The sequence below is a fragment of the Budorcas taxicolor genome, chromosome 17 (genome assembly GCF_023091745.1).
Source record: "Budorcas taxicolor isolate Tak-1 chromosome 17, Takin1.1, whole genome shotgun sequence".
Lineage (NCBI taxonomy): Eukaryota > Metazoa > Chordata > Mammalia > Artiodactyla > Bovidae > Budorcas > Budorcas taxicolor.
The window spans coordinates 71,316,701-71,452,765 of record NC_068926.1 but is presented as its reverse complement, the minus strand read 5'-3'; the positions used below and the strand labels follow the sequence as shown (position 1 = coordinate 71,452,765).

General features: G+C 62.8%; 4 protein-coding genes across 4 annotated transcripts in view; 2 read left to right on the top strand and 2 right to left on the bottom strand.

Annotated features, from left to right (window-relative positions):
- LOC128062391 (glutathione hydrolase 1 proenzyme) overlaps nucleotides 1-21,544 on the top strand; it is a 27,159-nt gene extending 5,615 nt beyond the window's left edge. The window contains exons 2-15 of the mRNA XM_052654849.1: nucleotides 6,004-6,117; nucleotides 11,385-11,552; nucleotides 12,005-12,168; nucleotides 12,679-12,809; nucleotides 12,891-12,977; nucleotides 16,037-16,229; nucleotides 16,402-16,559; nucleotides 17,430-17,579; nucleotides 17,872-18,008; nucleotides 20,099-20,286; nucleotides 20,434-20,561; nucleotides 20,652-20,764; nucleotides 20,846-20,959; nucleotides 21,398-21,544. Of these exons, the coding sequence (XP_052510809.1) occupies nucleotides 12,008-12,168; nucleotides 12,679-12,809; nucleotides 12,891-12,977; nucleotides 16,037-16,229; nucleotides 16,402-16,559; nucleotides 17,430-17,579; nucleotides 17,872-18,008; nucleotides 20,099-20,286; nucleotides 20,434-20,561; nucleotides 20,652-20,764; nucleotides 20,846-20,959; nucleotides 21,398-21,544 (1,707 nt within the window). The 5' untranslated portion in view covers nucleotides 6,004-6,117; nucleotides 11,385-11,552; nucleotides 12,005-12,007. The remainder of the gene's footprint in view (nucleotides 1-6,003; nucleotides 6,118-11,384; nucleotides 11,553-12,004; nucleotides 12,169-12,678; nucleotides 12,810-12,890; nucleotides 12,978-16,036; nucleotides 16,230-16,401; nucleotides 16,560-17,429; nucleotides 17,580-17,871; nucleotides 18,009-20,098; nucleotides 20,287-20,433; nucleotides 20,562-20,651; nucleotides 20,765-20,845; nucleotides 20,960-21,397) is intronic.
- Nucleotides 21,545-21,675: 131 nt separating this feature from the next.
- Nucleotides 21,676-33,621, top strand: GGT5 (gamma-glutamyltransferase 5). Its single transcript, XM_052654529.1, has 13 exons — nucleotides 21,676-21,709; nucleotides 24,483-25,057; nucleotides 27,464-27,594; nucleotides 27,856-27,951; nucleotides 28,498-28,693; nucleotides 29,285-29,442; nucleotides 29,909-30,055; nucleotides 30,729-30,865; nucleotides 31,105-31,295; nucleotides 31,709-31,815; nucleotides 32,005-32,123; nucleotides 32,220-32,330; nucleotides 33,192-33,621. Exons 2-13 carry the CDS (start codon nucleotides 24,885-24,887, stop codon nucleotides 33,336-33,338), a joined length of 1,713 nt encoding a protein of 570 aa, XP_052510489.1. The 5' UTR covers nucleotides 21,676-21,709; nucleotides 24,483-24,884; the 3' UTR covers nucleotides 33,339-33,621.
- A 10,013-nt stretch (nucleotides 33,622-43,634) lies between these two features.
- SUSD2 (sushi domain containing 2) lies at nucleotides 43,635-50,297 on the bottom strand. The gene is made up of 15 exons (XM_052655030.1): nucleotides 50,222-50,297; nucleotides 48,324-48,531; nucleotides 47,997-48,148; nucleotides 47,398-47,565; nucleotides 46,768-46,942; nucleotides 46,444-46,645; nucleotides 46,148-46,233; nucleotides 45,799-46,067; nucleotides 45,582-45,725; nucleotides 45,326-45,484; nucleotides 44,771-45,019; nucleotides 44,387-44,659; nucleotides 44,085-44,261; nucleotides 43,790-43,892; nucleotides 43,635-43,659 (listed from the first exon to the last, which is right to left on the bottom strand). Exons 1-15 carry the CDS (start codon nucleotides 50,295-50,297, stop codon nucleotides 43,635-43,637), a joined length of 2,466 nt encoding a protein of 821 aa, XP_052510990.1.
- Nucleotides 50,298-61,123: 10,826 nt separating this feature from the next.
- CABIN1 (calcineurin binding protein 1) lies at nucleotides 61,124-134,689 on the bottom strand. Its single transcript, XM_052654434.1, has 37 exons — nucleotides 134,622-134,689; nucleotides 127,841-127,898; nucleotides 127,286-127,378; nucleotides 126,805-126,918; nucleotides 126,180-126,314; nucleotides 125,847-126,027; nucleotides 123,851-123,980; nucleotides 122,675-122,824; nucleotides 121,317-121,603; nucleotides 119,254-119,422; nucleotides 117,477-117,613; nucleotides 116,080-116,297; nucleotides 115,333-115,411; nucleotides 114,724-114,911; nucleotides 113,942-114,082; nucleotides 112,915-113,109; nucleotides 107,169-107,405; nucleotides 106,916-107,072; nucleotides 103,943-104,058; nucleotides 102,209-102,370; nucleotides 101,363-101,569; nucleotides 101,129-101,274; nucleotides 99,347-99,608; nucleotides 98,261-98,521; nucleotides 97,088-97,239; nucleotides 95,735-95,910; nucleotides 90,011-90,193; nucleotides 88,335-88,666; nucleotides 82,974-83,087; nucleotides 68,067-68,230; nucleotides 67,750-67,846; nucleotides 66,644-67,318; nucleotides 65,302-65,376; nucleotides 63,817-64,063; nucleotides 62,474-62,617; nucleotides 61,524-61,750; nucleotides 61,124-61,434 (listed from the first exon to the last, which is right to left on the bottom strand). Exons 2-37 carry the CDS (start codon nucleotides 127,841-127,843, stop codon nucleotides 61,291-61,293), a joined length of 6,498 nt encoding a protein of 2,165 aa, XP_052510394.1. The 5' UTR covers nucleotides 127,844-127,898; nucleotides 134,622-134,689; the 3' UTR covers nucleotides 61,124-61,290.
- Nucleotides 134,690-136,065: the final 1,376 nt, after the last annotated feature.

Below are 136,065 nucleotides of genomic sequence, written 5' to 3'. Positions count from 1 at the left end.
CCCAGTGTGTATGTCCAAGCCCAGGAGGAGGAAGCCCAGCCCGGGCACCTCAGCAAGCAGCCAGGAGCCACGGAGCCTCCCGGCAGCCACCGCAGAGAGACAAGGGAGCACTCACTAGGATGGGGAAGCAGGAAGCAGATGGACACTCTGCGGAGACCATTTCCCCTGGAGCTGCTCCAAGGGGCGGGTTGGGAGCTTCCTGCAGGGTCGGGGTGGCCTCAGGCCCCGGCTCCAAACCCCTGGACCTGCCCTTCTGGGGGTCCAGAAACATGCAGCGCTGAGTTTTCTGTGGGTTTCATAACACGTGAACCACAAACTTGGTGATAGTTTAAAACGACAGGAGCGTATCCTCTCCCAGTTCTGGAGGCCAGAAGTCAGAAACCAACCGAGGCGCTGGCAGGGCTGTGCCCTCTAAGATGCTTCAGAAGCCTCTCTCTCTGCCTGCCGCCAGCTTCGGGCAGTGGCCAGCGTCCTCACCGGCCTGGCCTTGCAGTGGCTTCCCTCCAGTCTCCGCCTCCCTGGTCCCAAGGGCGCCTTCCGCGTGTCTGTGTGTCCCCCGCTCTTTAGTGCCAGGGCCCGGCTCTTTAGTTAGGCGGCGTGGGCCGCACGTGCGCTTTCTCTAGGTGCAGAGAGCGGGGCTCCTCTCGAGCTATGGCGCACAGGCTTCTCGTGGCGGTGGCGTCTCTGGCTGCAGAGCTCAGCTGCTTCCTGGTGTGTGGGGCCCTCCCGGATCGGGCCTGGGACCCCCGTCTCCTGCGTTGGCGTGTGCGCCCTTAGTCACTCAGTCACGTCTGACTCTGCAACCCGTGGACTGTAATGTCCCAGGCTCCTCAGTCCATGGGATGCTTCTGGGAAGAATACTGAAGTGGGTGGCCGTGCCGTCCTCCAGGGGATCTTCCCGACCCAGGGATCGAACCCGCATCTTCTGTGCATCGCAGGCAGATTCTCTACCCGCTGAGCCGCCAGGGAAGCCGCATGACTCCCTTCTTACGGGGACACTGCTTACTGACTTAGGAGCCCGCCCCCACCCAGGATAACCTCCCCATTATTGATGACTTCTGCAAAGACCTCCTTTCCAGACAGGGTCCCATTCAGAGCCCCCAGGTAGATGAGGATCTGGGGGAGATTGTTCAACCCACTGTAGCAGCTTCTGCAAAACCATTTCCTCTTCTGGAAAATGGGGAAAATACGATGCCCGCCTGGCAAAGGCGGAGGCTTAGACGCAGCAGGGAAGGCGTCCAGCGCGCATTCATGGGTCAGTGCTGAGCGCCTGGGGCTCTAACCACGCTTCTGTGGCCCTGTGCCCAAGCCTCCCGGCCACGTGACAGCCATCACGTCCATTTAGCCACGATCACTGGGCCCCGTGGGCGCCCCCGAGACAGAGATGCAGGAGGCCGGTGGGAGAGCAGAGGTGGGGAGCTGTGATGAGGGTCCCGGGGCCCTGTGGGAGCTGGGGCAGCCCCCAACCAGGAGGCAAGGGAGTGCTTCCAAGAGGAGGAGGCAGTGTTGAGGTCGGGCCTGAGGGAAGACGAGTCCAGGCAGCGGGTGAACCGCTCGGAGGAGGGTCCGGCCCGGCCATGGGCACTGACCTGGAGGGCAGTGTGCACCTCTGAAGGGTGTCTTAGTCGGGGAGGGAAGTGATCTGAGTGCTGGGGCTGCAGGGGGGTGGAGAGGGGAGCCTGGGGATCTCGTGGGGCTCCCGCCACATGAATGAGAAGGGGAGGCTCCAGGGGGTGGGGCGGGCTGGGGTCAGGTGTGGCCGGGGGCAGCGGAGCGGGGGAGGGCTTGGCACTGCTGGACAGGGCAGTGAAGACGCCCAGGCCCCTCCCCAGGGTGGGTCTCTGCCTACCACGGCCAGTGAAGGTCTGGGGAGGGTCGCCGCTTAGCTCAGGTTCAGGCTTGTTGGTTGAAGCATCAGCCGACAGGGTGTTTCAGCAGGACGCAGCTAGAGAGAGGAACTGTGTCCAGGGCTGAGACGTGAAGGGGGCCAAAGAGAGGCTGAGGAAGGGGGCGGGGAGAGAGCTTCCAGAAGCCCAGGCATGCCGAGCCGGCCGTGCACAGAGGTGAGCACAGAGGTGAGCGCATCGGTGAAACCCCATGTCCACGTAGCCCCGTGCAGGGTCGTAGCCGTGGACAGGAGGCTTGGGCATCGCACCCGCCCCCCACCTGGAGACGCACCCAGGTCAGGGTTGGGGGCTGGGGTGCGGACGGGACACCGCCTTCCTCCCCCGCCCCCTGGAGCTCCCAGACTCTCGGATAATTACGAGGTGGTGCGATAAATGCTACCTGTGCAGGGAGCCGTGGGCAGGCAGGGGGCGGCGGCTACAGGCCCCGGGGGCGGCCGGCCTCAGCACATCTGCCCAGCAACTATTTGAAGGATCCATGCTCTCCAGACAGAAAACAGAGGGCAAGGAAGGAGAGGAGACTCTGGGCCGTCAAGCCTGGGGTTGAACGTGAACCTGGGCCCTGCACATGGAGCCCGTGCCCTTGGTCGTCCTGCCAAACCGCCTCTGAGGTTGGGAATTGGACCTGGTCTGCCAGGTGCCACGCGGGCTCTGCAGCCCGAAGCTCCCGGTTGTTAACGAGCCGATTGCCCCGGAGGCCCATGCACCTGGCCTAGCGCCAGTCTCTGTCCTCACACCGAAGGCGGGTGCTGAGGTGGGAAGCCCCTGCAAGGCTGCTGGCAGGTGTCTGGGGGCAGCAGGGCCCCGCCCCTGTCTGCAGTTGGCCAGAGCTCCCCTCCCGCCACCAGCGGGCCACACCAGCCCCTGTGCCAAGCCCGGGATCTCCTCCCATCCCTTCGGTGTGGCCTTTGTGGCTCTGAGAGGCAGTGGCCGAGCAGCCATAGGGTGGGGGGCATCGGACAGTGGGCAGGGTGTTAGGCCAGGCCCACCTGACGCGGGTGCAGAAGGTGCACCAGGAAGCAGACAACTGGGGCTTGATGTTGGGAAGAGCATGCAGCGACCCACCATCTCTCTGTCCTGAGAGGTAGTGAGTTCCCTGTCAGGGCAGGTATGCAAGCCAAACTTTCTGGGGTGATGGAGATGGAAGCGCAGAGGCCAAACATTTGGGTCTGTGTGACCCTCAAGCTGGTGAAGATGGACTTGTGTTCAGCCAGCTGACCAAGGGCCTCCTTGGTGCAGACCCCAGGGTACACAAAATGTCCCCGATGACATCATGCTTCCTGGCTCCCGCAAGTTCCAGAGGCTGGGTGCGGTGCGCCTTGCGTCTGGGCCCCCACCCGGCTCTCTCGCTGCGATGGCGTTACAGGATGCTGCTTCTCCTTTTTCGTTTTCTTTCTGGCCACTTCACCCTCCTTGCGGGATCTCAGCTCCCTGGCCGGGGGTTGAACCCCAACCATGAAAGCCCGGGGTCCTGACCACTGGGCCGCCAGGAACTCCCAGGAAGCTGTCTCTGCCGGGTGGGGCCCATCTAGGGCACAGGCTCACCGGCACTTCCAGGGGTTCAGGCCCAGCCACTCCCCAGGGCCTGACAGCCAGGGGTGGGTGGGGCGCCCCAGGGGGAAGGAAGTGTGTTCAGGGCCTTCTCTGTTTCCTAGGTTGCTGTCCTGCCAGGTAGCTTTGGGCAAGTCCTTTTTCCTCTTAGGCTGCGGTTTCCTGGGCCAGGAGCATCCTGCTCGCCCGCCCTCCCAGGGTGGTGTTGGGATGGGCCGGGTGCCGCCCCCGCCCCTGCTCCCCAGGGCCTTAGTCTTCTGTCTGGCCAGGCCCTGCAGGCTCTCCCGGATCTTTAGCAGATGAAAGGCTCCAGGAGGGTGGGGCGGGGCCCGAGGCTGCCTGGGCAGCTGCCCCTGGCTGGAGGCTGGCTACACCCAGGCAGCTCCTCTGGGAGCGAGGACGCAGAGCCCAGCTCTCAGCCCCACCCTCCGCCCAGCTCCCGGGGTGGCGACGGGATTCGTGGTTGCCCACCAGGGTCTTCATGAGTGAAGCTGAAAGTCACTGAGTCGTGGGCTACACAGTCCACGGAGTTCTCCAGGCCAGACGGGGAGCCTTTCCCTTCTCCAGGGCATCTTCCCAACCCCGGGATCGAACCCAGGTCTCCCCCATTGCAGGCAGATTCTTTCTTTACCAGCTGAGCTATCGGAGAAGCCCTTTAATGAGTGAGCCAGGGTTAATGGGTTACCAGCCCAGTGACACATTCACCAGCTTCCCCGGGCTCTCAAAGTCCAGACGCGCTGGCCTGGCCTTCAGGGTCTGAGCTCAGCACCTTCCTGTTCCAGCTCTGATGCCTCAGGGCTCTGGAAGGGTCAGGAAGGTCAAAGGTCTCTCTTGTGGCCTCCCTGCTCCAGAGATGCCCCCCCAGGGCCTGGCCTCTGGGCTCCAGTGGCCCCTCTGCCAGGCTGGCCTCCCCAGTCCAATCCCAGGTGCCAGACACCTCCCCCCGCGACAGCGTGGGGCCCCCCTCAGGGTCCTGGGCTCCCCCTCCACGGCTGACCGCACCACCCCATCTTGGGTCCAGCTGGGGGCTCCTGGAGAGAAGAAACGGCAGGGGCCAGAGGGGAGAGCGAGGGAGCGAATGAACGATGGGTGCGTAGCTGCAGGCTGCATGCAGCGCGTGGGCCTCAGAGGCTCGGGCAGGCCCGCACCTGCCAGCCTTGTGGGGGCAAGCACCCCACCCCATCCCGTTGGGCAGGGGCATGAGCAGAGCGCCCCGTCGTCCATCAACCCGCCTGCTTGCGACGCCAGAAAGTTGGGGGGCTGAGGAAAGACTCCCCGGGTCATGTAACTCCCTTCTGTCCCCGTGACGAGGGTCCTTTGAGTGACAGCCTGTGGATGCCTGCGGCCCTGGGGCTGGGGGAGAGGGCATCCCGCGGCCACAAGTGGGGGCTGCCCCCCGGATATCCTAAGGGGCCAGGAGAGACCCATTGCCTGACCTGCCCCTGCCCGGAGCCCGGTCTCATTCAGCTCCACAGAGGCCCTCAGAACTCAGGTCCTTTTACCCTGGACTGGAGACCCACTGGGCTGGAAGAGGCTGGCCACTGTCCGGGTCACACGGCCCCCTGGGGCAGGACCCAGGGCCGCTCCTCGCCCTACCTGGAAGAGTGCCTGTGCCTTTAAAGCCTCCCCCACTCCGGCCCGCGGCGGTGAGGCGGGCGCAGGGGGAGGAGGGGAGGAGCCGGCAGGGACTGAGCTCTGTGCCTAGTGCTGGAGCGGACGGAGGACCAGCCTTGCAGCCAGGTGAGCTGGGGCAGGGCGGGGGTCTGGCTGTGCCCTGGCGCTGTGTGACCCCGAAGCCGCTGCTCACCCTCTCTGAGCTGCCGGGGGGCATGGGAGAGGGCAGCCCAGACCTGGGGCCTTTTCCGGGGCATCTGGAGCGCTGGGTCCCAGCCCCAGCTCTGTTCTGTCCCGGCTGTGCTCTCAACAGGTCGCTCCTCCTCTCTGAGCCTCAGTTTATGCGCCTGTGTAATGGGAGTGGGCAGCCCTTCAGGGTGATGGGGGCGGGGCTGGTGCGGCCGGGTCACGCAGAGGGGTCGCGCAGGGAGGTCGAGCGAGGGGCAGAGCCTGAGGCCCTTGGCCTGACTGGGTCTGGCCTGGGAGCCTCCTGTTTGTTGTCTGGTAAGTGGTCTGAGGCCCGCTGACCAGGCTTCCCGGCTGACCTGGCCACGGGTGTGGGGTGGGTGGAGGAGGCCGGGGGAGTGGGCTTCTCGGACTGAGAGGGAGGGGGGGCCCAGTGTGGAGAAACTGAGGCCTGGAAGGGTGGGGGAGTCTGGGCTCGTGGGGAGGTCGCTGGGGGGTCTGGAGTGGAGGCGGGCGGTGCTGGGGGCTGGGTGCCGTGCCCTCAGACCACATCTGCCCCGCTTGGGCTCTGGGGGGCGGAGGGGCAGGCTGGTGGTGCAGGGGGGTGACTGCGCAGCCCCAGGGGGCGCCCACCCCCTTGTGGTCCTCACAGGCTCCGACAGCCACTTGGACAGGCTTCCGGCCGAAAGTGGGGTCATCGGGTCTCAGGAGAAGGAGCCGTTTCTAATTCTTGACCCTGTCCCACCAGGGTGGGCAGCAGGGGGCACGGACCCCAGCTCCGGTCCGGGTGTGGTGCTGAGCTTCCTGCCCAGGGCTGTGCTCTTGGACCCGGGGGACGCGGCTCTTCACTGCCCACCAGGTGGTAAGTGGGGTGCCGGGGTGCCTACCTGCCCGTCCACGTACCTGCGGGCCCGAGTCACCCCTGCCTGAGCCTCGGCTTCCGGCCGGCCTCTGAATGGCTCTGGGGCTCAGCCCAGTTTCACCCCTCTGATCCTGGCGGGAGGATTAGCAGAGAAACCCCGGGCCGTCGGCACGCCACATCTCTTCACACCCTCACTGTGTGTCATGGAACCTGCTCGCTCAGCCCAGGTTCCTCATGGGCGTAAGTGTGTGCGTGCGCACGCGTGTGTGCGCACACGTGCATTCATTGGGAGCAGGCGGTGCGTGGCAGACTCAGCATCTCTGGATGGGTGAGACTTGCATACTCCTGGGGGCAGGGAGCTCACCACCTTCTGTGCCTAGCACAGGAGCCCTAGGGTATGGCGGGGACCTCCAGCCCAGACCCCCTGCCCCCAGACCCCCCTGGAGTGGAGGTGGGGGGCCATCCGGGACGGAGTGTGACACACTCGACGTGGGAGGACGGGCTTTATTGTTCCGAACGTCTTGCCTCTGTTGACTCGGCCTGTGGGACGCCGTCACACTCATCCTTCCTGAGAACCTGCAGCCGCTGCTCGGCTTCTCCTGGGCCCCATGGCAGGCCCTCCAGCTGGTCCCAGCCCAGGGTCTTCCTGCTGGGGTCACCTGTAGGGTCTGGGTCCTTCTCTGTCCATTCAGGCCTTTTTCTGACCTCCCTGCTACCCCAGGCAGGAAGGAAACCATTGAGCAAGCTCAGGCAGGTGGGGCAGAGCCCTGTGGTTTCCCACCACAGAAGCCTCCCTGCCAATGGTCCGGTCATGCAGCCGCTCAGGCAGGACCAAGTGCCCCGGTGTTGCTGGCCGGCGTCCAGCCCTTGGGGACGGGTCTTGAGCCTCAGTCCCTGGGTCCTGCCTCGTCCCATCTTCTCAGTCACCCTGGTCTGCAGGGGACAGGATGACATCCAGGGAAAGAGAGGTCGGGGCACCCCCAGCCTGGGGTTGTGGTGGAGAGCTCGCAGGAGTGGGGAGCTCGCGGGAGTGGAGAGCTCGAGGTCCCACGTGGAGCCCGCCCAAGGGCAGTGGTGTGTTTCGGCTGTGAGGCCCCAGGGGCGGCAGTGTCTGCTCCGCCTCTGCGTCTCCTTCCATCAGCTGGCGTGGCCTTGTGGGCTTTTTGCAGATTAGATAATGCAGGTGTGGGGCTGGAGGCTTTGGGGCAGCCTAGATACAGCGAGCCGGGCACCAGGAGAGGAAGGCCTGACTTGGGAAGCGGCTGATCCTCACCCTTGGCAGATGAAGGCCAAGGCGAGGTGGGGCAATGTCCAAGTCCCCCAGGGCGAATCTGGAGCTGCTCCTGACTCCACTCCCTCATGTCCAGGACACACAGCCCCTTGGGGCAGGTACGGGGTGGCCAGGTGTGTGTGCCCTGCTGGTCTGTGTGGCCTTGGACCCGCTCTTGCCCTCTCTGGACCCTGCCTTTCCAGGCTGGGCAGCTGGTTCCTCGGGCCTGGAACGCTACCATTATTGGACAGATGGTGGAAGCTTCTAGGCGTGAAGCAGAAGGGAGGTGGTGCCACCCCGGCCCTGCTGCACAGCCTCAGGAACGATCTCTGGGCCTGGCGTTCAGACACTCTGAGCCAGGACAAGGCGGGCCGGCGGGAGACCCACCCTGGGGCTCGCGGAGAGGCTCACAGACACCATCCTCTGGGACAAGGATTGCCTTGCCTCTGTCAAGCTCCGCTTCTTCCCCATTGGAGCCACACCCCTCACCTGCTGCCACCACCCAGGGGTCACCGCTGACAGCACCTGCCACCTCCAGGGCCCTCCCAGGGCTGCGTGAACTTTAGCCGCCTGGTGATGGGCGGAGTCCCCGGGCCGCCGTGACAGGTCGGGACCAGACCGGACACAGCCTCTGGCCGCCCTCCCTGCCACGTGCTGTCTTCGGGGACTGCCCACTCCCCCCAGGGATTCAAAGTGCCCCATCACAGTCTGAGCGCGGCTTGGGAGAGCATTTCCAGACACAGAGCGTTTCAGAAAGCAGTGAGCTTTGGGAGAATAAGCAGCAGAGATAGTGGAAATGTTAGCTGCCACTCCTTGTGGCCCCGTGGGCTGTGGCCCGCCAGGCTCCTCTGTCCATGGGGATTCTCCAGGCGAGAGCACTGGTGCGGCTCGCCATGCCCTCCTCCAGGGGGTCGTCCCGAGCCAGGGGCTGAACTTGGGTCTCCTGCGCTGCCCTAGTGAGAGGGCCTGGTCACGGGTGGCCTCGGCCTGCAGCGGCGTGGAGCAGGACCTGGCTTCCCAAGCAGAGGCCGGGCCCATTCGCAGTGCTGAGACCACCAGGTCCCAGCCGCTAGACCAGTGGTCAGCGACAAGAGCGCTGGCCCTTCAGCTTTGCTGGAAAGAATTTCCACCAAGATGGAAAGCAGTGAAGCACGGAAAGCGGTTACTAGGCAAAGAGCGCAGTGCGTGTGCACAGGCGCGCAGCGGACTCGGAGGGAGAGACCCGGGCCACGTCCACGTGGCAGTTCAGATCACTTTATGGGGCGTTTCTTTCCGTTCCCCTCTAGCCAGTCCTTGTGATTTGCCTGCCTCACGTGTTTGGTGTATCTCAGGACCCTGCCGTGTGTGCGCATGAGTCTCCCGGCCAAAAGGGATTCTACTGAGGAGGGCTGTGGGTAGAGCACCCCTTGACATGACTCCCCGTCGGCCTCCAAGGAGCCTCTTCTGTGCATGTGTGGTCAGGGACAAGAACTCTGCGATCCATGCAGGGCCCAGCCTCCTCCCTTACTTGTCCTGCTGTTCTTATCTTGGAGTTTCGGTTGAAAGACTGAAACTCTGATGGCTTTATCCTGGTGGGGGGAGGGGGCATCTGACCTCCTGACAGCCCACTGAGAACTGATGCTTTCCATGGGTGAGTAGAAAATTTTTATAGCCTTAAGACAAAGAAAATTCCTGCAGGAAGGGTGGCATTAGGTGATTGGTTAGGGTGCTATAGGGTGAGAACTGGGTGGGCATTTTTGCATCACTGGGGGTCAGGAAGCTGGCTGGTAAGGGTCAGGGAGGCTTTCGACAATGGTCCCAGTGGGGCTCAGTCCGTCCCGGAGACGACCTTCATTCTGGGCTCCGGGGCTGTGGCCTTGGGATAGGACTCCACGCCCCCGGGAGGGCCTCTGGCCCCCTGTGCCCTCCTCGAGACTAGGTGAGGGTTCCTCAGCCCCTCTGCTCCTCGTGGGGGAGCCCACCTGATCACGGGTGGCCTTGGCCTGCAGCGGCGTGGAGCAGGACCCACCCCAGCTCCCAGCCCCCAGCTCCCTGCCCAGCTCTGGGGCCCCTGAGGAGCTCTGCAGGGCCCACGGGCATGGCTCCGGGTGGCTCTTGGGGTGGGGGGCCCGGCCTGTACCTGGAGAGACTTTCCCAGGCAGACAAGTTGGCCTCTTCCTCCCCGGCCAATGCCCCAGCCCACCGCCGTCTTTTGGGAGGCAGTTGGGGGTATCGTGCAGCCCCCGTGGCCCCCTAGGCCTCGGGTAAGCCGACCAGGGTCAGGAGGAGCCCAGGAGGAGCAGCAGCTCCGCTGCTGGAGGCCCAGCACCCCTGCTCTGGCCTCAGTTTCCCCTCCTGACACGGATTTGGGTGAGAGCCAGCCTGGTGGCGGGGGCGGGGCTTGGATGTGGTTTTGGCCAGTCCAAAAATGTGGGGGGCGGGGATGGGAGACCAAAGCCAGTCCCTCAGCAGGGTGTCTTCCTCCGGGCTTCCTGTGGGGGCTGGGCCAGGCCTCCCGCCCAGGGAGAGGGCGCCGGTCACTGCGGCCCACCGCTTCCCCATTCCCCGGAAGGCTGAGCCTCACAGGTACCCCCTGGCCCTGTGGGGAGCCCCCTTGGGCCCTTGGTAGAAAGGTGCACAGAGGCGAGGCCAGAGTGCGGACCTCAGGGGGCCTTGGCTGGCTTCTCCCCGGGGCCTGGGTGGGGAGAGGACGCAGAGTAGGACCAGGGTCTCAGCTGAGGGTCCCAAGCCCAGGAGAAATGCCCAGCATGCCCTCGAGGTGCCCAGCGTGAACAGGCCTGGGGCCCAGGACATGCCCTGAGGGCTCTCCGGCCCTGCGGAGGGTGGAGGGCAGAGGGCACGGAACCATCCCAGGGTGGGCCCCTCTGAGTAGGGATAGGGCGAGGCAGAGGAGTCCCGGCCCGGGGTTTTCCAGCAGAACATCGCCCTTCATGGGGGACCTGAGTTTGGGAGAGGGGGCCTTCCCCCTCTGACCCGTTGGGTCACACAGCCCTCACCTGCCGTCCTTGCCACTGGGACCCCATGGTTAAAGGCTGTCCCAGTCCAGCCTGGCAGGAAGTCTCCAGAGAAGCCCACGGTGTCAGGGTGAGGTGAGGACGACCGGCTCCCCTCCCGCCCACGGGCCTCCGGCATCCCCCCAGCGAAGCCAGTACTTAGCTAACGCTTGACACCTGGCTCAAGGGCACAGCATCTGCCTGCTGCGCAGGAGCGCAGGGCTCACCCCTGGGTGCGGAAGGCCCCCGGGAGGAGGAAAATGGCAACCCGCTCCAAAGCACCCTCGCCTGGAGAAACCCATGGACAGAGAAGCCTGGCGGGCTGCAGTCTGTGGGGTTGCAGAGAGTCAGACACGGCTGGGCAGCTTACACGTTCACACTTTACAACCCACTTCATCTCTCATTGCACTGGACAGACGGCCAGTGACTTTCCCAAGACCGCACGCAGGTGAGATGCAGGCTGGCCCTCACCCGTGGGTCACATGCCAGCTCCCTGTGACTGACACACAGACACACACCCACCCACCCCATGCCTGGGAGACACACAGACGCACACAGGCACAGACACCCACCCACCCCATGCCTGGGAGACACTCAGGCACACACAGGCACACACACACACACCCCCATGCCTGGGAGATAGACGCACACAGGCACACACACACACCCCCCATGCCTGGGAGACACACAGACGCACACAGGCACACACCCACCCACCCCATGCCTGGGAGACACACAGGCGCACACAGGCACACACACACCCTCCCCATGCCTGGGAGACACACAGACGCACACGGACACACACACACACACATATACACACACCCCATGCCTGGGAGACACACAGACGCACACAGGCACACACACACCCACCCCATGCCTGGGAGAAAGGCCCTGGGGGTGGAATACACACCAACCTGGGAGCGGCTGACAGCTTCCTCTTGGAGACACACAGACTCCTCACAGAGCCCCCTGAGCTTCAGAGACACCCTCTCCGTTTGCAGGAGGACAAGCAGGCTGTGTGCTCTGGAAGCCTCCCTGGAGCAGGTTCTGTAGTCACGGGCTCCCGCGGAGCGTGAAGGAGGCCCCAGCTATTTCTGCAGCCGGTCCAGCCCACACTGTCTCTGTGGCCCCCTCCCTGGGAGGCTTGGGCCGCCCACCCGCTGAGGAAGGTAGGCTCCGGCCCCGCGGCAGTCGGGAGACATGGGTGCCCCCCTCTGGCTTTGAGCGCACCGGAAGCTGGGCCCCACACTCTGCGGCCGGTCACCTGGGGCCCCAAGGACAGTGTCGGGAAGGAGTCAGGCCAGGCCTGTCCCTCCTAGGGTGACCTGAAGGCCACTGTGAGGGCTCGACCACCATAAGGGGCCAGGCAGGTCCGGGAGGCTCCCCTCCCAGGAAGGGTCCCTGCCAGAGGGGGTCCCGAGGCTAAGCAGGAGGATTTAGGGGGCAGAGGTGGGTCAGGAGCTGCTGAGAGAGGGCATGGCCAGAGCAAAGACGGGAAGGAGGCCTGGCCTGTCCTCCTGAGGCCGGACTGTGTGCCGTGCCCTGGGGGCCGAGGCTGTGCCCCGGGGTCCGGTCGGCGGTCGGTCCCCTGACCTGCCACCCCCGCGCCTGGCGCCTGCAGAACATGAAGAAGCGGTCCATGCTGCTGGCTTTGGCGGCCGTGGTCTTGGTCCTCCTCATCATTGGGCTCTGCATCTGGCTGCCCGAGGCCTCCAAGCAGCATAGCCACGTGTACCCCAGGGCCGCAGTGGCCGCGGACGCCAAGCGCTGCTCAGAGATCGGCAGGTGAGTGGGGCCCCGGGCCCGGGGGACCGCCCCCGTCAGTGCCCTGGGGCGTCACCCTCGCCCCTCTGAGGCTCCACCCTCGCCCCTCTGGGGCTCAATCCCCAGCCCCACCGGCCCTGGTCATCGGGCTACCTGAGCGAGCCGTGTTCGAGCACCCAGGGCTGCCCCTCCTGTCCGTGGGCCTTCCCGGCAGCCTCCGGTCAGGGGCGAAGGGGACCCTGGAGCCGAGGGCAGGGTGTGGGGGTCTCCCAGCTCTTTGTAGGCCCACAGCTCACGTATACAGAAGTCAGGCCTCACATGGGAAAAAGATGTTAATAATAAAAAAAGGAACAGGTTTTCATTCTTTTCCAATCATCAAAGCCATGTTCATCTGTTGGCGTGAAAAGCCTGTTGGTTTTCAAATACGGCAAATTTTTTGCGTTAAAAAATAAAACCTGTGGGCTCCTCTCGGTCCACCCTGGGGAGGGGTGGCCCCTCCGAGCCGCTCACCCCCGCCCGTGCCACCGGCAGGGACACGCTGCGAGACGGCGGCTCGGCGGTGGACGCAGCCATCGCGGCCCTGCTGTGCATGGGGCTCCTGAATGCCCACAGCATGGGCATCGGGGGCGGCCTGTTCCTCACCATCTACAACAGCACCACGCGTGAGTGCCCTGTGGGGTGGGCTCCAGGGATGGGGAGGAGCCGGGGGCCATGCAGCCCGCCCACCCGCCCGGTCCTTCCAGGGAAGGCTGAGGTCATCAACGCCCGCGAGGTGGCCCCGCGGCTGGCCTCCGCCGGCATGTTCAACAGCTCGGAGCAGTCGGAGGAAGGTGAGAGCGGGCTCAGGGCGGATGTGGGGCCAGAACGAGCTGTCTGCGGCTGGGGGTGGCCCTCCCATCCCTTCCCAGGGCCCACAGCACCCCCACCGTGGGGGATCAAGCTCGTTATCACAGAGTGAAGGGCGTTTCTGCTCAGGCCCCTCCTGGGCCACAGGGAGCTAGAGAAGCGGAACGCCCCCTGTTGCGGCAGCGCGTATGGGTCAGGCCAGCGCCCTGCTGTCCTTTGCACCCACGGCGAGCCCCTTCAGCCCTCCCTGCACACTTGGCGGGGGAGCTCGGTGCGGATTCCCATCGTACAGCCGGGGACGCGGAGGCCCACCCAGAGAGGCCATGTAGGCCGACCGAGGCCACACACAGCGTCCCAGGTGGCTCAGTGGTAAAGAATCTGCCCACAGTGTGGGAGACCCAGGTTCAATCCCTGGGTTGGGAAGACCCCCTGGAGAAGGGCATGGCAACCCACTCCAGTATTCTTGCCTGGAGAATCCCAGGGACAGAAGGGCCTGGGGGGCTACAGACCACGGGGTCACAGAGTCAGACACGACTGAGCGTGCGCACACACACACACAGTCACACACACACACACACACACAGTCACCCACACCCACACAGTCACCCACACCCACACACACACAATCACCCAGCTGGATGATGGGAAAGCTGAGTTTGAACGCACCTGTTGTGTTTTTAAAGAGCATCCAAGTCACTCATTGTTCACCTGTGGGGTTAGCTGTCTAGATTACAGGGCGGAGTTTCTTTACTAACCTGCCCTTCAGCTCCAGGGTTCGCCCTGCAAGGACCCCGGTGGACTGCAAGACAAGGCTGGAGGGAGGAGGGATGGAGATTAAAGGCCCTGTGGGTCTGACCGCCTCCTGCAGGCTCTGCCCCTGGGGGACTGAGAGGGCTCCAGAGCAGCCCTTTTGGAATTCTCTTTCTCTCCAAGACACAGTCTGTGAATTTTCACCGGCTGGGAAGCTCACCAGGTGTAGTGATGAAGTCATTCAGGGTATGAGACTGCAAGAATCTTACAGACTTGGCATTTTGCATTCTTGAGATTCATGTGTTTGACTCGGGCTTGTCGGGCGTTGGGGCTGTTCCCCAGCCAGTAGAAACAAAGGTAGCAGGTGAAGGGCACCGTCCAGGAGGAGCAGAGGGGAGATGGCACGGGTGTGCCCAGCGCCACTGCGCGGCCTGGAGGGCGGACGCGGGCAGGGCGAGAGGGCACGTGGGCTTACCCGGTGCAAAGACCCGGAGGCTGGGGCTGGGGTGGGGGGTGGGCATCTGGGGGGAGCAGGAGGACGCAGGGTCAGGTTGGACCCCGTGGTGGGTCATTGTGAAGACCCGGCCTTGTGTCTGAAGGAGGGATGGGTGTTCCCTGCGTCGGAGGGCACTGGGGGGGATCTGGCTCTTTTCCGACGGGACCCCTCAGGCTGCCAGTCAGGTGGCCTGTCGGGAAGTCCCGCGATGGGCAGGGATGCTGAGGGCTGGTGCCCAGCACACTCGGAGGGCGGAGCCGTGGGTCTGCTGTGACACATATCCGGGGGTCCCGGGGAGGACAGGTGGCCCTCATGGAGGCCAGCAAGGCTCCCAGTGAGTCCCCCTTGAGATGCCTTTTTTGACCCTCAGATCTGGCCATCGGGGAGCAGCCTCAAGAGTTCAGCCTGGGGGCTGTCAGCACGTAATGCGGCTCAGTGGTAAAGAATCCGCCTGCCAAGGCCGGAGGTGCGAGAGACCTGGGTTCAATCCTGGGGTCGGGACTGAAGATCCCTTGGAGGAGAAAATGGCAACCCTCTCCGTGTTCTTGCCTGGAGATTCCCATGGACGGAGAAGCCTGGCAGCGGGCTGCAGTCCATGGGGTCCTCAGAGTCGGGCACGACCTCGTGTGTACACACAGTCTGGACCAGGCGCCTGGTGTGCAGGGGGCGGACAGAGGAGGGGCCGGGAGATAGAGAAGCAACCCGGGGAGAGGGCGTCGGGCACGGTGAGATGAGAAAGGGGCCCGGCTCCCTGCCGAGAGGGCGGCCCAGGGCCTCACGCGCCTGAGGTCAGGCCCGCACGTGCTGAAGGGGATGGACGCCTGCTGGCTGGCAGACCTTCCAGGAGGTGACGTGGTAACAGCCTGGCTCTTGGAACCTCGTGCCTGACTTCAGGGTGGGCGAGGCCGCTCGAGAGTGGCCGAAACACGCTCCCCCGGCCCGCATCTCGGGTGAAAGCAGGAAGGCGCCTGCGAGCCGGGGCTGTGTTGAGGCTCTCTGTGTCAGAGCCGGGCCCTAGGGCACGCCGGCGGGCGGTGGGGCCTGGCGGGGAGCTGGGGTCCGCGGCTGTGTCTCCAGTGGCTTCCTGGCTCCTCAAAGGACGGAGCTGGGAGCCAAACCCCTTCATGGTCATACGGGGAAACTGAGGCCCAGAGAGGGTGCGGCGCAGGGATCCGGGACGGCAGAAGAGAGGGAGAGGGGCCCTTGCTTTGGCACCAGCCCAGCCTTGCGGGTGGTCTGCGGCTTCGACTGGGGGCCTTGGTGGGTTCCAGGGGAACCCTTGAATCGTACAGGGTGAAGGGGCTCGTGACCCAGGAGGCTCAGACTGAGGGGTGGTGAGGTCCGGCTTCCGTCCGCTCTCGCTGCACAGCCGTGCGCCTGGACCAGGTTTTCAGACACGGGGCCGCTGTGGAGACAGACGTGTAGGCCTGGGGGACAGCGGGACCCCCGCACGTGCCCCTCCGTGCCCTCAGCAGACACCCCGAGCAGAGTCTCATTGCTGTCTGCCAGGTCAACTGTGTCAGTCGCTCAGTCGTGTCTGACTCTTTGAGACCCCATGGACTGCAGCCCGCCAGGCTCCTCTGTCCATGGGATTCTCCAGGCAAGAATACCGGAGTGGGTTGCCATTTCCTTCTCCAGGGGGGTCTTCCCAATCCAGGGATCGAATTCAGGTCTCCTGCCCTGCAGGCGGATTCTTTACCCTTTACCAGGCACAGCCGCAAGCTTGCATTTCCTTCCTAAGCCTCTGAGTCCCACTCAGGACGTGTGGACCACCAGCGGGTGCCTCTCCTTTCGCAGGCGGGCTGTCGGTGGCGGTTCCGGGCGAGCTCCGCGGCTACGAGCTGGCGCACCGGCGGCACGGGCGGCTGCCCTGGGCGCGCCTCTTCCAGCCCAGCATCGAGCTGGCCCGCCAGGGCTTCCCGGTGGGCAAGGCCTTGGCGGGAGCCCTGGAGAGGCAGCGGGAGGCGGTGGAGCGGCACCCCGCGCTGTGGTACGCCTGGCCCCCTGCCGTGGGCGCCCACCCCGGGGCCAGAGCCCTGACCCAGCTGGGCTGCACACCGCGGGCAGGGGTGCCCCGTCCTCTGGTCTCCTGTGTGGGGTGGGGGCTGGATGGCTGAGCCCGCCCCCACGCCTGCCTCATGAGAGCCCCCCCACCGCTCCAGCGAGGTGTTTTGCCGCGACGGGAAGGTGCTGCGGGAGGGGGACCGCGTGACCATGCCCCGGCTGGCCGACACCTTGGAAACGCTGGCCTCGGAGGGCGCCCAGGCCTTCTACAACGGGAGCCTCACGGCCCAGATTGTCAAGGACATCCAGGAGGCTGGTGAGTGGGCGACGCCAGGGGCCTGCGGCCGGAAGCTCCGCAGCAGGAGCCCTGAGCCTGGGGTCTTCGGGCCTTGCCTGGACGCTGGGCCCTCGGGGAGTGCCTGGCAGGGGAGTGGGACACAACTGTGTCTGCAGCATGGATCCACGGCTCCTGGTTGAGTCAAAGCTGAGGGAATTCCTGCAGTCTAGAACAGGAAGCCCGGGGCGGCAGGCTTGGGGGCATTGAGGGGTGGGCAGGAGTGAGGAATGGGGAGAGCACGAAGGTGCAAACCCCGGAGGACTTCCTGGAGGAGGTGGCACCTGAGCCACAGGTGACGTTGGACTTTGCAGGCAGAGAGAACGGTCTGAGGCTTGGATAGAGGGGTTTTAATTCTCCAGGAGGATCACAGGGAAGGAGGGTGGGCTTGCTGAGAGGGGTGTGGGGGTGCTGCACGCAGGGATCTTATGGGCATGTTCTGGTGGGTTTAGGAGTCCCGGTTGCCTCTCTTTCCTGCCCCTGCCTCCCTGAGCTGTGTGTGTCAGGGAGGAGGGCGATTAGCTTATTGACCTTTACCACCGACACCGGAAATTAGCCTAAAAATACTTCAAACACTTCATCTGTCTGGAGCCAGTTTCCCTGGAGAATAAGGGCCTCCCTCCATTCACTAGTCAGAGGAGGAGGAAGCTGATGGGAGACAGGGGACCTCTGGCCGCCCAAGAGGACAGATGTCAGATCTGGAGGCCAGAGGCGCAGCAGGTGGAGGATGCTGGCCTGGGCCTGGCCCCGGGGAGGTGGCATGGTTGGGGGGGCGTGGGGGGGACGGTGGACGGGGCTCCCCTCTTGACGGTCCCCCAGAAGTGTGTCCCATCCCTGGGCCCCCCGCTGCAGGGGGCATCGTGACGGCCGAGGACCTGAACAGCTACCAGGCGGAGCTGGTTGAGCAGCCGCTGAGCGTCAGCCTCGGGGGTGCCCAGCTCTACGTGCCCAGTGCCCCGCTCAGCGGGCCCGTGCTGGCGCTGATCATCAACATCCTCAAAGGTCAGCCATGCCCCGGGCTGCGGGCTGGGCGGCCTGGGCCAGGGGGCACGCCCGGTGGATCTGGGCGGTCATCTGCCACCCCGGGGCCTGGGTAACCCTGTGGCTGGCGTGTGCTGCCCAACACGGGTACCTTTGCTTCCTTCCCCCGCCTCCCAAGCAGGCACTGCCGTTGGGCAGTAAATGTTCCCCTTCTCAGGGTGAGCCGAGTGACTCAGGGAGGCCTCCCGGGGCCCCCGTTGTCCTGGCCAAGGGGACCCGGGACGCTGGGGTCACTGTGGCTCTGCCCGACCAGGGTACAACTTCTCCCGGGCGAGCGTGGAGACGCCTGAGCAGAAGGGCCTGACCTACCACCGCATCGTGGAGGCCTTCCGCTTTGCCTATGCCAAGAGGACCCTGCTTGGGGACCCCAAGTTTGTCAATGTGACTGAGGTAAGGGGGCAGGGGGCTCAGCCCCACTCTGCTTCATTCCTCTGTTTGCACCGCCCACTTTGGCCTCGGGGCCACCGGGTGCTGGGGTGGACTGCTGACCCTGAGTGCTGGCCTCTGCGCCAGGGCGCTCTCGCCGGGGGAGTGGGGGTGCTGGGGGCGGTCCTTAGTGCCTGCCTCCTCCACCACCCTCCGGCTTCGGGGCCTCAGCACGAGCCGCGTCCTTGGCCTGGAAGCCCCTGGAGCCATCAGCGCTGAGGTGGGGGGGTGGCGGGGGGCAGGAGCGCACAGGGGCGTCCCAGCCCACAGGGCTGATGACGAGGTTCTATCCAGGCAGAGGCCCCGGCCACACAAGCTCCCGGTCACACCAGCTTCCCAGATCCCCACCGCCCAACCCGCTTGCTCCCCAAGTGCCCTCCCACACACACCCAGGGTCCAGGCTGGACCCCTGCCTCCATCCCCATCATGGCGCTCATCCCCTACTTGGTCCGCCTGCCTGCGAGCCCTTCCCCCCTCCACCCTCTCCAGGCCCTGACGGAGCTCCGAGCCTCCGCTCCCCTCCGGCCGGCCCCTCCGCGGCATCCCACGCCTTCACCAGTGCCTCCTCCCCTCGGCTGCTTCCTGGCCAAGGCTGTGGCCACGCAGCACGTTTCCTCCCTCTCCCGCCTCCGGCTCCCTCTGCTCTGCCTGCTTCTTCTCCCGTTAGGACACCTGGCTCTGCCTTTTCCCGAGGGTCCCGCCTGCGTCTTGAGGCCCCGGGGCCCCGTCCTTCTCGCCTCCAATCTCTTAGCCTCGATGGACCCCGCCCCGGGCTGCTGTCGTGTGGATTTTAAGGCCCGGGGCAGGTGGCTCGTAGGATGTCCCAGTCCCTGGTCCAGCTGCTCTCTTGGAAGTAGATTTGAGCTTAACGTTCTCCCCTTGGATTAGCCAATTAATCCGTGGATGTTGCAAGAACCCATGGCCTCTGCTCGGCCTCCAGGGCCTTGCCTTGCCAGGGAACTCTACAGGTCAGGGGCGGCCCATCTCACACCCGGGACAGGGTCTTCAGGGTCCGACAAGCGCGCGTCTCCAGTCAGGCTCCCGCTGTCCCCAGCCGCCCCTTCTGTGCCGCGCGCCTCCCGGGCGAAGCTCACGGCCCCTCCCGGTGGTGTTCCGCCCCCAACACAGGGCCAGAGGGTTAACACCCGTCAGCTGGTCATTTCTCCGCCCCAAGTGTGGGAGGTTTTAAAGCCTTTTAGGGCCAGTAAGGACCTGTGGGGAGAAGGCAATGGCACCCCACTCCAGTACTCTTGCCTGGAAAATCCCATGGACAGGGGAGACTGGTGGGCTGCAGTCGATGGGGTCGTGAAGAGTCAGGCATGACTGAGCGACTTCACTTTCACTTTTCACTTTCATGCACTGGAGAAGGAAATGGCAACCCACTCCAGTACTCTTGCTTGGAGAATCCTAGGGATGGGGGAGCCTGGTGGGCTGCCGTCCATGGGGTTGCACAGAGTGGGACACGACTGAAGTGACTCACCAGCAGCAGCAGCAAGGTCCTGTGGGAGCAGCCCCTGCCAGCATCTGCAGCCTCCTCTCTCCCTAACTCCTGTCACTGTCTGTGTCACTCATAAGCCGGCCTCAGGCCCTTTGCATTACCAGTCAGGTGGCTTTTTTCAGATGTCACCTCCTCCGAGAAGCCCTCCCTGACCACTCTCATCCTTCCATCCCTCTCGCTCCCTCCCCTCCCCGTACTTGTTCTTTCTAGCACATCCCTGCCTGCCTTTGTCTTCCCTGCTGTGAGGGTGGGGACAGGCGTGTCTGTTTTCTGGTGGTCCCCCAGTGCTGGACACAACTTACAAGCTCCGTGAATGAGTGAATGAATGCTTGGGTGCAGCGAGAGTCAGGGTTCAGAGGGCAGACAGTCATTCAGAGTTGCTGGGCAGCGACAGAGACAGAGGCTGGGGAGAGGGGGTTCGGGTGGGCCATGTGAGACTCAGACAGGAGGGTTGTGGTTGGAGCCACGGTCGGGGGCTTCCTGAGAACCGCTCGCACAAGCCTGTGCCCCTCCTCGCCTCCTTCACCTCCTCAGGGCAGCTCTGGGGTCTCGGCAGGTGGTCCGCAACATGACCTCCGAGTTCTTTGCCGCCCAGCTCCGCGCCCGGATCTCCGACAGCACCACTCACCTGGCCTCCTACTACGAGCCTGAGTTCTACACGCCCGACGGCGGGGGCACCGCCCACCTGTCAGTGGTCTCAGAGGACGGCAGCGCTGTGTCGGCCACCAGCACCATCAACCTCTAGTAGGGCTGCAGGGCGGCCGGGTGGGCCAGGGGCTGCCCGCGTGTCTCAGAAGTGAGGGGCTCCACGTTGGCAGAGTGCCTTTCTGGGGAGTGTGTGTTGGTGGGCACGGGGCGGGCCGGCCCCCCTCTGACCCTGCCGGTCGGCAGCTTTGGTTCCAAGGTGCGGTCACGGGTCAGCGGGATCCTGTTCAACGATGAGATGGATGACTTCAGCTCCCCCAACATCATCAACCAGTTTGGGGTGCCCCCCTCGCCAGCCAACTTCATCGCGCCAGGTGCGGGGCGCAGGGCCTGGGCGGGGGGCGGGCTGGAGTCCCCGCGGCCGCTGACCTGGGGCTGTGTCCCCCGCCCCCCTACTGCTGCAGGCAAACAGCCGCTCTCGTCCATGTGCCCCGCGATCATCGTGGGTGAGGACGGCCAGGTCCGCATGGTGGTGGGCGCCTCCGGGGGCACCCAGATCACCACGTCCACGGCGCTGGTACGAGCCCCACCCCCCCTCGCCTGAGCGCCCAGCCCCTTGCCTACTGGGCCGCGCTGACCCCATCCCCACACCCCGCAGGCCATCATCAACAGCCTGTGGTTCGGCTATGATGCCAAACAGGCGGTGGAGGAGCCCCGGCTTCACAATCAGCTTCTGCCCAACACCACGGTGCTGGAGAAAGGCATCGACCAGGTGGGGCGGGGGAGGGGCGCCGAGTCCCGGTGGGGGCGGGGCGGGGGAGGGGGAACCGGGTGGGGTGGGGGAGGGGGAACCGGGTCCGGTGGGGGTGGGGCGGGGGAGGGGGAACCGGGTGGGGCGGGGGAGGGGCGCCGAGTCCCGGTGGGGGCGGGGCGGGGGAGGGGGAACCGGGTGGGGTGGGGGAGGGGGAACGGGGTCCCGGTGGGGGCGGGGCGGGGGAGGGGGAACCGAACCCGTCTCGCCCACCGCCCGGGTCTCCTCGCCCCCGGTCCAGAGAGGCCCGGGCCAGCCGCGCGGATGAGACCCGGCCGGCCCCGCGGCCCCTGGCCTGCCCTTCCTGGCCCCTCAGCCCGCAGCCGCGGCCCCGGGGTGTGTGAAGCCCACGCGGGCGGCCCGGGTCCCCCCTGAGGCCGCGCCCCCTCCCGCCCGCAGGCGGTGGTCGAGGCCCTGAAGGCCCGGCACCACGCCATCGAGGAGACGTCCACCTACATCGCCGTGGTCCAGGCCGTCGTGCGCACAGCCGGCGGCTGGGCGGCCGCCTCGGACTCCAGGAAAGGCGGGGAGCCCGCGGGCTACTGAGCGCTGCGGGGAGGGGAGGCCCGCCGGGGCGGGGGCCGGGGTGGGACTTGGGGGGCTGGCTTCCCCTGGGAGCGGCGCGGCAGGACAATAAATACGGCGGCGCGCCGGGCTCCAGGCCGTCCTGCCTCCGGCTCTCCACTGCCTGGGCTCAGCGCGCTGTGTGAGGTGGGGCCGCCTGGGGGGAGGGTGGAGACGGGACTCGGAGGCCTCGGCAGCGCGGGCGCTGGGCCCCGGGAGGCGGGGTGGACTGCACCCCCGAGTCCCGGCACCAGGGCCGGGCCGCCCCGGGACACATCCCGGTGTCGGCCACCAGTGGGCGCGCGGCCCCTGGCGATTTGTCCGCAGTTCCGGGAACCGGGAGACCTCCTCCGCTCGCTGGTGCGCGGCTGGCAGGCACTGAGGGGAAACCGAGCTTTGAGGGAGGCAGGGTTGGGCAAGAAGCTGGAGAAAAAGATGCCGGTCAGGGCCAGGCCCCGGGGGGGCTTTCCAAATGGAAACCCAGAGATCCAAGCTGCGATACGCTCCAAGAAGCAGGCCCGGTTCTCCGGGATCAGTGAGCTGGAAGAGGTCCCCAGGTCCCCAAGGGTCAGGGCTTGGACGGTTGCCCGGGGTTAGGGCTGCTCTGGGTGGGAGGGGGGCACCTGGAGATGCCAGGCCCCCAGCCTCCTCCTCGGGGTGGCCCCTCCCGCCGGCCCTCGGGGCCTCTTAACTCATCTTTGACACAGAGTTATAAGGTGGGAGGGGAGGTGCTGGGAAAGCACCTGGGGAGGTGGGCAGGGCAGAGAGGGGCCTAGCTTGACAGCCCAGTGAGCACCCCCCGAGGGCAGGGACACGGCCAGGGGGGCCAGGTCTGGGCTCTCCTCAGGGAGGCAGGAATCCTAGTGATTCCAAAGTGCCCTCCGGGAAGCGGGGCTTTGCTGGGAACCGGGGAGCAGCCGTGGGGTCCTGGGAGCCCTGCCCCCGAGAGATCCCCTGCCCCCGAGAGATCCCCTGCCCCCGAGAGATCCCCTGCCCCCAGGTCTGAGCCCTGGACCGCACGTCCCTGAGGTCCTTGGGGAATGGGATGGAGGCTGAGCTGCTCAGCTGGGCACGTCTCTCCTCTGCCCTCGTTTTAGCCCGAGGAGGCTACAGCTCCTTTGCAGGGGAGAAGACTGAGGCCTTGCTCCCGTGGAGGTGGGAGCTGGCCTGGAGCTCCCTGAGCCCCAGCAGGCGGGCAGGGCACCCCCAGTTCCCCTGGTGCTGCGGAGCCCGGCTGAGGGCCCCCTGGGGTCCTGGCTTCCTGTCTTTCTCCTGCCCCTCACCTCCTGGAGAGGAAGAAGAGGTCCCACCCTGACCCTGGCCCACCCCCTCGGTGCCTGCTGCCCCAGCCTCCCCGAGGGTGGACTGGCCGCAGCCCAGGAATGCACTCCTGCTTCCTGGTTGAGCAATGTCACTGAGGTTTGAGGGTCCCTGGGGTGGGGGGGAGGCGAGAGGAGTCCGCAGCCCTTCCAACCCCGAGAGGCGGCCTGCTGGCCCAGGAGTCCCTCTGGCTCAGGCTGGCAGGGGCTCGGGATGGGGCCTGGCAGACTGTGTGACTGTGTGGGCGTATCCCTCTCTCTGCCTCAGTTTCTCTGCTCTGCCTGGATGGGTAAAGAGACCAGGGGGCAGCAAAGCTCAGCTGGGAAGGAAGCCAGGGAACTCTGGGGGTGGGGGGTGCTGGAAGTCCAGCTCCCAGGCCCTACACCCTCTGTGTCCTGATGAGTTAGGTGGTCAAGGGGGCACCTCAGGGTACCTGCTGTCCCAGCTGGGCACCCTGAGGCTTGGACGGAGCAGAGTGCGGGCTGGTGTCCCCAGGGGAGGAGGCGCACTCAGTTCAGGAAGAGGGAAGTAGACACACTGCCCCCAGGGGTGGGTAGAGACCCAGGTGCAAGAGGAGCCCCCTCCCCGAGTCCTGGTGGCGTTTCTAGGACCGCAGGCCCCAGGGTGGACCGTCCAGTGGGTGCTGGGTGCAGGCCCCATCTGACTCCCCCGCGCAGATGCCTCCCCTGAATAGACGGGGAAGCTGAGCCCCCTCCTGGTCACCCCAGTCCCCCCTCCTTATCTTTGACTGAGCTGGGACTTGAACTCGGGTAACCCTGAGTAACCCTGCCTGGGTCCCTTTCCCCGTGTGCCTGTGTTCCCCGCAGCCCGAGTCCTCTGGATCTGGAGATGCTGAAGTGAGCAGCTGCTGAGGGGCAGGGGGCACGCCTAGAGGGCAGGCTGGGGCTCTGTCCCGGCTCCCTGTGCCTCTGAGCTGACCCAGGAAGGGTCACGCATAGGGGGCAGGCTGGGGCTCTGTCCCGGCTCCCTGTGCCTCTGAGCCTGACCCAGGAAGGGTCACGCATAGGGGGCAGGCTGGGGCTCTGTCCCGGCTCCCTGTGCCTCTGAGCTGACCCAGGAAGGGTCATGCATAGGGGGCAGGCTGGGGCTCTGTCCCGGCTCCCTGTGCCTCTGAGCTGACCCGGGAAGGGCCACGCATAGGGGGCAGGCTGGGGCTCTGTCCCGGCTCCCTGTGCCTCTGAGCCTGACCCAGGAAGGGTCACGCATAGGGGGCAGGCTGGGGCTCTGTCCCGGCTCCCTGTGCCTCTGAGCTGACCCAGGAAGGGTCATGCATAGGGGGCAGGCTGGGGCTCTGTCCCGGCTCCCTGTGCCTCTGAGCTGACCCGGGAAGGGCCACGCATAGGGGGCAGGCTGGGGCTCTGTCCCGGCTCCCGGTGCCTCTGAGCTGACCCGGGAAGGGTCCTCTGCTGTCCTCCGCTGGGAGCCGGAGATCAGCCACGGGGTCCTGGGAGCCGTGCGCCCCCGCTCCCCCCGTGAGCCAAGTTGGCAGCCAGTCCCTGCACACACGAGCTGGCGGGAGGGGCAGCGGGGGGAACGGCAGACGGAGAGTTAACAGCAGCCGCTGACTTCTCTCTGGAAGGAAAAACCCCACAAACGCCTTGCTGCCTGGCATCCTGCCAGGGCCGAGATAGCGGCTGAAACTGGAAGTCCCGACGGGCGGCCGGCCCTGCCTCTGCAGCGGACACTTGAGGCCGGAGCAGCGCCGCAGCCAGCCGTCCGTGCACACACCCGCTGTCCGCCTGGCGGCCTGCTGCTCATCTGGAAACCTCTGTCTGTCCACCCATCCGACTCCGTCTGTCTGATCCTCCTCCGTCCCACCGTCTGGCTGTCCGCCCGTCTGTCTGTGTGGCCCCCGTCTGGTGGCCCACCTGTCCTGTCACCCATCTGCTCACCTCGTCCGGTCCGCCGCCGCCTCCCGGTGTACCTCCCTGCCCGCCGGCTGTGTGCCCACCTGCCTCCCCTCCCCCCGGGCCACAGAGCCATGGCCCAGGGCCGCGGGGCCGCGCTCAGCCTGGCCCTGCTGGGGCTGGCGCTGGCGCTGGCCATCATCGTGCCTGCCGTGGTCGTCTCTCGGCACCGCGTCCACTGCGGCCCCCAGGCCTTTGCCCACGCCGCAGTCGCTGCGGACTCCAAAACCTGCTCAGACATTGGGCGGTGAGTAAGAGGTGGGTGGGAGCTGGGGGGGCCTTGGCACTGGCCCCCCCGGAGACTGTGTGACTAGCAGCAAGAGTGTGGAGAAGACACGTACGTATGTGTGTGTGTGTGTGTGCTGGCGTGTGGGGGCCGCGCGGGTATGAGGGAAGCGGCCCCAGGGCCCTTGCACAGACCCGGTGGCAGGTGTGCATGGGGGCAGACGGTCCAGGGTAGCCACCGTCTGGGCAGAGCGGAGGCGGCGTGTGAGACTGGTCGGAACCGCAGGCCTGGGAGGCCCAGAGGGGACACTGCTGCAGTGTCCCTCGCTGCCCCCGATGACGGGCCCAGTGCCTTCAGGGAGGCCCTGACCGTTTCCGAGGCTGGGTCTTCCCCCGGACGTGGGTGAGGGGGGCGCGGGCTCCGTATGTGAGGCCTGGCCGCCAGGGCCCACTCAGTGATGCCTGAGAGCAGGCTCCCTGTCCTGGCCCTGGGGAGCCCGCCCCCGGTGGCACGGTGTCCCCCACAGCCTCCCCTCTGCGTGTCAGGCCTCGGAGCCAGGCCAGTGGCTGGCAGAGTGACTGATGCTCGCTGGGCGGGGCGAGGGGGCCGTGGAGAGGCGCCCCAGCCGGCGTTTCCTGACCAACCAGACCTTCTTCCAGGAAGCCCAGCCCATGCAGGCTTCCCACCAGGACACCCCTCCTGGCCCCTGCCCCGCTACCCAGCTGGGGCTGCGGGAGCCTGGGCTAGCACTCGCCTCCCTGCCGGTTCCATCTGCTTCCTGGAATGTTCGCCTCGAGGGCCATGATCAGGATCAGAAGCGCTTTGTGATCAGAAAGGGACAGTCCTGGACCAAGGGGCACGGTGGCCGAGCCGCTGCCACCAGGCACTGCTGGGCAGAGGGCGCCCACGCCCCCTGCATCCCAGGTCACCCCTCTTCCCAGCTCTCCCCCTCTTTCCGTTTATTCTTTCCCCGCTTTGTCTGTGTCTGGCCCTGCCCTCTCCTGTCCTGGGCCCTCCCTCAAGGCTCCCGCAAGGGTGACAGGGACACGTCGGAGGGTTGGCTACTTGGTCTCTGGAGGGGGCTCCCAGGGGCCAGGAGGGGAATGACCCCCCCGGAAGTGCTGCACCCCCCCCCACCCCCCTCCCGAACCCATATCTGCAAAGACGCAAACAAGTTGGGCCCTGCTGGCTCAGCAGTGAAGAACCGCCTGCGGCACAGAAGACCCGGGTTCGAGCCCAGGGCGGGGAGATCCCCTGGAGGAGGAAATGGCAACCCACTCCAATATTCTTGCCTGGAAAATCCCAAGGACAGAGGAGCCTGGAGGGCTACAGTCCATGGGGTCACAAAGAGTCGGACACGACTGAATGACTGAACGGAACCAAGTCAGGGGGCCTTCCCTGGTAGTCCAGTGGCGAAGACTCTGTGCTTCCCGTGCAGGGGTCAGGGTTCAATCCCTAGTCAGGGAACTAGATCCCACAGGCCGCAACTAAGAGGCCACATGGCAGAACTGAACAGCGTCCTGCGCGTGCTGCAGCTAAGACCCAGCTCATAAATACATGTTTAAAAAAAAAGAGCTTCAGCCTCAGAACCACTGATGAGGACGCGGCCCCCAGGGGTTGGGGGCTGCTATCACAGGCCTCTGAGGGGAGGCCCAGGCTCACCATGTGCCCCCAAGTCTTTGCAGAGGGTTAAGGGTTGGGGGTCTGCGCTCTGCAGCCGTCACTGCCGAGGAAGCGGATGTGGTTTCCTTCCCAACTGTTTTCTGTCCTTGTCAAGCTGTGACTCCACTTCCTGCTGTTGTTCTCAGAAGTCAGAGAGATGGGAGGGAGCCCGGAGCTGCCCCAGCTGCTGTGGGACAGGGGCAATTCCTCCAGGGCCCTCCCCTTCTCCCCTCACCACGTCTCCCTCCTTCCACCCTGTGAGCACTGGGTCCTCTGGGAGACCTGAGGGTCGGCAGTGACTCCTAAGCTCTGTGACCACTTGGAAATGCCACGCAGGGTCCCCAGGGGAGGCTTCATTGTTCCACTTCATGTCTGAGGAGTCTAGGGAGGATGGGGTCTTCCCAGGGTCCCCACCCTCCACCCAGGAGCCCGGGCTGCTGAGAGGGGCCGAGGGGGCAGGCCCAGCCGCTGGGAGGACCAGGGAGGACAGCCGCAGGAGCGCTTTGTAAACTGAGAAGCACCTTGTATGTGGCCAGGGGCAGTGTAAAGGACGTCGCAATTTGCAACCTGTAGAGTGCAGTGAGTCTGCGAGCCGCTGGACCTCAGGGGGCAGTCTGGTGTGGTCTCTGAACTAACCTGGGGTGTGATGGCAGCTGGCAGGCCACCCAGCTGTGCCCACACCCCAGTGAAGGCTGGCAGAGCAAGCCCGGAGGGGCAGGCAGGGGCTGAGGAGCCTGGCTGCTTACCCAGTGCCCGGTCCCCTAGAGCCATCCTCCAGCAGCGCGGCTCGCCTGTGGACGCCGCCATCGCGGCTCTGGTCTGCACCGGGGTCGTCAACCCCCAGAGCATGGGCCTGGGTGGAGGGGTCATCTTCACGATCTACAACGCCACCACGGGTGAGTCCTCTCGGGACCCCCGTGGGGAGGATGGGCCTGGTCCCAGGCGCTAACGGGGAGGTGCTGGAAAAGCTCAAGAGGGCGTGGCCAACAGGCCTGTCCGACACGCCCCTTACTGGGTCTCGCCACGCCCACCCTGCTGAGACTGTCCCAGGAGTTAGCGCAGAGGCCCAGAGCCCGGCCTGGGCTGTCGTGGTGTGCTGTGAGGCCTGGCAGCCTCCGGGGCGCCCCTGACACCCCGCACGTCCTGCCCAACCCCAGGAAAGGTGGAAGTCATCAACGCCAGGGAGACGGTGCCCTCCAGCCCCATCCCGGCTCTGCTGGATCAGTGCGAGCAGGCCCAGCCTCTGGGCCTAGGTGAGACCCTGGAGGGCCACCTCCCCCCACCTCCGCCCCACCCTGCCAGGCCACTGGGTTTGAACCTCCCACCCCAAAGGGACAGTGCACCTCTTGGACTGGCTGAGACACCCTGGCACTGGGGGGCGGCAGCTGGGGATGGGAGCCCCCGTGGAGGTTCTAACCCCCAGGCTGGGGCTGTTTTCCTGGGGGAGGGCTCTCTGAGTTGGGAGGGGTGATCCAAGCAGTGACCACGTCAAAGGCCCCGGAGGGTTAGGTGGAGATGGGTTGGTGGACTGGGAATGGTGGGCGGGGCCGGTGGCCTGGGGCGGGTGGCCTGGGCTGGTGCACTGGGTTGGGGCCAGTTTTCCTGAGCCCCAGGAACCTGGTCATGGACTTTGTGCAGAAGTCCATGGGGGTCAAGGGGGTTCAAGTGGAGAGGAATGTGCTTCCACGTGGGCTACAGAAAGCTCGCTCGGACTGCCATGGCTAGGAGGGGGCCAGGCGGCCAGGAGTGGGCTGATGGAGAGCCCCTGGGGCCGGGGCTTGACACCCTGTGCCGTGCAGGCGCCCAGTGGATCGGGGTGCCCGGGGAGCTCCGAGGCTATGCTGAGGCCCACCGCCGCCACGGCCGCCTGCCCTGGGAGCAGCTGTTCACGCCCACCATTGCGCTGCTCCGGGGGGGCTTCCGCGTGCCCACCGTCCTCGCCAGCTTCCTGCACAGCCCGTTCCTGCGCCCCTCCCTTACGGAGTCATCCCTGAGGTGAGCGCTGATGGAGGCCCAGGGCCCCTCCTCAGCCCCTTCTCCAGCTAGAGGGTCTACCCTGGAGGCAGGGTGGGGTGGGGGCCTTGGATGATTAGCACGTCCTGGTCTCAGCTCACAGACTTCTGCCTCCACGTGGTAGCACCTCATCGGAGGGCTCCGGCCAGAGGGAGTTTCTGCCCACATGATGGGGCTCCCGGGGCACAGATCTGGGCTCTGCACACCGCCTCCACCCTCCTACCCACTGTCTTGTCCTCTCCCCCACCCCTCCACTCTCCCTTCCCTCCTTCCCCTCTGCCCGTCCCACCCTCACGCTCTGGGCCCACCCAGGCTGCCCACTGACCAGTCCTCCAGGAGGGCAGGACCTCAGGCCCTGGGTGGATGCAGGCCTGGCAGGGGGTGTGGCCTCCCCAGACCTGGTGATGAGATGTGAAGCCCCACCCAGTCCTGGAGAACCTGCCCCCCCCCCACCCCACCCCCGTGTCCACCGAAGCCCCACAGGACCGCGGACCAGGACTGCCTCCCGTAGGGTTGGAAGTGTGGCCGCCCTCCAGGATCCGGCCCGCCCTGAGGCCGCCCCCCACCCCCCAGACAGCTCTTCTTCAATGGGACAGAACCCTTGAGGTCTCAGGACCCACTGCCGTGGCCCATGCTGGCCACCACCCTGGAGACCGTGGCTACAGAAGGTGCGGAGGCCCTCTACACAGGGCGGCTGGGCCAGCTGCTGCTGGAGGACATTGCCAAGGAAGGTCAGCGTGCGAGGTCCCACTGCCCTGCCTGGCCAGAGAAAGAGGGGTCTGGGCGCCAGGGCTGAGGGAGGGCCAGCGGCTCCCAGGCTCCAAGAGGCCGTTCCTTAATCCTGCCTGCTGCTGGGCTCAGGGACCCTGCGGTCAACACCCCCGAGGCACAGAGCCCCGTGGATTCTGGGCTCGACACGGGAGCTATCAGTGGTCACGGGGGGCTCCTGGCCTGGAGCTGGGCCCCCTCAGGGGCTAGTGCGCCTCCCCCATCTTCCCCTGCTTGCTTTCCACCCTGCCCAACTCCGGTCTGTCCACCCATCCACCAGCCCCGAGCCACTGCCCGCAGACCCAGCACCGCCACCCGGCCCCAGGGTCTGGAGGGCTAGGGGAGCCCCGCTGTGTTACCCGGGGCCCCTGGCTGACACTGTGCCTCCGTTTCCCTGTCTGAACACGGAGTCGTCCCTGCCTCGCCCAGGTAGCCGGCTGACCCTGCAGGACTTGGCATCCTTCCGGCCTGAGGTGGCAGATGCCCTGGCCATGCCCCTGGGGGACTACACACTGTACTCGCCGCCGCCGCCTGCTGGGGGCGCCATTCTCAGCTTCGTCCTCAACGTGCTCAAAGGTGAGGCCCCGCCCCCCAGGAGTCCGCGGCCCAGAGCAGGCCTAGGGGCGCCTGCCGTCATCTCTCTGCAGAGCGCCCCCACCCACCCTGCGGGACCCTGACCCGGGGCAGAGGAGCAGATGGTGAGCTGCCTGTTGAGTGTGTGCACCCAGGCCTGAGGCCCAGCCTACAGCAGCCTGCAGGGTGTTGGGGGGTTCCCAGCCATGTCCAGGGCCGGGACTGTCCGATGCTGACTATGTTCTCCGGGGCTGCCGTTAACACATTATCACTAATCACCAAAACCTGCTGGCTTAGACCACAAGAAATTTATGCTCTGCTAGTTCTGGAGGCCAGAAATTCAGAATCAAGGTGTCCACAGGGCCACCTTCCCTCCAGGGCCGGTTGGCGGGGGGAGCATTTGTTTTCTGCCTCTTGTAGCTTCTGGCGGCTGTGTCGGGTCAGCATCTGCGACCACACGGCCTCCCTGTCCTGTGTGTCTATTTTACGCGGATGTCTTACATTTAGCGCCCATGGGATAACCCGCTCCTCTCAAGAGCCTTCACTTACTGACACAATCGCCGCAGAAGGGGACACTCTTCCGTGGGGGGCAGTACTCACAGGTCCTGGGGGTTAGGACACAGAGTCGGACCCACTGCATCGCATGACCCCCACCCGCGCCCACCTCCTCCCCCAGGGTTCAACTTTTCCGCCGAGTCGGTGGCCGGGCTGGAGGGAAGAGTGAACTTGTACCATCACCTCGTGGAGACGCTCAAGTTCGCTGGGGGGCAGAGGTGGCGGCTGTGGGACCCTCGAAGCCACCCAGAAGTCCAGGTGAGGTGTCCTGGGCTGGTGGGCAGCTCCGTCCCCGCCCCAGGGCTCAGGGTCAGGCCAGTGAGCCCCCTGCCCACAAACCCCGAGTGCTGGCAGGTGAGGCCAGAGGGACGTGAACACGGTTGGCTCTGGAACGGGAGGGCCTGGTAGTGGCCCGAGCAAGGACGGTGCGGTCGGTCTGGGGACAGCAGGGAGGCGGGAGGGCTGTGGGGGCACCCTCACCTGTCCGCCCTCCCCAGAACACCTCCCAGGACCTGCTGGGGGAGGCCCTGGCCCAGCACATCCGCCAGCAGATGGACGCCCGGGGTGACCACCCGCTCGACCACTACAGCCTGGCCGGGGCCTGGACCCACAGGATGGGCACGGCCCACGTGTCCGTGCTGGGCGAGGACGGCAGCGCCGTGGCGGCCACCAGCACCATCAACACGCCGTGCGTGGGGCCCAGGGCGGGCGGGCCGGCCGCACTGGGTTCCCTGGGCCGGGGGCCCCGCCCCCATTTGCTGTGTCCGCGGGGTAGGTGGGGGGCGGTACCTCTCCTCCTGTCAAAGGGGTCCTGCGCCCGGGCATCTCTGGCTGAAGGCTGCTCACCGGGTGTCTCTTGAGCGCCGATGGGAAGGCGCCTCACACCAGAAGGATGGTGCCGACGGGGCCAGGGGCGGGGCCAGGAGGCTCTGGGGGCGGGGCCAGGAGGCTCTGGGGGCGGGGCCAGGAGGCTCTGGGGGCGGGGCCAGGGAGGGGAGCGCGGTCCCAGCGTGCTGGGGGCGGCCGTGAAGCGAGGGGCCCCTGGACGGCTGTGTGAGTCAGGACCCCACAGCCGGCGCCCAGCCCCGCCTCCGTCTGCAGCTTTGGAGCCATGGTGTACTCACCACGCACGGGCATCCTTCTCAACAACGAGCTTCTGGACCTGTGCTGGCGGCACTCACAGGGCTCCAGAGCCACCCCCCAGCCCGGTGAGCACAGGGCGCCCCCAGCGCCGGGTGAGGGAAGGCGGGCCGGTCTGGCGTCAGGGGATCGTGCATTGGGAGACGGAGACGGAGACGGAGACGGAGACGGAGACGGAGACGGAGACGGAGCGGGAGCGGGTGGCCCTGGGGGGCGGGCTGGGGAGCAGGGTGCCCTGACTGCTGTCCGGCCCCCAGTTCCAGGTGAGCGGCCCCCATCATCCATGGTCCCCTCCATCTTGGTCAGCACAGCCCGGGGGTCGAAGCTCGTGATCGGCGGGGCCGGCGGGGAACTCATTATCTCTGCGGTGGCCCAGGTGGGTCGCTGGGCGGCCCTGCCGTCCCCGGAGGGGTTGGGGAGGGTGGCTGGTACCCGCCCTGCCTCCCTCGCTGCGTCGTCCTCGTCCCTGCAGGCCATCATGAACAAGCTCTGGCTGGGCTTTGACCTGCAAGCCGCCATCAAGGCCCCCATCCTGCACGTGGACAGCAAGGGCCAGGTGGAGTTCGAGCCCAGCTTCAGCCAGGTGAGGCAGACGCCTCCGTGCCCGCCTTCAGAGCCTGGGGGCGGGGGCCTCAGCTCCTGTATGCCTTGGGCCAGGTCTCCACGCATCTCCAGGGTCTCTGTGAAGGGTCACAGACGGGGAAGCATGGGGACCAGACTGCCAGGCAGGGCACTTGGCCCCTCAGACACCAATACCTGGGCCCTGACACACGTTCTCAGACCTGAGCCTTGAGGGCTGTGCTCAGAGCACCTCACTCACAAGGACCACTGGGGCCTGGGGTCTGCCTGTGTCCTTGGACGCGTGGTCTTCAGAAGCCTCCAGCGATCCCTCCACCAGCAGGGCCCTGGGGAGTCTGCAAGCCACATCCCTGGCATCTGGGAGCCCCGTGTTCTCCTGTGGGTGTTGCGAGAGTAGGTCCCAAGCTACTGACAGTGTGGCAGGAGGGCCATTCCTCCTGACGCTGAGTTGGGCTCTTCTTAAGCATGGAGGACCTGGGGCTCCAAAGGGCCCAGGCTCTGCCTTCTAGAGGCTTTGCTTTCCAGACCCTCAGAACCGAGTCCCCCACGGCCACCTACCTTCTCCACTGAAGCCCTGGACTCCTCTGGGGTTGCACTGAGTCCTTAGCCCAGGACAGAAGTGAGGCTGCGTCTTGGGTCCTTCCAGACGGGGCCACGGACTCCATCGTCCTCCCTGGAGCCGGGCCTCTGCTCTGGGGCCTGTGGAGTGGGGGCCACTGACTCCACGTCCTGCAGACGAGGCTGTGTCCAGCACCTCCCTGTCCTTACCCAGACCTGCGCCCCCACTCCTGTCCGGGGTGGGGTCCTCAGCTCCCTGCTTGGGCCCCGTCCCCTCTGTGACCGGCCGGCCTCCTCTCCCCTCCAGGAGGTTCAGAAGGGGCTCCAGGACCGGGGCCAAGAGCGGAGCAAGAGGCCCTTCTTCCTGAATGTGGTCCAGGCCGTTTCCCAGGACGGGGCCTGTGTGCATGCTGTGGCGGACCCACGGAAGGGCGGGGAGCCCTCGGGCTACTGAAAGGCCGCTCCCTCCTGATTCTGGGTCCCGCCCTGTGCACGACCGGCCAGCCTGGCCCAGGGGACCTAGCCCTCCGGCAGGAATCTGGGCCCCTGGGCTGGACGGTTGGCCTGCGGCTGCAAAGAGGTGGACAGCCCAACAGATGGACCGCTGTGGGGGCCGAGCCCCCCCAACCAGAGCCCTGGCCCTGGCCACTCCAGGCCTCACCCACGACTGCGCCCCTGCCCCCTGGAAGCCCCGCTCCCCACCTGTGTGTCCCCCAGTCCGAGATTAAAGAATAGCTTGCACCATGCCTGACTCAGGGTCGAGGTGGAGAGGGCCACAAACAGAGCTGACAGTCTTCCCCACATGCACCACAGGGCCAGGGGACCAGAGCCGGGCTGGCGCTCGTCCACAGCGCCCCTGGACACTTGCTAAGGCTCCACGCATGGCCGCCTGGACTACTGGCTGGCGGGGAGGGCTGGGGCGTGGCCCAGGCCCGTCCCGGAGCTTGTCCTCTGTTCCGGGCAAAGGCTGGAAGATGAGACACCTAAGCCCTCCCCAGCCCGCATCTCCAACCTGCTCTCACCCTCAGCAAGGCTGACCTTTTTGGGGGGAGTCATACTTTGGGGGGCTGTGCCCACACTGTAGGGTGCAGAGCAGCGTCCCTGGCCTCCCCCAGCTAAACGAGCCCTCTGCCCCGGCCAGCCTCCCCCAGCTAAACGAGCCCTCTGCCCTGGCCAGTCATCAGTCATTCTCGATTGAGAACCACTGCTCTGGACCCAGGGGCCCCCAGCCACTGGGGACGGCTCTGTCAGCTGCCAGGCGGGCTGGCCTTCCTGGGGGAGGGCACTTGGTGGGCTGACCTGGGGGGAGGTCCTGCCCACACCCTGATTCCTGGGAGCATTGAGGACTCCGGTCTCAGCCCAAACATCCCCCAGAGGTGTACCTCCGCATGGCTGGAGTCTGGCCGCTCGGGCCAGGGGAGGGCTTTGGCTCCTGTGCCCAGGGGGACAGACCGCAGCAGACTGAGGAACTCAGACACGCTGCTCACCTGCCCACAGGGCCTCCCAGTGGCACCCACGTTCATCGCTGTGTCCCTGGACGCAGACGCACCCCTGCCCCCACTGGGGGCTCAGTTATCCCCCGTGAGCTGGTGGGTTCCCTCCCTGCCCAGGCTCTAGCCCAGCTTTCTGGAACATCAGACTCACATGCCCACCCACCCACCTGCCTCCCACCTCCTGAGCACCTGGACCCTCAGGCACCTACCTCAGACTCAACACGCCAAACCAGAAGCCAGCTCTGAGGCAGCCGAACATTCTCCAGTGGCCTCCTTTCCCCACTCCGAGACGGTCACCCAGGCCTCCCCCTACATCTGTGTGGCCTGGCCTTGGTTCCATCTTTATCCCTCTCTCTGCCTCCTGGCCGCTGCCACCATCTCAGTCCACTCCCCACTCAAGACAGCCGTGACCCTTCAAATGCATACCTCATCCTGCGAGGAGGCCACATGGGGGTCCTCCTTGGCCTCCAGAGCCCCTGGAGGAAACCCAGTCCCCACGCCCTGCTCATCCCACCCTGCGAGACTTGCTGGCCCCTACCCACGTCTCTCGTGGACCACAAGCCACGCCAACCAGGCACGTTCCCAGCCCAGTTGGCGACTCTTACAGCTTCTGTAAACATCTCGTTAAACAGAGGCAACCAAAGCCAAGACTGCAGTATCTTCGAAACAACATTCACGTGTATACAGATCAGTCCCCACAGAGCAGAGTGAGAGGTGATACAATCTGCCTGCCAGTGCAAGAGACGTGGGTTTGATTAGCAAGGGCCCCTGGAGGAGGAAATGGCAACCCACTCAGGTATTATTCTTGCCTGGGAAATCCCACGGACAGAGGGCCCTGGCGGGCCACAGCGCAGGGGGTCGCAAAGAGTCGGACATGATAGAGCACGCATGCACGCAGGGCTCAGAGGACAATTCACTGTCCTAATTAGTTACAGTAAAACAGAGCATCTCATGTAAGACGTTCGTAAAAGAACAATCAGAATAGCAGGGAAAGCAAGAGGAAGAATTTAGGAACAACTGAAGCCGAAATTGAGAATTTGAAGTCAGCTCTTGCAAAAAATATACAGCTGTTAGCTAGCCAATCAGTAAAAATTAAGGAAGAGCAAATACGCAAAGAATGAAATGAGAATGGGGAAATAACGTAAGCTATAGAGGAAGTTAAAAGCACTAGAAAAGATGACTCATTTCAATAAAAATAAATTTGGAAAATTGACAAAATAACCTTTCTAGGATAAATAGGATTCCGGTACTTAACACAAAACATCTCTGTTTATCAGAAACTCAGATTTAATTGGGCAGGCTTACAGGTCCCAGGAGGAGCAAAGATCTAGGTGGGTCAACGATCACACAGAAAAGCTGAGAACGTTGCAGGAACAGTGGCCTACCTCAAACGCCCTTCTGGAAAGTTCCCCAGTGTCCTGCCGTTAGGACCAGAGGCTTCTCCTGCCAATTACGTTCAGGAAACTCAACACAAAGTCCTCAAAAAAAAAAAAAAAAAAAAAAACTCGCAAGGAGACTCCAAGCAACAGATTCAAAAGGACAACATGTCCCCAGCGGGCCCAACAGCAGGTCGGCCGGGAATGTCTGTGAGGGCCTGGACTCCCCTCTCAGCAGAGGAGAAAAACCAGAGCCATCTCCATGGAGAGGTGTCTGACAGAAGCAAACGCTCCTCCTGGATTAAGAAAAAAACAACCCACAGACCTGACACCCCAAACACTGCAAGGGACACACAGGTACTCGCATCACACGAGTACATGTCCCAAACAACAATAACGTCTGCTGGACACTGACCACGGGCAGGAGCCACGCTCTCGCTTTCCATGCATGAATCCGTGTAATCCTCCCGGATGGAAGGGAGCCACGACGAGCCCCATCTCACAAAGAGAAAGCGCACGCTCAGTCACGTCAACTCTGTGGCCCCTGGTCTGCAGCCCGCCAGGCTCCGCTGTCCGTGGGATTCTCCAGGCAAGAACACTGGAGTGGGTTGCCGTTTCCTTCTCCAGGAGATCTTCCCTACCCAGGGATCGCACCCGAGTCTCCTGCATCTCCTGAAACTGGCAGGCGGATTCTTTATCCGAGCCACCTGGGAGGCCCACGTCGAGGATCCTGAAGTCCCAAAGCTCCTAGGGTCCTGGAGCGTAAGTGCCAGAGGTGGAAGCTTGGGAGGCGGGCGGAGTAAAGCAGTCTGGACCCCCTCCCTCACACCACATACCGAAATTAATTTGGGATGAACCTTAGGCCTAAATGGGAAATCTAAAATAATTGCGGGGGTGGGGGGGGGGGGTGATGGGCCTCAAGAGGAGGGGGATACATATAGAAACTTCTCATGGCTGATTCACGCTGTTGTAGAGCAGAAGCCGACACAAAGTTGTAACGCAATTAACCTCCAGTGAGAAAGAAAAAGTCATAAAATAATTGCCTCAGCAACTGGTCCAGCATCACTGATTATAAAGACCTTCACTTTCTCACTAAATTGCATCAGTGCTTTTGTGAAGCCAACAAGAACTCAAGTGAAGCAAGCCATCAGACTTTAAAACACACTGTAAACACAGTAGGCTAGAAGAGCATGGGAATAAACCTCAGAAATCCGTCAGCCACCAAGTCCACAAAGAAATGCAAATATATATGGGATTTTTGTCTCTGCTAAAAGAGCACTTCAAAGCCGTAGGGAAAAGATGAATTGTTAACCATCAGTACGAGAGCAAGCAGGTAGCCATCTGAGAGAGTAAAGCAGGGCCCCTGCTCTTTTTATTTAACTCCAGTCGGACCAAGATTTGAGAATAAACCCATTTAAAAATGAAACTGGAAAGAAAAGGAAAAAAAACCCAAAAGTAAAATTTTTCATTAGAAATGAAACTACTCCCCGCCAAAACACCATACAGATATTGTAAGAAAATGAGAGAATGTTCTGTTTATGCTCTTTGAGTAGGGAAGTCCTTTATTGGGCATGACATAAAATCAGGAAGCCATGTTGTTGTTGTTGTTTTAAAAAGGATGCTGGGGAGACTGGGATGGACATGTACACCCTGTTCTATTTGAACTGGATAACCAGAAAGGGCTACTGTGCAGCACACAGGACTCTGCTCATTACCACGTGGCAGCCTGGATGGGAGGGGACCTGGGGGCAGAATGCTTGCATGCGTGCGTGTGTGCGTGGCTGAGTCCCTTCATCGGTCACCTGAAACTGTCACAAATAAAAAAGTTTTTTTTATTTTTAAAGAAAGGGTAAACTAGGACCTCAGTTGGGACTCTGTGCTTCTAATGCAGGCGGTGGGGTTTGATCCCCGGTCAGGAAACTAAGATCCCACACACTGAGCAGGATGGTCAAAGCTGTTTTCAAAAGAGAAAAGATCTGAACACGTGGACATTTAAAATCTTGATGTGGAAAATATTTTAAAAGACCAATGACAACCTTGGGGAAAGATAGTTTCAATACATAACGTGACCTGAGCCTGCTTTCTTAAGTATTTAAATATTTAATAGCAAAGGCCAAGACTCCCTTAGAAAGACCCGCAAGGATGTGACTCATGAGACTCTGGGAAGAGAGCTGCAAATGCTTACTTCAGTGTATACAGTCGTTCAACCTCACTGATAAATGTGCCAGTTAAAACAACGAGATCCCACAAGGCAAGCAGCTGCAGCCCAAAGGCTTCGTCTTTGAATGCTTCCAAACACTGATAGCAGGGGAAAAAAACAGTCTTACACAAACTTCCCCAGAACAGAGAAAATATTGCCCAACTTTTAATGAGGCCAGCAGAATCCTGAGAAAAAAACTTGACAAGGACATCTCATGAAGGAAAAGTACAGGGTGATTTCATTCACTCGCAGAGGTGAAAAATTCCTAAATGATATATGAATTCACCACTATCAATTTGGGTTTATTCTGGGAATGCGTGATCGGTTGAACATTACAAAATCAAGCAATTCTGGGAACTCCCTAGCAGTCTAGTGGTTAGGACCGCCAAGGGCCTGAGTTCAATCCCTGGCCTGGGAATTAAGATCCCACAAACCCGGCAACACGGCCAAACAAACAAAAACAAACCCTCAAGTGAAGTACTTCCCTGTGTTAACGGACTAACAGAACAGAGAGGAAAAAAACCACCCACCCTCTCAACAAATGCAGAAAGGCATCTGATACTTTGCCAACTTCCATTGATGACAAAAACTCCCAGGAACTAGGAACAGAAGGAAACTTGCTGAATCTGGTAAGCGGCAGCTACGAAAGCCTACTGGAAACGCCATTCTTCACGGCAAAACCTACCAGCCTTCCTTTTGAGACCGAGGCCAACTTCTTCTGAGAAGGACACACGGCGTTTGCTGGCTTTCCCTGTTTCCTTTCCACGCAGAAAGAGAAGTCCTTGCCCAGGCAATCAGGTGAGAAAAACAAACACAAGGTGAAAGAACAGGCAAGGAGGACAAGAAACTGTCCGTACGTGCAGGTACTTAAGAGAAAAGCTGAGAGAAACCCCAGGGAGATGAGCAAGGCCGCTGGAGCCGAGGGAAGCGCGCAAAAAGCACCGCTATCTCTATGCGTCCCTCACAAACAGAAGACACTTCTTTTTGGACTGAAACCACTTATGATAGCATTTTTAAAAATCCAAGCCTCGAAGTAAAAGAAACAGGTATTCAAGACCCCGACGCTGACCAGTGCTGCAAACTATAAGGGCAGGATGTGAAGAAGTGAAAGTGAAGTGAAGTCGCTCAGTCGTGTCCGACCCTTTGCGACCCATGGACTGTAGCCCACCAAGCTCCTCCGTCCATGGGATTCTCCGGGCAAGAGCACTGGAGTGGGTTGCCATTTCCGTCTCCAAATGTGAAGAAGACTTGAATAAACAGAAGGTTATACTATGTTCACAGATTCAAAGAGTAAGGACGGTGCAGAGACCAGTTCTCCCCACATCCACCCATAAATCCAATGCAATTCTAATAAAAATCCTCTTTTTGGGGGGGGGGTCTGTTTGTGGGGTTTTTTTGTGTGTGTGTAAGTTGGTAAGCTGATGTTAAAACTCATGTGGGAACACCAAGGACTAGGGCTAGCCCCGGCAGTGCTGAATGAAAGTGAAAGTCGATCAGTCGTGTCCGACTCTTTGTGACCCCCTGGACTATTCAGTCCATGGAGTTCTCCAGGCTAGAATACTGGAGTGGGTAGCCTTTCCCTTCTCCAGGGGATCTTCCCAACCCAGGGATCAAACCCAGGTCTCCCGCATTGCAGGTGGTCTTAAGGAAGAGCGTAACAGAGGACTCACACTACCAGATGTCGGGAGCAAGCCACGGTAACTGGGCGACCTGGCACCAGCACAGCGATACGCTGGACCCTGGGATGGGACAGTCACCTGACCTCTGACAGAGGAGACACGGCCGTGCAACGCGGCCGGGACTGTGTTTCAAAAGACAGAGCCGAGCCCACCAGGTATTCACGTGAGACAGGCGTATCCTGACCTGCTCCACACAAGGCACAGACACCACTCCAGGTGCATCTCATCACAAAATCGGACACAACAACGCCTTCATTGGAGCCGCAGAGCAGCTCGGCGACCGGGAGAGGCAAACAGGACGAAAAGAGCCCCGAGTGTAACAGAAAACGCCCCGATGAACCCACACAGAACAGCAGCATTCTGAAGAAAGAAAACGCCGAGCGCAGCTCGCGGTCCGCCGCCTGGGGACTGAGAGGCAAGGAAATTCTCCTGTTTGACTTTTAAGATTTTTAATTGTGGTGAAATACAGGTGGGGCTTCCCTGGTGGCTCAGTGGTAAAGACTCTGCCTGCCAATGCAGGAGTTACGGGTTTCCATCCCTGGGCCCGGGAAGACCCCCCAGGAGGAGGAAACGGCAACCCACTTCAGCACTCCTGCCTGGAGAACCGCATGGACAGAGGAGCCTGGTGGGCTACAGCCACGGGGTCACGAAAGAGTCGGACGTGACTCAGCAAATAAACAGCAGCAGCAAGACCCACGCGACACAGAACTGACCGTCTTCACCATTTCTCAGGGTCCCACTCAGCGGCGCTGAGCACACGCACGCGGTTGCACAAACATCACCGCCGTGCTCTTTCCAAGCTGAAGCCTTCCAGCTCTGGGGAGTCCCCTGGTGGTCTAGCGGTTAGGATTCGGCGCCTTCACTGCTGGGGCGCGGGTCGGGGAACTGGCCAGAAACAGCGGCTCCCTATTTCCTGGGAGATCTCTATTCCACCCTCTGTCTCTAGGCATTGGCCCCGGGGCCATCATGTACGTGGGATAGCCCAGTAGTCGTCCTTTTGTGTCTGGCTATTGCGCTCAGCACAACGGCCTCAAGGTGCGTCCACCTGCTCTGTAACAGGCGTCAGAGTTTCCTGCCTTTTCATGGCCCAGCGGAATCCCGTTGTATACAGACATGCCGCACCCGTTCACCCATCTATCTGCGGATGGACCCTTAAGCTGCCTCTGCCTTCTGGCTGTCGTGAATAACTCTGCCGCTGTGAACACTGGAGGGTCCGTCTGAATGATTTAAAACCTTGCGCGCACAGTGTTTGTCAACACTGGTGACAAACGTCAGGTCATCTTTTGCGCATCTCTGGGCCTGGTGCCTAGTTCACAGGACCAACGGCTGCAACGCACAGACCCAAACGGCGCCACGGCTTACTCACAGGCACGCTTATTTTTTGTTCCCAAAGCAAGACTGCATGCGTTGAACAGGTCGGGGCAGGGGCCCCTTCTACACGCTGGGCACCCAGGTTGGCATAGCTTCTAGTCCGGGGAAGCAGGGGAAAGGGCAGGTGGAGGGGTTTGCCTGGGGAGGCGTTAAGGCCCAGCCTGGTAAGTTCCCCACCCGCTTCTGCTGGCAGGCAGTGACGTGACTGCTCCAGGCACATGGGGCGCTGGAGGTTGCTGAGCCCCTACTCAAATAAATGGCTTCCGTCCTCTGCCCGGAGGCAGACTCCCCGAGGAAGCGCCGCCCGCCCCCATGGTGCAGGGCCTGGTCACCCCTTCCTCCCGAGCAGGACAGACCATGGGGACGGGGGTCTCCCAGCAAGGGCCTGGCCTGGGGCGGGCACTGGGTCACCTGGGGCTCTGTGGGAGGCAGCAGCCTGCCGAGGGGTCCCTGCCCCGACATCAGCGACAGGAGGCCCAGGGGGGAGGCTGGAGGAGTGTGAGGGCTCCTTCCTCGGAGGCTGGGGGTGTCAGGGGCCTTTGCTGCTGAGGCCCGGGCCCCCACGTGGCTCCGTGGCCTCCTCCCCTCCCCCGGCACTGGGCTCCGGGGCTGTCATCCCCTGGGGCTACGGTTTGGGGAGGACACCTCTCTGAGGCCAGGGTCCTCACCACTGATGTTTCCAGGGGCCCTGTGCCCAGCCCTGGGACCCTGCAGCCTCACACAGGCCTGGCCGCACCCCCAAACTCCCTCAGGGCCCCGGGAAAACCTCTGCCAGGTGTTGGGGCTTCCCAGGCTGGTCGGCCCCTGGCACTGGGAAAGCCTGACGTCTGCGGCCAGGGCCACAATGGATCCCTTCTCCTGCCCAGGGTGGGGGTGAGGGGGTGACTCCCAGGCCCAGAGGGACAGGGTGGGGTGGGGAGCCAAGAGGAGGCCAGGCTTCCCTCTCGGGCCTCAGCGGCCGCCCCCACATTGCTCACCCACAAGTGCCCAGCCTGGCCCTGCCAGGGAGGCGTGGGGCTCGGGCTGGTGGGAGGCCAGCCCTGCCTGACCTCATCCCCAGGGAGGAAAGTACCTGCCCAGGGGCCAAGGGGTGGGCACTCAGCCCCCTGTCCTGAGCTGGAAGCCAGGGGTGGGTAGGTGCCCGGTGGGGTCTGCAAGGACATGCACTGACTGGGCGCCACCCCCAGGACCCTCCCACCTTTGCTGTGTTCCCTCAAACACGCCCCACCACACACAGCACCCTAGAGCTCCCGGAAGGGGCATCTGCTGCCCGCCCCCTCCCCGCCCGGGCCTCTCTGCCCAGGACCCTCTGCCAAAGGCAGGGCTGAGGAGGTAGGGAGGTCAGTGCCTGCTGAACTGTGGGTAACCTGTACAACTTCCAAGACTGGCGATTCGAGGCGTCCCCCACCCCAGGTGGGCCTGCATGAGCCTTGGCCGAGGCGGTGACCACAAGCCTGCTGGGGCGCTTGCCCGGCCCTCCCGGGTGGCCTGGGTCCCCGGTAGCGTCCACCTCCGCGATTCTTACCCTCTGCTGCCCCCACGTGGCCACTCTCAGCACGGTCGTGAGAAGGCTGCTCAGGGCACCCTACCCAGGGCCCCGGGTGTCTCCAGGTTGCGCCCTGCCCCTCGATCCTCTCAGGCAGAGCCACCAGCCCTGGGCAGCAGGCCCCCACCTCCAACCCACAAGCCCCGGCACTTCCCCGTCTGAGACCTCTGATGGAAACCCAGCACCTCCTACCCAGGCCCCCCAGAGTGCCCATTCAATACCCTCACGAGAGGCCTGGGCCCTGGACACTCGCCTCTGGACAGTCCTGGGCAAAGGGCCCAGGGGCCTGGACCAGCTGGACGTGGCGCTACCACACTGCCTCTGGGGCTGGGCCAGAGCTGGGTGCCCAGGGTAGCACCTCGTGCACCCTTCCGCTCCCATGACGTGGTCACCGTTCCAGATCCCACTTTACAGGCGGAGAGTCGGAGCCTGGGGACGGGCCGGTCACTCTGGGTGCCGTGCACTGCCCAGGGCGACCACTGGACTCCCGGGAACGAGGCACACCACCACAAGCATCGACACCATGGAGGGCACCAGAGCTTGTTTTCTGCCCCCATCCCAGAAGACTCAGAGTTACAAGGCTGGAGCGTAGGAGGGCTCTCTCCATGCCCAAGGCTGGACCCAGCCACAGTCTCTGGCAGCCAGCCCCCAGGGCCTGGGAATCAAGGCAGCTCGGCCCTGGGGCTCACTGCTGGGTCAGCAGGCTCACCCTGGGGGTCAGGGGCACGGGCATGGTATCCAAGGTACTGGCCTTTGCACATCAGGTACTGGGATGTCAGGGCTCGGGAGACAGGCCTCGGGATTCAAGGGTACGGAGCCCCGGGCCTGGAGAACTAGGGTTTGGGGTATGCAGGGAACAGAGCCACAGGAGCTCCCCGGTTACAGTTCGGGGTTCGGGCCTTCGGTGACAGAGCAGGGCACTTGGCTTGAAAAGCTCAGGTACCAGGTGTCCGGGTTCCACGTGTCTGGCGCTAGGAACCCGAGTATTCAAGTACTGGGGTGCAGGCTCTTGGAAGTTTGGGAGGCTGCGCTTTGGCCTCGGGGAGGCTCCGTGCATCTTGTGCCACTGGCCAAGTGTGCTTTGCTCAGGGTTGCGAACCCCAGACGGCCCTGCAACAGAGTTGTGGTCTAGCGCAGGCACGGTGGTCCCATGCGCGCCCCGGGGTGGGGGTGGGGGTGCGGGGGCGGGCCCAGGAGAACCGAGGAGGAGTGGACCCGGCCTGGGAGAGAGGGGTCTCACGTGTTGCTCTTCCTGCCGCGTAGGAACCAGTAGCCAAGCCCAACCAGGGCCACCAGCCCCAGGCCTCCAAAGATGATGCCCAGCAGCACCGCGTAGCTCCGTCCTGGAGAGGCGGTGGGCTGTGAGTGCGCCCAGCAACCGGGTGCAGGCGTGCGCACATGCATGCGTGGGGCGGACTTGGGGCGCGGGCGCGTGGGTCGGTGGGCGGGGCTAGGCTGACTGGTGGGCGGGGTTAGGCCGTGTGGGTAGGGCAAGGACTAGTGGGCGGGGCTTCTGATGGGCGGGGTGTTCTCACCTGGCTGGCACGTGGGGGTGGGCCAGGACCAGGTGCCGTCAGCCTGGCAGGTGCTGGCCTCTGCCCCAGCCAGGCTGTAGCCGTTGTTGCAGCGGAAGCGGACGGTGGAGCCCACCAGGTACCTCTCACCCTGCTTGTGTCCGTTGGCAGGCGGGGCCAGCCAGCCACAGGACACCACTGGGGTGGGGGCGGGGCACAGACATCAGACCTGAGCTCGCCGCCCGCTGTCACCAGCCTGGGGGGCCGTGTCCCAGCGCCAGGCGCCCGCGCCGACCCCCTCCCCCTGCCCCCGTCACCCTCACCAGGCTGCAGGCTCTGCACGCGAAGCAGGTGTTGCATGTGGGCCACTCGTGAGGCGTTGCCCACGCTCAGGCTCCCGGTGGCCGCCACGTCGAATTTGCAGAAACTGTCGTCCCCACACAGGTCGGCTGCTGCACTCGCCTGGCTGGGGCTCGCGGAGCTTTCCTCGGGGAAGAGGGGCAGGAAAGTGGGGTCATGCTTAGGCCGTTCCTTGAAGTTTTCCACCAGGAACTTGGAGTCGTAGGTGAGCAGGGAGGAGGCGTTCTGCACGGCCCCTGGGAAGACAGCAGCAGGCCTGGCGGGTGGGAGGGCCTGGGGGCTCCCCACACCTCCACCGAGCCCTCCCCAGGGCTGTGCCCCCTCCCCTCCTGCCCGTGGCCTCTTACAGTCAGCCCCGAACCGGAACAGCTCTCGAGAACTGGCGCTGGGCGGCAGGACCTCCCCACTGCGCAGGGTGAAGTCGTCGGCCGGGTTGTCGTTGAGCGTCCCGAGGAGGCCCCGCGTGTGGGTCAGGAACTTCTCAGGCAGCAGGACTGCCACACTCAGGAACGGCCCTTGGAGGCTGATCTCCAGGCCGGCCTCTGACGTCAGCATAACTGATACTCTGTCCCCAGTGGCTACCGACAGGAACATGCCTGGGCACACGTGGAGGTGGGGTCAGGGTCGCCCCTGTGGGTGCTGTGCTGTGACCCCACAGCCCCAGGACGCGTGGGCTAGCACCGTGGGCTTCAGGGCCAGGAGGGCGTCCCCAGGGCCCAGCCTGCCTTGACACTCCCGCACCCCGGGCGGCGGGTCTGAGTGCCCAGGCCCTGAAAGGAGCTCCCACACCAGGGTCCTGTAAGAGGGAGACTGGCTGTTGGCCCTCATACCCTGACTCCACCCTGTGTCCCCCTTCCCTTCCTGCTAGGACCCCCAGATGGGGCCCCCACCATCCCACTCACCCTTCAGGTCCATCCAGCGCTGCTCCGCAAAGCTGAGCACCTCCTGGTTCAGCAGCACCTGCACGACCCCCGCACCGTCCCCCAGCCGGACCTCCACCACGTCTGAGTCGGCCTCCTGGATGGCCACTGCAGTCAGCCCCGTGCCTCGGTCCTGAGAGCCTGGGATGATGGGTGCAAAATGGGGTCCACCGGGCTCAGCTTCCCCCTCCCCAGGGATGACCCTGAGCCACCCAGAGCCCCCGGGGCCTGGCCTCACCCTCAGGCGTCATCCTGGTCTGGGCCCGCGCCTGCACCCGCAAGTCGGTCAGTGCGGCCTCCAGCAGCACGTACTCGCCACGTCCATTGAATGTGAAGTTGGTGCCATCGAAAGTGACGAAGTGTGGGTCCCCGAAAGCGGAGGCTGGAAAGATCGGAAGGTGAGGTGGGTTGTCCTGACTCTGCCCTGGGCAGTGCCCGCCCAGACCAGCACCCACCCAGGCGAGGGGGTCGGTAGCTGCGGCAGTCGCTGGAGGGCCGTCTGTTCATGTAGCGGAAGCACTCAGGTGCCCAGAGGCAGCAGTGGTAGAAGCTGATGACGTCGTAGATCCAGTGGGAGAGGCCGGGCACGCGGGGCGGCACGCGGTAGGGGGGTGAGCCCCAGTCGTGGCCGCGGTCTGGGGTGCTGCCCCCGGTGGAGTCAGCTGTCAGGAGCTGTGTGCCATCCGCCGTGTAGCAGCACTGCTGGCCGGAGTCGTACTTGGGGCTGCGGGCACAGACAGGGTCAGAGCCGCCCTGGGTCCGGCCCCACCCCTCCCCGCGCCCTGCCCTCCATCTCGGGCTCACCTGGCTTGCACTGAGCGCACGCAGTGCACAGCGCCTGGGTGGTAGGTGCACACGCTGCCCCGCTCCAGGTCACAGCCGTAGTCTGTCTGCAGAGGGGCTGGCGGCTGTCACCTGCACGGGCTCGGGGCTCCACCATCCCCTACCCCTCTGGGGCCTCAGACCCCCAGCCTCACCTCCCAGGCCTCCACCTTCCTTCCCTGTGATGCCTCAAGCACCGTGGCCCTTGCTGGTGGGGGCAGCCAGCCCTAGCCTGCCCCTCGCCCACTCCCAGTCCCTGTCTGGGGTGGGGGGCTCACGTGGAAGCGGCCGGAGTCAGCCCGGGCCTGGGCCAGGGTGCAAGGGCAGTCGGGCAGCTCCTCCAGGAACGTGGGCAGCTGGTCCTCCAGCTCCTCCCAGGCCAGGCACTGGTTTCGGGCCCAGGCCACAGGGTCCATCCGGAAGTCATCACCCAGGTGCCAGGCCAGCGCGTGCTCGTTGCTCCAGAGCGCTTGCACATCCCTGTGGGGGACGCACGCACGCTCGGGGCTGCCCTCCTTGCCCCAGCCCTGGCCCCGCCCCCGCCGTCGTCCACTGTAGGGCAGCAGACAGGCCCAGGGCTCGTCCTCCGGGGCGGTCCTTACTGCTCCCCTGCGCGGTGTCTGCTGTCCACAATGCGGAGGGAACCCACTTCCCATCTCTGGAAGTTCTGCCGGGCAGGTTTCGGCATGAAGGTGAAGGAACCGGAGTTGTGGACGTTGGTAGCCAAGGAATACAGGTATGACCACGCTGCTGCCCACTCCTGGGAATATGGCTGCCCTGAGGGGGTGGGGGCAGGGGAGAAGGCCTCATCAGCCCCGGGGCCTGACCCAGGACCCCCGGGGGCACAGGTGGGGGTCGGTGCCACGGACAGATGGCCCCCACACGCGGGCCTGCCTGGCTGGGGGAGGGAGCCAGGCCCAGGCCTGCTAGTCTTCCGGGGCTCCGAGAGGATGGCGTGGGGCACATCTTCCCTATTTCCAGGTCAAGCCATGTATCCAGGAACTGCGAACGTCTGCACCTCCTCCAGCCCCGGTACCCAGGCAGCCACCCCCCACCTGCCTCCCTGTGCCGCTCCAGCCAGTTGCCCTTTCCTGCCAACACCTTCTGGCTCGAAATCCCCGGCTGGAATCCCCCCACCTGGAGTCTCCTTTCTGCCATGTCCGTGAGCTCCAGGCTCCCGGTGGGGGTCAGGGGCTCGACCCCTGCAGTGGAGGGCCCGCTGCCGGCCTCACCTGTCTCCTCGTAGCCCCACAGCTCGATGGTGACGGTGTCCGAGGGCAGGGCCGAGGTGTTCCAGCTCAGGGTGAGGTTGCCCTGCGTGCCAGGAGTGCCGTAGTACTGCCAGCGGGTCTCGTTCACCAGCTGGCTCTTCTCGGAGTCCGACACTTTGCTGGGGTGCACTGGGCGGGGGGCGGGGAGGTGAGGGCTGAAAGAAGGCCTGGGGCCCAGGGCGTCCGGGTAGGAGGTCCGGGGCTCTTTGAGCTGTGGGGACCTCCCAAGGCAGTCCCTCGGGAGCTACGGTGCCCTTGTAGTAGGAAAGGTCAGGGGCTGGGAGAGGAGGGGCCCTGATCTTTGTCCCCCAGGCTGGCTCCTCCCCTGCCCTGGCCAGAGCCGACTCCCCCCTAGTCCTCCTCCCTCTGGGCTGGAACCCCCGCGTGGATGCCAGTGGGTGGAGAAAGGAGTCTGGGGAGCCCACACCCAGGGCAGGCCTCCAAAGTGACTGGTTCAACCAGATTATTGCCCGGGAGAGTCCCTGTGAGGGCACTGGGCCCGGGAGGGTGCGGCCTGGTGCCCTCCTCCCCCGCCATCCGGCCATCACCGTCGGGCTCACCGGAGAGCCAGGTGCCCGAGCGCGGGAAGGAGCGGCCGTTGTCCATGGAGAGCGTGAACGGGATGCGGCCGGACTCGTAGAGCAGGGGAGACACACAGTGCACTCGGCCGGAGGCGTCCACGTAGCCGCGGGTCTGGATACTCTCCTTAAAGCTGCGAGGGGCAGAGGGGGTGGACAGGCTGGGCCGGCGGGGGCCGACCCTCTCCGAGGCTCCCAGCCTCCTCCCAGGGAACCCATCGGGCCAGTAGCCCCAGCCCTCGGTCCTGGGGCCCCACCCAGCCCACCAGGGGGTCTGGGCCCCAGCGTGCCCCCTCGGGGGCCCCCCACCTGCAGATCACACTGTCAGCGGGGTTGGACCAGTTGAGATGCTGGACCACAAAGTCCTTGCCTCCCATCATGGAGCCAGAGTAGGGCGAGATCTCCAGGCAGAAATCCCGGATATCCACGCAGCAGCTGGCCAGGCCAAAGCAGGTCGGGTGGCAGGAACATGGCCCGCTCTGGTCTCCGCAGCGCTGGGAGCAGCTCCCCTGGGCACCTGGAGGAGAGGGCACGGAGGGCCGCGTCGCGCAGGGTGCCTGTCTCGCTCTCCCTGGGAGCCCCTTACAAGCAGCCCCAGGAGACAGCTGGCTGGGAACAGCGCTGACCACCATGAGGACACAGCAGAAACCCCGCAGGGCTCGGAGTCAGGGGTGGCGGTTAATTCTTAGTTCATTGGCCTGAATGACTGGCTGGAATTGGGGGAGATCTGGGGACACGTGAAATCACTCAGTCGTGTCTGACTCTTCGCAACTGCGTGGACTGTAGAGCCCACCAAGCCTCTCCGTCCATGGGATTTCCCAGGCGAGAGGACTGGAGTGGGGTGCCATTTCCTTCTCCCCTCCCTGCCTGGGCAGACTGACTCTCAGCAACAAAGTCGGTGTGCTTGATGGCTACGCGTGCCTGACCCCCACCTCTCCCCCGCCCCGATGTGCGGGGAGCTGCCTCCACTTCCTAAAGCATCAGTGGACCGGGGCCTGGAAAAGGACCTCCCTGGGTCACCCAGCCTGGGGTCTGGGGATGTGGCTGCCAAGAGTCCCCTTGGAGGCCCACTAGGGGCTGGTGCCAGCTGAACTTGTCCCATCTCTCTGCTGGGCATTGCAGGCTTGCCCACCACGGGTTAAGCCCTGAAGGAAGCCCACCCCACCCTCGGGGGAGAAGGTGAGGGGTGCTCCCCTCCTTTTAGGGGACATTTCTGGCAGAGGACTCAGCCAGGCCAGGAGAGGGGAGAGGGCAGTTTGGTGGGGGGGGGGGGGGGGGTGCTGTGGGGAGCCGTCCCGCTGGGGCTGGCCTGGCCACGCGGCTTGGAGGGTGGAGACCAGGGGCCGCTGCAGGCCCCTGTCCCATCTGGCCCATCCCAGCCGCCCCCACCCCCACCCCGGGGCTGGTCAAGGGCCAAGCCTGGGCCTGAGCCACCACTGCAGCCCTGCCTCACGCAGTGCAGGGCCTGGCACTCAGGAGCGTCAATAAATATTTATTGACCGAGGCCGTGATGGCCTGAGGGGTGGAGCAGGAGGCTGAGTGAAGCTCTAAGTAAGACAAGCGGCAGGGGGATGTGGTGCTTCCTAGGATGGGAAGCTGGCCGGGAGGGGGCTGGGGAACGGGTGAAAACCAGCCTGGCCTGGCCCGGCGGGGGTCAGGGGCCTGGCTCCGGAGCGCAGGGCCTTTCCCAGGACTTGCTCGGGCTCAGCCCCCCTGAGAGGGACCCGTGGTCCTGCCTCCAGCTGGCCAGGGGGCCCAGTGGGGCTGAGGGTTCCTCCATCAAGGCTCAGGTCCCAGTCCAAGGGCTTGGCTGCGCTCACCCTCCCCGGCGACCTCCCTCCCGGCCACGACCACCTTCCGGCTCCCAGCTAGCTTAGAGTAGGCATAGCCCAGAACACCCCCACCCCAATCCCGACCAGCAGCCCCTTGGCCCTGGGCTCCCCAGAATTTCTTCTTCCTCTTAGCACCCTCCAGGATGGACATGGATCTGAGCAAACTCCAGGAGATGCTGAAGGACGGGGAAGCCTGGCACGCTGCCGCGCATGGGGTCGCAGAGTCAGACGCGACCGAGCGACTGAACGCATCAGCCCCCAGTGTGGTCACAGACCGCCAGACGGATGGACAGGAGTCCAAGCCCAGGGAGGTTCTGCGCTGGGTCTGACTGCAGCGGGCAGACAGGGGGACGGCAGGGCAGGGCGGGGGCATACCTGCTGCAGGCCGGAGGCCCGGGCCGGGGACAGTCGCCAGCAGCAGCAGGGCCCAGGGCAGCAGGGACGGCTTCATGGTGCGGCCCGCGTCTGCAGACAGCGCAGCAGGGGCCGGAGGTGGCGGGTCAAATATTCCCCAAGCCCGGCCCCGCCCCGCGCTGCCGCCCCGCCCCGCCCCGCCCCGCCCGGTCCCCTCTCAAAGTCCACAGGTGCCCGAAGCGCCCGCAGGGCTCAAGCTGCCCCGTTAGCACATTCCTGGCCCTCCGGCCCCTGACCCAGGGGAGGGGACCGGCATCCTGAAGCCGGACGTCCGGGGACGGCCGCTCAGACCCCGGATCCCAGTCCCCACCCCCCGCCCCCAGGCCTGCTCCGCAGGGCCGCGCTCTCGCCTGGGAAGGGATGATGCTGCAGTGGGGAGAAGGCACAGTGTTCCCTGCCATCCCGGGATTCCAGCCCCCGGGGGTCCTGGGGCCACGGGCCTCGAACCTCAGCTGCCCCACAGGGAGCTGGACGTCCCAGGTCCTCCCCGCAGCCGGGGTGGGGTGCGGGAGCTGGCACCTTCCTGCTGGTGCCTGCCTGCGGCCTGCTGTGTAGGCGCTGGGGGACGGCCCCGACTGGGCGAGGGCGGAGATACCCCCGGTGGGCGGAGGGGAAGGAAGGGGGGATGGGCGGGGCCGGGAGCCCCCGGCAGGTGAACCCTGGGGGCAGGGTGGGGGGCTGAGGCCCAGACCCTGGTCTCCTCTCTGCTCGGCTCGCTGGGCTGCTGGCGGGGTTCCGGGAAGAAACGGGGTCATCTGTGCTCTCCTGAAGCGCTTCTGCCCCGAGCTGGGGGCCAGATAGGAGCCGCCCAGCCCCGCCCGCCCCCGCCGTCACTCTGAGTTTGCATAATCTCTTCCTTGTTCCACACTTCTCTTCTGTTTATGCAGGTGTGGAAACTGAGGCCCAGACCGGGAGAGGCAGCCAGGTCCCTGGGAGAGGTGGTTTCCGGGATTCTCCACGGCCAGGGTAGGCGGGGAGGACCCAGGTCGGAGACTCACTCGGGCCCTGCCACCTGGGCCAGGTCTAGACAGTGGTGGCTTCTCAAGGCAACTGAAGGGGACAGGGCCCTGGACCCCTTAGGGAATTGAAGCTAGCGGGGGGCCCCTGGGCTGTGAGAGGCCTCAGGGCCCTGGGGGGTCAGCCAGCCTGGTTCCCTGGTCACTGCCCGCTCCCCCCCACTAGCCCGCAGTGATCCAGAGAGCCGGCAGGGGTGGGGGAGGGGGGGTGTAGCCACAACTGCTAAGCAGATGCTGGGCACTCAGAGCACTTCTGGGGCCAGCTGCCCTGGGTGTGGTCCTCCGGTCCCCAAGCCAGCCTGGGGGGCTGGTACTGGGACTTGCTCCAGGGCCCTGACCACAGCTTAGGGAGCACGGACGTGAAAAAATGCATAGCGTGAGAGTTAAGTTTTATTTGGGGGAAAATAAAAAGGCAGAGGAACCAGAGATCAAATTGCCAACATCCGCTGGATCATGGAAAAAGCAAGAGAGTTCCAGAAAAACATCTATTTCTGATTTATTGACTATGCCAAAGCCTTTGACTGTGTGGATCACAATCAACTGTGGAAAATTCTGAAAGAGATGGGAATACCAGACCACCTGACCTGCGTCGAGAAATCTGTGTGCAGGTCAGGAAGCAGCAGTTAGAAATGGACATGGAACAACAGACTGGTTCCAAATAGGAAAAGGAGTACGTCAAGGCTGTATATTGTCACCCTGCTTATTGAACTTCTATGCAGAGTACATCATGAGAAATGCTCGGCTGGAAGAAGCACAAGCTGGAATCAAGATTGCCGGGAGAAATATCAATAACCTCAGATATGCAGATGACACCACCCTTATGGCAGAAAGTGAAGAGGAACTAAAAAGCCTCTTGATGAAAGTGAAAGAGGAGAGTGAAAAAGTTGGCTTAAAGCTCAACATTCAGAAAACGAAGATCATGGCATCGTCCCATCACTTCATGGGAAATAGATGGGGAAACAGTGGAAACAGTGTCAGACTTTATTTTTGGGGGGGCTCCAAAATCACTGCAGATGGTGACTGCAGCCATGAAATTAAAAGACGCTTACTCCTTGGAAGAAAAGTTATGACTAACCTAGACAGCATATTGAAAAGCAGAGACATTACTTTGCCGACTAAGGTCCGCCTAGTCAAGGCTATGGTTTTTCCTGTGGTCATGTATGGATGTGAGAGTTGGACTGTGAAGAAGGCTGAGCGCCAAAGAATTGATGCTTTTGAAGTGTGGTGTTGGAGGAGACTCTTGAGAGTCCCATGGACTGCAAGGAGATCCAACCAGTCCGTTCTGAAGGAGATCAGCCCTGGGATTTCTTTGGAAGGAATGATGTTGAAGCTGAAATTCCAGTACTTTGGCCACCTCATGCGAAGAGTTGACTCATTGGAAAAGACTCTGATGCTGGGAGGGATTGGGGGCAGGAGGAGAAGGGGACGACTGAGGATGAGATGGCTGGATGGCATCACGGACTCGATGGACGTGAGTCTGAGTGAACTCCGGGAGCTGGTGATGGACAGGGAGGCCTGGCGTGCTGAGATCATGGGGTCACAAAGAGTCAGACACGACTGAGCGACTGAACTGAAGTGACTGAAAGACTTTTTCCAGTCGTCACGTATAGATGTGAGAACTGGACCATAAAGAAGGCTGAGCACCGAAGAACTGGTGCTTTCGAACTGTGGTGTTGGAGAAGACTCTTGAGAGTCCCTTGGAGGGCAAGGAGCTCCAACCAGTCCATCCTAAAGGAGATCAGTCCTCAGTATTCACTGGAAGGACTGATGCTGAAGCTAAAGCTCCAATACTTTCGCCACCTGATGGGAAGAGCCATTGGAAATGACCCTGATGCTGGGAAAGATTGAAGGCAGGAGGAGAAGGGGACGACAAGAGGATGGGATGGCTGGATGGCATCAACGACTCGACAGATGTGAGTCTGAGCAAACTCTGGTGAAGAAGGGATTCATAGGGCCTGGACTCCATCTGAGGCCTGTTCATGCTGATTATGCTCTGCCACCTTTCCAATGGACTCTGAACTCCGTGTTTAGTGCCTATGAAGACAACAGCAGAAGGGTAAGACCCCCTCCAGACGGGGGAACCTTGAAGATCGTATGTAGGTTACTCATCGCCTAAGAGAAAACACACGCTAATCACCCCTTCCTCCAGACAGGCCATAACATTTTCTGTATCTATCGGAGAGGAACCTCGGGTTTATTGATTATTGGCTAATTGAGCACATGAGCACAGGGCACGTGAATGATGGGGTTCTTGGGGTTGTATTTTCCTTGGTTTATGTAAGTCTCAAGGGATTTGGGGTGGTGGGTTCAGACACGTACACATGGGGTATAAAAGATTTTCACAAATGCTGGTCGGGGTCCTTGGCTAAGAGGAGACTCCGCCTCGGGCCGCCGATGTCATAAACCGCACTCCCCTATCTGCACTGTCCCTCTGAGTGAGTTTGTTTCCCGGAACGCGTGGCTACAACACTGGGAGATGGTGAAGGACAGGGAGGCCTGGCGTGCTGCAGTCCATGGGGTTGCAAAGAGTCAGACACGGTGGAGCCAGTGAACGACAGCAGAGGCCTGCAGCCCAGGAGACAGCCCCTCACACGGCTCTGAGAGACCGCTCCAAAGCAGCCGCGGGGAGGCCACTGTGTGTGTGACTTGGGGAAGGGTAGGCTCGTGCAATCAAGAACGTATTTTTGCAGAGGTTTTTTACTAGTCTCGTGAAGCCTTTGCTGGTCACAAGGAAGAGTCGTCACCATGAAGGGTTTAGAGCTTTTCTAGATATGAGGAAGTATAAGAACTGGGCTTATAAAGTCAGCGCCTGAATCCCCAACTCTCTGAAGACCTGTCCCGCCGGTTTCCTGGAGCACAGAGGGCCTGGTTCCTGCGCTCCACCCTGAACTCCTTCAGCGGGTGTTGGAGGTCAGCTGCTGCTGGGGCACATGGCTTATTCCTCGTGGAGGCAGATGCGAGCGCCCTTGGCGAGGACCACTTTGAAGTAGGCAGGGCCCTCACGGTGATAAACTTGACCGTACTTTGGGAGGCATTTCGCAGGCACTTTGTGACCATTTTGTCCCACTTTGCTAGAAAGGCTCATTCCTAGGTGGGCTGTTACTGGACTAAGTCTATCGACAATAACCAGAGGGCTCTGGACCAGCTGTCTTACTCAGTGTGTGAAGGTCCGGGAAAATCCCCGCCTGTTCTATCTTCCCATATCTAGAGTTACACTGTCACAGTCACTGAACGCATACGGAACCATACATTTGATCAACTGCTTCAGGTCAGCTAGTCATTGTTTTTGCTGGAGGTTCAGTCGCACATTTGGTAATATTGACACCAGAGACAATTATCTTGTAGAACAGGCAAAGAACAGCTAACGTAGCTGGCAGTATTTTAAAGGGACAAGTAAGAATTAAGCCTCAGGTGTAGCCCAGTATACTCTCAGGCCCTCTGACATAGTACAGTTCTTCATCATTCGGGGGTGTTAGCCTCAGGCTCCCAGCCCGGCTTCCTAGTGTTACCAGGCTGGCTATCCTTAGTATAACCTAACTGCTTCCAAGGTAAAGGAGGCCCTAAATCCGAAATGGCCACAGCCTGATTGTTTCATTCCTTGACTAAATTTGCTTGTTGCTCCGACTGAGCTTGAGTGACTTAAAGGGAGCTTCATATTACGGCTGGGGTCAGAGCAGGCACTCTTAACTGGCCAGCTGAGAGGATCCCACCTAGTGATGTCAAGAGCAGCCCACAGGGGACTGAACTTTCTTTCTTCTAGAAAAAATTTCTAAGGGTCATCCAATTAGAGCCTTGGAGTAGAGAAACCCACCAAGGTAGCCTAGAAGTCCTAGACACAGGTGACTGGCCACAGCCCAATACTTGGATTGACTTTTTAAAACTAGCATAGGATCGTGTTCAAGATAGAAAAACGTTTGATGTATATGCAAAGGTCTAAGAAGTCAAGACAACATTATAAATGGTCATGCAGTCAGGTCCAGCGTCTTGGGTAAGCTGCCTACCTCTGATGTCACCTTCTCTTCATCCTGGTCTAACTGTGATTTCCTCTGTTTGAGCATCCTTTTAAGGTGAGTTTGACATCAGCAGTCCTGTCTATAGACCAGTCAGAAGAGACCTATAGAAGAGGGAATTAATCCAAGGGTCAATTTCCCTTCATTTTCACTGCACATAAGCTAGTTAAGAGTAACTGATGGAAAGCCCTTCCACCCAGGTTGGAGACAGTCCTTTCTGGTGTACATAATCCCCTGTTTGGAGGTTGTGGGAATTGAGATTACTGAGATGAACTTCAGAAATAAAATTTAGAATGTCCTTTTAATCATTCAATTAACTTTCCATTAATATAGCATAACAGCAAGGAACTTATCTGGGAAGGGAGTCAGTAACTACAGACCTCTGTTAACAAAACTGGGATTTAACATTCATTGAAATGTTATCTTTTTTCCTCTAAAATTATTCTCATTTCTACCAAATATATTCAAATTAAAACTAATTTGTTTGCAAAAATAAGTCTGAAAAAAAAGAAGAAAAAAAAATAAGTCTGATCTAAAAAAAAAAAAAACCTTGGCCTGAAATTTTATATAACTATAATTGATCATAGGGTTTTGCTTTACTGAAATTTTCTATAAGGACTGTCAGACTGAACTTCTTAAACAAACAAACAAACAAACAAACAAAAAAAACCCTCTCAGGGCCAGGAAGGTCAGGCCAAGAGCTTATCACATGTCTCACCCACAGATCTAGGTGAATTCCTTCCTTTACAAGGTTGCCAAAATACCTTGAGATTTTTATACCTGATGGTGAGGTAGCTTCCCTAATCTGTCTGTTAAAGCTGCTGGAAACCTGAGAGTTTACAAACTCTGGAGGGAGCCAATAGAGAAAAAAAAGTTAAATATTTCAATTCTGCTTACAAAAGTTTAATTTACCAAATTACTATAAGTTATAATTAGTTTGAAGGGAAGGTTTTCCTTACACCTGTAAAACAGATTTGGCCCAGTAACTTCTGATTACAATTGATAAAGTAACTGGGTTACTGCTGTGCCATACCTCACTTGCAGATAATAACTAGAATTTTGACTGACATTTGACCAGCACCTGTCAGAATTTTAGGAACTCCATATAAATTTTAAAATATCTATATCAGTAACATTTGCCATACACTATAACCTGAGAAGACTGTTGAGAGTCCCTTGGACTGCAAGGAGATCCAACCAGTCCATCCTAAAGGAGATCAGCCCTGGGATTTCTTTGGAAGGAATGATGCTAAAGCTGAAGCTCCAGGACTTTGGCCACCTCATGCGAAGAGTTGACTCATTGGAAAAGACTCTGATGCTGGGAGGGATTGGGGGCAGGAGGAGAAGGGGACGACCCGGGATGAGATGGCAGGATGGCATCACGGACTTGATGGACGTGGGTCTGAGTGAACTCCGGGAGTCGGTGATGGACAGGGAGGCCTGACGTGCTGCGATTCCTGGGGTCGCAAAGAGTCGGGCACGGCTGAGCGACTGGACTGGACTGATAACCTGAGAAGACTCACTGCTCATTGACAGTACTTCCCATGCAATGCAACATATCAGATGAAGCTAGTTTGTATCTCTTTTTGGGATGTTTCAGGAGGCTCTCTGAAGCACTCAAAGTTAGGGAGAGGTCAAAAAGACTTAGGAAACTTTGCAAAGAATATCAAAGGGGTTTAAGACACTCAGAGATAGTCACAGGTCATTGTGAAACAAGTCATCACTTAACCAAAGTAACAATAAAAGATTTCAAAGGTAAATACAGAGCAGATTATCTAAAAGTAAAGAAATTACAATCTGTTATCAAAGGCAGTTCAACCTGTTACGAAAACTTGTACCATGCACAAAATTCTTCTATTGGAGTCCACTTTCCAAAACTTTTCTGCAGACATCACTTAATTTGCCCATTCAAAAACAAACACCTCTTAGGTCAGACATCCTTCCTTTTCCCATAATAAAATGTAACCCCATTCCTCACGCCTCTTTACTGAAAACACATATCTTACTCTCCTTAGACCTTTATATTAGCATTCTGTAGATTGGTGAGCATAAATACCATTGATAGTTTCTAAAAAAAATTTGCTTTCTTATAGAGAACATCTCAAGATGGCATCAAACATTCATTAACAGTCCAAGATACCTTTAGTTTCTCTGTAAGAGAAAGCCAGTTATCAGTAATTAATGTTGCCGTTATCATTTTATTTGGGAGTACCCTACCCATTAAGTAAACTTCCGTCACTTAATTTAGCAGAACCCTAGAAATTCAATTTACCAAAATCTGGACAGACTAAAACATAATTACTCTTAACAGAGTTTATTGAAAAGCTTTAACCCATTTACATTTTCTTTCCTAAAAAGTTTCTTCATATTAAGTAAATTTCCTTGCAGACAAAGTTGTAACAGCTATAATATTATTTTACTTAGTTTATACTAAAATAAACCTAGGCCAAATGATATGAGTATCAGTTCAGTTCAGTCGCTCAGTCGTGTCCAACTCTTTGCGATCCCATGAATCGCAGCACGCCAGGCCTCCCTGTCCATCACCATCTTCTGGAGTTCACTCAGACTCACGTCCATCGAGTCCGTGATGCCATCCAGCCATCTCATCCTCGGTCGTCCCCTTCTCCTCCTGCCCCCAATCCCTCCCAGCATCAGAGTCTTCTCCAATGAGTCAACTCTTCACATGAGGTGGCCAAAGTCCTGGAGCTTCAGCTTTAGCATCATTCCTTCCAAAGAAATCCCAGGTTGATCTCCTTCAGAATGGACTGGTTGGATCTCCTTGCAGTCCAAGGGTCTCTCAAGAGTCTTCTCCAACACCACAGTTCAAAAGCATCAATTCTTCGGTGCTCAGCCTTCTTCACAGTCCAACTCTCACATCCATACATGACCACAGGAAAAACCATAGCCTTGACTACACGGACCTTAGTCGGCAAAGTAATGTCTCTGCTTTTCAATATGCTGTCTAGGTTGGTCATAATTTTTCTTCCAAGGAGTAAGTGTCTTTTAATATCATGGCTGCAATCACCATCTGCAGTGATTTTGGAGCCCCCCAAAATAAAGTCTGACACTGTTTCCACTGTTTCCCCATCTATTTGCCATGAAGTGATGGGACTGGATGCCATCTTCGTTTTCTGAATGTTGAGCTTTAAGCCAACTTTTTCGCTCTCCTCTTTCACTTTCATCAAGAGGCTTTTTAGCTCCTCTTCACTTTCTGCCATAAGGGTGGTGTCATCTGCATATCTGAGGTTATTGATATTTCTCCCGGCAATCTTGATTCCAGCTTGCGTTTCTTCCAGCCCAGCGTTTCCCATGATGTACTCTGCATAGAAGTTCAATAAGCAGGGTGACAATATACAGCCTTGACGTACTCCTTTTCCTAGTTGGAACCAGTCTGTTGTTCCATGTCCAGTTCTAACTGTTGCTTCCTGACCTGCATATAGGTTTCTCAAGAGGCAGGTCAGGTGGTCTGGTATTCCCATCTCTTTCAGAATTTTCCACAGTTGATTGTGATCCACACAGTCAAAGGCTTTGGCATAGTCAATAAAGCAGAAAGAGATGTTTTTCTGGAACTCTCTGGCTTTTTCCATGATCCAGCGGATGTTGGCAATTTGATCTCTGGTTCCTCTGCCTTTTCTCAAACCAGCTTGAACATCAGGAAATTCATGGTTCATGTATTGCTGAAGCCTGGCTTGGAGATACTTAATTTTATATTTGATGTTGATGAATGTATACATTTCTATATTAATTAGGCCAACAAACTTCACCATTAAATACCAGGTATAATTTAATATTGAATATTTCCCAGTTCCTGTGAACCTGAAATTCACTTAGCTTAATTTCTCTTGAAATTAGAATTTTCTGATTTGTAGGCGCTTACTTTTCTTTAGGCCAATTAAATTAGAGCTCACTTACAAATTAAACTTCATTAGAATTCTGAGCCATACATTCAGACACAGCAAGAGGTCTAGCCTCGCTTTCTCAGCTTCATCATGAATCAGGTATCTCAATATGAAACTCACCAGTATGTAAGAAGTATTTTTAAAGGCTTCATTCCCTGTCTTTCTTTCTTCAGTTTCACGATAAGGTAAGTGGTCCTGGGAGCTCTGATCTCAAGGCAACAGGGATGGAAAATCAGGTTCTCATTAGGACTTATTTCCTCGGGACTCCTGTTTTCAAGCTAAGTTTCTCTACTGGTTGGAATTAAACTGGTTGGGAGTCGGTTCCCGTCCAGCTGGCATGGTGTACTCAGTTGGCACAACGGAACGTTCATAAATTTTTGTAGCCTTTTCTTTCTTTTAGTGGTTCTGAAAAGTTGGTCAAGCAGTTTAACAAGCGTTAACTGTGTAACTTGGATCAACCTAGACCATCTTTCTGACCAGCGCAGCTACGTCCTCATCTAAACCTTCTAAAAGTTGGAGTCAAGCAAAGGATGATTGTGGTGATTGGAGAATGATGATTTGGGTGTGAAGCCAGAGTATTTCTTAGAAGGTTTTTTTTTTTTTCTCTCTCTCTCTCTCTTTCTCCTTTGCTGGCAAAGGCAAACAGCAGGAGGTGGAAGAGTTGGGAAAGAAAGGAAAAAAAGGAGAGACAGCATCTGACCAAGTAATTCAGATAGAAGATACACGTAGAGGGAGGGAGTCAGTGACAGACCGTTAGCAGCCTTTTTCGGTTCTGATATAGTTTCAAGAGAAGTTTCTAGATACCTGTCATCCATTGTCTGTTTGATCTTGTGGCCAGCTTTTTCTAACAGCAAGAATATAAATTTTGGAATATTAAAGGAAGCTCAATCTGCTTGTTTTAGGTTGGGAATCTCCTTTTAGCATAACTTCCCCAGTTAAGTAGGTGTGCCCATTGTGCTAACAGAGGCACCGGCTTAGCCTCTTAGCTAACCACACAAGTTTCCTACAGCTGAGCCGCCCTGGTACCTGTTAAGCAGCCCTCACCAGTCCTTTTCACGCAGCTGCGTGGGGTGGGGCATGTATTCTCGGCCAAGCCCCACCGAGTGCCTTTCCACTGGGTAGGTATCCCCTGGTGTCTTTCAGCCAGACCCCCACCCCAGCATGCCCACGTGTAGCTGACTCCAGGATGGGGGTCTGTGGACGAGGGGAGGGGGCGCTCTGGCTGCACAGAGAGGAGAGCTGGAGGGGAGGGCCAGGGGAGGCCAGGAGTGCACGGTGGGGGTGCCAGGGAGGGGAAGCAGCAGAGCCCTGAGGCCCCGGGAAGGGGCCCGAGTCAGGGCCAGCCCAGCGCCCTGGGTTCCCGCATGGCTCTGCCTGCGCTGGGCTGCGGACCCTGGCAGTGCCCAGCCTCTTGGGTGTCTGTCTTCCCAGGCTGGAGGAGGGGCACGGAGTGGCCCCTGAGAGGAAGGGGGCAGCAGGCAGCAGGGAGGCTCTCTGTGCTCCAGACGAGGCCCCGGGGCAGGCCGGGCCCCTCCAGCATGTTAGTCCCCAGGACGGACGGGCTCAGGGCGGGAGGATACGGCCAGCGCCACCCTGCTGCCGAGTTACAGACACTTCCCTCTGTAACAAGGGGTCCCACGCTGCTGTCTCACACTCAGGCCACAGCGCACGGGGCTGGTCCCATCGGAGGGGACATGCAGTGTGGGGGGTGGTCAGTGCAGACCCGCGCTCTGGGTTCCCGCCACGCAGGGGTGCAGGCCAGCCCCTGTGCCCGGCCGGACCCTCCTGCACCCCGGCCCTGGAGCACGCGGCCTCAGCCCTGTGCCCCGTCCAGGGGTGGGGGGCTGCCCTGCCTCGACGGTCCCCGGGGGAGGGGGCCCAGAAGCCCTGGACGGGGACCCCGCCCTGAGGGACAAAGAGGCCGAGGTGACCGTTTCATCTTTATTAGAAAAGCAACCAAAAAGAAAAGGGTCCTCTGCCACCGTGACCCGGGCAGAGCCCGCGGAGCGTGGACATGGCTGCCCGGGCGGGGAGGGGCACGTTTACAAAGTCGACAGGCCGTAAAAAGGCCCTGCGGAGCTCCAGGGTGGGGCCGGGGCCGGGCCTCAGACATCCATGTAGTCCTCGTCCTCGTCCGTCTCGCTCTCCAGCGAGGACTCCTGGCTCGACGTCTCCAGCACCTCCAGCGCCGGCTGGCACAGGCTCTCCTTCCGCACTGTGGCGGCCGACTGTGCAGACAAGATAGCCGACTGCGCCGGCCCGGCGGGCAGGGGTCAGCGGCGGCCCAGCCTCAGCCCACCCGCACCCCCCACCCAGGGCCCCCAGGACCCGCCGTCACCTTCAGCTTCTGCTTGGTCTCCTCCGAGATGCTGCCTTTGGGCGAGAGCAGGGTCGGGGTGGGCGGTGTGACGGTGATCTCGGGAGGGAACTTGGTGGTGGACGAGGGGATGACCAACTTCGGCATGTTGGGCAGCAGGCGTGACTTGGCCCGGCCAGGCTCAGCCTTGCCTGGGGGGCCCTCAGGGGGCGGGGCACTCCCGCCGCCGGGCGCCTTGGAGCTGGCCACTGCGGGACAGACCCAAAAGGCTGAGTGCGGTCCGCGGCCTCACAGGCCAGCCCCTGTCCTTTGCACGCCTCGTCACCCTGCTCCCCTCTGGCTGTGTTAGACCGCAGGGTGCTGGCTCCCAGGCTCCCAGGCCGCTTCCTGTCTCCCTGCTCCCCCGAGGGCCTGGCTCTGGCTGGCAGAAGCGGAGACGGTGGCCCCCAGGAGCAGGGTGTCCGCTGGGGGTCCCAGGGTGGAGGGGAGCCCCGAGCCACCCAGACCTCATCTGCTCTCATGTCCCAGAGCCCGCCCCGGCCCGAGTCCACACCCCAGTGCGCCCAGGAGCCGTAGGCTGGCTGGTGTCCACGCCCATCCACCGCCCTGCTGCTTTAAAAGGAGCGGGAGCAGCCCTGCTGTCCCAAGAAGGGTTTGAGAGAGGCCCCGCCCCGTGGAGTCCCCGGGGGCCTGGCTGCTGAGAACTGGCTCTGAGTCAGGCAGGGCCGTGGATGCGATGCCGCGTGCCCTGCCCAGCCTGGCCCCCCGGCCGCCCTCCAGCTCCGTCTGGGCCAGGTGGCCTCAGCTTGGGCTCCGCACCACCCAAACCACTCCCGTCTGCGAGGCGGAGCGTGGGGGAGGGGGCTCGGGCACCCCTGCCTTTCTCATCTACCCCCGCCCTCTCCGTCTCCAGGGCCCTCTGCTGGGACGCCCCCATCACCTGCTGGCCCCGGGGCGGTGCCAGGCCTTACCCTGGCTGCAGGCGGGCTGGGTGCCAGTTCGGGGGGCGGCCTCTGCCGCAGGGCCCTCAGGGGCCGTCTTCACATGCTCGCTGCCCCGCGGCTCCTGGGGCGGGAAGCCCGGGCCCTCTGCGCCTCCTGCTGGCTCTTCTGCCCCTGGGGGGACACAGAGCGGCCGTGGGGGACGTGTGCCCCCCCCTCAGGACAGGGGCCCCCACCCGGACCGTGCCCGTGACTGTGACCTCCTCCGACACAATGGCCCGGGCGGCGCCAGGCTGTTAGCTGCTCGCCCGGACATGGACACCCAGTGAGCCCGACACCACAAGGCCCCACCCCAGTGCCCAGGAGTGGCTGCTGGACCTGAACGACCCAGCTGAGGACGGAGCGGGCTAAGTGGGCCCTCCTGCTAGGCTACACCTTTCGGACAAGGAGGAGGCTGGGAGTGTGCCCCCAGGCCCCCGGCCGGGACCTCCTGTCCTCCTCCTCCTCCTCCGGACGCTCCTGCCACGCCCGCCACGTCCCCAGGAGCGGGGGTTGCCAGCTGCTGCTCGCCCAGCCCTCAGCTCCAGCTCCTGAACGACGGGCCGGCCCTGCCTCTCGCTCTGATTGCCCGGCTGTTTCTGGGTTCCAGGGCCTAGTCCACACGTGGCAGAGGCAGGCACGACCCCTGGGGCGGCCGGAGCCACCCTGCTGGGCCTCGCAGGGCAGGCGGGGTGGCGGGCACCCTGCGGCCAGGGGCAGGAGCAGGTGGCAGAGCCGTGACGCGGGCCCGGGGGCGTCTGCTCTGGGCCCTTCCGCAGTGGCCCCGTGCTGAGCTGTCCCCGCCAGGCTGGGCACACCCGTCCTCACACAGCTGTCCCAGGGGCCTGGCCAGCGACCCGCGGAGCTGCTCCGTCAGGGGCGGGGGCTTCCTAGCTGACTGCCGCCTCCAGGTGCCGGCCCAGGTGTGCGGAGCCGGCTGCGGAGCCGGCAGGGACAGGCGCAAGCGTGTGTGCGCGCGTCCTGGTCGGCCGGGCTCCCCTGCCCGCCGTGGGCGGCGCTTCCCAGGGGCACCTGAGTATGGAAGGAACTGGGGCTTCCTCCTGCCCACGGAGCCCCTGCCCCGCGTCCCCAAGCCCGTGGCTCGTCTCCGGGGGCGCAGACCACCGAGAGGGCATGTGAACCTGGGGCCTGGACCCTGCACTCTGCTGAGTCTCCGTGGGAGGAGGAACACGGCGGGCAGGGGGTGGAGACGGCACTCGGGGGTCACTGGACGGGAGGTGCCCACATCTCTGTGCAGCGACAGGCCTGCCGTGGGGACCGGGCCCACTGTGGCCCCACTGGGCCTGCCCGCTGGGTGGAGGGCACAGACTCACCTGGGCGCAGGGAGGGCGTGCTGGGGGTGGCCTCAGGCCTGTGCGGCCGCAGGGGCCCGGAGTCCTTGGCCGGGTCTGGGGTGGAGGCAGTGGCTGATGCGGGCCGAGGCTTGGTGTGGCCGTCGCTGGGCCGTGGCTGGGCATCCGCCGGCGTTGATTCAGGGGCTGCGGGGGCTGTGGCCGCGGGAAAGACATTCTCTCGGGTGTCCTTGGGGTGCTTCGGGGTGGTGGGCATGTCCCCTGCCGCCTGGGGGGGCAGAGTGGGGGTGAGGGGGGCACACCCTGTTGACGTCGGGGGCTGCTGGGGGCCCGGGGCTCTGCCTGAGGACGTCCAGGGCACAGCAGAGGGGCCCCAGGCTGGCAGGGACCTGCACCCTGCCATTGCTGGGTGCCAGCTGGGAGGACCGTGAAGCTGCGAGCTGGGGCACAGGGGCACCCCAGGCGGCGGCTGCAGCACCGGCCAGGCCTGGAGGGTGACCTCCCGAGGGCACTGGCAGGAAGGGCCTGAGAGCGGGGGTGACGCGGGCTCTGCTGGAGGTGGCTCCCGGGCTCAAGGCTGCGGCCCCAGATTCCGTTGCACAGCCCTTCGGCCCTCTGGGGCCTCCCACCCACAGGCACACAGCTCCCTGCTCGTCTGAAGCCCCCCACTTCGGGGGTGACAGCCACAGCTCTGTGCAGGCAGCTGCGAGGTGGGGCGGGGCCCCGCGCGGTGCCCAGCGGCAGAGCCCCGGCCCTGGGCCCACCGTCCTCTCTGAATCGCCGGGCGGGGGGGGGGGGGACGCTGGCCCGAGGCTGCAGGAGCTTCAAGCCTCCTGGGGGCACCCGGCACCCCACCCTGACCCCATCTCTCCTGATATCTGCTCCCCAGGAGATGCCCCATCCCTGGGTCCATGGGTGTGGATACCCTGCCACTCCAGTGGATCTCCAGGGGGAGGACAGGCGAGACAGGACCTGTCTTCTGAGGGCCAAAGGTGAGAGTGCAGTCCCCGCCCTCCTGCTGCTGGGGCGGGGTGGAGTGGCCAGCCCAGCCCTGGGGACTGAGAGGCCACACCGACCCTACGACAGGTACCCGCCCCTGGACCCGGCGACCAGCCTGTGGCCAGCTCCACCTTCCGGGGTCACCTGAGCCGGCCCTGCCCCAGCCCGGCAGCCCTCCAGCCAGCTGCAGGGGTCTTCCCAGACAAAGGGAGGAGGCTGGACAGAGGCTGGGCCCCGCCTGTGGGCGCCTGCCGGCCCACCCCAGGGCCATCTCCATGCCAAGGAGCCGCCTCTGCAGGTGAAGCTGCGGGGGTGATGGGACCCTCACACCGCCCGCACTCAGCGCTGGGGTCTGGGCCCCACCCTGGGTCCCTCCCTCAGGGCCCGAGGCTCAGCTGCCTGCTGCCCGCCTGCCCTGGGGCCCCCAACCATGGGGACAGTCCCGGCCTGCAGCCTGGGGCCTCGTGCCCCGCACCAGGCGGCTGGCACGGGTGGGGCCACGCTTACCTGCCTCTGGGCGGCGGCCCCGAGGTGGGCCTGACAGAACTTCACGGCCTGCTCCAGGGCAGCCTCCTCGTCCACCTGAGCAAAGACACGCCCGTGGTCAGCAGGCCTCGATGACAGCTCCCAGGACGAGCCCCCCGCGCTGCTCCCGGGGGACCCCAGCCCCGCCCCGGGCCCCAGCCCCCAGGGCGGCTGCTCGGGGACCAGCTGGCCACGCCACATTCACGTCTGTGGCCGCGGGACTTCACCCTTGGGGGCGGAGGCTGAGGGGGGCCTGGGCGACGAGCTGCCCCCTCGACCCCCTGGAATGTGGGTGGTGGGCCGGGCTGAGGGAGCCCAGGGGACAGTGAGGAGGGCGAGAGGCGGAGGGGGGCGGGCCTGGGGGTGGCCCTGGGTGGAGGAGACACCGGCCTGGGGTGGGGAAAGGGCCTGCCCTTGCTTGCAGGAAATCCAGAGCTTATGTTTCCTAGTTTATCAGCAACAACAAAAAAGTCACTGCTGATGCTTGAGAGGGGATGATAAAACAGTTTCGCCAGCGGCGGTACATGCGGACCCGAGCCCGGAGCGGGGCGGACACGAGCCCGGAGCGGGGCGGACCCGACCCGGGAGGGGGCGGACCCGAGGCAGGAGGGAGGCGGACCCGACCCTGGAGGGGGCTGTCAGGGAGCTCACCCCGTGCCCACCTGACAGTGCCCGGGGCTCTTCCTGTGGAAAGAACTTATTTTTCTCTAATTAGAGGGAAAATAAAAACCTATGCCTGAGGGACTAAAAAACAGCAGGCAGCAGAAAGAGAGCGGGGGCAGGGCCTCCCCACACCAGGCCTGACGAGGCCTCCGCAAGGCGGTCTCCTCTCCTCTGAGAATAGTCACAGACTTTCAGAACAGCGTTGTCTTTTCCAGTACACCTTTCCCCAGCTTTCCTGAGGTATAGCTAAGTAAAACTGTAACATGTTTGTGCAGAAGGCAATGGCACCCCACTCCAGTGTTCTTGCCTGGAAAACCCCATGGATGGAGGAGCCTGGTGGGCTGCTGTCTATGGGGCTGCACAGAGTCGGACACAACTGAAGCGACTCAGCAGCAGTAACATGTGAACTCTCTGGGGTTCAGAGTAGGACACCTCGGGGTGGCCGGGGACGACCGGACGCCCACCCGTGGGGCCTGGTGGGCAATGACCGGACGGCCACCCTCGGGGCCTGGCAGGGAACGACTGGACGCCCACCCTCGGGGCCTGGCGGGGAGTGACCGGACGCCCGCCCGTGGGGCACCAAGGATGGTGCCACCAGCAGGGACCGTGGGGCACCGCCTGAGGAGCGCGCCGGCCTCCGGGCCCGCCCGCGGCCACCCACCTGCCTGAGGAGCATGTAGGTCTCGGACATGACCCTCTCGATGCGGCCCAGGTCGCAGGCCACGCCCTTCTGGCCCTGCTGCCACACGCGGTAGGCGTCCAGCAGGAGCGTCTTGCCGGACTCCGTGTCCTCCAGGAGCTTCCTCTTGCGGCTGGGCCGTAGGGGCGCCTCCTCGGGGTGGGTGCCTGGCCTGGGCCCGGGGGTGGGGGCGGGGGCCTGGGCGGCGGCGGGCGGGGCTGGGGCAGGTGGGCCGGGTGGCCGGGCGCTGATGCTGAGCTCCTCCAGGGACAGCTCGGTGGGCCGGCTCTCGGGGCCCCGGTCCCTTGGGGGGCAGCCTGGCTGCAGGGGTGGCGGTCCCCGCTCGGAGTCCACACCTCGGGCGGTGGCGTCCCCCGTGTCCATGGGCTCAGCGGGGCCGGCCCGGGGGCTCTCCTTGTCCTTGCGCTCCCCGGCCTGGTCTGCGCCCTCCCCCGTGTCCGTGGCCATGGGCCGGTGGTTGAGGGGGCCTGCTTTGCCCCCTGGCTCGGCACCTGGCCCTGAGCCGTCGGCCAGAGGGGGCTTCTTGGGGTGCGGGAGACCCTCCTTGTCGTCCTCGGGACTGGCCCTGTGGGAGACGTCTGTGGTCATCCTGGCTCCAGGGAAGCCGCAGGCCTTGGGCCCGAGGCGTTCCGACCCCTACGAGGAAAGCGATGGTTAGAGGCGCAGTCTCTGGTGTTCCCTGCCCCCAGGCACCGGCTGTGCCCACTGAGGCCACTCCGGTCCTGCCCATCTGCCCGCTGATCAGGGCTGGGGCCACAGCACTGCCTGCAGGGGCCCTGGCGGGGGCTCTGCCTCTGAGGAGCAGCTGCCCTGCCCCGCCGGCAGGTGCGCTGGCTGCAGAGACAAGCCCACCCAGGACCCCCACCAGGGCCCAGCCAGGCTCGCTGGGCAGGGGGGCATGGTGGCCGGACAGCCCTGGCTCACGGCCACCCCCATGCTAGGGTGGCCACTGGCCTCCGGGTGCCCAGCCATGAAGAGACAGTGAGCACAGCTCCTGGAGGGGGGCTGGCTGGGTGAGGGCGTGGGCTGAGGGTCCCTTGGATGGCGTTGGTGGGCAGGGTGCGTACCTCCGTGAGCTCGCTCAGCGTGTCCTCCAGCACCTTCACCGTGAGGATGAAGGCCCGCTGTGCCAGGACCTGGCGGTCAGCATCTCGCAGATACTTCCTGCAGTGTGAGGGGGAGGCCACGTGTCACAGCCACGCAGCAAGGGCCGTCCGTGCCCCTCTGCTCCCAAAGTGTCCCCGGGGCCTCCTTCCGCACACCCGGCACTGTGTGTCCCAGGTCCCCGGGGCTGAGGCTCTGAGCCCCAGGGGTGGGGGTGGGCTCGGCCCGCCACTCTTGGCCGTCACCCGGGACTGGCCGACCGCGGCGGGGCTGCACTCACTTGCCCTGGTCCGGGGTGCGCTGCAGCATGGAGGAGACCTTGAGCAGGGTGCCGTGGTCCCGCAGCTGGGCCAGCACCTTGAGCAGCAGCACGACGGAGCGGTTCATGTGCCAGGCGAAGCTGCCCGGCCGGTCGATCTCGTCCACGGGGATCCGCCAGATGCCCTGAGGAGCGGACCGGGCGGGCGTGAGAGGAGGGCCCCGCGGATGGGGCGGAGGACACGCGCACGGTTCTGCGCCCCCTCTTTGGAGAGCTGGCACCAGCTCTCTGCTGACCCAGTCGTCCCCCCAGGGAAGCACGCAGGGTGCGCCCATGTCCAATGGCAGGACCGGGAGATGCCCGGGCCCACGAGGCTCCCTACGGGTGCTGACCACACAGGGGCAGACGGCGCGGGGGGGACCTGCTCCTAGTGGGAAACCGCCGTGAACCATGGCAGGTGGGCAGGCCAGGCAAGCCCCAGGCCTGGCCGTCCACAGTGCTCCGTCCAGCAGTGCCTGGAGACTCTCGAGGGCCCCCCAAGAGTGACAGGCCGCTCCCAGGGATGCTGGATGCCATCTTCCCTCAACATGTCTGCCCAGCGTTCTGGTGCAGCTGGGACCCCTTCCACTTCCCTCCTGGCTGATCCCACTGTCTGCCGGCTGGCTGGGAGTGCCCCCGCAGACCCTGTGCCGTGCTTGGCCCCAGGCAACACCCGGACCAGAGCCAGCACCCCCAGTGTTGCTCCCATGGTGACCCCCCACCAGCATGGGGCCAGTCAAGGGGGACGACGGCCAGCACAGCTGAGGGGGTGCAGTGAACAGAAAAAAGCTCACGCCTCTGAGCTGCCCCGGGCTGGGTGCTGGACCTTAGGAACTGCATCTCTGGGGCAGGCTCCCAGGCCGGCCCCACGGCCAGCACCCTAGAGAAACTCCTGCCCAGGAAGGATGGCACCGTGAGCCCCAGCGCTGCCTCCTGTGTGTGGTGCCCACGGTGCCGTGTCCCGGGGAACCGGGCGACTGCCCACAGCACCCCGTCCTGCTCCAGCAGTCCCGGGGCGGGGTTGGGGGAAAGCCAGGCTACCCCCCGCCCCGAGCCTTCCAGGCAAGCGAGGAGCTCCACACCCTCAGGGCCGAGTCCTGCACCCTGCAGCCTGGCCACCGGCTCTCAGTGGACACGGGGGTCCTTCCGGAGAAGGCCGAGTGGCCAGCCCTGCACTGCCTGACAAGCACCATCCGGCCAACATGGGGCCGGGGTCCCAATGCTGCGTTTCCTACCGGCGGGCGCAGTTTCTGCGGCAGCTCAGGGGAGCAGTGCCCCTGAGGTGCAACAGCAGGGGCTAGAAGGGCATCGCGGGCAGCCGCGTGAGACCCAGGAAGGGCCCGTGCTCCCCTATCCCCCTGCAGGCATCCCGGTGGTCCCTGCTGCAGTCTGCACAGGGCCAGTGATGGAGACACACTTGGGGTGGGGGGAGAGAGGTGTGCGAGGTGAGCCAGGGCGCGCGCAGACGCTCTGTGGAGGGCACAGCGTCACGGAGGGGGGGGGGGTTGGCCTCCTGCTGCTGCTAGCCCACGGGGTCATCGCAGGCAGTGAGGGCCTCGATGAGGACACTTGCCGGGTGGCACCAAGCAGTCGCCTGCCGCCCACCTGGTCACGTGGTGGCGGCGACTGCCCATCTCGCCCTCCAAGGCTGCCCTCCCCTCTCCCGCTTCCCACACGCTGCTCCTCCCAGCGGGGCCTGCCCAGTCTGGGGCGTCCCCATCACGACTCTGGGAGCACGGCTTGGCTGGACCTGCTCTCGGTGGTGGTGGGGAGCCGAGGTCAGCAAGGGGCAGGCAGCCTGGAGGCCACAGCCCTGACCCAGCTTTCTGGGGCAGGGGCAGCCCCCCCGGGACAGGCCTGATTCCCATCCCCTCACACACAGGCTCTTCCCTACTAACCCCAGGCTGGATAAGGACATGCAGGCGGTACGTTAAGACCAGCAACTTTAGCAAGTCAGGAGGTAAAAACAAGTCAAGCAGAGTGCACAGAAGGTCAAGAGGAAAGCAGCTACCGCAAGGCCTGGGCAGATTGCGGGGCCACAGGCGGGCAGGTGGTGAGCAAGCCCACAGGCCCGCCTCCGCCTCCATGGGCTATGCTGAGCTGCGCATCTGGGAAGGATGACGGGAAGCGTGACACTGCTGCTACAGCTCGGGATGCGCTTGGGGGCCCAAGGGACAGGCTGGAGCAGGACGGCAGGGAGCCAGACCCCCACCAAGGGTGGCGGCGCTGGTGGGGCTGGAGGCCACGGCTCGGCCCGTGTGGGCACTGAGGAGTGGGGGGAGGGGGTTCAGCGGCGGCCTCAGCGTGCCCAGAGCTCGCCCGTGTGCCCGGCAGCTCCTCTGCAGGATCTCAGGTGACCCTGCTGCCCACCGCTGAGGCTCCAGGCTGCCGGCGGGCGGATGAGGTCACCGAGACCGACCGCAACCGCCTACTGGATAATTCACGGAGCCCCGGATTCTAGGCCTGGCGTAATGCACGTGCTTAGCCGTTCAGTCGTGTCCGACTCTTTGTGACCCCATGGGCTGCAGCCCGCCAGGCTCCTCTGTCCGTGGGGATTCTCCAGGCAGGAATACTGGAGTGGGTTGCCATGCCCTCCTCCAGAGGATCTTCCCGACCCAGGGACCGAACCCCGGTCTCCCACACTGCAGGCGGCTTCTTTCCTGTCTCAGCTACCAGGGAAGCCCAAGAATACTGGCGTGGGTCATCTCCTTTCCAAGGAATCTTGCCCACCTAGGAATGAGAAACTGAGGTTTTCCTGCATTGCAGGTGGATTCTTTACTAGCTCAGCTACCAGGGAAGCCCCAGGCGCTTAACACTAGCTCCTGAACCATCCCTGTAGCCGAGAGCTGGGCACGTTCCTGCTGCTCTTGAGGAAAGTGGGCCGAAGCAGCTGACCACGGACAGGCAGTCCGCTCTCAAGGGCTGCTGGGAAGCGAGGCCTGGAGGGGGGTCTTGGGGAGGGGACGGACGGGACAGGCCCCCCTGGGCATGGGACACTGCTGAAGCCCACAGCTCAGCCTGAGACCAGCACACCAGGGTCTGAGGAGAGCCTCTTCTTGGAGGGGCCGGGCTCCTCTACCCCCACCCGGGAGTTCCTGGCTGGCTGGCCGGTCCACACCTCCCTAAATGCCTCAGCGTGGGCCACTGAGGAGCGCAGCTCCCTGGGCAGAGGAGGGCAGCCGGAACGGCCTCTCCATGGGGCCCAGGGCCGGCTCTGAGCCAGGCAGACGGGAGGCAGCAACCGAGACCTGTCCCGGCCCTCACAGCAGACCCACCAGCTGGGCCACCACTCAGGATCCCAGGCCTCGGGGTCATTCCGGGGCCCCGGGCCCACCTGTTGCCTTCACGGACCCCGTCCTTCAGTCAAGGCCCCTCCACTCCAAAGGTGGAGACAGAGCCTCCCCTGGGAAAGCAGGCGGCCGGGAAATGCCAGGGCAGGAGAGCAGGCCACTTGACACACAGCCCGAGCCGTGCTCAGCCCCGGGGTCCAGGCTCCTCTGCGAGGGGGACACAGCGAGGCTCAGGCCGTGGGGGGCTGAGTGGAGACCCGGACTTGTCCTGTGTCCACACCCGCAGGGACAGTTGGAGTATGTAACCAACTGTGCGCAAGGTGGCCCAGGGACCCTGGGGTGGGACCGGGGCTCTGCGCGCCCGCCCTGGACGCTCACAAAGGACCAAGAAGTCAGCAGCGCGGCCTGTGACTTACAGAGAATTGGGGCCGCAGGGAACCAGGCAGCGACACCCAGTTACTTCAGTCTCCAGCCGGGGCGGACAGCGTGTGGGGAAGCCAGGGGCCTCTGCAGCGCCCCGAGAGCCTCAGAGGCTTCCTGACCAAGCCCCAGGGCCCCGGTGCGGGCCAGTCCTCCAGCTCAGGCTGCTGGCTCCTCCCACTGGCCCCGCTGCCGCACGCATGGGATGCGGCTGTGCCCCGGGCACCCGCATGGCTCTAACAGGTGGGTAGGGGGAGAGGAGCCGCACTGAGAGCACCAGGAAGGCCGAGAAGAGTTCGCCTGGGGCCTGGCGGAGGGAGCGAGGAGGGCGGGGCCGCGGGGCCCAGGGGTCTCGGGTGGAAAGAGGCAGGAGCGGGTGGCGGGGCAGGCGACCCCCGAGGGCCCACGTCCACTTGGGGCCTCCCAAGCCCAGCCCGCCTGAGCAGGGGCTCCAGGGCGGTGTCAAGGGCCGACTCCGCGGCCCCCGAGACTCTGAGCTCTTCTGCGTGTGTCTTGGTCAGTAGGCCTGCTGCTGTCTGCACAGAGGTGACCTTCTGGGGGGCTACCCGGCCGGCCTACAAGACCCTCCAGAACAGGAACATTCCGGGTCAAGGCCGCACACCCTGCTCCGCGTGCCCTCCACCTTGGGGCAGCTCACGGGTGGCAGGCCTGGGCGGTTTGCGCCCCGGGTGGAGCCCCGCTGGTGTGAGGGGGGCCCCTGGGTCCTCCAGGGCAGCTTGGCTGGGCAACTGCACAGAAAGCCAAGTGCATCCCAGGACCTGGGCAATCACACTGACGGGTCCGACGCTCCCCTGGAGGAGTGGTCTGTGCTGCAGGGAGAGGGGACAAGAGAGGCTGGGCTGAGGAGGAAGTGGGGAGAGAGCCAGGACCCTGGGGAGGGGGTGGTTCAGGAAAGGCCAGGGAGGAAGCCCTGTATCAGGAGCCTCAGCCCAGGGCCAGCGGGGCGGGGGGCCGGCCCCCTAGGGCTGGCCTTGTGACCCAGGAGTCCTGAGCAGATGGCGTGGAGGAACGCGGAGTTCTCGTTCTAGTATTTAACTCAGTAACGGAGCCCACGCGAGACTCTCTTACATCATCACAAACTCCCTGTCACTTCAAGTGACCCCAGCACATCATCCCGCAGGGGAGCCCCAACTCCCCCAAGTCCCCTCCAGGGAGGCATCCTCACCCACATCAGGAAGGAGGCCAGGTAAGAGCTCTTCTCCCTCCCCTGGGACTGGACCCCTCCCACAGAGGCTGAGACTGCCTGCCCAGAGCTGCGGGGTCCAGGCCAGCCCAGCCCCCAGCCCCCAGCCGGCCCCCTTCCCAGAGCTGCTCAGTCCAAGCTCCCTGTTCACAGAGTGCCCGAGGGAGAACCCGCCTCCCCAACAGAGGGATTCCTGCCCCCCCTTGGCAAGGGCGCAGCAGTGACTCAGCGCTCCCAGCAGGAGAGGCCAGGAGAGCCCGCTGCTGCTGCCGTCCCACTCCGCGCAGCAGGGGCCTAGGGGGAGCCCTCAGCAGCGCCTGGGCGCGGGTGGGTGTCAGGGTAGGAGAGCAGGGGCCTTTCCCCCAGAGAAACATGAAGACTTTGCTTCCAGGACCGCCTCGGTGCTGCAGGCCGACCCCGAGCGGTGCCAGGAAGAGGTCAGTCTCTGGACAGTGAGGCTCTGAGGTCAGGAGCGGAGGAGGATACCAGCGTCCTCCAATGTCCTAGGGAGATACCTGTTACCTGGAACCCATGCAAACCTCCCCAACAGCACGACCACCTGGAGAGGAACAGGCAGGGCTGTGCAAGGCTGCACCCGCTGCCCACAGGGCCAACCCCCCACCATCTCACGCCCTGCTCACACCTCCCCCGGAGAGACCAGTTCCAGGACCCATGGCAGAACTCAGCCTACTTCCCACTCCGCCCCCGGCGTCCACCCCGCCTGTCCCCAACTGGGGGCAGCGGCACAGCCGGGCCGGCCAGCTGGGCACCGCCTCTCCCCTCGCAGGCCGGGTGGCTCCCTCTCCTCTAGGAACCGCCCCGGTGGAGTAGGATGGATGTCCAGCCTGTGGGCTCATCGCCCTGAAGCCCTGCTGAGCCACGGGCCGGGCGCCTCCCTCAGCAGACAGGGCCACCAGCTGGCTCCAGGCCCTGGGTTAAGGGCGTGCCAGAGCCCAGCTAAGTTGAGCACCCCTGGGGGCAGGAAGTCCTGAGGCCTCCTCTGCAAAGCCCTGAGGGCCGCCTCTGGCCGTAGGGTCGCACAGAGGCCGCCAGGGGCGTCCTTGCCCTGGTCCCGGGAGCTCTCCAGGCTGGGCCGAGAAGGGCAAGGGAGTCCCCTTGCCGTCCACCGGGTAGAGTCCCCCGCGCGGGCAGGGGCTGGGGAAGCCTGCCATTTGCCTGCAGCCAGCGCCCGCCCGTTTCCAGGCTCTTCTGCCAGACGAGACGTCGCACAACACGGGGTCCCCAGAACTGCCGGACTGTTCATCCCCTCCCCCTCCGGGGAGAAGCAGCAATGACAAACAACGAAGTGCGCGGAGGCAGCCCACCCGGCAACTGCGCCGGGGCCCCGCCCGCGCCCTCCCGCCCACTCGCGGCGGGGCAGCGGCCCGGCCCGGCGCGGGGGAGTAGGCCCTGCGCTCGCCGGACCCGGCACCAGCTTCCCGCCCCCGCACAGCAGCTATTTATAGCCGGGGAAGCACCGCGCCGGGCGCCGCTGCCCACCCGCCGGCCGGCTCACCAGCCCCGGGAGCGGCCCGCGCAGCTCCGGGCCCGCGCCGCCCGCCGCGAAGTTGCCGGGTCGGCGGCGGTTGGGCGGCTTTCGCTTTCGGGCGGCTGGCGCAGCGCACACCCCCGAGCCCACTCGCGGCATCCGCCGGCCGGCTGGGCTCGCCTGGGGTTCGCGGGCGGGCTTCTCGCCCGGCCCCCGCCGCCCCCGCGCGCGCGCCCGCCCGTCCGCCGCCCACCTGGCGCTGTGCGGGCCCCGGCCGGGGGCAGGGGGCGCCGCGGCCCCGCTGCCTGCCGACTTCCTCCGCCGCGGCGCCCGGGAAACCGCGGCCCGCGGGCTTCCTGCCGCTCCGGGCGGGTGGGCGGGCGGGGGGTCGGGCGCGCGAGCCGGCCCGGGGGACTGAGCCAAAGCTCCGGAGCGCGGGGAGCCCGCGGGCAGAGGGGCGAGGCGGCCGCGGCCCGCCCCAGGCAAGTTCCTACCCGCCGGCTCCGCCGTGGCATCTGTGCAGGGAGCTAGGGCGGGCGCCGGGCCATGGCGCGGAGGCTCGCTCGGCGGGCCGGGGCGGGGCGGCGGGGCCGGACGGGGCGCGGGCGCTCGCTGCTCGGCCTGGAAGCAGGCCCAGCGGCACGACTGAGTTGGCCGGCCAATCCGAGCAGATTCCGGGCCGGGCCCCCGGCGGTACCGGGGGGCATAGCTGTTGCCACGGGAGGCTGTGGGACCGGGCGTCCCAGGCCCAGCGGGGCAGGGACGTCCAGGAGGTGGACGGCAGGGCGACAGGAGCCAGCGGTGGGCCGGGCCAGGCCGTCCACACCCTGCACCGGCGCAGCTGTGTGCCCAGGGCCCCTGGAGTTGTGCCCTGTGCAGGGCAGAGGCCTGGGTGAGTGGGGGCCTGTCCTTGCTGACCCAGTGGGCCGGTGGGAGCTGGAGTGCCGACTCTCCCAGGACCATCCTCCAGCAGGGAGGGCAGGACAGAGGCCACTGCGCCCTGCAGGGGGCTTTCCAGCTGGGAGGAGTGGCTTCTCCAGCTGGGCTGTGAGTCCCAGGAACAGATGAGACTGGGGGGAGCAATGGGGCTGGGCAAGAGGCCCTGCAGGCTCAGGACCCCTCTGCAGAGCTCCACGGGTGCTCAGGGATGAAGAGTGGGCGTCCCTCCTGGCAGGGCAGCCGAAGCCCCAGGGAGCGCATGGCGCCTTCCCCAGCGGTTTCCTGTGGAGCGACCCTGTGGAGGCACCCCCCAGGCCCTGGTTGCTTCTTTCACCCTGGCTGAGAGGCGCAGCAGCGACGGGGACAGGGCTGATGGAGGGACGCTGCCACCAGCCCAGGCTGGGCACCGGCTCCTTCACCATTTCTCCCCTAGCCCAGCACCACCATGACTGACCCGCTCTCCTCTGACCAACAACCAGAGGCCTCAGGGCCGCCTGGCCCATCCTGGTGACAGCCACAAGCCAAGCAGCTTCCACTTGTCCTGCCCAGGCTGGCTCCTGCCCACCAGCTTTCCCAGGCTCGCCACGTGCCCCTGATCCAAACAGGCCCAAGGCCAGCCTTCAGCCGGCAGCTTTTGCACTCCCGGGCCACCCTGTGTCCAGGGCCACAGCAGCAGTCTGGCAGCCCCCTGGAGAATCAGGACTCCGCCTGGCATTGGAAGGACCTGGGCTGGGCTCCCAGAGACCACAGAGAGAACGCAGACCTGCAGGGAGACTGGCCACCTCAAGGCTGTGCCCACGGCGCTGGGTCTCAGGCCAGGAGAGCCTGGGCCGCATGTCCTCAGGTCGCAACAGCCACGCCTTGTCCACACTCGTTTTGTCACCTGCCGGGAGCTCGGGCCACCAGCTGTCCTCGTGCGGCCCCACCTGGCCATCCCTGTTCGCTCTCTGCTCCCCACCACCTCTTGGGTGAGGCACGTGCACCCCTGTGGGGGCTGGGAGCCCAGAGGTGGCCACCAAAAGCCAGAGGGAGCCACAGGAGGTGAGACTGAACGACTCTGGCCTGTCTGCGTGAGTAACCCTGACGGGGCAGACAGAAGCCTGGAGAGGATCAGCGGCAAAGTCCAGGAGTCTCCAGGTGTCTGTGTCAAATGAGCAGCAGAGAACGAACAGAGGCCTTGGGGTGGAGACTGTCATCTGTGTGCGAATGGAAAGGAAGACCCCAAGGCCAAGAGGCGTGTGGTGGCCTGGGGTGTGGAACCCAGACAAACACGGGCAAGCCCCAGGCCTGCGCCCGGCGGGGCACATAGCAGGCCTGCGCGCACCTCTCTGGACCCCTTGTGCTCGCTGGGCAGCGCAGGCCTCTCCAGTGGCCACCCCCTCCTGGAAACACGCAACTGTGCTTCGCCACACACGCCTGAGGCCTGCGCCCCCAGACTCAGGGCTGGCTGCTGCCCAGGCGCCCCGGCCGTGCTGACCACAGGGACCACGTGGCCCAGGGGCCCCGCGCAGCCACCCCGTAGGACCTGAGCCGACACAGGCCTGCAGACTGCTCCTGGTTCCTCCCTGTGGGCCGTTAACCCAGCCCTCTCCCCCTGACCTAACCCCCGTCTTCCTGGGGCTGAGTCCAGTGATGCCCAGGGTGGCAGGAATGCACCTCGGAGCTCGCAGCTCACGCTCGCAGTGCGGGACCTTCACACCGCCAGCTGGTGTGCAGGCGCAGACCTCCCCAATGTGGGGTGCCAGCTCCGACTGTCGTGCACCCAGGCAGCCTCTCTTCTGGGAGCGTGCCAGCCCTCTCCTTCCCCCAGTGGCTGGGAAAGGCACTTGCCTTCCCCCCTGGGTGCACAGACCCCAGCTGCCGCCCCACCGTGTTCCCACTAGAGCCTCTGGCGCTCGGGAGTAGCCCGGACTGCGCTCTGCAGAGGGTCGCGGGCAGCACCGAATCCAGCTGCTTTGCCTGTCTGACCCATGAATGAGGACATGGGCGTGAACGGGGGCCTGCCAGGGGAAATGGAGGGCCGTGTGCAAGGACGACCCCGTCCCTGTGGTCTGGGGTGGGATCCACCTCGCAGACGGCTGTTCCAGCAGCCACACTCAGCTCCGCGGGGACAAGCACGCCCACCAGGGCCTGACCTGCAAGCCTGCCCATGCGTGCCAAGGCTGCCCATGCGTGCCAAGGCTGCCGTGGGCAGGCTCAGCCACAGCCACGGCCAGCTCGGCTGACCTGGTGAGTCCAGGATGGGGTGGGGGCCGGAGGGGCTTCAGGAAGAAGGGACAGGCGTCCGGGCTGGGTGCTGATGGCCGAGGACCCCTCACATGGAGGGGGGACGGTCAGGGGACCCACGTGGGCGGAATGCCAGGGGCCTGGGGGGCAGGCCGCCTGGAGCAAGGGGCTGGCAGGCTTGGAGGTCTCGGTGACCTGGCCAGGGCTCACCAGGGCCTCCGCGGAACGAGAGGGTGCTAGGGCTCAGTTCCTCTGCACCCCCCACATCAGGGGCTTGGGAACAAGAGCAGTTGTCTCTGGGGGACTGCTGAGCCACCCGGTTTCATCTCAGGAAGGACCACATCCTAGAAAAGCCGTGTCTGACATGCACACGGAGAAAACTAGGCCAACCCCTCCACCCGCTGACCCCGGCTCCCAACGCGGGCCTGCGTGGGCTTGAGGCGTCTGTGCCTCGGCCCGTGCCTGGTGTCTCTCCTGGACGACTGACACGGGGTCCTCCGCACCGTGGGTGGCAGGGATCAAGCACGGACCACAGACACAGCCAGCATCTCCTGCAGAATGGCCGGAGGGGAACAGGCTCGGCTCGAGGAGCCTGGACCCCCCTCACAGGTGTGCGGCGTCATCCCCGCCCACGGGGGTTCTGGAGCCCAGGGCGCCCCAGCCCACCTGAGGAGGAAATGAAGCCCAGGCCAGTGCTGCTGGGGCCGGGGCCGGGGCCGGGCATGGGACGGAACCCGACCCTGTGCCGGCCTGGTGACGGGCTGGGCCTGCTGGGGAAGCTCCACCTGCTCTGGCGTACCCTTGTTTCCAACTTTCTACGTGTGATCTGGGGTCGATGTTTCAGAATTTGTTTTTAATCAACCACATTCCTGCAACATCCTTCCCAACTGGCCCTAAGCCCCCGCACCCCCTCCCAGTGGGCTGGTGAACTCTGCTCCATGAGGTCCCTATCCCAGCTGTGGCTGCCCCCGCCCATGGGGCCTTCCTGCACCCGCTCCTGGACGCGGTGGCCCCAAGACACACGTGGTCCTCGATAACGCCCTGAGGTGGGTCTGGGAAGGCCCATTTGCAGACAAGAAGCTGAGTCTAACCAGTGCTGACCAGCTTGTCCAAAACCGTCAGCTGCAGCTGGGGCCAGGTGTGGGGCAGGCCCGGGGCTGGCTGGGGACGAGGACGCGCACGTGTGTGCGTGTGTCCCTGGCCAGGCCAGTGAGGCCTGTGCTCCACCCCCAGGGGTGTGTGGGGGCCGTAGCCTGTCGCCCTGGAAACCAGGCGGGGCCCCCTAGAGCTTGCCGCTCTAGTTTGGATTTCAAACTCAAAGCCACTCTCTCAGAACCCACTCGGCCAAACTTTCCAAGTAGGAAAAGTGGAAGGAAAGGGAGCCTGGCACCCGAGTGGGGAAGCCCTGGCTGGCGGGCAGAGGGGTGGCGGGGCGGGGACCCCAGATCTCCCCCGGGTCCAGGCCCCCTCCTCCAGGGAGCGAGTGGCCGGAGCAGGTGGGCCCAGCCCTTCCTGACTCTGGGAGCTGCTGCCCTTTGGTGTTTGCCAACGGGTGTGTGAGAAGGCGCTTTTGGAAAAAGGGCTGGAAAACCACTGACCTCATCCAGCTGGCCGGCCTTTGCACATGGGGAAACTGAGCTCAGAGGGGTTGGACCTGGAAGTCAACAGCAGGGTGAACCCACAGGCAGGGCGATGTGCCGGGCCCCCCGTGGGCGCACAGGAGGCCCGAGGTCGGGCCTGGCATGGACGGGGCATCCACAAGCGCAGTGCGTGGACTGAGGTCTCACAGGGCAACCAGCACGGCAAGGGAGGCGGCCCGCAGGCCCAGCCCTGGTGGCCACCACGCGGGACACTCCTGAGCTCAGGGAACAACAGCGCGTCGGCTCCACACCCTGAGGGATCCGCCTACCCTGCGCCTGGGCTCGCAGGCCACTACCCGCCCACAGGCTGGGCGCCGCGGGGAGGGCCTGGATCTGGAGTGAGCTGGGTGCCCTGTGGGCCCAGAGGACCAAGCAGACTGGCGCAGCCCTGCCTCCCTCCCCCAGGACAGGTCCCTGAGGCACCACCACCCCAGCCAGGCCCTTGGGGAGCCCCACCAGGTCCTGCTCCCGCGGCCCCAGCAGACACACCCCACCCCCAGCCCTCTCCATCACTGGTCTGAGCAGCTCCAAACCCTGGGCCTCCTCCGGAAGTTGCCCGCCTGCAGTCCTCCAGACGGCGCCTGGCCTGGGGAGGCATCCCAGGGGACGGAGCTGAGCCTGCTACGTGCCTGCCTCAGAAAGCCTCAGCGGGGCCACTGGTCCTGGGAGCTGGCTTCTGACAAAGGACTCGCTGTAGGAAAGGTGTCCCTGCTGGAGACTGCTCTCAGGAAGGTGACAGGGCAAGCTCCCGGCTGCTGGCCTGGGCTGGCCAGAAACTCTGGCGTGGAGGCCGCCCGCAGGACGTGGGCCCCGGGCTGCGTTCCGCACCCCCCGGTGGGCTGTCACAGTGGGCTCAAGGATGCCAGGGGCTAAAGCCCCCCCACTGCCTGTTTCTGCCCAAGCATCCTGGCAGGGGGCACTATAGTGAGCCCACACTGGCCGCCAGGGGCCAGGTAAGCATGCAGGTGGGGGCAGCCCACCTGGAGTGGGGTTTCCCAGACCCGCCGTGCAGCGATCTATGACCGCCGTGCTCCTGTCTGGGCGAGGCCTGGGCAGCCTGTGCACCTGAAGGCCTTAGGCATCTGCTCCAGACCGAACCGGGCCCAGCGCAAAAAGGCCACAAAGTCCGCCAAGCTTGCAGAGCCGGGGGCATGGGAAGGAAGGAGACCTCGGCGCAGCTAAGAAATCACAAGTTTGCTAACCTTTTAAAGGCTCTTAAAAACTGGGCCTGTTTTCCCCGGAGAACTTGAAGTGACTCTTTTGTTTACTCTGCTTCTGCAGCCAGCCCATCGATCATTCCAACAACGCTAAAAATAACACCGCGGTGGACGGACCCATACTACAGGCCAGGCTGGGGTATCCTCAGGTTGAATGCCCTCTTCTCTCGTGTACCCTAGTCCCCTCTGGCCTGACCGGGGTCCTTCACCCCGACGTCAGGACGGTGCTGCTGCGCTCGCGGCCCCCCGCCTCCCTTCCAGCGGCTCAGGGAGCGGTGCAGGCTGTGGGGAGGGACACACCTGCCCCTTGTGGCCGTGTGCCCTCGGGCCCGTGCCCAGGGAAGCCGTGGTCTCCTGCCCAGGCCACGCGTGCCCCTCATCACCAGCGGGCCGACCTCAGTATGGGGCCAGCACCAGTCTCACCCTCCCGCCAGCCACGCTTCGGCATGAGACAGCGCGAAGCCCCAGTCCCTCCTCCAGCCCTACCGGGAGTGGAGCCCCAGCCTAGGCGCCTCCCCTGCTGGCACCGCCATGAGACGGGACTGCCTGTCCCGCCGTGCGTGGGCCTGGGGCCCCGGGACCTCTCTCAGCCCAGCTGGCCCTGGCCTGGCACGAGTCGGCTCCACACTCAGCGACATGCGCCTCGAGGTGTGGGCAGAGGGACTGGTCACAGCCGGCCGAGCCAAGGGGCGCGGACGTGGTGGGCCCAGCCTCGGACAAGCCATGGGCTGCTGCCAGCGGCAGCGTCCTCTCCAGACCGGCCTGGCCCTGGCTCCAGCGGGCGCCGGTGCAGGGGGAGGGGCGGGAACATGCGGCGTGTGCAGAGCAGCGCCTCCTCCCTGGGCTGAGCCTGCGAAGGGCCTGCATTTGGGGCTGCTGTCGGGGGCGGTGCGGTGACTCAGCGGCAGGGGCAGATGCGAGCCTGCGACAAGGGGCTGCCCACCAGCCCCCAGGCGTGGAGCAGGGAGGGGGCACGGGGAGGGCGGCCGAGCTTGCTGTTGCGGCCGGCTCTGGCAGAGACCCCCGGGGCTCTCAAGGGTAGGAGGGGGTCACGTTTGCCCATCAGGGACTGCCAGGGAGCTCCGAGCCCTGGAGGCCGCCTTTAGTCAGCACAGCAGCACTCTCCCTGGGGGAGCAGGTGCTGGCCGAGGCCTGGCCTGCACGCTGGGCACCGTCTCTGACCTCAGGGGCCCCTGGCTGGGAGCTGGGCCTGGCCCTCCCTAGCACCTGCCTCTGCAGCTGGGCGGGGCTGGCGGACCCTGTCACCCACCACTGGAGGCGGTCAGGATGGGACGGACACCTGCCAAGAAGCGCGGGCGCCAGGGACAGAGGGATGCCTCTCCCTGCTCCGCCTGCCCGGCAGCTGCTGCTGCGGGCTCCCGAGCAGGGGCCTTCCTCCCACCAGGGCCTCGGGGAGCACTCGGCTCCAGGGCACAGACACGTCACGACAGAGAGGCGACTCCTGACGACCGTTTCTCCTGTCGGTTTAAGCAGCGTGGAGCTGCGACAGACAGGACCCCAGGCGTGGTGCCTGCTGAGTGTGCCAGGGCCTCTGGGGCAAAGGGACAGGCCAGGGCATGGGAAGGGACCCGTCGCCCTGGGTACCCCACGGGCAGGCCGAGATGCAAGTCGCTTTGGTTCTGAGAGGGAGGGGCTGGCAGGGACATGCCCCCAGCTCCAGAGCCCTGCTTGACCCCTGGTCACGCCTGAGTAGGAGGGGAGGCACCGTGGACCCAGACGCCCGCACCCGGCCGCCTCTCAGCTTGAGAGCCAGCAGCTGCCACAGCCGTCTAGACCCAAGACCCGCCCCGCCCTGCTCCGGCCCAGGCCAGTCCTGCCATCTGCTTTCCCAAGACGTACAGGGAACCGAGGGAGACACAAGAGAAAGCAACGCTCAGAGGATCCATGCAACATGCCGAAGCACCCCCGAGGACGGGGGGCAGGCCGGGGACCCAGAGGTGAGGCGGTGAGAGCGCAGACCAGCGGTCTCTGTGCTAGCGGGGCGAGGCAGCGAGGCCCGGCCGGGGGGCAGCCGCGAGTTCCCAGGGCCCCAGGCGCGGGCCCCTACCCTGTGTGGAGCACCAGAGAGCACTCAGAACCCAGCACTGGCCACACTCGCTTTCTCTGCAGCAGCGTGGCCCCAGCCAACCTTGGTGCCCAGGCCCCCTTGGGGGGAGCAGGGCGCAGGCCTGGGGCCCCTCGCACGGAGCCCCCTGCGCGGCCCTGGAGCCCTGCCAAGCTCCACAGGCCTCTCCCACAGGTGCCAGGAGGGGCAGCCACCTGCCAGGAGCCTCTCGGCAAGCAGGGGCCGCTCCCCAGCCTGGCGCGCTCTCGCCTGCGCCACCCCGCAAGGCCTCCGAGGACGCCGCCCTCCCGCCCACCCCAGGGTCATTTCCCGCGCCCGCCATCCGTGACGGGCGCCGGCAGCCCGCAGCTGCGGAAATCAACAAGGCACAGTACTCACGTTGAAGAAATTGGTCTTGTTCCTCTCGCAGAAGAGCCCCTGTGCCGGCATGTGCTGCAGCTGTTGCCACGGGACACCACTGCCTAGCAACACGTCGCGGGCCCACCGGAGGTTCTGGGGAAGCAAGAAGTAGGTTGGGAGTGAGTGTGTGGGCAGCATCGGGCACCCACGGGGAGGGGGGCGGTCCCCTCCTTCCAGGCTGCGCCAGCCAAGCAGCAGTGCCCGCAGACAGCCGTCCTGTGGCGCTCACGGCCCGGGCTTGATCGCCCAGCCACGAGTGCATTTCTGAGCTGGTCTCGTGCCCTGCACAGCTGAGCTAGGAGAGCGCGGCTGCAGACTGCCTGGGGAGGGCACAGACGGATGCCTGGCCCTGCCCAGATACACAAGATACTGCAGGGACCCAGCACCCCACTGTTGGCCGGAGTCCCCCAGCAGCCCAAAGGGTCCAGGTTGACTTGTTAGGCTGTGGGAGACAGCCCTGAGCCCTGGGGAGCTGGCGCTACAGGACGCCAGGGGAAGCGAGTTGGTGGGAGGGGCTCTGTCCACCGCTCAGGCCGCTGCTCTCTGGCCACGGTACCTCTTGGTGGAAGCAGGGAGGGCGAGGCCTGAACACCAGGCCCTCGAGGGGAGTGCAGACTGGGCTGGTCCATCAGCCTCCTCCAGACAGCTCCTGGGAGCTGTTAGAAACACCCCGCTGCCCCCCAAACAGGCTTGGGGGGGCCCGGGTCTGTGGCAGAGGTACATGCCCGTGCCGGTCCGTGTGGGGGCGCCCCGCAGCCGTGGGGACTAGACCACCCTCTCCAGGCCTCCGCTGCCCACGTGGAGGATGGCGGTGGCCACTGGGCCACTCCTCGGGCCAGGATGCCAACAGGAAAGCTGCTGTCTGCACACCCACTCCTCCCCCCAGGAGCTGGCCTGCCCTGACCTTGGCGACTGGAGCCTCCACCCTGCCACGCCCTCCCCCCTGCCAAGCTCTCAGGGAGGCATCCCTGGGAGGCAGAAGGCTGGGGTGGGCGTGACGCCAGCGTCTCCCCTGAGTTCCCTCGGTGTGGGGTTGCCTCAGGGCTCACAAGGCCGGTCACACGTCCCTACCTGGCGGGCAGCATGAACTTGCCTGTCCTCACACACCTGGAGCAGAGAGGCCTCGGGCCCCGCCCCGCCCCCGAGGACCCCGGCGGGCTGCACCAGCTGAGCCTGAGGGGGAGGGCTGGCCTGTGCTCGGGGGCGGGGGGGGGAAGGGGGGGCCGAGGCCCCTCCCTCACCTCACGTGGCTCAGGCCCCTCTGCCAGCCTCACCCTCTGTCACTGGGCATTGCCTCCTGGTGACACGCCGGTGGGAGCTGCTGTCAGGGAGCCGCCACGGCCCAGAGGGGAGGATCTCCGAAGCGGGCAAGGCTCAGGAAGGCTGGGGGGCGCGGGGAAGGCCTCGTGGTGGAGCACCGGCAGGGCCGGGCCAGGCAGGTCCTCCTCTCTCTGTCCTCACCGGGAGGCCCAGATGAGCCCCTGCTTCTGGGTGGGGTGCAGGGAGGGGCCCGGCCATCTCCATGCCCGGCCCAGGCTCGGCTTCTTTCTCTCTGGACACCCGTGACCCGGGAGGGCCAGAGCAGGCAGAGGATGGTGAGAGCAGCCTGGCGCGGGGACTCCGCGCCACACGGGGAGAAGCAGGGAGCCCCCCGCGGGGAAGCACGCTGCTCGTGGCCTCTGGCCCTGCAGCTCCGTGGGGGCCGCGGGCGCCTCCAGGCAGGCAGCACCTGGGCGCCCGCAGGGGCGCCAGCGTCCCGGTGTGGCTTGGGCTGCATCTCCCTCACAGGTCATCGCTGGGGCGTCTCTGCGGCTGCTGCTGGCCCTGTGTGTGTCTTCTTGGAGAGATGTCTATTCAGGCCGTTTGCCCGTTTTCAAGTTGAGGTGGGTCTTAATTAATGAGTTGTAAGAGCTCTTTGTGTCTTCTGGGTACAAGCCTCTTGTCAGGTGTGTGGTCTGCACACCTCTCTCCCACCCTGCCGGTCCTCTTCTCACTTTGGCAGTGTCCCCTGAAGCACAGACGTTCTCCACTTCGATCGTGTCTGGCTTACTTACCTATTTTTGGTCACCCGTGCTTTTAGCGTTCTATCTATGGAATCATCGTCTAATCCGAGATCACCTAAGACTTACATGCGTGTTTTCTTCTAGGCGTCTTGTAGTTTCAGCTCTGAAATTGAGGTCTTCAATCCATTTCAAGTTAATTTCTGTATACACTGAGATGGCATCACCTACTCCATGGAAGTGAGTTTGAGCAAACTCTGGGGGTTGGTGATGGACAGGGAGGCCTGGCGAGCTGCAGTCCACGGGGTCGCAAGGAGCCAGACGCAGCTGAGCGCACAGGCAGGCCTCCAGCCTCACTCTGGCCGCCCAGTTATCCAGCACCGTCTGCTGAGAGGATACTGTCCTCTTCTGCCACGAGAGGATTGTGGCAGCCCCGCTGAAACTCTAGTGACCACAGACGCACCCGTTCAATGCTGGACTCCCGACTCGCCTGCACTGGCGTGTGATCGACCCTGAGCGCGGTGCCACGCCGGCTCTCCTTTCGGCTGTGACGCGACGCACGACGTAAACTCTGCCAGAGGAGCCGCTGTCCAGTGAGCGTCTCACAGTGCCGTGCGCTCACACTGCTGTGCAACCACGTCTCGAGCCCCGCTGGGGCTCTTCACCTTGCCAGTCTGAGCCCCGCCCATTCAGCAGCAGCTCCTGGGACCACACGTGCGCAGAGTCCTGCTGGACGCGTCCTTTCTTTGCGTCTGGACAATCTCACTGAGGACACCCGTGTTGGAGCAGGCATCAGAATGTCCTTTCTTTTGAAGGCTGAATAATATTCCACTCTGCTTTGATTACTGGAGATTTGCAGTGAGCTCTGATACTGGGACGTGTGAGTTTTCCAGGTCTGTCCCTCTCCAAGACTGTCTGGCTCCAGGAGCACATTGTAACCCACTCAGTCCTGGTCCTCGCGGCGGGTAGGGTCGCCGGCTCCCCAGGTGAGCCAGAGGCAGCAGGCTGGCGCCACGCAGTCACTCTCCAGCGAGCTCCAGGGCCCCTGTGCTGAAAGGCCTCTGAGTGGCCCGTGTGGACGGTGGGAACCACAATTTTGAGTAATGCCACAGCCTAGGACTCAAACTCCTGCCAAGACCAAGCCCTTGGGGAATCACAGAGCAGCAAGCACTGTGTCCTCAGGCATGCCCCCCCACCACGGGCCAGCAGGACCCACACCTTGGGGGGCCCCAAGGCGGGAGTCTGGTGTACAGCAAAGCTGACCCTGGGCTGGAGGGCAGCCTTGGGGGAGGTCAAGGGTCCCCCGGGGCGGACGACTCCAGAAGGGATAGGAGGGCTGCAACCCTGGGCGGTGCCCACACAGAGGAGAAGGGCTGTGGTCCTCGAGTGGGGCCCTTGGGCAGGACCTGAGGGGTCTGAGGCTGGCTCCGCTGGGGCCGCTCTGCCCTGGGCAGCCACAGAGCCATAAGCAGGGAGCACGGAGATGCCACCGCCACGCCCAGGCAGACTCGACAAGGAAACGGACTGCTGCTGAGCCTGCGCAGCAGGAAGCATCTGTTACCCAACAGCTGCGTGGGAGGTGGTCACCGCTGGTCAGATACAGGCCACCAAGAGCTCTGGCCGGGCCCCAGGATGGCAGGCTGCTCGACTGGGCCCGGCACTCAGCCCAAGAGGCAGCGAGGTGTTTGAAAGCCACCCCGCAAGGCCTCTGTGCAGAGTGAAGAGCAGCCTGTGGGCCCCCGGCTGCTGCAGAAAGGGACCTCCATCTTGGAGAAGCAGGCCATCAGGCGGGACACGCAGGGACCGAGAAGCCGCAGACGCGCGGTGTGGCCCCGCAGAACAGCCAGCTGGGCAGCCTCGTCCCTGCCGCTGGGCCCACGCCCAACCCACAGGTCCCCCAGCCCATCAGCCCAGCATGGGGGACCCAAACGCCCTGGGCTAATTTGCAGAAAAGCACAGGGCCAACAGTGAGCAGTGTAGGGGGGCACGGTGGAGACGGCTGGGCCCCGGGAGCCGGGCTGCCTGACGTCGAGCAGAGAGGACGTGACCCCCGACGGTCACTGTCGTGCAGGCAGATACACACGCAGGGGGCCTTTGTCTCACGCCAGCAGAACCGTGGACAGCGCCCCCAAGTTCTCTAGCTGACATAAGTGTGGTTTCCCGCTTTTCGAAAACCCTCCCAGCAAAAACACAGGCTGAGGAGCCCGCGCGGCCCAACCCCAGGCCCAGGCTAAAGCCATTTGTGGGAGTGCAGAGGCGCCCGGGGCCCCCCTGGGGCCTGCGACGCAGCCCTGCTCTCCCTCCAGCAGCCGGTGACTGCCCCTCCATTCTCAGGGCATCTCACCCCCCAGGTCCCACCTCGGCTCTGCTTCTGGAGGAGGGGAGAGCACTTGCAGGCCCCACAGGCTACTCCTGAGGGGCTTCATTCAAACCCAGGTCTGCCGGGTGCAGAAGGCCCGGGCATGGCCGGACGCAGCCAGGCAGGCGGGGACGCGCAGCGGGGGCCAGGAGAGCCGGACAGCCCGCAGCCCCTACCAGGCTGCAGTGCCCGTGTGCCCTGCCCTGGGGAGCCAGCCTGCCGCGTGCACAGCCACGCCGCACCGCACCACGCCCCCACAGCAGCTGTCAGGGGGCTTCCTGCCACAGCCAGCTCCGTCTCAGGCTGTCTGCCCTCCCTGTCTCTTCAGGCCCCCAGCACGGGCCTCTAGGGGTAGCGGCTCCTGAGCCCAGGCATTACTAAGCGGGGGAGCCAGACAAGAGTGGAGGCCACAGCCGGACCCCGGGCCACCCCGCCAGCCCGTTGCCCGCCTGGGCAACGCCCTCCCCTCCCTGCAGCCACCACAGCTCCTCCACACTCGGGCTCCGAGAGCGGTGCCTTCCTCCAGCCTCAGCAGCGCCCCAGCCTGCCTGGGCCCCACTACTTTCCCTGTGGGACCCATCGTAGCGGGACTCGCCTCACCGGCTCACTGGTGCACTGCAGATCTGCCCCGTGTGAATGCAGCTCTAGGGGGGCTGTCTCCCCAGCTCCTCCGGGCAAGTCGGGAGCCCAGAAAAGGACACAGACGGACCCCACTCCCCCCACCAACACTAAGCGCCCGCAAGAGAGGCCTGGTGGGAAGCGCGGGAGCCCCGACGTCCGGGGCCCCGCTGCTGAGTCTACACGGTCCGCCGGCCGAGCTGGAGGAGGCCGCCAAGGCCAGGAGGTCCACGCGAGCTGCGCCCCTCCCAGTCGCCCCGCCCACTCGAGCCGCGCCCCCTCCCACTCAAGCCGCGCCCCCTCCCAGTCACCCCGCCCACTCGAGCCGCGCCCCCTCCCAGCCGCCCGGCCCGTGGCGCTCACCCGGTGGGTCCTGCTGTGCGTGTAGAGGAAGGCCAGCCGGTAGAGGCTCTTGTAGTGCTGTGGGAAGCGGCCGAGGCAGAGGTGCAACGAGGCCACACACTGCTCCGTGAGGAACTGCCGCTGCTCCTCCGCCCCGGTGGGCAGCCCCTGCGGGAAGGCCGGCGGCTCCGCGGGCGCGTCCGCCCGCCTCCTCCCATCCCCTGGGGCCGGCCCAGGCGTCTGGGGCTTGGCGGGGCCGCCAGCGGGGCCCAGGGGGTCGGCAGCAGGCTTCTGACTGCCCTGCTCCGTGGCCCGGGAGCCTTCGCTGCTCTCCGAGGACTCCTCGGCTCTCCCTGCGTTGAGAACAAGGAGACTGTCACCTCGGCTCTAGAGCCCTCCTCGTGGCCGGTGGCACCGGCGACAGAAGCCCCTCGTGACAGCCGCACGGTGGGACAGGGGCAACCCTGCAGCAGGGGTCTCCGCCCCCAGGGCCCCACTGAGGCCTTCGTGGCCTCCCGTCTCCTCCTTGACAACACAGGCCATCCAGCTGGTGTGCAGCAGAGGTGGGGCTGCGAGCGGGGCACGGGGTACCCCTGCAGATGGGGCGCAGGCTGCCCACCTCCAGGCAGTGCAGGGACACGAGACACGGTCCACAGAGGGCAGGCGAGGCGCCCATACCCAGGGCACCACCTGCTCCAGGCTCGGCGCCCCCCACCCCAGCCTCCCTCTCCATCTTAGGGGAAGACCAGAGGAACTCTGTGCCAACCCAGTACACCCACTGCCCCCGATCAATGCCCCATCCCTGGTCCTTCGGGGGACACCTTTTCCGACCCACAGGGGTGAGGGACAGGCGGCAGGGAGCAGACAGCTGGGGGCCTCCCTAGCACGCACAGCTCTGGCCACATGGCCACACCCACATGTGAGCCCCTGAGCCCAGACTGTCCCATCCAGGGCCTGTGTGGTGACTCTGGAGCCAGGCCTGGACGCCAGGGACAGGTTACCACCCTCCCACCAGACAGGCAGTGTGGGGGGCAGATAAGGGTGCAGACTCGCCCTCTGGACCTCACGTACTTGTCTAGTAAATGGGAACAGCCAGTGCTTTTCCCAGGGATGCTAGGAGGCTTGGCCGTTGCTGCTGCTATCTGCCAAACAGCTGTGAGCCCCAGCCGGGCTAGCGTGGAAACGCTTTCAAAATCCACGGCTGGCCAACCAGCCTTGGCCTCAGAGCATGGCCAGGATTGCTTGCCTGCCTGCAGCCTCCCAGCAAGGGCAGAAGTGGGGCTGACCACTGGCTTCCACAGTGGGGCCTGGGGATCGCAGGAGTGGGGAGCTGGGCAGACCCCAGGGCCAGATCAGGGCCCTGCCAAGAAAGGCGGGAGGGGGGTGTTCAGACCAAAAAGCAAGCACGTGTGATGCACGGGACACTGTGTGGCCGTCTGCACCGGCCCGGGGGTCTGACAAGGACAGCGTCACCAGTGCTCACTGAGCGTCATGCACCTTCCTGAGATGCTGTGTTGAACTCCAAGACCTGCAAGCAGGCCTGGGGTCATTCCCACCCTTCGGGAGAAGCACCGAGGCCCGGCCTGTGAGTGACTCGGCTGACCGCGGTCCCGGGCACTGGCGGAGGCGCCAGGGCAAAGGCCAGGCCACTCCCAGGACGCCTGGCCGACCAGCCGCGCCGAGTCAAGGCTCCGTACCTCTCTCCTCTGTAGCCGCCGGAAGCTCTTTACCAGACAGTCCTGGTTGGGAGCCAGGAGCGGGCGGCCTCTTCTCTGCGCAGGGCCTCCGGGAGCCCTCCTGGGAGCTGGCGGGCTCGCTGAAGAAGTCCTGGGTGGAGCTCGAGTCTGAGAGTGCCACGGCCGTGCTGTCCTGGCTGCGCTCTGGGGAGGAGGAGAGTAGCGGTGGGTGAGCCGCGCAGTGGGGCCCAGAGGGGCCTCCCCGGGAGCCCCCCGCAGCCACTGCTCACTGCCCGGCCCGCCACCCTGGAGGCATCGAGCCCCCCGCCGAGGCACCAGTCTCCCGGGGCGTCCTTCCCTGGGGAGCGGTGCTCTGGTGCGTGTCTGACAGCAGGCTCTGGGGGACAAGCTTGCGCTTGTAACATCCCCGGGTCCTGCATCACGAACACTCCCGCCGCGGCTGACCGCCAGTTGCCAGTGTGATCCGTCGGCACGTGGGGCTGGGAGGAGACGTGCGGTAGTGGCCCACCGCAGGGCGTTCCCACCATAACAGGCACACGTGACCGAGAGGGTCAGGGCTTGGCCAACGCCATTAGCCAACGTGTGGTGGGTCTGCAGTGACAGTACAGACACCTGGGCTCACCCACAGGGTGCGGGCCACAGCTGGGGGAAGGGCGTGAAGCCCTGGCGGGACCTTTTCCCCAAGGGAGCAAAGCCAAAGGCACCAGGCCACACAGGGCAGGTGAAGCCCGTGGGAAACACCTGCCCTGCACGAGGCCCCAGGCCCCAGTGCTCCCACCCCAAGATGCAGGGACCCGGCCCTCTGGCTGTGCAGCGGCACCCAGACCACAGAGGACCAGCAGGGCCCAGCCCAGGCCGGAAGGTGCCGACTCCAGGACAAGAACTCTGCTGCAGGGAGAGGGGTGAGGATGCAGAGGAACCCCAGAGGGGCACACAGAGGCGTGAAGTGAGTGGCAGGCAGAGACGGACCCTGAGAAGCCTTCTGGCCGACCAGCCAGCCCTGAGCAGAAGGCAGTGTCGGGGGAACTGGAATCCGGGGCGGGGGGCCCTGAGGAGGCCCGGCAACGGCAGGGCCCGGCCCCCGCCTCGTCTGCCTCTGCCCCCGCCTGGCGCCCGGGAGCACAGCGCGAAGCCCACTCTGGGCGTGAGCCTCACTCCCTTCAGCATCCTCTGTCCTGCATGTGCTGTCCCAAGCCCACGAGAAATCTCAGACACACACACACAAGCAGAAGAGCACCGTCAAGAGACAAAGCGGTCGGCACGGCCATGTCAGAGATGCCCGCCCCTCCTCTCCACGCTCCGTGTCCCTCAACTGTCACTGCCCACAGGAGAGCCGCAGCCACACAACATGGGCTGACCGCGCTCAAGGCAGGAGCCCGACGGGGGGAGAGGCATGCCGCCCACGCCACGGGACCGTGTCACCCGAGGACAGACTTCAGTCCCTTAAGAGGTCTCAACCCCAGTGCAGATGCTAAGTTACTCTGTAAAAAGACTTGTGAATAAACCAATCGGAGAGATAACATATGACCATCACAAGAGGCTGCAGCTCGACAGGGAAAGGGCCTGAAGCCTGCAAGGCCACCGTCAGACAGCGCCCTGCAGCTCTAGGGAAGAGGGGCCCTGGGGAGCAAGAGCGTGTGAGTGCTCATGCCCGGGAACCAGAGGACACGTGTGTCGCTCCAAAGATGGCCACCAATGGGCACTAAGGGCCCTGGGACAGGTCTTTCCTATCTTCTCTGTGTGTCTAAGAGGGTCAGCGTGAGGCTGCTGAGAACGATCCTGATCTTCAGTACTACGAAGCAAGCAAGGTTTCACACTAAGAAGCCAGTCAAGCCCCCGTGAGGCCTTGGCAGGGGTTGTGCTGGGGGCTTCCAGGCCCCAGTCCTAAGGCAGGGCCAGACCCAGCGGAGAGCTGGGAGACCCACAGGGCTGGACGGGAGGGCCTTCCAGGCAAAGGCACACGGTGGACCCTGGGGACCACCCACCACCCAGGCACCCCTCCCCCACCTCCAGGGGGCGCCCAAGGCCCAGGGCAAGGGGACAGAGCTGGAGGTGCAGGGAGCAGGGCCCGGCCGGCTGACTTAGGGCGGGCCGTCCCCTGCGGCTCTCTCCAGGCAGGTCTGACTCAGCCCACACCCCCTGGACTCTGAGGGCTCCCAGGCCAGCCCGAAAGAGCTCTGGTGACAAGACACGCAGTCCCTGCTGTGTTTTCTCCATTTGCTCCGGCAGGATGACTAGAAACGGCCCACGGCCATCCAGTTTGTTAGCTCGGCTACATGAAGGCTCAAGGAAAGAACTGTATGCCCGTGTGGTCAGAACCGTGGCCACTCCGGCTGCTGAACCCCAAGAGGGTGACCCCCGTTCCGCTGGCCAGAAAACAACAGGTTCTAAGAAAAGTCAGCCTGAGTGCAGTCAATGTTTTCAGAACTCTTTACACTGGCAAGGTCTGCCCCAGTCGGGCCGATGACCACCAGGAAAGGACCCGTCCACTGGGGGCAGGGCTGGCCGTGGAATGGGGTCCCCCGCTATAGGCCCCGCAGACTGGACAGAGGCCCCAGAGAAGAAACACCAGGAACCCAGTCCACACTCCCCAGAAAGGCAGCAGCAGCCTCCCCTCGGGCCTCTCTTCTCCCACCTGCTCACTCAGCGTCCGAACACCATGATGTCGCCAAGCTCCATGTCTTTGCTTCCACGGTCCCTTGCCTGAAATGGCCCTTCTCCAGGAAGTCCTCTCGACCCACCAAACCCCAGAGGCAGCTCATGACGCTCCCTTGGGGCACCAAGCGCCGCCCCAGGGACACACAGACCCAACCAAGGCCTCATCTAGGCTCCCCCAACGGCGCCCTCTCCCAGGCTGAGCACCCACCAGGCACTCCCCAGACACCATGAAGAGCTGCAGCCTGAAGACCAGGGAGGGGAGGAAGAGGAGGCTCACGGGCCGGCCCTCTCCCGGCTCCCCACCCTGGCCTGACGCTGGGCCCGCCCTGTGGGGAGGCAGGGGCGCCCGGGCACCGTGGGCAGGGCTGTGCCCAGAACACAGCCTGCCCTGCGTCCACCTGTTCTTGAGGACGCTGCCCCGCCCCGCCCGGACGTGCCCGGGCCCTGTCCTTCAGAGACCACGCGAGAGTCTGCCGCCTCTGCGACCTTCTTAAGTGAAAAGCAACGAAGCGACAGGAGTGCAGACGGAGGGGCCTGCCAGGCAGGCAGGCGGCACAGGGAGGCCGGGGCTGCAGCGCGTCTGCCCGGAGCTGGGGCGGAAGCCAAGCGCGTCAGACATACACTCTCCAAACACCGCACAGCGACGCGGAAGTGCCCTGGCCACGGGCAGCAGGGAGCTGGACTGAGGGGCAGCATGCGTCAGCTTGGTCCCTGAAGCGAGCCGGGACAGCGCAAGCGGGACGGCCAGGGCGGCGCGCTCAGGGTTAGGGGCGGCACGGGCAATGCTGGCGGAGGCAGCGTGGGTGACCGTGGGGACGGGCACAGGTGTACATGACACAGGTGGGGGATGGCGGCGTGGCAGTGGCGATGGATGCTACGGGGCTCCCCGAGGACCTGCATGGCTCACCAACCCCGGGGCTCCTGCTGCACATGGGCCCACAGGCACCCCGCAGCCCGGTGGCCCCGCCCTTCTGACCCCCACACCCCTGTCCTGGCTAAGCTTCGCCCAGAAGGCAAGGCCACAGGCTGCCTGGAGGGCCCACCCCAAGGCCCCCGCCCGCTCCGGGACTCTGAGGTGACATGGAGGACATCAGGAGACGGCGAGGGGCGTGGCCAGTCCATTCCAGGGCCAGGTCGCTCTGTCAGGCCTACTCCCTGGACCCTGCCGGCAGCGACCCCCCCACCAGGGAGACATACACACCCAGCACCCTCGGCCTGCAGGGGCCTCCCAGGGGGGCCTCCCCACTGCCCACCTGAGACTCCAGCTGCCCTCAGCCCAGCCCCAACTAGCCCTGCAGCCTCCTGCCCTCAGCCCGCTCCCTCAGAGGGGACAGGACCCACGGCCAAGCCCGCCAGGTTGCCGCAAGCACGGGCGCCTGGTGCCACACCCGGGACCCAGCCCGGAGCCACCACACAGAGCTTCCTGCAGGGACCCAGACCCGGGACCCAGCCCGGAGCCCCCGCACAGAGCTTCCTGCAGGGACCTGGATGCACACACGCACAGCACACATGCGCGCTGCACACCGCAGCGTGGGGAGCACAGGGCCTGCTCCAGGCTCTCATCCTGCTGGGTCAAGCCCGTGTCAACAGCCATCTCTGGAAGCACCCTGAAGGCGCCAACGCACTCTGGCGCTGAAATCCTCAACAGCATCTCCCGAGACGGACAAACTGAGAGGTGAGGCTGCAGGGCTGCAGAGCAGAGGCCTCGCGCTGTCTGTCCCTCTTGGTCCAGCCGGGGCCCTCGGTCAGCCATGTGCACCTCCCGCTGCCCGGGGACTGCTTGGTTCCAGGCACTCTCCCCAGGGCTGCGGGCGGGCGGCAGAAAGCTCCCCACCCTGGTGTGGGTGGCTCAGAGAGCACCCAGGCCTTTGACGCTACGCTGCGTGATCATGAAGATGGTGAGCAGGCGTCAAGCTCCCTACACAGGCCCTGGCCGCCTTCCAGAACCTCTCCCAGTCTCTCTGGATAAGAGCTGACCTGGGCGCACTCTGGGGCTGAGGCGGAGGCGTCCTCAGGAGCAGCGCGGCCTGAGGTGGACCCGGCGCTCAGCGGCCCATCCAGGGGGCAGCAGGGTCGCCTTCAGGGCTGAGGTGGCACCTGGCTGTGCGCGCGGCTCCCTGCACATGCCTCCGGAGCCAGGCGCCCAGCACACATGACACCAGCACCTGTCTGCAGTGCTCTGCTCCCCAGCGCCACGCACACGTGTGTGCCAGGGCGGGACCCCGAGTGGCGCTCCCAACCCCGAGGCTGGCCTGGCCCCAAGTCCTCCAGAGAGTGCCTGGCCGAAGGGACTTCCCGAGTAGGGACTCGTTTCCAGTGTTCTCTCAGTGTCCTCAAGATGAAAGGTCCCAAGAGGGCCCACCCTGAGGTGCGGGGCGGGGAAAGGCCTGCTTGGGGCACGTCTGTGGGGTCATAGTGGGAGGACAGGCCTCCCAGCTCCAGGTCTGTGCTCCCTGCTCGGGGCGGGCAGGTGGGGACGGAGACACACAGCACACGCTCAGACGGCCCACGCAGGTCTGCACACGCACACCCACAGCCGGGGGCCCAGCCAGCACGCGCTCCCCCCAGGGTGCAGACGGCAGCCCAGGGAGTTGCGTGCCCTGGGACCCCCGCGGCTCTGCGGGGCCCTGCTCCCACACCTGCCCTCAGGGCCCGGCCTGCGTCCTGGTGCGCCAGAGGAGAGCGTGAGGAGACCGACTGCGAGGCCGGCACGCAGGCCCGAGGTGTTAGTGAGGATGTGGTGACCGGCCGCCGCCTGCCCGGCCCGCATGGGGAGCCGGCCGATTCCCTGCCAGCTCGTCTGATCCCCACGGCCTCTCAGGTCCCCGGCCCGCAGCGGGCAAGGCGGACTCGCGGAGGCCCCCGGGGGCGGGGCAGGTGGCGGCCCTGAGCATGTGGGGGCAGAGGGTCAACGGTGAGTCCATGAGGTTAATGAAGACCGCAACATTGCCCGTGTCAGCCCACACCCGGCACCCCCTCACATAGCAAAGCAACTTGTTGCCCGAAGCGCCCCCCCGGGACTGGCGTGCCGCCCTGGGCTGGCGGGAGGGGGAACAGGGACTGTACCGTCCGGCGTGGCCTGCTGGTGGGGTTTTTTACATTTGACGTAATCGTGGTCAACCGGAGTGGCTGTGTAAGGTGGGGAAGTCAGACCTGGGCCAGAGGAGGGGAGGGGGGCTCCGGGGCCCGGCAGTGTCCCAGCTGAAGAGCGGGAGTCCTCGTCCACCAGGCAGGCCTTCTCCCTGTGGGCCAGAGGGCAGGTGCATCAGGGTCCATCTCCCCTGAGGCGGGGCCAGTGCCTCTGGTGGCACCCTTCCCCTTTGGTGGCACCGTCCCCTCGGGTGGCACTCGTCTCCTTGGGTGACACTGTCCCAGGGCTGAAGGCGTGGCCCCAGGGGCCCTACTTGGGCTCCAGCCGTAGCCAGTCACTGCCCAATCTTTACAGCTGTGCCTGCTGCCAGCTCAAGTCTCACAGCAGGCAGACGCCTCCCTGGAGGCGCCCACCCCACACCCTCAGCACCTCGTGTGACACCCGGGGCCTGAGGGATCTCATCCTGGTCAGTGTGTGGCCACGCTCACACGTGCAGAAGCAAATGGCCGCAGAAAGCACGGCGCCCTGAGCTCCTCTCGGGAGTAGCACGTGCCAGCGGGTGGGGAGCGTCTCAGAGGCAGTCCCAGACCCACCGCCGGGACCGCCGACCTCCAGCTCATGTGGGAGGGCGTTTCCATAGAGTACAGGAGCCGGGAGCTGAGTGTGCCGCTGGAGCATGTGTGGACGCACAGCGCGCGCTCTGGGGAGCAGCGGGGAGCAGACGGGTGGGTCGCCATGCGCCAGTCCACGCTCACGCCTGCCAGAGCCTCCTACATCTAGCGTCCGTGTGCGTTACTTATATAATTTTCAAGTAAAAAAAGAAAGACTTATGATCACACAAAGCCCATTCCTGCTGTGTCTGGAGGGCCCTTTCTGACGATGATCTCTGGGTACACTGCGTCCCACCTGGGTGATGTCCACACGTGTGCCCACCTGTCCCACAAGCTAACAGCACGGAGCCCGCCTGGGCATAGGCCCAGAGATGGGGTGAGCTGAGCCAAAGCTCCAGGACGTGGACACCGGGTGACCCACACCCCAGGAAGGCCCGCCAGGCAACCACATCACGGCCCCAGCGCCCCGAGCTCAGCGAGGCTGAGAGAGGACCCTTGCCTGGGTCTGGGGCAGGAGGCTGCAGTGAGCAGTGTCCACGCAGGCAGAGCTGTGCTAGGAGGTGACAGGGCGGTGCAGGGCGCTCACGCACCCTCTGCATCTGGGGTTCAACAGAAGGACCCCGGCCGCCACTGGGAGCCTGGGGCCTGGCCTGACTCCTGAGCTCATGACGGCTCAGCAGACCCCGCCCCACCCAGCCGCCAGGAGCACCCACTCACTTCTCTGAGGCTTTGGGTGCGTTCTTCTCCTCGCCCCTGGCAAAGGGCCCTTCTGCAGCCTCCTTCATGAAGCTCACCAGGACCTCTGCACTGACCCCGGAATCTGGCCTCCCCAGGAGCTTCAGGACGGATGCGTGGAGCCGGAAGTACACCTGGGACAAGGACGACACGGCGTGAGCGGCACCCCCAGAGGCCGAGCGAGGCTGCCTGTCCCCGACCCCCTCCCCCAGGGGCTCACCCAGCACCGCCCTCCCTGCACCGCCCCCCTTGCCCTGGCACCATGGAGAGTGGACAGTGCCTGCACACGCATCCCTGCACCGTGGGCCCCAAGAGGGGAGGCCACACCGGAGAAGGGCTGGGTGCCTACGGCGGAGGGGGCCTGCCAGCCCCTCCCACTACGTCTCGTCAGGGAAAAAAGACCGCTTAACAGGAGCTGAGCATGTCACTTCGTGTCTGCGTGTTAACAGGAAACACGTCCAGAAAGGATAGGGCCCAGATTTTAACACAGAGTTCTGCAACCAGGGAGCTGGGATCGCTGGGGACTTTCAATTTTTCAGTTTAAACACTTTTGAACGATTCCATTCTTATGGTCTCCTTAACCACTGATGATCGTAACCTCACCGGCAGAAGCAAATACAAAAAAAGGAGTAAGCACGCAGACTCGGCCCCAAATTCCCAGCGGCTTCTGGGCAGAGGAATGGTGGGGCGGGCGCGCGGCCTGCAAAGGGCGACGCTGACGAGCCCCAGGTCCCAGGAAGCCAGGAGCCCCCAGGCCCGCACCGTGTCCTTGGAAGCCGCCTCGTGGACCACGTGTGCGCCAGGGAGGACCCCGAGCGTGCTGCCTGAACCCACACGCACACCCAGGCAGGCACACAGTCTGCTCGGGAGGAGCATGCGAGACTGTGACCCGGGGGTCCAGAGGGTCGCGGCTCCTCAGCTCCCCCGTCCCCCAGCTGGGAGCCCCCCCGCCCCGAGCACCTAGGGAGCAGGCTGCAGGTGCAAGAGCCCGGAGCTGCAGTGCTGGGGGCTGACGCTCCCCCCCGAGAAGGGGCAGTGAGCACCCTTGAAGGGGAACGGCTGCTGGAACAGGAGCGCACACGGTGCCACGGGGTGGCCGCAGGGCCGTCTCGGGAGTGTGCGCCCACCTTCACCCCGCGGCCGGCGCAGCCTCACCTCCAGGGCCTCCATGGCCAGCTCAGGGGGGTTGTGGTAGTGGATCTTCTTGGGGTAGCGGGCCGCCTCCTCGTGCAGGAGGTGGCTGGCCTGCCGGTAGTGCCGCAGGTACGCGGTGGGCGGCTGCTGCTGCTTCTCGGCCACCTTGCCCAGCATGTAGTGAATGAGCCACTCCTCCTCGTCCCCATCGCCCTCACAGCGCGCCGCTGACGTGAAGCAGTGCTGGGCTGTCTCCAGCATGCTGTCTCGCCGCTCCTCCAACTGCAGGGGACACGCCCCGCCCTCGTCTGACTGCGGGGTCCGCAACAGCCCTGAGGGCGGCCCCCGGACCCCTGATCTAACTCTGGGACCCCCAACAGCCCTGAGATGGCCCCCGGACCCCCCTGGGCCCGCACCAGCCCCCAAGAGTCCCTGGGACAGCCCCGGGGCTCTACACTAGCCTCTCCTGCAGGCGCTCCCGCCTCAGTTCAGCTCCCTACACTGCGTGCTCCTCACGGCTCCGCAGGCCCGGGCTGCCCCCACAAGCCCGGGCCGCCCCCACTCAGCGCGCTGCACGGAGTCAGGGGAGGCACGAGGCCGAGGGCCCCGCGAGCCCATGTGCTGCTCTGCAGGGTGCTGGGGGGGAAGTCCTCGGCCTGGCGACAGAGACCTCGCTCAAGCGCAGGCTGATGGTGCTCGCCCGGGGCGAGGGTCCCACTGGCTAAGCACCTGCTGTCCCCAGGCCTCCCTGCGGCCCCGCGACCATCGACGGCCTTGACCACAGGCAGTCCACATGCAGGTCCCCTCGTGCCTGCTCTCCAGGGAAGCCTCCCCAGACAAAGGCGTCCTGCCACATGCGCCTGGACATACCACGGAGCCCCTCTGCATCCCCTCAAGGAGCCGAGGGAGCCCCTGCACACCCACACCACACCCCAGCAGCGCTGACAGCCCCCCAAGGGCTCAGCAAGCCCCTCAGAAGGGAGAGGGAGGGGACAGCGGTTCTGCCGTGGCCCGGAGGCCTGTGCTGACCGGAGCTCACCCCCCAGCCGGGGTGTGCGGGCGGCGGGCACCCAGCTGGCAGGGCCGAGCCCCTCCTGCCGCCCTCACCTGCTGCACGAGCTCAGCGGGCAGCTCGGGCCTCCACTGCTTCAGCTGGCGTGAGGCGAAGGAGTGCAGGGCGTAGGACATAGTACCGAACTCGATCCACAGGGACAGGTTCGAGCTGTCGATCTCGAGCGCCCGCCGGAAGCAGCTGAGCACGGGTGTGGCGTGCTTCCAGATGGGCCCGTCGCTCTTCAGCTCGTTGGAGTTCAGCTTGTCTTGGATGCGGCTGGCCCGGGCCAGAGCCATGCCCGCCCAGGAGTCGAACCTGCAGCCACGATGGAGCGTGGCTCAGAACACTGCTGCCACAGGCACCCCTGAGCCGGACAGCCACCCCGAGGGGAGTGCAGGGCACAGGTCTCCAGGCCCCTCACCACTGCCCGGGCACTACGCGGACGGGACAGCCCTGGCACGGGCAGGCCTGCCACCCTGCTGCCCTCCGCCTCCCTGCCTGGAGGGCGGCCCCACAGGGCGGCTCCGGGGGTGCACAGGGGCTGTCCTGCAGCTGTGACCTCGTGCCCTGCAGCCTCCCTGAGCCTCAGCTTGGGGCAGCTCAGACCCTGAGACCCCCGTCACCCAGCTTCCACCAGCTGTCCCTGGGACCCAGGGCAGGGCCCAGCAGCCAGATGACAGCGAGGGGACCACGCGATGCCTGAGACCCAGCATCCTGAGACCACCCCAGAGGGGCTGCAGGGGAGAGCGCAGGGGCCTCTCTGAGATCCGAGGCCACACGTGGGCCCTCAGAGTCCAGCGTTCTCAGCGCACAGCACAGAGGAGCAGCATCCACACAGACACACTGCCCTCCGGTAGCTGCCAGTCTCCACCCATCCGAGCAGAGCCATAAAGCTGGCCCCTGGCGTCCCCGGACCACGCCACGCCGGGGAGCCCGCCAGCTCACAAAGCTCCCTGGCTCTCTCCTGGCACTTCCGCCCCCCGGGCCCAGGAATGAGGGAAGGGGAGGCCTGAGCGGATGGTGAGCAGTCTTTCTCCCCGGAGAGGGGGCTGGGGGGAGCACGGTGGGAATAGCTGGGGGCCTTCCGCCTGGGCAGTTCCTTCCATACCCTGCCACAGCAGCACCCACGGGCCTGCGTGCAGCCGGAAGGATCTGCCGCCCTGGTCACCAACAGGAGTGCGCAGGACGGACGCGGGCTCACAGGCCTCCAAGGGCTCCTCTAGGTGGCTTCTCCCTCAGTGGTGAGAGGCACATGCTGGCTTCTCCCCTCAGACCCCAGACCCCCACTCCCTGGCCCGGAGGTCTGACGAGGCAGACCTCCCCATCCCCGAGAACACCCAGGAAGGCTGCCCACAAGTGCCCCTTGGAGCCTTCAGACACAGGTCACTCGCAGAGGGGCCTCTCTCGACCTTGGCTCTCCAAGGCATGGCTGGCTCTCAGTCCACCGAGCCGGACCTCACAACTGAGCCAGCCCTTCGGGAGGGGCAGGCCAGTCCCTGCGTTTCAGGCAGAGGCCACCAGGGCCTGCTCACTGGAAGAAAGCCTGGGCCTCCGGTACAACTGGCTCGCAGGTCTGCGCCAGCATGGCAACCCCGCCCCAAGGAGGAAAACAGCCACGATAAGAGGTGTGGCCTTGGAGGAGTCAGGCATCCAGCCGACTCCCCGGGGCAGGGGGCCGGGACCAGGAGTGGAGGCTGCGCCCCGGCAGGCTGGAGCCAGGCGGCACCCCGACACCGCAGGCCGGGAGCAGAGGGCCGCCCGAGACCGGGGAAGAGGGCTCCGCGCGCTCGTCTTCCTCCTTCCGGGGGCCCGCCCTCCCACAGCCCGCTGCTCACCTGTCGGGGCAGACGCAGATGTCATGCATGTAGAACTTGATGGCCTTGGACTGCTCCTTGTTCTTGAAGTGGTAATCGGCCAGGAGGTAGTAAAGCTCGTTGACCACTGGAGGGGAGGGGTCGGCCCCTTCGGGGAGGCAGGGCACCTGGCAGTTGAGAGGGCAGGCGTGAGGGGCCGAGGCACACAGGCGCTGGGGTGCGGGAGATGGGCCCCAGCCGGCAGCCAGCCCTGACCTCGAGAGAGGTGCCCTCGATGTAGGCGGACAGTCTGTCCAGGCTCAGGGCGGGCCGCTCGGTGCGGGGCACGATGGTGGCGATCCTCCTCAGGAGGTTGGCCAGGTCGGCGGACACGGTGCTGGTCTTGTAGCTGTCAAACTCGGGAAGGGTCTTGGGCTTGAAGTACTCGAACATGAACAGGGCGTCCTCCCACAGCAGATCCACCTGCAGGCAGACAGAGGCGGTCGGAGCGCAGCCCGGGGCGCGCACGGGGAGGGCTCCACGCAAGCACTCTCGGCGGCCCCTGGCAGCAAGGCCACCGCACACGGAAGCCAGAAACCACACCCGTGCACGTGAAGCACCCACTCACAGACGGCAACCCCCAAACCCACTCGTGCGGCGGGGAGAACGAGAGCCAACACAAGCCTGGCCTCTATACAGACAGACTCTGGGGCTGAGGGCCCCTCTGCGAGCCCACGCCACCACGCTCGAGGCCCAGTCGCCTGGCTGCCAAACGCTGAGCAAGGGCCTGCTCCGGGCCGGGGCAGCTTGCACCCCGAAGGGGAAACAGCAGGACTCTGCCCACAGGGGTGCGCACTCCGGGGTGGGCTCCCTCAGATCAAAGCTCCACTGACCGTGTTCAGGAGCCATGAGCTAACACCCGCTTGCAGTCTGAAAACCCAACACCAAACGAATGGAAACTCTCTAAGGGATTATCTGTAGGACTCCACCTAGGGGGAAACACCTACTGCAGCAGTGCCGCGCTGCTGTGTGTGCGGGTGACTAGCTCAGCCGCGCACCCAGCTCTCGCAGGGAGACCCTCCCTCTGACGGGCCTCGTGCGCCTGATGCCGCAGCCGCTCACCTGCTGGGCCGCGTGCTCCTCCAGGTACCGGGCCTTGCTCTTCTTGCTGGGGTAGCTGTACAGGCAGTAGAAGCACTGCTCCAGGGCCGTCTCCAGCTCCTCCTTGTGCGGGTGGGTGTCCTCAGCGGTGGGCGCAGCCAGCTCCTTCTGGAGGACGCGCACCTGGCAAGAGGGCAGGTGGGAAGAGGCGCCTGGGGGCGGGCCCACCAGCTCCGCTGCCCTGGGGGGCGTGCCTGGGCCCAGGGCCCAGGATGGGCCCGCCGGCCCTGCAGCGGCTCCGCAGGCCCGAGGAGCGCCCGCCCAGCCTCCCTGCTGCCAGCACCCAGGCGGCTTCTAGCTACACGAGTTCATTTCACCGTTCACCTGCCCCCCAGGCATCTACACGAGCACCATCTCATGCTGGGCACAGGGGGACGCCGTCCCTGCCCTTGGGACCCTCAGGCTCCCCCGGAGGGGTGTGAATTAGAGAGTCAGTCATGCAGCAGCGGTGAGTCCCATTAGGGCGGCGGGGGCCTGTGGCAGACACCAGCGAGGCCCTCAGAGGCGGCGATCGACACAGCCAATGGGTGAATCTGTGGAGGCGGAGCCACGGCCATCGTGATGCCCTGCTGTTAGCAAACGCACGCCCTCTTCAAGTATCTGTGGCATTTTCCACCAAGACTAGAAACAAAAAGCGAGTCTCCACAGGCACCCCACTCCAGTACTCTTGCCTGGCAAATCCCATGGACGGAGGAGCCTGGTAGGCTGCAGTCCACGGGGTCGCTAGGAGTCGGACATGACTGAGCGACTTCACTTTCACGCACTGGAGGAGGAAATGGCACCCCACTCCAGTGCTCTTGCCTGGAGAATCCCAGGGACAGGGGAGCCTGGTGGGCTGCCGCCTGTGGGGTCGCACAGGGTCGGACACGCCTGAGGCGACTTGGCGGCGGCAGCAGCTGCTAGAGGCTAGGCACCGTGCAGACCAGGTCTTCTAACCCTGACTCAGCAGAGTTAGGGATGGGTCACGGGAAGACAGCGAGTGCCAAAGCTTACGGCATGCCGTTGAAGAGGTGCTTGGGGAAAAGCTATAATCTTTACCACAGGTGTATTAGAAAGGGATCGCCAACGTAAGCACTTACGTCAGTAAGTTAGGAACACAGAGCAAACCCACACAAAGTAAAGAGCATTAAACGCTAAAGTACTACTTAGTGACCTAGAAGCAAAGAGAAAGCAGGTCAGTAGCTGGCTAATATTGGCCAACCAACAGCTGGTTTAGGTGAAGAAACTAATTTCAACCAACCACACGCAACACTTCTCAACGAAGGACAAGGAAGCGCAGAAGAGGGACGCTGGCGGGGCAAACGGGCGGGACCAGGCGCCGCTGCCGCTGCTGCTACACCTACATTGCTTCAGTTGTGTCCGACTCAGTGCGACCCCATAGACGGCAGCCCACCAGGCTCCGCCGTCCCTGGGATTCTCCAGGCAAGAACACCGGGGTGGTTAGGGGCACTGCAGAGGCCGTAAAATCCGAAGCAAACGCCTGAACAATGTCATGCTTACGTGAACCCTACTGAAAACCAGAACTGCCTTGAGAAAATAGTCTGAGTGAATCTGTAATCACCAAAGAAACAGAGTCAACAAGTTTAAGTGTTACAGAGAGAGAGAGAGAGAGAGGGGCGGAGAGGGCAGAGAGCCACACGGGACGTGCACGCACGTTCCAGACCAGGGCTGACGGCGGGCGGGGGTGGCACTTACGTAGAATCGCAGCAGGGCCCCGTCCGAGTTGCAGCACCAGCCCCGCCGGCCCAGGTACTCGTGGGCCGTGTTGAGCAGCATGAGGGACGAGGGGAGCGTGGGCAGTTCGGCCGACGCTGGGGAGAGATTGGGCGACGGGGTGTCAGCATGCACACAGCGGGGAGCAGCGGGCCCCCGCCCCGTCTTTACCAACAGCCCCCACAGTGGGCCCCCTGCTTGCCCCCCTTTCCTTTCTCATCTGTTTCTCCCTTTTTAAATCAGTGATGACGCGTCAGGCTTTACTACCGTAGAAGGCGCTTATCAGAAAACAGCTCAGCTCACACAGGGAAGTAGACAGCAGGCAGGGCCCACCCCCAGGCAGCAGGGCACCCCCCACCCGCCCATAACCGGGGCTGACATCTGTGAACATCCCGGGAAGCGTCTCTCCACGCACGCGAGACACTTTGAAAGACACAGCTAAGTCGTTCACAACGGTAGAGCCCACACTGCACACACCACTGCTCAACTTCAAAATCCTCACATTCAGGTCTACTTAACTATCACAGGAGGAAGAAGAACAGCCAAATCTTGATCAAATGTCCGAGTGCCGCTGGCAGTGCCACTAGCTGCCCTAGACACCTCGGTGTGTTTCAGACTCTGAGCCGTGGCCCATCGGTCTCGGGACAGAGCACTAGAGCAAACCCCGCCCAGCAGAACCAGGGTTCCTTCATGACACCTGTGGCATGCTTTTCATTATTGGTCAGTCCCAGCCAAAAAAGGTTTGAAAAGCACTGCTTAAAACAGTCAGAACACGAGTAAGTTCAAGCCCTTCTGGTTGCTCGTGCGCTTTATGTCCGTTTCCACCTGCAGCAGCATCGAGCGGCTGCCGCCCGAGTCGGTGAGGCACGTCCCGGCTCCCAGTCTGCCGGCTTGCACACGCTGCTCCGGTGCCACCCGGGATGACGCGGACGTCCTGCTCTGCGCCTACGCTCAGCCTGGCCGCTGGCTCCCTCCCAACGCACATTCCCTCCCGGCGCTCTCCCTTCCTGCCTCCCGCTGGCTTACTGACTGTCCTCCAGCAATGCTCCTGAGACGCCCTCAAGGAGCTGGAGTCCACTGTGATCACAAATGGCCGGCTGTGCGCCTCGGCCCACACGCACCTGCCGTGAGAGCCTCGTTGACACATGGGCGTCTCCCTGATGGCACTGACCCGCGCCAGGAAAACTCTGAGACGAGCCTCGCTTCAACTGCTTCTTCAGTTTAGAAACCTGACATCCCCTTGTCCTTGAAAGACCCCCTTCGCCATGATGTACCTGGATATAGACTGCTGGGTAGCAGCCTTTCGGGGACACACCACATGCTTTCAATCTGCAGGCTTGGCGTTAAAGCTGCAACTCAGGGACCTATTCTTGTACTTGACGCTGGGCTCCCTGCGGCCGTGGGGGCTCCCTCACCCCCACACCTCTGTCCTCCACGTCGTCCACCTTCTCCAGCACGGTGAACTCTCCACCCTCCGCGGGTCCGGTCGTAGGCTCCTGACTGTTCTGGTTTACATGGGCAGCCAGCCCACTGAGATCCCTGTCTCCCCGCCCACCTGTCCAAGGTTTATGGCATTGGACTGTCTTCCTTTCCTTGTTTGCTTATTGGCAGTTTTTACAAAATACTACATTGTGTTTACGTAATTAAGAGAAGACTCTTAATCCACAAAACTTTTTGTATTATTTTTATAAGAAAAATAATGCATGTTTATAGGTATAAACGTTTTTTTCACCACTAAAACTTTTTTTGAAAACACAGAGGCTCTATTTGTCAAGAGTTCTAAAGATATCTATTCTAAAAATTTATCCAAAAAAGTCAATTTAGCAGAAGCAAAAAGGTGAGCGTGCGATGCTGAGCCCAGAATGACCCAGTAGACAGCAGCACGGCTGCCCTGGAGGCTGGACCACGCAGGGCGCTCCCTGCCGGCAGACGGGCGGCGCCCTCCTCGGCCTGGCTCCTCCCCAAGCCCGCCCACACGCCCGGCTCTCTGGGGCCCTGCCCAGCTGCCCCACGGCTGCGTGTCTCCCCTGCCCAGCCATCCATCAGGCCTCAGACTGGCTCTGTGGGTGCTGCTGGTGGGCCTGCTTCTCCCCCCGACCACGAACCATCAGGGACAGAAGTTCTCGTTCGCAGGGGCCTGACAAGCAGAGAGCTGCTGACAGACGGCTGCGGGTGCAGCCCTCCGAGCAGGAGCGTGCAGGGGCTCCGCGGTCGCCCCAACATGGCTGCCTGCGCTGCTGGCGCACTCGGCTAACCCGTCGAGGGGCTACCGGAAAGCCCCGATAAATGCACTTTTAAGTAGGCTGAGTAAACACATGAATATGTGTGTGGTAATCACAGCTACATAGGAAGCGTGTACCTTCGTCAAGTTTATGCTGAAAATGCAAGGAAACCGAAGGATAAAGTCCACCTGGTAGAGGAACAGACGGTCTCGGCCGAACGTCACTGAGCTGCTGTTCTGCTCTAGTCTCGCCTGCTGAACACAGGTCCACAGGAGCTGCCCAGGCTCCAGCGCCAGCCCGTGAAGGCCCTGCTCACCCCGCAGGCCCGCCCTGAGCGCCGCCGCCTGAGCCAGCCCAGCCCGTGGGGCGGCTGCGACTCCGCTGCTCTGGCTGCCCTCCGGCGACCCTGAGACGGGCCACTGTCCCCAGAGCGGGTGAGGCCGCCTGCCTGGCCCGGGGTCCCAGCCACACAGTGGAGCCTGTGCCCGCCTGCCCCGTGCCGCCCAGGCCCCCAGCCAGGAGAGGCCAGTGGCTCGAGGCTCCGGGGCCCCACTCCACATGGGGCTCGCCCCCCGCACTCGATGGGGAGCACGGCACGGTCCGTGGCCCTGCCCCGCCACCCAGTCCGTACAGACACTGCCACTGCCTCCTTCCAGAAAACTTCTGGCGCCCGAGCCCACGCGCGCCCGTAGCCTGATGCAGACGGGCGACAGGCACCCCCGTGCCCCCGCACCTTCGTCCGCCGGGCTCTGGAGCTGCTGCTGGTGGCACAGGGAGCGGAAGCCGTCCTCCTCCTGCCGGACGACCCGGAACAGGATGACCCAGGGCAGCACCGAGCCCACGTGGGGCTCCTTGGGCTCCTCCTGCACAGCCATGCTGCAGTCAATGACCTGTGGGACGGGGCGTCACGGCGGGCAGCTCGCCAGGCTGCAGGCTCTGGCCGGGGGTGGGGGGCGGGCGGGGGGGGCGGGGAGCGGCCGGGTTACCTGAATAAGGTTGCTGGTGAGTCGGGTGAGGCCACCGGCAGAGGACAAGTCCCGCAGGATGCTGCCATCCGCCGACAGAGCCTGCTCCATGCCCTGCAGCAGCTGGGTCACTGTGGCCACCCACTCCTCCTTGGCAGCAGCCTCGGTGGCGCTGACCATCTGCTGGACTGCCTCGTTCAGGGCCACGTCGGAGCACTCAAAGCACTGCCGGTGGTCCCCCAGCCGGAGCAGGGAGTCCTGTGAGGGAGGAGAGGGTGAGGGGACACGCGGCCACGCTCCCCACTCGGGCCCCGGGGCCTGGGGCGGGGACGGCAGGGCCGCCCTGTGAGGGAGGAGACGGTGAGGGGACACGCGGCCACGCTCCCCACCCAGGCCCAGACACAGCGGCCACGCTCCCGACTCGGGCCCCGGGGCGGGGACGGCAGGGCCGCCCTGTGAGGGAGGAGAGGGTGAGGGGACACGCGGCCACGCTCCCCACTCGGGCCCCGGGGACGGCAGGACCCCGTTTCTTGGCGCATGGAGCAGGAGCCACTGAGGTGTGCTGAGCCCACGGGCAGAGGTGGAGGCCGCAGCCAGAGCCAAGCCCTCTCGGTGAGAACACACAGGAGGCACGGCTGCGAGAAAGTCAAGGAAAAGACTGGGGCCCCCAGCATCACCCTCACAGGACGCCACTGCCAGTGCTCCAGGCCAGAAAGAGCCAGGAAGCAGGAGACTGGCTGCCAGCGCCCAAGGCCAGCAGGACCCCCCTGCCTGGGGCGACAGACCATCCCCCAGAACAGGCCGTCAGAGGGAACGGGAACGCAGCAAAGGGGCTACACCTGAAGCTAACACGCAAAACTCACCAGGGTGCCTATAAACCAGAAATGCACAGCCAGAAGATATAACGACCAGCAGTAACATCCTGCTAAAACAGCAACCCAAGATATCAGGACAAGAATCCACACGACCATGAGGAAACGGCACCCTTATGCTGAAGATCGCGGCAGGCAGCTCATTTACGCGGGGCGACGGAGCCTCCCGTGTGTCCCAGAGCAGGCTCCAAGCCAGGCCCCTGCCCTACAAATGCTCAGAGAAGCAGGCTACAAGCAAGCACGAACCCACGCCTACCATGGCTGGGAGAAGCCCAGCGCACGGACCCGTCTGTCCACTGTCGCCGCCTGCCGGCCTCCCTGTGGCAAGCAGGCTCCGTCAGGGGTGCCTGCCTGCCTGCCTTGTGCCCGGCGCACTGCAGGAGCTCCATCCTGAGTCTGTAACCACAGGACGAAGGCTGCTCAAGCCTCGGAAAGGCTTTCCAAGCATAACGAACAAACGCACCACCGATTGAAAACATCAAGAGATTTGATGCACTAAAAATTCAAAACTTCTGTATGTCAAAGAAAACAGAAGCTGCAATTTAAAATCAGACAAAAAACTGACAAAAGCATTTGGGGGGGAAAAAGATTCACTTCAGTTCAGTTCAGTCGCTCAGTCGTGTCCGACTCCTTGCGACCCCATGAATCGCAGCACGCCAGGCTTCCCTGTCCATCACCAACTCCCGGAGTTCACTCAGACTCACGTCCATCGAGTCGGCGATGCCATCCAGCCATCTCATCCTCTGTCGTCCCCTTCTCCTGCCCCCAATCCCTCCCAGCATCAGAGTCTTTTCCAATGAGTCAACTCTTCGCATGAGGTGGCCAAAGTACTGGAGTTTCAGCTTTAGCATCATTCCTTCCAAAGAAATCCCAGGTTGATCTCCTTCAGAATGGACTGGTTGGATCTCCTCGCAGTCCAAGGGACTCTCAAGAGTCTCCTCCAACACCACACTTCAAAAGCATCAATTCTTTGGCGCTCAGCCTTCTTCACAGTCCAACTCTCACATCCATACATGAACACTGGAAAAACCATAGCCTTGACTAGACGGACCTTAGTCGGCAAAGGAATGTCTCTGCTTTTGAATATACTATCTAGGTTGGTCATAACTTTTCTTCCAAGGAGTAAGCCTCTTTTAATTTCATGGCTGCAGTCACCATCTGCAGTGATTCTGGAGCCCAAAAAAATAAAGTCTGACACTGTTTCCACTGTTTCCCCATCTATTTCCCATGAAGTGATGGGACCGGATGCCATGATCTTCGTTTTCTGAATGTTGAGCTTTAGGTCAACTTTTTCGCTCTCCTCTTTCACTTTCATCAAGAGGCTTTTTAGTTCCTCTTCACTTTCTGCCATAAGGGTGGTGTCATCTGCATGTCTGAGGTTATTGATATTTCTCCCAGCAATCTTGATTCCAGCTTGTGCTTCTTCCAGTCCAGCGTTTCTCATGATGTACTCTGCTATAGAAGTTCAATAAGCAGGGTGACAATATACAGCCTTGACGTACTCCTTTTCCTATTTGAAACTGGTCTGTTGTTCCATGTCCAGTTCTAACTGTTGCTTCCTGACCTGCATACAGATTTCTCAAGAGGCAGGTCAGGTGGTCTGGTATTCCCATCTCTTTCAGAATTTCCCACAGTTTATTGTGATCCAGACAGTCAAAGGGTTTGGCATAGTCAATCAAGCAGAAATAGATGTTTTTCTGGAACTCTCTTGCTTTTTCCATGATCCAGCGGATGTTGGCAATTTGATCTCTGGTTCCTCTGCCTTTTCTAAAACCAGCTTGAACGTCAGGGAGTTCACGGTTGACGTATTGCTGAAGCCTGGCTTGGAGAATTTTGAGCATTACTTTACTAGCATGTGAGATGAGTGCAATTGTGCAGTAGTTTGAGCATTCTTTGGCATTGCCTTTCTTTGGAATTGGAATGAAAACTGACCTTTTCCAGTCCTGTGGCCACTGCTGGGTTTTCCAAATTTGCTGGCATATTGAGTGCAGCACTTTCACAGCATCATCTTTCAGGATTTGAAATAGCTCCACTGGAATTCCATCACCTCCACTAGCTTTGTTCACAGTGATGCTTTCTAAGGCCCACCTGACTTCACAGGATGTCTGGCTCTAGATTAGTGATCACATCATCATGATTATCTGGGTCGTGAAGATCTTTTTTGTACAGTTCTTCCGTGTATTCTTGCCACCTCTTCTTAATATCTTCTGCTTCTGTTAGGTCCAGACCATTTCTGTCCTTTATCGAGCCCATCTTTGCATGAAATGTTCCCTTGGTATCTCTAATTTTCTTGAAGAGATCTCTAGTCTCTCTCATTCTGTTGTTTTTGTCTATTTCTTTGCACTGATCGCTGAAGAAGGCTTTCTTATCTCTTCTTGCTATTCTTTGGAACTCTGCATTCAGATGCTTATATCTTTCCTTTTCTCCTTTGCTTTTCACTTCTCTTCTTTTCACAGCTATTTGTAAGGCCTCCCCAGACAGCCATTTTGCTTTTTTGCGTTTCTTTTCCATGGGGATGGTCTTGATCCCTGTCTCCTGTACAATGTCAGGAACCTCCGTCCATAGTTCATCAGGCACTCTATCTATCAGATCTAGGCCCTTAAATCTATTTCTCACTTCCACTGTATAATCATAAGGGATCTGATTTAGGTCATACCTGAATGGTCTAGCGGTTTTCCCTACTTTCTTCAATTTGAGTCTGAATTTGGCAATAAGGAGTTCATGATCTGAGCCACAGTCAGCTCCCGGTCTTGTTTTTGCTGACTGTATAGAGCTTCTCCATCTTTGGCTGCAAAGAATATAATCAATCTGATTTCAGTGTTGACCATCTGGTGATGTCCATGTGTAGATTCTTCTCTTGTGTTGTTGGAAGAGGGTGTTTGCTATGACCAGTGCATTTTCCTGGCAAAACTCTATTAGTCTTTGCTTGCTTCATTCTCCATTCCAAGGCCAAATTTGCCTGTTACTCCAGGTGTTTCTTGACTTCCTACTTTTGCATTCCAGTCCCCTAGAATGAAAAGGACATCTTTTTTGGGTGTTAGTTCTACAAGGTCTTGTAGGTCTTCACAGAGCTGTTCAACTTCAGCTTCTTCAGCATTACTGGTTGGGGCATAGACTTGGATAACTGTGATACTGAATGGTTTGCTTTGGAGACGAACAGAGATCATTCTGTCGTTTTTGAGATTGCATCCAAGTACTGCATTTCAGACTCTTTTGTTGACCATGATGGCTACTCCATTTCTTCTGAGGGATTCCTGCCCGCAGTAGTAGATAAAATGGTCATCTGAGTTAAATTCACCCATTCCAGTCCATTTTAGTTCACTGATTCCTAGAATGTCAACGTTCACCCTTGCCATCTCGTTTGACCACTTCCAATTTGCCTTGATTCATGGACCTGACATTCCAGGTTCCTATGCAATATTGCTCTTTACAGCATCAGATCTTGCTTCTGTCACCAGTCACATCCACAACTGGGTATTGTTTTTGCTTTGGCTCCATCCCTTCATTCTTTCTGGAGTTACTTCTCCACTCATCTCCAGTAGCATATTGGGCACCTACAGACCTGGGAAGTTCCTCTTTTGGTATCCTATCATGTTGCCTTTTCATACTGTTCATGGGGTTCTCAAGGCAAGAATACTGAAGTGGCTTGCCATTCCCGTCTCCTCTCCACCATGACCTGCCTGTCTTGGGTTGCCCCGCAGGCATGGCTTGGTTTCATTGAGTTAGACAAGGCTGTGGTCCTAGTGTGATTAGACTGACTAGTTTTCTGTGAGTATGGTTAAGACCTTTAATATATAAAAAGCATTCCAAATCAATAAGAAAACACGTTCTGCCAACAGGAATTTGGGCAAAGATCCAGTCACTCCTGCACAAGCAGCAGCAGCTCCCCTGGCAGCGGGGCGGCCTCGTCTCAGGCCCAGCACGGCGTGGTGCCTCCTCAGCAGGTGCCCATCCCTCCGGGGTGGTGGGCGGGGGCGGGTGGTGCTGTCCTCTCACCCAGAAGCTCCAGTCCACAGAGCAGGAGCACCTGAGCTCCTCGGCTGCCCCCTGCCCCCAGCCAAGGGCACTGAGGGCATCGCAGCTCCTCCCCGCCCTCATACAGGGCTGTCTGACCTCCTTCCCCTCCTCCTCACCCCTGCCTCCCCTTCCAGTTCCACTTGCTCCCAACCACACCTCTTACCTGTTTTCCAGTTCACGAAGCCTGAGAGAAGCCAGGGCTTCCTTCCCAAACCCAAGTGGAAGGCCCCAGGGAGGTAATGAGTCTGAGGGACCAGCTGGCAGCCTAGCCCACACAGCCCAGCATGCCCCGGGCATCCTCCTCCATGCCCACATGCAAGAGCTCGTGAGGCCCCATGGCAGGCCTCTAGGGCAAGGGCGAGCATCCGTGCCCTGGGATGAGAGGCGGGAATGCCCTGCCCCGCAGACACCAAGCCTGGCGAGCCCCTGGGTGCCGGGGGTGGGGGCGCGCTCAGCTGCGGGAGACGGGCGCTCAGGGGCCGAGAGGGCACGCGAGCCTCACGCGCCCGTGCTCCTTCCCGCCAGGGCTGGCCCTCCAGGCCGGTTAGCTCACCGCGCTCCTGTTTTGCAGTGTATGTGTACTTCATCTAGTTTTACACGTACTCAACAGTTGATTTTAGAACCAGTAAAGGAGAAGACCAAGCAATAAAGTAGAAAAATGCATTTAGAAAAAAAGAAAATAAAAAGCGAAAAAGGCAGATGGGCCACCAGGTGGGCGGATGGCTGAGCCCAACTAGCCACACGAGGTTCAGAGCCAAAGGCGGGCTTCCCTTGAGCCCACCTCTGACCACCTTCGCCCGGTGCCACCACGGGGAGGCTTTCGTTCTGCTTCCCTCAGAGGAGACAGTGGAGGGCGCGGGCGAGGCGGGTGCGCTCACCTGCAGCAGCAGCAGCTGGGCCGGCCTCTCGGGCACGGAGGTCATGAACTGCAGGTGCCTGGCGCGGTCACAGCCGCTGGTACACAAGGTGGGGCGCAGCAGGCGCACGACAGCGCGGTGGTCGCCGGCCTCGTACAGCCGCTGCGTCTCCTCCAGAGACTGGCAGCGCTCCAGCGACCGCAGGTTCTTGTCAATCTGGAAAAGGCCCAGGATCGCTGGCTGACCAAGCCATCACGGGCCCCCTGGGGCGGCCAGGGTTCTGCCCTTATCAGACCCAGACGAGAGGCATTCACAGCAAGCGACTGCTTTACAGACAGCACCTCTGTGAGGGTCAAGGCGTGCCAGTCTTCAAAGAACAAATACACCAAAAATCACAACTACCCCCAAAGCACAGGCTCCAGATAGAGGATGCTAAAACAGTTAGCCAGCCTCCCAGCCACGCTCCAGCAACCCAGCCTCCTGGGCTGGGGTACGAGGCCACAGAGATCAAGCAGGCCCCGGCCAGAGGCAGGAACCCACCACCGACCCCTGAGTCCTCTCTGCCAGGAGGCCTGCCAGACACGGGTAGCAGGCCGCTGCACTGGGCCTGGCCCTGAAGCCACTCTGCAGAGCCTGACGGCCACCCTCAGCCCAAGGACACGTCACAGACACGGAGCTGTGGGTGGGGGTTGGGGGCTGCACAGTAAGGCCAGGAGGAGAGTCACAGGCCGCTGGCCAGCCCAGGGCCAGAGCAATGCTGGTCTGCTTCTGGGGAGGTTCCCTTCATCCTGCTGGAGCAGCCCTGCCACACGGGCCTGGGAGCCAAGCAAGACCCCTCCCCACCCCTGGCAGACACCCCCCCGCCCCGTTCCCAGCCGGCTCCCATCCCTGGCCCCCGGCAGGTGCTCCATCAGGGCTGAGCCTTCAAGTCCACCGCACCCTGAACGCCAGGGCTGCCTCTCCCGGGCCCCCTCCCGCCCTGTCTCCTAGTCCGTATGGACAGGTCAGGCCTTTGACAGGGAAACACCGTTGAGGAAGCTCTGCTCACCTCCTCCAGGGAGACCACCGAGTCATTGTGGAGGTTGGGCAGGCGGATGACCACGTCTCTCTGCTCGGCCCCCGCGGCGGCTGAGCTCTGCAGCATCTCCGTGCAGATGTCATAGTTCTCCAGGGCCTGCTCCATGTCTCCCTGGGCAGAGGAGGTGTGCTCACCGACTCGCCAGGGCTGCCTCCCGAGCCCCTCACACGGGGGGCACCATGGGGGTGGGCTGGCCGATCCCCACCTTCCCCCCTACACAGCAGCTGGCCAGAATGGAGGCTCAGCACGCATCTACTGAACGGATGAACGAACGAATGATCCACACCACGGCCCCCAGGGGAGCGCGGTGACCCCTGTGGCAGGGGCGCACGGCCCAGAACCTGTCCAGGGCTCAAGCGGAGGTGACAGAGTTGTGACTCGACTGGGCCTGCCCCACTCTGGAACCAACTAACCAACTGAAGGGTGCCACGGTGTTCAGGGGGCTGGGAGCCAGCCAGCCCACCCCAGTCCTCCCCATGGCTCTCAGTAAACACAAGCAAAGGGCCAAGGCCACAAGGCAACCTCTCTGGGTCTGTGGGGCCCACGAGACCCTCCCGGTGCTGTGGCTAGGTGGGTGGTGGGCATGCTGGCTCCAGGACCATGAAGATCCCCCCCACACCGCGCTTCCTGACACCGAGCCCAGTGCCCAGGTGCTATCAGGCATGCACACACACGCTCCATCATGTGACCAGCCCCTCCCCTCCGTGCTGGGTGCCCAGGCTTCCTCCCCAAGCAGCTGCCCCCAGACCAACCTGCAGCGCCAGGAATCGAGCCTTCAACCAGTACACGCGGACCACAAACTCCAACCAGCCATCCTCAAACAGGTCCCGCTGGGATGAGGCAAACGACAGCTGCAGGAGGTCCCCCAGGAAGTGGGCCCCTGGGAAGTCGGGGCCGAACCTGCCATTCAGCACGCCTGCGGGGCAGTTCCGAGGAGACACTGAAAACCGTCAGGCCGGAAGGAGTCAACCTCATGAGTGGGGCCCAGATGCCCTCCTGCTCCCCGAGGCCCTGAGCCCTCGGAGCCCCATGGTCCCAAGTGGCCAGCGTCAGAGCCCGACGGGCCCAACAAGGATTCAGAAACCCTGGGGCTCGCAGCCCTCACCAAGCAGACTGCGCTGAGCGTATCTGGGGACACGCAAAGTGTCCAGTGATGACCTGAGGAAACAGAGGTGCCCCGGCCCTCATCCCGAGTTACCAGCAGGCAGGTGGCTCCCGTGGGGCTCAGCCACTTCTCAGAGGCCCGGGCCTTTCCTGGCCTGATGAGGTGGCCTAAGAAATGTGCCCCTGGAGGAGGGACTAGGCCCCGGCTCCTGCCCCCTCCAGAAAGCGGGCCCCCATGGAACACGGATGGGGCCTACCTGCAGAGCTCCGGCCCTTGGTCAGCAGCCACTGGTCCAGCTGCAGCTCCATGCAGCAAAGAGACATCAGCATCATCTCCTGCAGCACAGGCGCGGGGCCAGCAGGGTCAGCAGGGCCCGACGCCAGGGGGCCCAGGGGCCAAGGGTGGGGACACAAGGAGCCTCAGCTAGACTCGACTCTGATGGGGGCGCCACTCGGCCCTCTATTATCCATTCCCTGAGTCATAACCAGTGGCTGCTGCCAGGACCTAAGGACAGATGGACCTCCCTGGGATGGACTCAGGAACACCGGTGAGACCCACCCGCCCCCTGTCCTGGGGACCGTCCCGCGCAAGAGACAGCCCTGCCCCCCGCCAAGCGCAGGCCCTCAGCCCTGACAGCACCCGGGGTGGGTGCATGGCTCCCCCGCATGCCAGGAAGCTGAGGCTCAGCAGTAAGGGGGCACCGGCCCAGCCAAGGGGGCACAACTGACAAGTGACCCAGCGGTCTGTCCGGGGACCAAAGCTCGGCCCCACCACCACTCCACCCTGCCTCGGGGGGGCGGACCCGGGCAGACGCCGCCGGGAGGCAGTCCCAGACGTGTCCCAGCAGAGGCTGCCTGCCCAGGGGCCCCTGACCCACACAGCCCTGAGCACCTGTGAACCCGGGGCTCCTCCACCTCTGGGAGCCCTGGACACCCCCAACGCTGCCCCTAGAAGCAGCCGCCCTCCTCCGGGGAAGAGGGGCCAGAGTGCCCTGCAGACCCACCTGGATGTGCCGGTTGCTGCAGTCCCTGAGCAGCGGGTTGGGCAGGCTGGCGCTGTGCCTCCGCCAGCTGTGGTAGGTGCTGAGCACGACCTCCGCCAGGCCCGGCGGCCAGCGCAGCAGGAACCTGAGGCCCATGCTCTTCAGGAAACGCACCATCAGCTCCAGGACGCCCCCGTTGCTCAGGTTCCCCAGCAGGAAGGCGTGCACGTCCTGCTTCTCTGCCGGAGGGACGTCCCAACGTGAGGGGGGCCCGACGAGAGGGGGGACCAGACGTGAGGGGGACCAGACGTGAGGGGGGCCCGACGAGAGGGGGCCCCGACGCAAAAAGGACCTGACGTGAGGGGGGCCCGACGTGAGGGGGCCCCGACGCAAAGGGGACCTGACGTGAGGGGGCCCCGACGCAAAGGGGACCTGATGTGAGGGGGGCCCGACGAGAGGGGGGACCCGACGTGAGGGGGGCCCAACGAGAGGGGGGACCCGACGTGAGGGGGACCAGACGTGAGGGGGGCCCAACGAGAGGGGGCCCCGACGCAAAGAGGACCTGACGTGAGGGGGGCCCGACGTGAGGGGGGATCCGACGTGAGGGGGGACCAGACGAGAGGGGGACCAGACGAGAGGGGGACCAGACGTGAGGGGGGCCCGACGAGAGGGGGGACCAGACGTGAGGGGGGCCCGACGAGAGGGGGCCCCGACGCAAAAAGGACCTGACGTGAGGGGGGCCCAACGTGAGGGGGCCCCGACGCAAAGGGGACCTGACGTGAGGGGGGCCCGACGTGAGGGGGCCCCGACGCAAAGGGGACCTGACGTGAGGGGGGCCCAACGAGAGGGGGGACCCGACGTGAGGGGGACCAGACGTGAGGGGGGCCCAACGAGAGGGGGCCCCGACGCAAAGAGGACCTGACGTGAGGGGGGCCCGACGTGAGGGGGCCCCGACGCAAAGAGGACCTGACGTGAGGGGGGCCCGACGTGAGGGGGGATCCGACGTGAGGGGGGACCAGACGAGAGGGGGACCAGACGTGAGGGGGGCCCGACTTGAGGGGGGAGGCCTGATGTGAGTGGGGGGCGCCGACGGGAGGAGGGACCTCCATGCCAGGCCTGCCTCCTTCGGGAGAAGAGGGCGGCAGTGTGGAGAGCCCGCGCCCCCCACAGCTGTGGATGCCACCTGTCCAAGCCTCCTGGCTGGGGGGTACAGTCTCACGCAGCAGCACAGCGCCCAGCACTCAGCCACACTCAACAGTGAGACGCACCTTTGGGCCAGCAAGGCCCGTGCCAGGACGGCCCAGCGCCTCACTCGGCTGAGCTCAGAGCTCAGGCGGGACAGAGCCAGGCAGCTCTGGGCCAGCCCGGGACCACCACCCAGACACGGCCCCAGCAGCGCCCGCGGTGCCCACTCCTACCAGACTCCATGAACGTGGCCGAGTCGGAGGACAGCCTGTGGGCCCCCGCGCTGGGGAAGCTCTCCAGCTTGGCCTCTGGCGGGACTTCATAGCTGTTAAAGGGGTCGTCTTCCTCCTCAGGGTCCAGCTTTCTCAACCTGCAAGGAACACACGAGACTCACACCAGCCCGGCTGGCCCCAGGCAAGGAGGCTCCGCCTCTGCAGGCCTTCATGGCCGGGTCTGGCCCGTGCCTTGCCTCTACCCATCCCATCAGGCGGTCACCAGGCATTGGGCCGAAGTCAGAATACAGCCAGGGATCAGCGAGCCCTGTCCACAGGAAGCTGACCTTCGAGTGGGAAACACAGAAAGGACCCACACAGAGACTGATGCCCACAGGGAGCTGGAGACAGCGGCCACAGGACTTTGCCTAGACAGCAGTCGGCCAAGCCTCCACATGCTGAGGCCCAAAATGCGCTGGGGGGGCAAGGCAGGGGGGCCAGGTGGCACCTCCACGATGCCTCACAGTGCTCTGGGCCTGGGGGAGAGGCGGCCGCTCCCGGAAGATCCCCCAGGGACTCCGCTTTTAGTTGTCCCCGCCGCCCCCCACGGATGGACAGGCGCCGCCTCCTGACCTCACGGTGCACAAACGCATCCCCCGCCCCCTCTGGGGACTGCACCCAGCAAGCCACCGCAAGCCCCTGCCAGCCATTCGAGGAAGCTGACGCGAAAACCACACAGGAAACCAGCAGTTGAAACAAAGGTAAAAGAGAAGGAAGACGCCACTCCCCACCAGCAGGGCTGGGGAACAAGGACCCAGGCGGGGCAGCGGGAGGGGGCAGGGTGGGAAGTGGCCCCCCCGCCGGGGCTCCCACCAGGAGGCCTGCTCGAGGAGGCGTGGCTCGGGAGGAAGCCACCAGAGAGCCCACGTCCTGCTCCCGCTGAGAACGGCTCCACTCGGGCACATCCCTCTCCCCTCAGAAACAGAAAGGCAGGGAACTAGGAATGCCAAATCCCGTGGCCAGAGATTCACGAGCCACCGGGAGCTCCTGGGCACCCCGCCCTCGTCGGCCTGGATGCACCACCCTGGAGCCGACCGTCAGGAGACAGAACCAGCCGAGGACCCCAGAAGGGTGCTCACAGACACACAGCCACCCCCCAGACCCCAGAGCCACAGAAGGGAGAAAACGGGGCACAGTCTCAAAAACACAAACACACAGGCACGGGAGAGGACGCCCCGGCTCACAGGACGTGCCCCTCAAATGTCGGTGGGCAGAGAGAACCCGCCTGCTCTCTGCACTCAGGCAAAGGCGGTAGGAAGTCTGGCACCAGGCCCCAAAGCGTCTGAGGGAGGGGACAGGGCAGGACGCAGGGGCCGGAGAAGACCCAGGGGACGAGCATGGGGGCGCAGACCCCCTTCCCCGGGCAGCCGGGCCCACCTCCTCCTGGGAGGCTTCTCTGGGGAACCCGAGGGACGACTCCCAAACCCGCCATCCACTTTCTCAAGCTCCAGGGACCCTGCGGAGCCCGGAGAAGCCAAGCGGGCACCTCCCTGAGCATGGGCCCCTCCCACGGGCTGTCCCGGCATCTGCGCCTGACAACGGGAGGCCCAGGCGTGAGGCGTGAGCAGGCAGCCCCAGCTCTCAAGACACGCGAGTTCCGCTTCCTGCCTTCAGGACGTTCGGAGGCCCCAGCCCGGGGGCGGAGGAGGCACCCACAGGGGAGGGCGGCCCCAGAACCAGAGGTGGGAGGGAGGCGGGAGGCTGTGGGCCTCCTCTGCTGAGACCGACAGCGCCGCACCTGGACGGCAGGAATTTCAGCAGCAGCTCCTGGAAGTCCACCTTCTCTTCCTTCTTGCATTTGGTGTTTCGGACGCGGGCAGACCGCCGCTTCGCCGTCTCCCCGCTCTCCTCGGAAATCTTCTTCCGTTTGACCCCTTTCTTGGATTTATCTCCCCCGGAGACATCACCTTTACAAAGAGAGCAAGTCGAAAGCTCAGGAGACTTGGGCCAGGGAAACACACCTCAAGGCACTCAGTCATTTTATAACCTGCCTGCATGTTTAACTTAAGGCTTCTCGACGGATGGCTAACAAACACATGAAAAGATGCTCAACATCACTCATTATTAGAGAAATGCATATCAAAACCACAATGAGGTACCACTTCACACCAGTCAGAATGGCTGCTATCCAAAAATCTGCAAGCAATAAATGCTGGAGAGGCTGTGGAGAAAAGGGAACCCTCCTACACTGTTGGTGGGAATGCAAACTAGTACAGCCACTATGGAGAACAGTGTGAAGATTCCTTAAAAAATTGCAAATAGAACTACCTTATGAACAGCAATCCCACTGCTGGGCATACACACCGAGGAAACCAGAATTGAAAGAGACACATGTACCCCAATGTTCATTGCAACACTGTTTATAATAGCCAGGACATGGAAACAACCTAGATGTCCATCAGCAGATGAATGGATAAGAAAGCTGTGGTACATATACACAATGGAGTATTACTCAGCCGTTAAAAAGAATTCATTTGAATCAGTTCTGAGATGGATGAAACTGGAGCCGATTATACAGAGTGAAGTAAGCCAGAAAGAAAAACACCAATACAGTATACTAACACATATATATGGAATTTAGAAAGATGGCAATGACGACCCTGTATGCAAGACAGGAAAAAAGACACAGATGTGTATAACGGACTTTTGGACTCAGAGGGAGAGGGTGGGATGATTTGGGAGAATGGCACTGAAACATGTATACTATCATGTAAGAATCGAATCGCCAGTCTATGTCTGACGCAGGATACAGCATGCTTGGGGCTGGTGCACGGGGATGACCCAGAGAGATGTTATGGGGAGGGAGGTGGGAGGGGGGTTCATGTTTGGGAACGCATGTAAGAATTAAAGATTTTAAAATTAAAAAATAAATAAATAAAAATAAAAATAAAAAGCAGATTAAGCATTCTAGTAAGATTCTAAAACTTCCAGAAGCAAGAATTCTATGTTGTTGATCATCCTCAGTGTAGATAGTGGGCCAAAAAAATACCCCAAACCAAACCAAAGCAACAACAAAAACAAAACAAAAGAAAAAAAAAACTCAGTTAAAAAAAAAAAAAAAAGGCTTCTTGGACATTCAAGAAATTTTCCATCCCCTCTAGCAAAAAAGAGCCTGAGAAAAGACCATTGCAAATCCCTTAATCTCACCCCTTTCTCACCCACAGGCCGGGCCTCAAGACTACTTTCCATAGCGACAGAATGCCAGGATCTCAGGGTCAAAGCCCCCCCACCGGCTGTCCTGGGATAGGGCTAAGCAAGCAGCAGGGACCCTGACTCTGCCCAGGCCCGAGGCCCAGTGACAGGATATGGGCAAGAGGGTCACATGATTCCTAGCAGACAGGTGTCACTGGTGACCAAGTTAAAAAGTTAGACACCATTACATACGTGTTCATTCAGAACCTTCTTTAGCCGCCACGTAGGCTTTATCAGGGACACAGAAATCAAGGAAAGGCTCAGAAGCTTTGGTCCAAAGTGTTTTTGGAAGGCTCCAATGATGATAAAAATCAGTAATGCCATTCCAAGGGACATGACCACAGACAGTGGTGACTGCTGGCTGCTGCTTAAGCCGGGAGTGTCAGTGCCCAGCAGCACAGCGGGCAGGGCAGGGGGCCTGAGGAGCTGCACCCGAGGCCAACCCCACCCCCAGGGCCCCACTGCTGAGGGAGGCTGGCCAGCAGCCTGGAGCTCTCCTGCGGGGCCGGGCGGTGGCAGGGCCCGGCCTTTGGAGAGGGCGGGGCTCTCCAGCTCCCACTGCCGCTCAGCAGACAGGGCCCCCTGAAGCCCTCCCCGGGGCCCGCTCACCGGTGGGGACACCCGTCTCCAGCAGGCTGGGGCTGTGCAGCGGGAAGCTGGCCGTGGCCACGGGGGTGAATGCCAGCACGGGCTCTGGCACGGAGGCTGCAGGGCTGGCGCTGGCAGGGCTTGGCTGGAGCACACTGACAGGCACTGCCTCCTCGGGGGACGCGGGACGCTGTCTGGGGTCCTGATAGTCAGACAGGTCGATCCTCTTGCCCAGGCTGGGCCGCGGGGGCTCGCACGTGGTGAGGTGGTGGTATGTAGCCAGCAGGCTCTCACCGAGGCACTTCCAGCTGCAGGGAGAAGGTCACCACGCGGGCTCAGCACCCACCATAGGGAGCCCAGAGCCCAGGCCGCTGTCCTCATGAGGGCGGGGGGCCGGGGTGACTGACCGCTGAGGTGGAGCCGCTGGGCTGGAGCGGAGCCCACACCCTCCACACTGCCCGCAAGAGCCCCAGGGCATCTCAGCCCCACCAGGCAGGGGCAGCTGCGGGCAAAAGTGATAACCCCTTCTGAGCAAGGTCCCGCCTTTACCGCCTGGTGGCCTCGCCCTGCGGCCACTCGTCTGACTTCCTGGGGGAGGGCTACTGACAAAGGTGTGCTCTAAAGGGGCCCCACAGCTGCTGGGCCGGAGCCCGCCGGGCACAGCCCGAGCACGCGTGTCTCGTGCAGAAGCCGTGTTGCGTGTCGTGTTGTGCTGAGGTGCGGCCCGGGCTGTGCTGCTCGCTGTCTGCTGCTCTGTGCTCTGCGTGTCCCGTGTTGTGTTGCGTGCCATGCTGTGTTGCGGTATGACGCAGTGTGGCGTAAGGTACCCACCCACCCATCCCTGAACAGCTTCCCAGGCCCTTCGACTAAAAACCAAGGCCTCCACCTGTCGCCAGGGTACTGCCTGCCCCACCTCACTGCCTTACCCCGCCCAACACACCCTCACTTTCGCTCAGTTCTGCAAACAAAACCGTAGCCCACACGCTGCAGGGCCTTTGCACAGGCTTCCCTCTGCCCGACCCACGCCCACTACTCCCTGGACTCCAGCTCTGGCCCTAAACCCTCTCCAACCCACGCAGCAGCGTGACCCCGTCATGAACGTGGACTCGCAAGCAGGATGCCAGGCCCTGGGGGGGGTGGGCTCCCCACCCACTCTTGGCCCCTCAGAGCCCTGATGGCCCCCGTCCACCTGCCCCTCTCCCCTCGGGCGGGCGGTGAGAGGGGCTGACGGGAGCGTGGCAGGCAGTGGATCAAGGACAGCATGGAGAGAGGGAACCCCAGCAAGGGAGGCCCAGCCCGTCCTGCGGTCACCTGGCCGTGTGCCCCGTGTCTCCACCCATGCAGGGCCCAGCGGCCGCCTGGTACCCCAGACAACCTACGTGAGGAAGGGGATGGGCTGCATCAGCTTCAGGTCCGGCTCCTTCTCACGCACCGTCAGCGCCTGCCGCCTCCTGCGCAGCCCCAGGGCCTCATCCACGATGGCCTGCGACTCGGCTTCGCTCACTGACACCTCGTGGATGGACATGTCACTGAGAGTGTGAGGGACAGAGGCATGACCAGGGCACGTCAGAGCCATGGTGCAAATCCTACACACCGGCACGCAGTTAATACCCTGTAATCTGTATTAATTCTTCCCACAAACAAAATTAGCACTTGGGCTGCAAAGGGCAGTAATTAGCGTTCTTAACACCCATGTACACAGCATGACTAACGCCCTTTAATCTGCTCACAACCGGGCAACGGGCCTTCACCCACATCAGCAGGACCACGCTGATGGCAGAAAAACCACACGCCACTCTCATCCTTCGCTAAAAAGCTTATAAGGATTTCACTATCCCATACTGCCCACCTGAAAACAGCCCTCAGAGCAGCCAAGCTCACCAAAGCCGACGGAAGTCAACAGCAAGGGCAGGAGCTTGAGGCCTGGCATGCCTCCCACGGACACACCTCTGCCAGCGGAGGTCCCTCCCTGCAGGGCTCCCCCGCACTCGTGGGCTCATCACCCACCTGCCCAAAGAAGGGCAGCCTCTCGGGATAGATGGGAATAAGAGACGTGGTCTCCTGAGGCATAAACACTGGGACAAATGACCACTAACCCCTAGTGGAGCCAAGCTGGTACCACGGGCGGGGGCAGTGGCAACGGAGGCAGCCCGAGCTCGGCAAGCTGCCAATGGGGGTTTGGGAGCCAGAGCTCGGCAGAGGCGGGCGAGCAGGCCGGGGAGGGGCGGGGACCCCGGCGAGGGTGCCTCGGAGCCAGGGAGGCGGACAGGGCAGGGCCAGCAGGGCCAGCAGGGCCAGCCCAGAGCTGCCGGGCCCGGGCCCGCTCTCCTCCCGGGGAGGCAGACAGGAGGACTGGGTGGTCAGGCTGCAAAGGGCCCCCCGGGCGACGCTACTGAGCATGGGCCCCTCCCAGAGGCAAGCAGGGAGGGTCAGAGGCGGGCTGGGCAACGCGGAAAGCCCAGCCTCAGAGAGGGGAAGGCAGGCACGAGCTGGACAGAGCCGGCCCTGGGCACGCGCAGCAGAGGCGCAGGCAGGGCGGAGCGTGAGCGACCCACCACTGGAGGAACATGCGGAGGGAGTCCTGGCGCAGGCGCGGCTGCTCCTGGAAGATCTGCTCCTTGAGCACCAGCCCCTTGCTGTAGCGGCAGTCCTTCTCCAAGGCCTTGCAGATGAAGTACAGGCATGCTGGTGGAGAGACAGGCATGACCTCAGGCTGCACTGACACCCTGGCCTCGCCGGCGACGCCGGGGAAGGGGCCCTGCTGTGGGGGCCAAGAGACGCCGGGAAGACAAGGATGCGGCAGTACCTGAACCCATCCAATCAGGAACCATTTCTGAAAAGAGTAACCCCGAGGCTGCTGGAAGGGGAGGACAGGCTGGGCAACCTCTCTGGGGAACAGGGGGGCGTCACACACAGACCTTCGATCTAGCAAACCCACCCTAGGGGGCCAGCTGCCTGCAAACGACTGCCAGCTCGCTCCGCTCTGGACTGGATGGCTCAGGGCCCAGCCCAGCTCCCCAGGCTGCGTGCGGTTGCAAGGCACTCTCATCAGGAATGAGCAGAGGAGGACAGAGTGGGGAGAGGGGAGGAAAGCCAGGATGGAGGGCCGGAGGGAGGACGGAGCCGGGCCCCCTTGCCAGCCACCCACTGAAGGAGAGCCCGGCTCCCAGGGGAGGGCCAGGAGCAGAGAGAAAGACAGAGGCCCTCTGCTGCTGTGCCCGCAGCAGAGGGAGGCCTGCCTCCTTGGCTCAGGGATGCCCATCGGCCCTCACAGGCACACACACCGCTCAGTGCCCAGGGCCATCTTCCGCTCAAGATGGGTTTACCAAGTGCAGAGCCTGAGCCGGGGCGCAGAGATGGCAAGATACTGAAGGCCGGGCCTCCAGAGGGCGCTCGAGCTCCAGGACGAGCCCAGGGAGACAGGGAAGATGCAAGCGCCAGAGTCAAGACGGGGCAACGGGCAGTGCACAGACGGCCACAGACGCACACACACCTCTGCAACGGGACGCGAGGGTCCGCGGCTGGAGGAGAGCCTGCGAGCGAGCGGGCGGTGCCAGCCGCGCAGAGAAGAGGACAGACAGCAGAGGCCCAAAGGCGGAGGCCACGGGCCACGCAGAGGAGAGGACAGACAGCAGAGGCCGCGAGCCGCGCAGAGAAGACAGACAGCAGAGGCCCACAGCGGGGGCCGCGAGACATGCCGGCCCTCCCTGGGGGGGCAGGGGTGGCTAAGCGGGCTCTGGGGACCCAGGGAGAGGCTGGGGTCGCCTCGGGCAGTGACCACAGGGAGGGGACCAGCAGCTGGCCCCTGCCACCAGGCTCGAGCACATGGAGCCAGGGAGGAGAGTTGGCCCAGCCTCCGCCACCCTGTCCTGCCCCACCCACACCTGGAAAGGGAAGGAAGAGCCGTCAGAGCCAGGAGCTCCCGGCTGAAACCTTCACCCAGGCTGGGCGCTGGTGTGTGTCTGTGCCCGAGGCCAGCTACCCTGCACCGTCCTGCCCAGGGCCCTCCTGCACAGCCGCCGGGAGGAGCTGGCCCAGGAGGCTCAGGACCCCGTCAGCGCCCGCCTCGGGATGGCCCACAAGGGGCCATGTGTGCCCTGCAGAGCAGAGGGCCAGGCAGGGCAGCGAGTGACGCCACCACAAGGCAGACGGGGGCTCCATCTGGCACAGGTGTTTCCAGCATCCACGCTGCTCTACAGAGGGGGCTATGATAAGCTGCGAGGAGGAGGAAGTGAGCTTCCGGCACTGGGAGCGAGACTGCAGCCACCAGATCGCCCATTAGCAAATCACAGAGCAGGCCTGGGGCAGGAGGCGGCGGCGCTGGAGGGAAGGCTGAAGGGAGCCCGTCTTCCCACCAGGGCGCCAGCGGCGGGCCGCGACTGAGGCGGACAGCGAGCACAGCACAGCGGGGAAGCAAGCGCACCTCCACCTCCCCTGAGCGCTGGGCAGACAGCCCCGCGCGTCGGCGCAGGCCCCGAGCCCAGCCAAGCCGCCCACCCGCCCGCACGCCGACGCAGCGCGCGCAGGAGAACTCAGCCGCACCCCACTCACTGGTGTAGTCGCTGAGGGTGTACAGGACAGTGATGAGGTTGTCCAGGCAGGGCCAGTGGTCAGGGTTGCACCGCAGCCCTTCCTCAAACGCGTGGCGAGCCAGGGGCACCCGGATGAGCTTCAGGGCCACGTGTCCGATCTTATACCAGAGGTTGACATCCGTGGAGTCCAGCATGACCGCCTGCAAGCAGCGCCGCAGATGCGTGCTCAGTGAACCCCGCCCTCGCCAGCAGGCATCCAAGGGGACAGCACCATCCCCGCTGCCCAGAGTGCCCAGGGACGACAGGGGAGCCACGCGGCCCCCAGGGGCTGCCTGAGGCCCGCGGGGAGCACCTCCAGGTAGAACTCCATGGCCGTCTCCAGGTCCTCCCGCTGGGCGGCCAGCTGCGCCAGGTTCTTGTATGTGGAGTACTTCAGCATCAGCCCAGGGTGCTTCAGCCCCTCCTTCTCATCGCCAGACGGAACCGCCTGGGAACGCGGCAGAGAGGTGCAACGTGAGAGCCAGGCCTGAAGCCTCCGCAGGCCATCAGCAGGGCCCCGGCCTCTGTGCAGGCCTGGGGGCCAGTCCAGAACCACCCTCCACTGGAGAACAGTGTGGCCCTGGGGGTCTTTCAAGGACACCCCCACCCCCACCCCAGCTCTGAGCACACAGACGAGAAAGGCCAGACCCCTGGGACTCAGTTTGCAGGCCATCTGGGCAGCAAGACAGGGAGGGGACGCGCCCGGCACGCCCGGCACACCCGAGGGCCCGAGCGCGGACGGTGGCGCCCACAGCACGCGTGCTCTGCCACTTCCCAAAACAGGAGGCCCTGAGCCATCCACACGGCCGCCTCCATGCTGAGAGCGGACAGAGCGCCGCAGCTGGCAGACTGTGACGCGCGCGTCTCTGGACTCGCCCAACCTTGGAGCACCGCAGCAAGGAGGGCGTTCCGCACGTGGGAAAGCCTGGCGCACTCACCTCCCGCAGCAGGCGCGCCTCCAGCAGCTCGTGGTAGGCCTTGGCGGACTCCTCAAATCGGTCGTGCTTCTGCAGGTCCAGGGCCTTGTGGTACAAGGCAAAAGCCTCTGCTTCCTGAAAAACCAAGACGGGAAGCGTTTTCCGAGAGCATAGAGGTGTGTCTCTTCAAGCCGACCGTGCATGTGGGGGCTGCACTCCAGGCCGTGTGAGCCGGCCTCGCTGCGGTGGAGACGGTCCTGAGGCCCCACCCTCCCAGGGGCTCACTGCTCAGCGGCCCCCCAGGTGGACACAAGCAAGGTGGGCTCAGCTGAGTCCGGGCACCAGCAGGCAGCAAGCCGAGGGCACGGCCCGAGCAAGGCCAAGGTTCCAGGAGCCCCGCTGACACCTTCTGGGGGGGCGGCCATGTCAGCCAGAACAACCCAGAGCCCAGGAGGGAAAGGAGACTCCAGGGCCAGCTGCAGAGGAGGCCGTGACCGCACACCTGTGCCTCCTTCGTCTGGGTCTTGTGACTTTTAAAGCTTCCTTCATGATCATCTTCGACCGTGGAGCTGGCATTCAAGGCTGCGATTCGAATCTAGAGGCAGAGGTGCGAGGGAGGAGAGCTGCTTTTAGACAAAACATGGCTCATCTCGTCAACAGCCTACAAGGCGCACAGCTCTCTGGAGCACACTCTGCCTCCAACAGCTAGGCCTCCCCAGACGTGGGGCTGAATGGCAGGTGGCCATCCAGGGAAAAGGGGACCTGGAGCATTCTGAAGGGACCACGCCAACCAGCTTAGGGAATGTGTCCACTACAGAAGGGCCAGGCTGGGGACACCCAGCAACAGCCTGATGCAGCAGAAGACCCAGGCACCAGAAAAACAGCCTCCAATGACACGGGCTGTGTCTCTCTGCCACAGAGATGCGGTCCTGCCAACCACCCACAGGAGGGCGGACACCCACACCCTCGAAGGTGCCCACAGCCCCACTCGGACAGCCTTCAGGGCCCCCAAGAACCCGCCCCTCCCCCCGGAGGGAGGCCGAGCACCAGCACATACCATGGTCGGAGCCTCTGGCACAGGCAGCTGCGGCGGGCAGGGCCAGCCCACTCGGCTCCTGGGGAGGGAGCAGGACAGGCTGAGGGGGGCCAGGAAGAGCCGGGCCCGGGGACGGCTCGGTCGAACGGCTCTGCAGTCTGCCACCTGGGGAGCCCCTGGCCTAGGGACAGAGCGCCCACCCTGGCCAGACAATTGGGGACACGGCGGAGAGAGCCTGACACAACCCCGGGGCTCACTGCTCAGCACAGTAGTAGACTGGCAAACAGTTATTTCTTCAAAAGGTGAATAAAATGGAAACACAGGCAGCAGGTAGAGACCAGGTCACCCGCCCAGATGGGGAAGGTGAAGGAGGAAGGCCTGCGATAAGACTGGGGTGCAGGCGGTGGGGGGGGGAGACAGGGGCCTGGAGGGCGAGAGGGGAACGTAAAAGAAAAAACTATGCGGAAAACAAAGGAAAAACTTAGAGGCAGGCAGACCAGTGTGAAATCTGTAGAAATTTCACAGACTGGTGAGGACGTGGAGAAACCTGACCCTCACACCCTGCAGATGGGAATGAGAGCAGTGAAGCCTACTGGCAGCGGCAGCTGCTCAGAGTGCTGGGGGCCACTCCCAAGGGAAACGGAGACTTGTCCACAGCAAAGCGCACCCACAAATGTGCACAGCATCGTTCTGCACGGCAGACTCCAGGTGGGGGCAACTCAAACGCCCATCACCTGATGAATGGACACAGAAACTGTGGGCTGCCCGGACAGCCACTGGGTTATCATTCGGTCCTAAAACAGGCCCAGCAGCTGACGAATGGACACAGAAGATGTGGGCTGCCCGGACAGCCACTGGGTCATTGTTCAGTCGTGAAACAAACCACAGTGCAGCACTTGCCGCCCCCCGCGGGCACCGTGAGGGCACAGCCACCGAAAGAAGCCGCCACCGAGGCCACAGGCTGCCAAGCCCACCCATGTGCCCATGCAGACGCCACCAGGCCACAGCAGCGGGAGAGAGGCGGGGCCAGGGAGAGGGCCTGGAGGGGTGGCTCCTGCCGGGACAGGGCCCCTTCAGGGGGAGGGGACAGAGCTGGGGGGTGCACAGCTGAGTGGACAAGCCCACGCTCGCGGATCTGTGGGGTCTGCTAAAGGAAGACAGGGCAGGAGCCTGACTGCAGCAGGGGTGCTGAGGGCACGCCCCAGGGGGAAGCCCACAGAACTGAGCCCTCAGGGGCCTCCAGCGGGCAGCAGGGTGCCAGGCAACACCGGGCTCCAGCCGACGCAGCACCACCAAACGCTCCAGGGAGGGCAGAGCGAGGCGCCAGGAAACGGCCCACCCGGGGGTCAGCACAGAGCCCTGCGTGGGCCCAGCAGGCAGTGTAACTGAGCCTGGGCAGGGACTGAGTGTGTGGCCACGACTCCCGCCAGCAGAGCTCACGGCTGTGCCCTCCACACGGGCTCTGTGGTCTCCAGGGCGAGCTCACAGCTGCGCCCTCCACACGGGCTCTGTGGTCTCCAGGGCCCTTACAAGGAAGGAGGAAGGACAGTCTCCTTCACAGGCAAGGGACACACCGCCCCACTAGCTTGATAGCTATCTCATCTCCTGGTTTCTACATTTAAACAAGCAAAGCATGCTGCTCATTAGCTCTGGAAACGGTGGCTTCACCATAAACTACGCTGTGATGGACACTGTGATCACCAAACGGCCAGGGGGCGGGGGGAGGGGCGTGGTAGGGAGCGAGGGCAGAGGAGAAGCCGGAGCACACGCAGAGGCATTTTTTATCGCCCAGAACACAGATCTTTTAAAATCCAACTATTTATTTTTGCATCAATACGAAAATCATCCGAGGAGTTAACCTCATAGAGCCTGGCATCCCAGGGTATTTGGGAGAACACTGACATTTCTTCTTGGAATTCTAGGAACTTTATACGCATCTTATTTGGGAATATAACATATCTACCAATTCAGTGGACACGTAAGGGAGAAATGGACATTTCATGTGGCCAAATAGAAGGAAACTTCATTAGTGGAATACCTATGCCTGTCTCTACAAAACGTATACAGGTAACAGAATATATTCGTAGTGGAAAATAAAGTATTCAAAATATGAACATTTCTAAAATCTTACCCCATAGGTAGAACATGTTTGTGTTATTTTGGCCTAAAATGCATAACTTCTCTCTAATCATGAGAAAACAGCAGACAAGCCTAAAATGAGCAATATTAGACAAACAGTAGGCACCCCACTCCAGTACTCTTGCCTGGAAAATCCCATGGATGGAGGAACCTGGTGGGCTGCAGTCCATGGGGTCGCTATGAGTAGGACACGACTGAGCAACTTCACTTTCACTTCTCACTTTCATGCACTGGAGAAGGAAATGGCAACCCAGTCGTGTTCTTGCCTGGAGAATCCCAGTGACGGGGGGGCCTGGTGGGCAGCCGTCTATGGGGTCGCACAGAGTCGGACATGACTGAAGCGACTTAGCAGCAGCAGCAGCAGCATGGCCAAGAAGTTAATAAAACACTGAATAACTTAAAGGAGAGGGAAAACCATAGGCTTGACTAGACGGACCTTAGTCGGCAAAGTAATGTCTCTGCTTTTGAATATACTATCTAGGTTGGTCATAACTTCTCTTCCAAGGAGTAAGCATCTTTTAATTTCATGGCTGCAGTCACCATCTGCAGTGATTTGGAGCCCAGAAAAATACAGTCTGACACTGTTTCCACATCTATTTCCCATGAAGTGATGGAACCGGATGCCATGATCTTCTTTTTCTGAACGTTGAGCTTTAAGCCAACTTTTTCGCTCTCCTCTCTCACTTTCATCAAGAGGCTTTTTAGTTCCTCTTCACTTTCTGCCATAAGGCTGGTGTCATCTGCATATCTGAGGTTATTGATATTTCTCCCGGTAATCTTGATTCCAGCTTGTGTTTCTTCTAGTCCAGCGTTTCTCATGATATACTCTGCGTATAAGTCAAATAAGCAGGGTGACAATATACAGCCTTGAAGCACTCCTTTTCCTATTTGGAACCACTCTGTTGTTCCATGTCCAGTTCTAACTGTTGCTTCCTGGTCTGCATACAGATTTCTCAAGAGGCAGGTTAGGTGGTCTGGTATTCCCATCTCTTTCAGAATTTTCCAGTTTACTGTGATCCACACAGTCAAAGGCTTTGGCATAGTCAAGAAAGCAGAAATAGATGTTTTTCTGGAACTCGCTTGCTTTTTCCATGATCCAGCAGATGTTGGCAATTTGATCTCTGGTTCCTCTGCCTTTTCTAAAATCAGCTTGAACATCAGGGAGTTCATGGTTCACATATTGCTGAAGCCTGGCTTGGAGACTTTTGAGCATTACTTTACTAGCATGTGAGATGAGTGCAATTGTGTGATAGCTTGAGCATTCTTTTATGGTTTTTCCTGTGGTCATGTATGGATGTGAGAGTTGGACTGTGAAGAAAGCTGAGTGCCGAAGAATTGATGCTTTTGCACTGTGGTGTTGGAGAAGACTCTTGAGAGTCCCTTGGACTGCAAGGAGATCCAACCAGTCCATTCTGAAGGAGATCAGTCCTGGGTGTTCATTGGAAGGACTGATGCTAAAGCTGAAACTCCAGTACTTTGGCCACCTCATGCGAAGAGTTGACTCACTGGAAAAGACTCTGATGCTGGGAGGGACTGGGGACAGGAGGAGAAGGGGACGACCGAGGATGAGATGGCTGGATGGCGTCACAGACTCAATGGACGTGAGTCTGAGTGAACTCCAGGAGATGGTGATGGACAGGGAGGCCTGGCGTGCTACGATTCATGGGGTCGGACACGACTGAGCAACTGAAATGAACTGAACTTTAAGGACTAGGGTTGCAACTATATAGAAAAGTGACAGTTGAGTTAATAATATTGTATCAGAATGAGTTTCCTTTTACTGACAATTGCACTAGGGTTATATAAGATGTTAAAGTTAGGGAAGGTGGGGGGGGGGGGGGGTGGGTTGGAAACTCATTGTATCATTGTTGCAATTTTCCACACTGGAGTGGGTTGCCATTTCCTTCTCCAATCCATGAAAGTGAAAAGTGAAAGTGAAGTCGCTCAGTCGTGCCCAACTCAGGGACCTCATGGACTGCAGCCTACCAGGCTCCTCCGTCCATGGGATTTTCCGGGCAAGAGTACTGGAGTGGGTGCCATTGCCTTCTCCGAGTCTAAGTGCAGTTTAAAAGACAACCTACAGAATGGGAGAAAATATTTACAAATGGTGCAACTGACAACGAATTAATTTCCAAAATGTACAAATACTCCTCACACAGCTGAATATCGAAAAATACACAATCAAAAAATAGGTATAAGTTCTAAATAGACACTCCTCCAAAGAAGACATACAGGACTTGCTGGACACACCGCCCAGTGGTTAAGACTCCATGCTTCCAAAACAAGGACACAGGTTCAGCCCTCGGTGGGGGAGATGCCACATGCCACAGGGCAACTGAGCCCACGTGCCAGAATGACCGAGCCTGTGCCATGGCGTCCTCAGCCCGCAACTGCTGAAGCCCAGGCACCCTAGAGACCGTGCTCCAAAACAAGAGAAGCCACCGCAGTGAGAAGCCTGCGCGCAGCGAATAGAAAGTAGCCACACAGCAACAAAGACCCAGCACAGCCAGAAATAAAAATACAGGCGGCCAAAAGACACACGGGGCTTCCCTGGTGGCTCAGACCGTGAAGAATCCGCCTGCAATGCAGGAGACCTGGGTTACATCCCTGGGTTGGGAAGATCCCCTGGTGGAGGGCATGGTGACCCACTCCAGTATTCCTGCCTGTAGAATCCCCGTGGAAAGAGGAGCCTAGTGTGGGGTCCTAGAGTCGGATGCGACTAAGCGTGCGAAACACACATGAAAATATGTTTAACATCACTAATTATTCAGTCAGTTCAGTCGCTCAGTTGTGTCCAACTCTTTGCAACCCCATGGACTGCAGCACACCAGACTTCCCTGTCCATCACCAACTCCCAGAGCTTACTTAAACTCATGTCCATAGAGTTGGTGATGCCATCCAACCATCTCATCCTCTGTCGTCCCCTTCTCCTCCTGCCTTTAATCTTTCCCAGCATCAAGGTCTTTCCCAATGAGTCAGTTTTTCGTATCAGGTGGCCAAAGCATTGGAGCTTCAGCATCGGTCCTTCCAATGAATATTCAGGACTGATTGCCTTCAGGATGGACTGGTTTGATCTCCCTGCAGTCCAAGGGACTCTCAAGAGTCTTCTCCAACATCACAGTGCAAAAGCATCAATTCTTCGGTGCACAGCTTTCTTTATAGCCCAACTCTCACATCCATACATGACTACTGGGAAAACCACAGCTTTGACTAGATGGACCTTTGTTGGCAAAGTAATGTCTCTGCTTTTTAAAATGCTACCTAGGTTGGTCATAGCTTTTCTTCCAAGGAACAAGTATCTTTTAATTTCATGGGTGCAACCACCATCTGCAGTAATTTTGGAGCCCCCCCAAAACAAAGCCTCTCACTGTTTCCATTGTTTCCCCATCTATTTGCCAATCAGAAGGGCCATCATTAAAAAGTCTACGAACAACAAATGCTGGAGGGCATGGAGAAAAGAAAATCCTCTTACCCTGTTGGCGGGAATGTAAACTGGTGCAGCCACTATGGAGAACAGTAAGGAGGTTCCTTAAAGTACTAAAAATAGAGCTACCATAGGATCTTGCATTCCCAGTCTTAGGGATGGGGGGTGGCGGGGGACGATGGACCTAATTTGAGTTTGCTTTTCAACTATTTAAAAATGTAAAAACCATTCTCTGCTCTTGGGCTGTAGCAAAACAGTGGGCTAGTGAGCAAAGAATGATTTCTACATTTTCAAATGGTTGAAAAACTTCGGGACACAAGAAAATTACGTAAAACTTACTTAAGACTCAAACTTCAGTGTCCTTAAATAAAATGTTATAGAAACACTGCCCCGCTCTTACATACTGTCTTTGGCTATGTCCCAAGTACTTACTAGACAATGTAGAGCCCCCAAGTACTTATATCATTATAAGTATACACATAGTCACAAGAAGTAATAATATTATAAAAAAGCAAAGAGAGGCCGGCTAACTGGAAAAGACAGTGATGCTGGGAAAGATTGAAGTCGGGAGGAAAAGGGGACGACAGAGGATGAGATGGTTGGATGCCATCACCGATTCAAACGGACATGGGTTTGGGTGAACTCCGGGAGTTGGCGACGGACCGGGAGGCCCTGGCGTGCTGCAGTCATGGGGTCGCAAAGCGTCGGACACGGCTTAAGCAACAAGCAAAAGAAGGGTCAACACGGAGGGAAGCCCAGCCGCGTGGAAGCCGCATACACAGCACGCCCTGCAGTGACCCAGGCGCCCGAGAAGCGAGAGGCCCCAGGGCCGCCTGCGCAGCGCCCCCCGCCGCGGTCCGGAGACTCGATCGGGCCCAGCGGCGGCGGGGCGGCCGCGGCTTGCAGCCTGGAGCCGCCGGGCCGCGGGGGGAGCCGGGGACGCGCGACACCACCCGCAAGGGGCGCTCACCGCGCAGCACCGCCGCGAAGGTGGAACGGAAGGACGCGAGGCGGGGGCTCAGCGCGGGGCCCTGCGCCGCGACCGCCGTCCCCAGGCGAAGCCCCCCACTCTCAGGCCGCCGGGCTGAGCAGGGAGCTGGCTAGAGGCCCCCGCCGGGCCGCTCCGGCTCCCGGCCTCGGTCTCTTCGCGGGGAGCCCTGGCGCCAGCCCGGCCGGGCCCCGCGCCCGCCGCCCCTCAGGCTTCCGCCCCCACCCCAACCGCGTCGCCCGCGGGCTCACCAGCCGTCTCCACAGCAACCGCCAGGGCGGCCGGCCCCCAGCGCCGGCCGGCTGCGCGCCCGACAACAAGGTGCGCTCCCATTGGCTCAGGCGCCGGCTGCGCCGGCCAATCAGAGAGCGCGCAGGCGCCGTCCGGCGCGCGGGGCCCCGGCTGCCTGCGGACGCGGCCACGCGCAGAGCTCCGAGCGCGGCTGCGGACCCGGCGCCAGCTCCCGCCAGCCCTGTTAGCTAGGAGGCGCCCGGTTGGAGGGGCCAAGCCCGCGGCCCTGCACAGTAACTACCCTGCGCAGTAGTATCAGTAACGCACTACTGTTTCAGACTTCGGACAGGTGCTGTGGAGACCGCGGCGACGTGGGGACACTTAGAGCGAACAGGGGAAGGAAGAGCATCCTCGTCGACGTTACCCGAAGCCTAAAAGGCACAGATACAAGCAGCTCTTGACGCAGAAGATAAAAGGGCAGACCTAAATGTATGACCAGAAACTATAAAACTCTTAGAGGAAAACACAAGCAGAACCCTTGATGACATAAATCAAAGCAAGATCCCCCCTGACCCACCTCCTAGATTCACGGGAAATAAGAACAAAAGTAAGCAAGTGGGACCTGATTAAACTTAAATGTTTTTGCACAGCAAAGGAAACGATAAGCAAGATGAAAAGATAGCCCTCAGAATGGGAGAGAATAACAACAAATGAAACAGCTGACGAAGGATCCGTTTCCGCAATATACAAGCAGATCTGAAGGGTTTCCGACGCGGGGCCTGGGACTTAGGGGGCAACGGTCTTGGGAGCTCCGTGGTTTAGGAAGGGGCTTCACGCTGGTTGACATTCACAGAGGCCTGAGTCCAGCAAGAAGGATTTAAAGTACAAATGTTATGGCTTTCCCTTTGACTTTAGTAAAATCATGGTGAAGAACTCGTAGACAGTTAGGTACAATAAAGCTTTATTGATATGCCAGGAAGTACAAAAATAACTTAATCACCAACCTTAATTTTGGGTATAACCTGGTGGGAGGCGGTGGTGGTGGGAGGGTTTAAACAGACCATAAACAGATGGTTTCAAAGTTTCAGAGATAACTTGCAACCTTGGATACAGCTCTCACCCCTGAGCTGTATCATGAAAGATGTTCTGAAGTGAAAGTTGAATAAAAATGGGGAGGGTGATCCAAGCAGCAGGGAGCTGTGTAGCAAAAGTTTGTGCTGAGAAACAGTGCAGGCTATGCAGGAGTCTCATGCAGCACCGTGTTATCAAGGGGCAAAATGGGGGCCCTGATGCCGGAATGGGTCAAGGGGCCAGTCCTCACTGCAAACAGATGACCTCACTCACTGATGGGGATGAGACTGATGATGAGACCAGATTGGATGCTGTTACCTTGTGGTCCTGGAAAGGTTTTAGGCCTGAATCCCTCCTTGAGCGCTTCAACCACTCATTTACCTCCAACCCACA

What these genes read in the sequence shown, in the direction of transcription:
- SUSD2 (XM_052655030.1), bottom strand. Translation starts at nt 50,297, where the DNA reads ATGAAGCCGTCCCTGCTGCCCTGGGCCCTGCTGCTGCTGGCGACTGTC. An exon ending in AGACACCGCGCAGGGGAGCA is followed by an intron (nt 46,646 to 46,767) that starts GTAAGGACCGCC and finishes CGTCCCCCACAG; the next exon opens with GGATGTGCAAGCGCTCTGGA. An exon ending in CACCCCCACGTGCCAGCCAG is followed by an intron (nt 43,893 to 44,084) that starts GTGAGAACACCC and finishes CCGCCTCTCCAG; the next exon opens with GACGGAGCTACGCGGTGCTG.
- CABIN1 (XM_052654434.1), bottom strand. An exon ending in CCATGGAGTTCTACCTGGAG is followed by an intron (nt 126,028 to 126,179) that starts GTGCTCCCCGCG and finishes CGCTGCTTGCAG; the next exon opens with GCGGTCATGCTGGACTCCAC. An exon ending in ACAAGACCAATTTCTTCAAC is followed by an intron (nt 68,231 to 82,973) that starts GTGAGTACTGTG and finishes TCCGCTCCTCAG; the next exon opens with GGCATCTGGCGGATCCCCGT.
- GGT5 (XM_052654529.1), top strand. Translation starts at nt 24,885, where the DNA reads ATGGCCCAGGGCCGCGGGGCCGCGCTCAGCCTGGCCCTGCTGGGGCTG. An exon ending in ACCTGCTCAGACATTGGGCG is followed by an intron (nt 25,058 to 27,463) that starts GTGAGTAAGAGG and finishes CCGGTCCCCTAG; the next exon opens with AGCCATCCTCCAGCAGCGCG. An exon ending in GGAGGACATTGCCAAGGAAG is followed by an intron (nt 29,443 to 29,908) that starts GTCAGCGTGCGA and finishes TGCCTCGCCCAG; the next exon opens with GTAGCCGGCTGACCCTGCAG.